The following is a 101,285-nucleotide window of genomic DNA, read 5'->3' as shown; positions in this document are numbered from 1 at the left end:
TGGTGATTGGATTCACATGAGAATATAATCTCAGTGTAAGTGGCATTTTCATTATGAATAAAACAAATTCATCAATGACTCTTCTCACTGGCTTTTCCTTTTGTATTTCACTTCCAAATGAATTCTGGGAGCTGTGTGCCGTTGTCATAACAACAAGGTGCCAGCTGGGCAATTTGTATGCAAATGGCATTGGGCCTGGCCTGATATCCCTGCCTATACCACAGGACCTGGTTACCATGGGAATGCCCAACTCCGCCTCGAGTAATTGAGACTTTTTCTCTTTTTCCTTTTCTACTTTTTTTTGTGAGCAATTGCACAAGGACACAAGTACTCAGAGACATCATCCAAGGTGCTGAGAAAAAAAAGGTGGAGGTGTGAATGAGGAGGTGTAACCTGACAGGGCAAGTGCAACTAGATTTTGAATTGGTGTGAAGCAATGAATTGGTTCTGAGCTGCCAGCAGACAGTCACATGACGCAGAGGCTCAGGTGGACAATGGAAGCTTTTCTGGACAGGGTTGCCTGACAGCCACACACTTGGATCCCATCCTCCTTACCCTCAGATGCCCCTTGGATTCCTACATGTCAGTGGAGACACAAAACCTGAAATGTCCTGCAGAAAGCATTACCCCCTCTACATGAGCTTAAGGTCATGATGAAGACAAGCCTGTGGGCTATACTGATCCAGTTTCAGTTTTAAAGAAGAGCGGCTAAAGAGTGGGTATCACATGGTGGAGTTTTGGATGCTTGGAATTTGAGCCTGGCCCGGGGATAGAGGCTGGATGGTCAAGACGGCTCAGGAAAGTTAACAGTGACGAGCCGAGTCATTCAGAAACTTGGCATGCGGAAGGAAGCCAGCGACTCATTAATTCAGCATGGCCAGGACGATTGCCTTCCACTCCTATCACTTCTCACTGTCTTTATTTGATTAAGAATTCATGCATCATCTCTTGTCTGCATCTCTTTTCCACCAGGGCATGGATGAATGGCATCCAGTGGGTCACGTGACTGGTCACAGCAGTTTGCTTGGAGGAGGGCGGATCACTTTGCGTGTGAAGGTGGTTGATCACAGCAGACAGTTTGGTTTCACACATTGTCATGTCATTTCATCTGCGAATCTTGCTGTCAGAAAGACTCTGCCCCCCTTTGTCATTGACAATGGCAATGCAGCAGTGTTAGAATTCAGCCCCCAAACTCAGATTATGCTAATGACGGTGCCAATACTTTTAAACTTTAGATTCAGAAGGGCAAGTGGGCAACAATCCAGATGATTCAAAAGTTATACAGAAGCATGAATTTTATTTTATGACACTCGCTTGTTATTTGGAAATGATTCTGATTTTATTTGTCTCGTTTTTAATTTTACATCATTACTGAAGATACTGAAACCCACATTAATGCTTTGCAACTCCAGTTACTATTTAACTGCTCCATATTTCATCAGCAACTTCAACTTAATGGGAAATAAAAAGGACCAGAGAGAGGCACCCTAATCCTTTTTTGATTGATGTGGATATGCAGAGGCTGTTTTACCCCCTCCTTCAGCTGTCAGTGTAAGTGAGAGCCATCCTGCTGCCATGTATATTTTCCTTCATGGGTGGAAAGAAGAACTGTGTTGTAGCAGTTATACCATCACTTCTTCATCTCTGTCTCAAGGTCACTGCAGAGGAAGGGTGACAGGCTAGACAAGTGCCAGGAGGTGCCAACCTTTTTAAGGGGAGGTTGTGAGTTTGATGAATCCAGGGGGGAAGAGACAGAGAAAGAGGGGTGTGTGCAGCGAGGAGTAATAAGTCATTTTATCAATGCTACAGCATGTTCTGATGTGTGGGCCGGGTCATTTTTTTCCATTAGAAAAAAAGGGTGATTGAGGAAGACTGAGAGGAGCGAGGAGCAGAAATGGTAGCCTTTGAATCGGCCAGCATTGTGGCGGCCCTTTGAGAGTCCTATCTTTGTCTGCAGCACACACACCCTGGAAGGCTGAGCTGTGGGGCAGGAGCATGCTGGACCAGAGCGGACTTAGCGGGCCTTCATCTGGGTGTTAGTGATGGGGAGGGGGAGTGAATAAAGCCACACATAGAGCTATTACATCAAGTTACCGTTCTGCATTTGGAGCAGCTCTCCATGCATTTTCATGGTTTTTATCAGGCAAATCCTTGTGTGCCATGGTGTGCCATGTTCTCTCTGCATGCCTCTCCATGGCTGAAACACTCATGCAAACAGACAGGGATGGATACATATTAGGCACATACCCGCAGGGTGGTTATTATATTTTTTCTTGTCAGTATTGTGCATTCAGTCCTTGCTTTGTCGTTTGTTATAGACCAATATTTTTAACTATTAATTGCAGCCACGGTACTAACTATGCACACTGCTACCCATAATGCCCTTGAGCCAAGTGACCCAGTCCTCACATCTGTGAGACAATACACTCCAAGCACAATTCAAGCTAAATTTCCTCTTATAAAACCTGCAAATATCTCAGTGTGGTGTTTTCTTTATTTGATTAAACTTAGTAAGAACATTTAATTGTATTCCTGCCCGAAGTTGCAGGAAGAAATACAATCCTAATTTTTTGCCATATCAAAAAAAAAAAAAAAAAGATTATGTCATTACGGCCTGAGCACTAAGTGATGCTGGGTCCTATTGTAATCCTTAGATTGACAAATTAATTCTGTGAATTTGATGCCCTTAACATGTACTAAAAGTCATGGATTTTGGCCTGGGGGAAAATGTGATCATTTTCTGTTGTCAAATATGTGCTGGGAGAATTTGGCTCAATAGTGCCCCCTAGCGGTATTTAGGAGCCGAGCCCCTCAGGATAGTTTCACCTAGAAAGATTTTTTTTTTCGTTCACATATCTACGGTAGCTCCCCGAGACTTTAAACAAATACTCTTACCATTGTGGTGAAATGTTGACTGGAAGAAAGATATTAAGGAAAAACTGTCAACTGTAAAATCACCCCTTTTTGCTCTATTTCCAGGGGGTCCTTCAAAACGTTTATGCACTGATGGGGTATATCCAGTCCACTTGAAGCATGTTTACAGCTAGAAGAAACCTGAATCATGAACAATTCGTTAGCTTCTCTACAACAATTCAAGGGCATGGCTGTGGCGAGCCTTCAAAGTTAGGTGTTTCACCATAAAACAGGAAGTACATTTCATCTCAGACATGCATGCTCCCATCTGACCGAATCTCACTCTGCTTATTGACGGTCCAGGTCTGAACATATCCATATAAAACATGCACCGCACCCTGAAGTGCACAAAGGTGTGAAGGCCTGTTCAGTGCTGCATGTAGCTTTAATAGCTGCATTTGGTTTTTTTTGGGTTTTTTTTGCAAGAACATGTTTTGGGAATGTGATGGGTTAAAAAGGGTGGTTAATTAAACTTCAGGTTAAATGAAAATAAACACATTAAAATAAGCAGATGTTAAGCCATTGGCTTACAGAAACACTTATTAATAGCTGAGTTTCAATCTTAAATAGACAAAAAAGCACCAAGTGATAGATTACATGTGGCGTCAGACACTTCGCTCTGGATATTTACATTTGTTTCTGTCACCTCTTTAACATGTATTGTATTACACTTCACATATTTTCTTTTATTTCTTTTAAAAAATATATATTTTTCCCAACTCCTGTGTGCATTTTACTGCTGTGGTGAGTGTTTATTTCTGACTGAAGTGCCTAACAATGAAACTAGTTTATCAGTGCTGTTGTTCCACTTGAGTATGTACTTTCCGTCTCCATTAGTGTCAGTCCGAATCAAGGCAATATGAGACGCACACATTCTCACTGACTTTTTTTAAACTGTGTATCAGTCACACACATGCACACACAAAAACAAAAACAAAAACACTGGTGCCACTTTGTATCCTCAGTACAAGATTGTGGGAGGCGCCATGAAGTCCATCTCAGAGCTGAGTTGAGTGGCAGTCAGATACCAGACTGTATCATCAGGCTGATAAAGTTCATTTATATTGAGGAGTGTTTATTTCAGAGATGTAGATCCATCACCTCCGTCCTGTTCCACCTGTCCTGAGGTGATGATGAGAGGCGTGACGTCTGCATGCCTGAGGTGAAACAGCATGAGAGGTGTAAGTCCCCGTGAGCTAGATTGTAAATTCTGTCCTTGATGTGTTGACAGGAGCAGAGCTGGTGTGGGGTTGGTAGGTACATTACACTGTGATGTTGCATACAGAGCATTATCATTAGAGCTGGTTGCAATTGAGAATCATTCAGGGTCCAGATGCCTGCTAACATTCATTCAAGAATATTCAACTATGAACCAAGAAAGAATGAAAAATATGTACAAAATATTTTTTTAAAAACTGCAGTTTTCAATTTAAATAACATCCGTCATAAAATGTGAAGGGAAGCTTTGCTAACTTACACTGAATTGTCTTGGTCTTGCTTGGTTGCGTGTGGGGCCACTGCTTTAAAGTGTTATCATCAACCCCTGTATAGGGAGAGATGAACTCCCTATAAAGAAAGAGAGAATATTATATGTTGTTTAATAACTCTGCTATAAGTGGAGAGCACACATCCTTTGTAGGGGGTTAATGGATATTATTTAATTATTTTATTAATGATGATACATCAATGATTTATTTTTTAAAAGTAGAGTTCACTAAAACTGTAGTTTTGAAGTTAAGTCATCAATAAATTTTAGTCTTTAATACTCTGTTGAAGATTCTATTTTTTAAGGGATAAATGATTAACCAAAATAGAGTCAAAGTTATACTAATTAACAGCCTACAAATCTTTAAGGCATTAAAAACCACTAATTAACCATTGATAAACCCATTTGTAACCAGAACTTAACTGTAAAGCATTCCATAGAAGCCTGAAATACAATACTTTTTTGTGAATGAGCACAAATGCAAAAATATTTCTCCGGTCCTGGCAGCTCAAGCATCCCCAAATGTTCTCTGTAGTAGCTTATTACTGATGCATAAAGTTTTCCTGAACAGTTTATTGTAATCTTGTTTGAGAAACAAAAATTATGAATCATTAAAAAGTTGTAAAAATATCATTTTTTTCTATCAAGGCATATTTAACCATATCAATTACATTTTGTTTTTCTATTATCAACTCAGTTAAAGTTTAACACTTTTTTTACAGAAACATTTTCTCAATACATAGAGACCTCCCTTAGCTCCCTTCTTCTACCACAAGACAGAAAAAACTGTTCACTGAAACCAATATATCTGCTTCACCCACCTTCTGATTTCTCCCTCCATCAATGGTCCGTGTCCCCCCCTATTGGCCGGTCACACTGGCTCCTCTGAGTGGGGGGAAGGCCGAAGCCATTAAGCAGCCAACACACTGCTGCTGCGTCTCCCTGTTTAATTGCCTGATAGGGCCTGTGATATTTTTATCATCCGCCCTGTTGCGGATGACTGCCGAGAGGAGAGATGTGTGTGTGTGTGTGTGTGTGTGCGTGTGTGTGTGTGTGTGTGCGCACGCATATGTGTGTCTGCTGTGTCTGTGTCTGTACGTGTCATGCCTCAGTACACCTCTGACAAGCGAGCTGCCTGCTTGCTGCAGGAAACCCTCGGCTTCTGTGCACCTGCATATCAAACTGTGTGACCCAGTCTCTCAGCCGTGACATGGCACACAACGTCCATACCTACATTCAGCTTTGGCTTTGACACATCATCATCATCACCGTCATCATCAACAGGCTACAGGCAATGAATGATGTCTTCAGCGCTGTGGAGCTTTGTTATACAGCAGTATATGGTTGGTCCTCCATATTGACCATAGGAGGATTTTCTTTAAGTTGGGACGTTTAAAAATGGTTTCTGAAAATAAGGTGGATGTATTTATCACTCCAAGCTGCTATCAGTGTCAGACAGGGGGCTTTTTCCTCCCTGAAGACTCGGGTTATTCTGGGTCTCTCATACACGCACATATATAAACACCACACATGTATAGGTAACTGTGGAACTTCCCTGCCGGCTGTTTATTCACATCATGCTTGTCCACAGTCAGAGTGATTTGGGGCTTCGGAGGGAGGTGAAAAGGGGAGGAAGTGGTGTCAGTGGGGGAGCCAGAGAGAGTGCAAGCAAGGAGACAGTATAGGACCCTTTCAGGAGCTCCAGAGCCTCCTTGCAGTCAACCAATATAAAGCCAAGAAGGAAAACCAATTCTCTCTCTTTTTCCATCAGAGTTTTTGGCAGGGGATTAGGAAGTGGATTTCACCTTGCTGGGATCTCTTTGAGTGCAAGCTCTGTCTTATGAGGGAATTATTGAATTCGTTCAGCAACTCCCTCAGTGCGGTTTAAGACATTTCACTGCAGTCACTCCGCACGCTGATTGGATTCAGCCAGTTAGTCACACTATCTCACAAGGCAGCCACATTTTCTTCTAAAATAGGTTAAGTGTGACACTCTGAAGCCTGGAGTAAATGAGAGAGAAAATGCACCAAATTTCACATTTAGTCTTGATTTTTCTTGAAACCATCTTATTTAGGGTAGTTCACATGCAAATAAAAATTAACCTGAATCTGCTACACTGAGTCATTTCTTTGAGAGTGATTAAACCAGATATTCACATTCACTTAGATCCTAATAACTGCGGCTAAGTTTGTAAAGCTTTCTATTCTACTGTGTTAACTTGGACGACAGCGAGCCGTCACACCGCCATGCAGACTTGAGGCATATGCCTGTACATCTGATTTTCCATACATCATAACAATTCAAATATAGGATTCAGTCACATGGGAGAACCAGAAATTGGTATGTATTCCATCTGATCCAATGGTTGATGAGGATCCTTTCATGAGTCAATGTTTAGTTTAGTTTTTTCCTTGTGTTTCATGCCTTGGTTCCTCCCGTGTTTACTGTGTATTAGTTATCCTTTGTCTCCTTTGTGTGTATAGTGATCTATGTCTCTTGTTTTGTTTTCTTAATCTAGTCTTATGTTTACTGTTTTATTTTGTAGTTCTGAATCCTTGTGTCTCCAGTTTAGTTTTACATCATGCCCTTGTGTGTTTCCCTCCTTCTGTGATTACCCTCATTAGTTTCACCTGTGTCCTGTGTTCCACACCTGTGTTGATTACTCTGTGTATTTAGTTCCTCTGTTTCCCCTGTCCCTTGTTGGATCATTGTACGTCCTCCCTGTCTTCATGTCTTTCCTGTGTTCTGTGTTCCCCATGTTCTTAGTGCTCTTGTTTTTCTGTGGATTGGTTTATAGTAAGTTTTAGTTTGTCTATCACTGTTTTTTTGTTATTAAATCAGTTCTATTTTTTAGTCTGAATCTTGGGTCCTCCTTCTTGGTTTCTCCACAAGGTCACAGGTCCATGAATTGGCATATCACATCATGTTCTGAGCAGGTTGGAACTGAAGCAGCATGCAAATTCCGGTCTTGGTACATTAGGCAGGATCGAACACTCCTTTTCTAAGTGACCACTTCAAGTTTTGAAACCTTTTGTATGTTTGTATAATTGTAATGAAGATGTCATGGATAATCACAGGTGGTCTATGACAGGTAATCTGACAGGCTGGAATCACACCAGCATGTGCAAGTAATATTTAACCCACTGTGCTAACTTTGTGCCCATTTTTGTGGGGTTGATGAGAGTTTAGAATACTGTATATTGTTGTTTTGCAGACTAATAATGTAGTTCTGATACATAATGGCAGGTCTTGATCGGGCTGATGTTCTGGTACAGGCTGGAATCAGACCAGCATGTGAATGTAACTTTGACACACTGGGCAGTCACTTATCCACTGAGCTATGAGCCTGCTTTCTTTGAGGAGATCATTTAGAGTTTTTAATTTACCATTATATTGCATAATGATAATGCTAATGTAGTGAATAATGAGAGTAATCACACTGGTAATTTAAAAGATGCTCTGGCACAAGTTGTAAATGAAACAGCAGCTGAATGTGCACAAGGAAGTTGCTTATTATTATCCACTGAGCTAGCTTAGTCCTGCCCTTTTTTTGTTGTTGAAGGGATCGTTCAGAGTTTAGAATTTATCTTAGTATTACATCATTTTAATGTAAATTCAAGGAGTAATGATTGCTTTTAGCTTTGCAACATGTGGCAGATGCTTATTCATTGGGGTACGACCCTACTCCCTTGAGTTTCAAATGTATTTAAGAATAGCATAATTATAATGTAGATGTCATGGACATTGACAGTTCTGGGGCAGGCAATTTGATTTGAAGCTTCAGCACAGGTTGGACTTGAAAGAGCAGCTGGATGTAATTTTGGTCACTCAGAGCAGTCTCATCCTCTGCCCTACCCTGGTGGGGGTTGGTCAGAGTTTGAAATGTATCATCGTAATGAGGAATTGTTACGTGGATGATTGAATTGGTTGAGGGGCGTAGTGTTAATTTTGTCACTTATCTGAAACAAGTGTGCCGCAGGGACAAATTCCCACTTCTACCATGGGTCTTTGATGATTTTTTTTTTCTGATGTGTGTCTTTGACAAATCAACAACCATCCTCGTCAAGGAAAAAATTTGCAACTGTCTGCCCAGTGCACCAGTCACCACAGACAGTTAGGCACTGCCATAGAAGTGCAATGCAGCCCTTTTCATTTGAACATACATATCTTTGTTCATTGCACTTCACTTGAAGTTTAATTGGATAAATTTGTCCTCAGTGGCCAAAGAAAGGGTGCTGTGTTTTGTGTCTTTTATGTGTAAATGCACTTTCATTAACTTGGTAGATCAACAGGGACAGCACAGCAGCATTGCATTGTTTGAGAATCTAAGCTAGATTCACCAACTAAGGAAAGGACTGGATATTACACAAATAAATGTGATGAGAGTGCAATACTGTTTGGTGCGCCAGTGGCCGAGCAGTCTAAGCGCGCCTCATATAAAGAGCATAGTCCTCGCAGTGGTTGCCGTTTCCTGGCCACGACCATTTGCTGCATGTCTTCCCCAACTCTCTGCTCCCCACATTTCCTGTACTGTATCTCTTCAGCTGTCCTATCAATAAAGGCAAATAGTCCGAAAATATAGCTCAGAAAATTAAGAAAAAATAATAAAATGTTGCTTTTCAGATTTTAAGACTTGGTACAACATTAATACTTGTTTATGATCGGCTTTTTGAACTGAAGAGAGAAAAAGTTTTGACTGAAAGTGATTACTTTTTATTTAATAATACCAGACAAAAAATGTTGGCGGTGTTGTGAACTAAAAACTAGATTAAAACTAAAGGAGAAAAAAGACTACAATGTGGCTAAACTTGATAAACTGAAAACTAAGACTAAATCTAAACCTGACAATATTTACAAAGCACCAAAGCTATAATTTGCACAGCAGAAAGAAGCATGAATTTAATCCTGAAATATTTAGTTTAAATATAACATAACAGCCTCCTTTAATCCCAATAACTGTACCAAGATTAGAAAGGAGGCAGAATTGAATGTTAAAAAAAACACTGCCTCTTCTCCTCTTTCCCTGTGTCTCTGTCTGTCCCCTTCTCCCCCCCTTAGAGACACACACCGACAGTGGGCTACTCTCACTCTGGCCACCACAGACACACTCCATTGCCTGCCTGTCACCTCACAGGTTTTCCTCTCACCCCTGTACAACCCTCTCACGTGCTCCCCTCCACACACTTTCTCCATCCCTCTTATCACACACAAAACACACACACACTTAAAGCTTTTGTGTCCTGATGCACACATATTCATACACCTACAGAAACAGCCAAAGAGACACACACACACACACACACACACACACACACACACACACACACACACACACACACATGCGTGTGCACAATACAATTTTCTCCACTACTCCCTCTTGTTGTTTTTTTTCCTCTGTTTTGCTCTGGGGGAGTTGGCACCACACTGTAACTGTCTATTGTATCCACTGCTATGAGCTATGTGCTTATACACACTCACACGTACGCTCACACACAGACAATTACATGCAATATAAATCTTGCACATTTTGCAAATAAAGGATTCCCTGTGAAACACCTAAGGAGAAAACATCAAAGGTACAACAGCTCAGAAGGATCCACTCCTGCTAATGAAAGTGAGTCATCCTCTACTCAAATTAGCATCAGCTTCCTTCATGTTATATAAATACTCTACAGCCACTGTGAAACCTGCTTCAGAGGTCCTCGTCGGTCATGGCAGGTAGGGTAAAATTGCTATAACCATAAATATATAAAAACAAAAAATGTATATATTCTTATTATTTCTCTTGGAAATTACAGGATGTTGGGGTTAGCCAGAACTTTCTCCAGCACAGTGTGGAGCTATAGGTTGACTATGCAGGACTGAAAGACAACTATGGTTTATTTTAAAGTGAAATCACCATGCTGCACTCAGAGAAGTCAGATGATAATGTAAAATTGACCAAAACCATTGTGTTTCTGGAGCTCCATATGTGACCTTAACATTCCTTACATCACTGTGGTCACCTGTGTTTTCTTATTATTTGTCACCCAGACGATAGGGGGAGAAGTCTTTTTAATCTGTTACAAGGCTGAGTCCCAAAGTTTTTGTTTCTGCAGCCTGCTATCGAGAATGAGTCAGTGCTAGTATAAATGCCCCTCTTTATCCATCCATCCATCCATTATCTTGACCGCTTATACCGTTTGGGGTCATGGGGTGCTGGAGCCTATCCCAGCTGGCTTTGAGTGGAAGGCACCCCGGACACCTGGACAGGTTGCCAACCTATCACAGGGCAAACATGGAGAGTCAGACAACTCATTCACACACACACTCACACCTACGTCACTTTTAGTGTAACCAATTAACCTGGTGAGCATGTTTTTGGACTGTGGGAGGAAGCCGAAGTACCTGGAGAGAACCCACACATGCATGATGGGATCATGCAAACTCCACACAGAAAGGCACATGCCCGACCAGGGATTTGAACCAGTAACCTTCTTACTGTGAGGCAACAGCACTCTTCATATGAATATTAAAAAAAGTTAAAACAATTTAAGAAGGCAAGTGTCACTTCTAGGGACAAAGGGCAGCAGCTTAGGCCTCCTCTAGTGTCTATGTGCACATGGCAGTAACCACTGTGTTGGACTCAATTAATTCTCCTCAGGCTCCCCATCTTCCCCACCTCCTGAGCCCACCTCTCATTCCTCTGCCCCTCTGCCTCACTTCATCTTCACCCACCCTCCTCCTTCTCTCCCTCTCTTTGTAAATGTGCTGCTGAGTGTTCAACAGCCCTTTAAGCCTTTCTGTGAGATCTAATTCTGACTCTTAAGCACACAGAGGTGGTCAGCGACAGGGACTCTTTTTATGTGCGGTAATAAGAAAAAAAAATCAGTCAGTGAATGAAAAGTGCTCTCAGGCTTCTATTGTACAGTACTTTGGTCCAACAGTCACAGCTGATTGTGATTCCCCTAAGTGCTGGTATATGTAACAGCTCTCCTGGGCTGCGTGACTTAACAGCACAGGACGAAGCAGGATGGTCACAAAGTTGGCTTTCTCTTTTATCTAATGGCTTCCATCTGTTACCTGCTTGATGAGAAACATTGTGGTTTTAAATCTGGTGCATGCTTCAGAGTAAAAGATGGCTGTTTGCTTGTTGTCAGATAGTAAAGAATTTATTTTATATCTCCCATCTTTGAGTTTTGTCTTCACTGACTGGATCTGACCTAATTTATTATGGTGCTTGAAATCATAGTGTCAAGAATGGCAGTTTATTTAGATGTCACTGTAAGTGTTGTGATAACTCAATATTTCTTTTTTTTACTCAACTTTTGCAAAGTTTACAACTTAAAAAAAGATTCAACTGAAATTAAGAATGCAAGTCATGATAAACTTGTCCCAATTGTAAATATATAATTAAGGTGTCATTATATAAAATGATTACATGAAGCTGTGGAGCATGCTAGGATAACGATAGGTCCGTGGTTCATATCCTTGCTTTAGACACTAATCAAAAATATTCTTTGTTGACAGAACAACCTAACTATACAAATTATGTAAACTAAAGGATTAAAGCTGGGGTTGGTAGTCTCGGAAAACTAGCACGAATTTGAATGTAGCATGTCTTCAGGACTCCGTCTAACCCCTCCCCCCTCCCCTCGGAGCTCCTCCAAAACCCTAGAGTGGACCCTAGAGCATTGACTAGAATGGGTACGTATCGGCTGCGCATTGCGCAGCGCAGCCTTAACGTACCGCCACGCATCCTGTGGACCCGAGGCTTTAGAGTTAGAAGATTATCACAGTCTTGCAGGACTAGATTTTTTACTAACATTTGCATTTGCAAAGACTCAGTGAGTGACAAGTTTGACTGATATGACACACCGAGTTTGAGATTTTGTTAAAAACAGTTCATAAAAAGATTACAGGTATTGACGCAAACCAAATGCTCCTCTTAATGGTCTATGTTCCAGACATTGAAAATAACAATATATAAATACTCTATGCTGATGATCATGTTTGCGTTTGTAGCCCATATAGAGGTATCAGTGTTTATTTCAGTGTTTCATAACCAAAAATACCCTCAGGAGCTTTGAGTGAAACAACGTATTGGTAACCAGACATATTAAATTGTAATTTTCAGCCTCCTTCCCCGAAAATGTTCAGGAATATAATCTAATGATAGCCATGAATCTGGTGTCTTGATTGTCCCCCTACCTCCAGTGAATAAGACATTTATCTGCAGGGGAAGCATGGAGGTCAGCAGAGCCAGTGTGACTTTCAATACATTTCGTAACTTCAAAATTGCTCCTCTCCTCTGAGCCCCTCCTGAAGTGATTCAACTCAACAGGCCGACTCGTCTGCAAAATTACAGCTGTGGGAGTCGGTAATAACTCTCCAACCGTCTTAATTATTCTGAACAATGGCTGGTCCTGCGCTGCTGTAATTAAGCTTTTCGAGATGCATATGGTGGCAGATAAGTTGATCTCCCAGCTCTTCATGGCCGACTCTCACGTCTTCATGATTTTATCGCAAAATATAATGTGCTGCTAATATTTATTTAGTTTTCCAAGCCAAAGAAAAAAATGATAAAGGTTTTTCTAATCTCTCTGAGGAGGGACTGTGGCAGGAGTACATGCCTACCAAAACAACCAATCAAGACGCTCTTCTCTAAAGCCAGGCAATGGTTTAGCACAAGGCCATTTACTGTCAGAATTTAAACCCACATGATTTATGGTATGGTTGCCCTGGTCTGCTTTCTCTCCTTAGTTCAAAGGCTGAGTCTGGCTGCAAAATGCTCAAGGGCATGGGCTAATATGATAAACAGGGCACAGAGGCTGCAGGCTGGGGTAGGGGGGGTTGAGTCTTCTGCTTGCTGCATTTTACCCTCACCCTGTGAAAAAGCCAGCGATAGTGTGTTTGGTGGAGGAAACAGCTTCTCTGAAGCAAAGAGAAGCAAAGAGATGTGAGCATGGGATATCTTTTACCCCATCAGCTCTTATTGGGAGGGAGAGGATGAGGAGGGAGGGAGGGAGGGAGGGAGGAGAGGGTGGTGTTGCAGGGATCACCAGTCATGGAGGATTATTATTGCTAAAAATAAGGTATTTTCCTCTCTTTTAAATGAGTTCCTCTGGGTTTCTTTTCATATTATTCTTAGTAGAGGGAGAGCTTTTATGAAATATGAAGGCATCATCCACTGAAAGATGTAGCATGCTAATGTATTGAAATGTATTTGGTTCCTTTGCAAAATGTTGTGTTTGTTGTGGAGGGGGAAATATATCAGCTTATACTGTGGAGCATTTAAAAAACACAGTAAATATACCTCTTCTTTAAATCAAAATCCTCCAAATATCAGCTGAAATATTTCACTCTGACACCAGCAATCAGTTATGAAGAGCAGAGGTCATATTTTTTTTAATGCTAGATTTAACATTTTGAAATTAATTGCTGCAATTCAATCTGAAGGGCCGATTCAACACAGTATTTAAACATTTTTTTTCAGTATTGCAAGATGGATTTAAGCATCTCTGGTCAGGAATAGGCGGCAGGCTGTATGAGCCTCACAGGGTTTGTCTGGAGAGGAGATGGCTCTGCTAAGAAACGAACATTTACGGAGGACCGCTAACAGATGGCAGGGTGACAACTTGAGCTGCCGGTTCTTGTGTTGACACATTACTGTGGGGTCACAGCTCAAGGCAGCACATCATCACATCAAAGTCCATCTCTCTCTTTTCCAACATCAATAACCCTGTGATCTAGAAAATTGCCTGAAAAGGTTGAAGAGAGAGTTGATATTTTATGATGTGCACATAATATGTGAGAGTATGAGCGGGATGGGGAAATAATGAAGTTTACCAATACAACAATGTATAAATACTTAATCCAAGTTATAGCCCTTCTTTAAAATACCAATACATCGGGATACTTACAGTTTCCTGCTGTCAAACTTCCCAAATACATAATATCAATATTTATGATATTGCACTGATGCATCATCTTGTTTGCAGTGTTCCACTTGGTGGTCAGGTATAAGCTATAACTAATGTATGAATGGTACCTTCATTTAGTCTGTTTTATGCTAAGTATAGGCCTTTCAAAAGGGTTACGGATAAATCTGAGGAACCGTGAGATGACAAATGGCAGAGGTGAATAAAGAAATAATTAAATTGCCCCAAATCTGTATTCTTTGTTGAGACTTTTCTGTATTGGATTTCTGTGATTAAAACATAAAAAAGAGCTTTATACGTACTTCTTTGTTGTGCCTTGACATGTTCCCACTCATGTCCTCTGTATGCATTTTTAAGAAACGGTCAATGTCACACTTTGATGTCAGCATTCTGTGTAAGCGTTTATTAAGATAAAGGCTAACAACTGTAACTCCCTTTTCTGTCACTCATATTTTATGTACGCACTAAACTGTGATTCTCAACAACTCCACCTCCCAAAAGACAATCTCTCTGAAATGTGTCCTTTGATGTCAGGCAGGGCTTAAAGTAAAAATAATTCCTGAGCCTCACTGGGCACCATTAACATAGTTGTATGTTGGAGAGTACGCACAGCAGCTTTGTGACCAATTCATGCAAGGGATCACTTTCTTACTGTCGGACGTGTGTAAAATCTTCCTTGAGTTTTATTTAATAATACATTTTTCTAATTAAATCAATAAAACATAACATCTTTATTTGCACAGTTAAAACAAAACAGTTTCAATTATTGATTGGGGTGTCAAGGGTCCTTCCCCAGGAAACTTTCACATTTTTTTATATTTTAAAGAGAAAATTATTTCATTTAAATAAAAAATGTTTGGTACTTCCTGCATGACTGTCAAAAGGACATTCTAATAAATGCTGTAATTCTGTAATTCTGATGTTAGGCTCGAGAGAGATTCACTTCTTACATTGTAGACTAATCTCTCACTATACAAAATGATAAAGGATCAGATTTATTATCATTTTGTGAACAATCAATTTGACATGTTTTTTATTTTATAGTTTGACCAATGTTCCCTCTGAACTAATGGCTGAGCTGGGGTTTATGACCTACTATACTGCAGCCAGTCAGCAGGGAGTGCTGTAAATCTCATGGCTTCAGCCCAATCCAAAATGACAACGTCCACTTTAATATCCGATGTATGGTCTTCTTGACCAGCGCTACTTGTAGGTCCCTTGTCATTTATTATGACAACATTGCCAGGTTTTTTAATGTGTTTCACTGTTGAGCCTAGTACCATACTGAAAATGCAGTGTCAAACATCCATCAGAATAAAGGGGCAGTTTTGACTTTTTGCCAACTTTTCACATCCCTTATCCGTTGAAAGTAGCTCTGCGACCCACTTGTAGGTCCCAATCATAGACTGTATAAAATATGGATGTAGTATCTGTGACGCTACCCATCTGTTCCTGAGTGCTGTTTTGAAGCAAATCGACAGTGGCAGCCATATTGGAAATGCGGAACTCAACCAGGCATAGTGTGACGTAAAGGGGCGGAGTTTGAGCCTCTTAACCAACAGCTATGTGTTCCAGACCGGGAGTCAAGTCAGCCATGTCCTTATTTGGGCAAAAACTCATAATGTTAATATCTTCTGAACCGTTGCGTTAGAAAAATTCACCCCCCGTACAGTGTGTGCCGATAGAGAGATTATCTACGTAGAGCCAAGCCGTTTTTTGAACCAGGCTGTAAACATGTTTATTAATGCTGTAAAGATCGTCTTTTTTGAATGGGTGTCTATGTGGTTTCAGATGTTTCTGCAGCCAGCCTCAAGAGGATTCTCGATGAACTGCAGTTTATAACACTTCCGCATGGGCTTCATAGTTTGAGACCAGAGGTTGCCGCTTGGTCGCAACCTACTAATTGAGCAGCCTAGCTCTAAAAGATATGAATGATAGCATTTCAAAACACTCGTATGATAAATGATTTCATTAAATACAAAGTTATTTGAACATGGACATATTTTATTTTGATGTTGCTTAAAACTGGACACAGAGGTACTAGAGGGGAAAAGTGTATTAATACTATAAAATGAATGTACTTATTATTTCACATGTATAGTATATGTGTCTATAATATGCTTAGTTTTACTGAGCCTGAAAGTTATTTGTCAGGATTTTGATATTCGTCTAAGTAGGGCACATATGGTCATGAGCTTTTTTACGCACAGGAGGAACGAAAAGGCCAGAGGACCGGAGGGCTTAGAGGAGCAAGAGGCAAAGTGGGGTCATCAGGTTGGCAACCTGTGGCCAATCTTTCTGATGTTATCCATGCGTATGCTTTCATGAACTTAGTCCCGGGAGGCACACACAAGTGCAGAGTCACCAATGTGAATGGACACACACACACACACACACACACACACACACACACACACACACACACACACACACACACACACATTGACACAAAAAAACCTTTGAGCCGTGCACATCAGAGGCTGCACTGCAAAGTTGGCATTCGGACAGTATTTGTGAACAAACTGGCCGATGTCAAAAGGATTTGACGGTGGGTTTTAGAGGGAAAAAAAACACTTATACGGCTGTGCTGTTGTAACTGTGTGTGTTTTTGAGTGCTCTGGACCCCTGGCTGCCAAAATATGTAGAGCCATGCTATGGGCACGAGAGGATATAGAAAAGTAAGAGCACTTTCCAGAGAGAGCTAACTTAAAAGCACTTAAAATAAAACAGATAAGACAAAATGGAAAGGAAGATCTTTAACAAAAGACAATGGTCCTTTTTCATACTCAGTTTTTTTTTTTTAAATCCACTGTCTCCTGTCTCAGCCTTTCGGGACACTCAAGTGTCATCTCTCTTGCTGACTGAAATCCCTCACAATCCTCATGTCCCCCTTCAATGTCACTGTTAAAGACATTTTAATGTAGAACAATGATGATGCATGCTTTCTCCAGCTCAAGTGCGGAGTTGAAAGAGGCCATCTTGAAATCAAGAAAAAACTTGAGACACATGCATTTACAGTGCTGTAACACTGAGGCCCACGGGGTAATGAAAGGATTAATTACTGTCGAGTTTGACCCAAGGAGAACTGGAGCAGATTATCCCAGATACTGCAGAGGAAGGCATTAGTGCCGGTCGTCCCTCTATGGCAGCAGATAGACAGCCACCTCAGCGGCGAAGATGTCACCATGACCTCGCTGATCTGGCTGCACAAAAAAAAAAAAAATCCCGCACAGAAGCATACAGGAGGCTCACGTGGCAGCAGCGGCGGCCATGCAGCGTTTACACCAGGACCCTGTGTGCTTTCTTGTCGCCAGCTCTTCTCCTCTCAGCAGGCAGGCACGAGAGGAGGAGAATAATGTGTAATTACAATAGACAATCTAAAACAAAGCCCTTCACTTTCAATGAGTTCCTCTTGCAGACGGAAGGTTACCTCAAGGGGGAATTCTAATGAAGCAGATGGCTGAGTGCTCACAGGGGCAGCCGCAGACTGTCCTCCTTTTTTACAGGCTGCCAACATTTACAGCATTCTGAAGAGCCTCACCTGTCTCCTGAACGCTCTTTGTATGCATCTGTGAAGAAATGTGCGTATGCAAAACACATTTGCTTACTGACACCTCTCAAAAGATGGAAGAAAATATAATGACCTCACAAATTTGCCATTTCTCACACCTGGCTGCATGCACCAACACAAAGGTAACCAAATATGTGAATGAAAATAGTTTAAAAGTGTTTGCATGTTGCAGCAAATTTGAATAATGCAACATCTAAAGCATGCAGCATGTGAAAAGAGAGAAACCACTCCAGAAAGGTATTTCTTATATTTTATTCTATACCATTTTATTTCATCCAGTATGTGTGCTTATTGACAATGCAGTATTTGCCTCACCCTCTTCACCGCCACACAAATAACAAGCCACGGCTACCATATGTGGCTGCTTTTGTGGGTCAGCGCAATGTCCCCGAGTGCACATCCAGTCACACCATACCTATACAGTTCCCTTATTGCTTTTTCCCCATAGTTCCTGTGTTAAATGCAGAAAAAATAGATATCCATTGATCAATAGCAAAGCGGTCAAAATACTGTCCTCCACCAGAAGGTTGCTCATCCTCGTAAGAAGTGTTGAACCAGTCACCGTCTTCATGAAACAAAAAAGGTTGAGCCTTCAGGTAGAAAGTCTTGGTCTGTAGCATCACGTTACAAAAAAATGTCCCACTGCTACGTCTCATCAAAGAAGAGAGATTATATAATGTAAATGTTCCCTTAAAAATCATGGACATGTTATGAACTCTATACACACACAACATGGTGAGCATTGCTTATTGTTATCTGATATGGAGATCACTTATTAAGAGAGTCTAAAATAAATACAGAAATATAAATAGGTCCTATGGAAATACATAAATCTGTATAAGTAAGTACCTTGTTGTCATAATGATTCCAACAGACTGAGTGGAATATAGTACATACTTCAGCAAATGAAGGACAGCTTTGAAAAACATTTTTTTTTTTCATGTAAACCCTCATCTCTCCAAAAGTAGTATGAAGTCGCCCTTTTATTTCCTCCCTCGTTAATCCAGTAAAGAGCCGCCCCAACTTTGGCTTCAACTAAGGACACCTGATCAGCTGTAACCAGAGGAGAAACAAACAAACCAGAACTAAGCATCTTACTTTGAACATTTTAGACATGATTGAGCTAAGTGGGATAAATGGATGACTTTGTAATGACAGCTACAAAAAGAGACTCCTGTAAGTCATCTGCATAGAGCTTTATCTCTGACAGACCACACTCAAGAGTGATTTTTGTCTACTCCCCCCTGTAGGTGGTATCACTAAACTGGGTCACATCCAGGTTACACTGTCCAACAGCCCACTTTGTGACTGTTATGTTATTCCAGCAGCAAAAGAGGTCAGCTGTATTAGATGCTACTGTAAACGCAACTTATCACCACACTGAGCAATTTCATATCTAATCACAATGAGGTAAACTGTCATACACAGCACCTGATCCAGGTGCTTGTGACTTAAATAAATGGAATGTTTGTGAAAGGATTGTGTGGCCATGAATGAACAACCAGGAAAAAAAACCACGCCTTTTTCTCCCTAGAGAAATTGCAGGTTCGATTCCACCGCTGCTACATCTAATCCTCAATCACAGCAAATGATTTCATCAGTGTGCATCGCTGATTAAACTACGCATATTTATGGGCGAGTAGGACAGCAGAAAGGGGAGAGAGGGGGGGATGGGTGCTAAGATTAGGCAGTGAAATTGGAAGTGCACCAAACAGAATCTGAAAATGCTGCGCATCAGAAACAACCATGAATTGGAAATGGTACAGAGGTGCCATGTGGAGCTGCACCAAGGATCTGCAATAGGAGGGTGGGTTGAACTACAAACCTGCTGGCTGCTTCACAACACATCTACCTAGAGCCAACAACAGGGCCAGAGCCAGGTATGGCCTTAGGCAGAGGAGAGATTAATAACTCCTGCCAGACGTGATGAATTTCTATTATACCCACAAAATCCTCCGTTTCATTCTCAAGCCTTGAATAGCCCTGACCTAAATGAGATTGACTTCAAATAGAGCAATCAATCCCAACCAATGTAGGATGTTAAGATGACAACAATACTTTGCAAAATCAAAGCAACAACAGACATGTCAGGAGCTTTCCCACTATTTCCTCTGAACTGATTTCTGAACAGACACCCTGGCAGCGCTTTCGACACAACACTGGCAGCTGTTATGATCCTTCAACTGCCCTTCATTGCTATTTCTCCTGCTGTTCTCTTACAGCTGGTTTCTCCTCATGTTTAGACAGAGAGATGTAAAGAAAACAGTCCCCTGCATGAGAAAGCGAGTCACAGTTCTATTCCTTTATTCTCTTCTTTCCCCAAAAACTGCGAGGTCTACCTATATTTCCAGCTGATTCCTCTAAAAACACAGTCTGTAAACTTTATCATGCTACACGTGAGGCTGCAGGAGACATGGGCTCAGATGAAACAGACTGGACTTCATGTGGATTGTGTTTGCTTACTTACTTACAATAATGGCTTCAGTGGACACACTCCCTGAAACCACTTATCTGTGATGATGCACCAGACTGACTTCAGGCCGACTAATCAATCCCTGTCCATTGTCACTCTCTCCCTCAGCTATGACCTCTGCCTCCCCATTCCACCCTCCCCCATCAGAGCCCAGCCTCTACCAATCGACCCTGCCAGCTACACACACCCACTGGCTGCTACAGTGGCTACTTAGCTCTAGTCGGGGCTTTCCCTCCCAATCAATAACACACCAACAAACATCCACTGGCATACAGGGACAACAATAAGGCAGGGGGCCTCCCCGAGGAACAGTGACCTCTCTACCTCTCCTCTCCTCTCCTTGGCCGAAACTCAGATTCATCGTTCCCCTCAGTGCCTCAATGTATCCTCATGTGTGCACCTTTTTCTCACAGATGAACTTCAGACTGCTCTTCATACCTTCAAAAGGTCACATTGCGAGGAAAAAAAGGGTATTTTTTCCCCAAGTGGGAGGTATAGCAGTTTGTCTACTTTTGTTCAGTGCAAGGCTAGAAGGAAAACCAGGGTTTAAACACCTACACTGTTTGCAGACGATCAGTATTCCAGAGGTGAAACTGTTCAATGTATTTACACTCTGCTGCCTCTGTCCCTGCATCCCCTGGACCCTCTGAGTGGTGGGAGGGGGAAAAAGAAAAAAAGAGGCTGAAGCTTCCGACCATGAAGCAAAAGACTAATGATAATTTCACAGAGCCTTTCACTGAGCTTTCAGATTTAGACTGAGTGTGAAACAAAACACTGCTTCAGACATCATTAAAGCCTACTCTGTTAAAAACTGTGATTCTTTCTTCTTGTCACCTTCGTAATCTAACACAGCGGTTTTTTTCTAATGATAAGCACAATAATCATAGAGTTCTTGCTACCAACATAAAAAAATAAAATGGTGCTCCATTATAATGGTAACAGAAATCATTCCTGGACGTCTCTCAGTTAGATGTTGTTTGGCATGCTTTTGCCCAAGTACAGAATTAGAATTGTTTTATCGTGTACTGGAATAATCTGGATGTCTTATAATAATGTCTACAATTAACCAGTTATATAAATCAAGACACAGAAATACATTATTATGAAGTCACTGGAATTGTATCAAATCATCCACAGCACAGCATAAAATCAACTCATGAATGGAGACTCCCTTACGATTTATATAAGAAGGAAGTTGTTGGTTTTTCATTGACAGTATTGCCTCAAAATCTTGTAGAGCTTGCAAGCGTGATTCATTATGGAAAAAAATAAATGGTTTGATTGATCTGACTTTGAAAAATAAGGTTAAATCAATTTGTCAAAGACTCACTTTCCGGAAATATATTGTAGGATATTTTCTATAACATAAAATGTTGTGCATTAAAAGTAGGAAATGTGCATTAGTGCAGCTATATGTCCTGTCGTGTATAGCTATGGGTTGTTATCTGGACCTGTGGGAGCTGTAATGAGAGAAGAGCATGGTCACTGTGCACCTCTGTGTGTGAGACCATGATAGCCTGCGAGGGTCAAGAGATTACAGGCATGTCTTGTTAAATTAGGCTGCTGTGGCTGAGTGCTGTGACTGAGTTAGGGGACCCAGCTGTCTGAGTGGAACCAGGTCTGTCTTGGTGATGAGCTACAGCCAAACATGCAGAAGCATGTCGTCGCTCTCCTCCTATGGGAGTTCAGTGATACCTTTCTTTCCCATGTATTCAGTTAGCTCAACCACGGTAAGGCTGTCTGAGTGTACCTTCAGATCCTGAATGAAGAAACAGATATTGATGGATCCATTTCCACCTTTGATTTCCGACAGCTTAATCAGCATCAATCAATGTATGTTATTAAAAACACAACGAAAGCAGTCAAAACTATCTGACAATCTTCTCGATATTTTAGATTTTCATTGTGGAAAAAACCAATGGTAGTCAAAGGTCATCATGCACCTTGTTGTGCAAAAAGAAAACAAGGAGAATGTTATTTTGCTCAGAGTCTCACAAGCAGGGCGACAGTAGGGTACTATTTTTCTTGCAGGATATGCTTTAAAGAGTGGGCTGCTTGAGGCTTACTGACCTGAAGTACTGAGTCACAGATCCAGATTGCCTTGATACAATTTGTCATTATTGGTTCTGTATCTTGCTGAAGGACACTTTTGCAGACGAAATGGCTGCTGATGAAAGTATCTGACAACGATTTGGATCCAGTGACTTTTTTTTTTTTATATGGAACAGTCTCCCTGCCTTCAGTGCATCTACAATAGCTAGAGTACTTACTTTTAGCATCATAAAAATGTGCATACATTCAATATCTCTTACTCAGCCCTCACTTTAAATGAAGAAACACGTTTGCAGCTACTGTTAAAGTAATGCAAAAAAAAAATCTAATCCCTCGTGGCATATTTCATGTGTCTGTGTACTGTTTTCACTGTATTTGATCTGACTGTAAAATCTGAATTAGGGGCTATTATGTGTTTGACAGTTTTTGATTTCCCATGGTCTGAGTGCTTCACCATGCAACACAAGCTGTGGTAAATGGAAGTCCTTGTATTTTGTGAAGCTGTCTTTTGATCAGTCCAGGGAAAAGTCTAGCCTTGCATCCGACTGCTCCGCTGAAATAGACACTCTTACTCTCTCCAGCACTCAACAGTTTCACACAGTCAGGAAGAAAAACAACACCTTCTCTACGCACATTAGCGGCATGGGCTTGGAAGACGAAGTGAGCTTGTTAGGATATGGTCGAGGACTCTGCAGAAAGGCAGTCGCTCACAAACTGTTACGTGTGGATATTGAGATGGAGGGTTTGCTCGTTGAACCTCCTTCCTTCAAGCTTACGATAAAGTGGTATAAAATGAGGATTGAAGGGCAGAGAGGAGCTGAATTATTACCCCACAGGAAAATTATTTTTGGTTTTCTAAAATCTCTTCTCCATCTCTCATAAAGTTTTGAAAATTGTATACACTTGATAAATAATTACAATCTAATAGATACATTTAAGGATCAACAATATGTGATCCTGTATGACATGGTATAAGAGTCAGCCTGTCATGAAGCATGTTGTTTTTGCTAAAAATGTAGATACTTTTTTTTGAAACACACAAAAAGCCTTTATACATGCAGGTATTAGTGCATAGGTTCCTGCTGAAAAAAAGAGTATTATTGTGGAGTCCACTGAATGTCTTCCCAAACATCACTGGATGAATTTGGCATAGTTATATAAAGAAAATGTCTGTCCTTTAAATGGAGATCATTTGTCACACCCTCCTAGTCCTCTGATTAACTTATCTTTTAAATATATCTTATCTATACACAGTATGTATTACTTAAAAAAAGGAGGACACATAAAGTAAATACTGGGTAGTGTATACTTCTGAGTTACCCAGTAAAGCGTCTTTAAATCACAGTAATGTAAGATCTTGGTAAAATGAGAGGTGAAACACAGTGAAGTCTGAAGACAGAAAGAAAACAAAGCCACACTTGGAGATAGTTTGTGTGTGCTTCACTTTGGAGGAGCACAGGAGGGTGTGATTATTCTCACAAATTAGAGGGAAGTTTAGAGCGGACAGTTTGAGGTTCTAGATCTGATGAGTAGGCAACTGAGCCCCTCTGTAGATGCGAGGCTGGGGAGGTCCCAGTGGACTGAGTCTGGTGCGGGTGCCCCGGAGACATCTGGATTGGAGGAGTCATGCGCCCTGGCACTGAGCTACAGGGTTTGGGCACAAAAGTGGGTGATGAAAAAGGTGAAGGGTAATATCCAGTTTCCACGGAGGGTGGAGGAGTATGGTGGCCTAATGCCTGGGCTACCTCTTGATGCAAAGATGTGTGTGAGCTGGATAAAAGCTTCAAGTCCTCAGAGAAGCGGCCCAGCGGGGAATCTCTTCCTGTTGTTTGTGGCTGGCTGGGAAGCTGTGAAGGGAGAGATGACTGGGGCATGAGCAGAGAACTGTGGGATCCTGTGGCACTGGAGGGGTCGCTGTAGTGGAAAGTCCTGCCGGCCACTGGACTTTGAATAGTAGGGCTGGGCGCCACTGGGGTAAGGCAGGGGGAGGCATTTGCTGAACCGTACTGGGCCAAGGAGGCCAGGGCAGACCTCTCCATGGACACCTGGTGAGGGAGAAAGCCAGACTGAAGGCCTGTCAGACTGAAGTGGCTCAGGGCAGATGGAGAACCCTCAGCAGGCTGTTGACTGTGCTGTCCTCTACTTGAGGATGGGGACCCTTGTGGAGGGGTATGGAAGAGGTTTAAGCCACTCGTAGTCCTGCCCCCTCCGGCAAACTGCTGCAAAGGAGCCACCTGAGGAGGCTTGGGAGGTGGCTGGCTATGGAGAAGCTGACTAGGCGTAGAACTAGACGAGCTAGTAGATATGGGACTCTGACAGCGAGAGGAGTTAATAAGTCCAGATGTAATTCCACTTGAGGTTCCCCCTACAGGACAAGCTGTAGACCCTCCTATATGGCTCCCTACTGCCCCTCCTACTGCTCTACTTGCGTGTCCACCCATCATCCCTCCCCCTGGCCCACTTAAACCTCCACCAATATGGCTAGATGTTGATCCAACAGAACTTTTTCCAAATGATGCTCCAGGATTCCCTACCACTGAATCGCCTGAAGTTCCTATAAGTGATCCCCCAGAAGTTCCACCTGTTAATACCCCAGAAACCATTCCTATCGATCCACCAGGAACCCTCCCTAAAGATCCACCAGTGGCAGTCACTACCAGTGATTCTCCAGAAGCCCCTCCCACTGATCCCCTTGAAGCTCTTTTTAATGATCCTCTAGAAGTCCCTGTTATTGATCTTCTGGTTGCATCTCCAAATGGCCCTAAGGTGCTCCCTCCTGATATAACTGATGCCCCACCTGCTAACTTGCCACATGGGGCAACCACAGATCCTTCAGATACCCCTCCCATTGATTCTCCTGAGATCTCGCCAACTGAGCCACAAGCAGCTACTCCCAACCCAAAGTTCCCCCCAGGAGTCACTTCTGTTGTTCCAGTTGTAAAGTCCTCTCCAGCCCAAGAAGTGTCTCCCCCGCTGGCTCCTTCCGCTATGCCTGATGACCACCCTGTTGCACCGCTACAGGCTCCAACTGCCCCCCCACTTATCCCTGAACCTGTGCTGCCACCTGTGGATCCTTGATGAAAGAGGTTTGATAGAGGCGGGGTGCTGGAGCGGAAGGGTTGTTGATTCTGGGGTTGTGGGTGTAGCTGAGCCATACTGGATGAGGGTGAATCAGAGGAAGAGAATGGTCCAAAAGGAAAGGCAGTGCCCCCCCTTCCTCCACTGGACCCAGAGCCACCCCCACTAGGTCCATGGTTGGCTGAGACACCTGAGGCCTGCTGACTGGAGCCAGTTGCATTTGTACCTGATGTCATATGCTGGGCCCTAAAAGAGGCCAGCAATGACATGTCCACCACAGAGCGCGCTCTAGAGGGTGTGCCAGAGGGAGAGTTCCCAGCAGAGTCAGGTGCTGGGGATGGAGGAACAAATGTGGGGAACTTCTTGAGGCGACTGGAAGGGTCCTTTAGGGAACCAAGTAGAGAAACAGGAGGCCTGAAAAGAGTTGGTGGAAGGTGGGGATGATGCGTCAGGGCGATGGCTACTGAGGTTGTGGCTGCTGCTGCCTGGAGAGGGGCCTGGATGAGGGGGGCCCAGATGACAGGGGTAGGTGAGGGAGGAGACTGAGGTGGGACGTTCTGGAAGAGATGGGCGCAGTGGGCCATGTCCCTGTCATGCTGCACAATCTGCTGGATGATCTCGTTCTCCTGGTAGTTGAGCTCACCAGAGTTGAGGTCATGTTGCACCTTGTGTTGCAGGATGGAGTTTTTCTTGCCTGTAAAAGGACACGCACAGGATGAGCATACATCTAAAGCACAGTTAGACTGAGGTTGTCATTTATTAGTATTGAAGTAACCCCCTTTTTTCCATAACCCAAAGAGAATAAATTAAAATGTGAACCCTAAAGTATACGGGGGGTGTGGAATAACACATTTTCAAAGAGACAGGGTGATAAGCAGAAGGAGAACTGGAAGGCATAAAAGAGCATGGAAAAATAACAACAACAAAAGATGAGTATGAGATAACTATCCAAAGACAGAAGCTGAGGATCCTTGACAGCCTGAGGCATGGGTGGTGCACTGTCTACTGGTTCAGTCAGCCTTTTCAAAACACCAAGCCACCACTCTTCATCCAGGTATAAAGTGAACCTGATAATGAGTAAGTAGTGTTATTAATCATTCTCTGTTAGTGGCTTTTTAACGGAAGGGAAGCAACTCAAAAACTAGGGATACATTTGAAATCGTATTGTTCTTAAATGCTTGATATCTGGAAAATAAGCAGTAATACAAAAGAAAAAAAAGAATGGCCACATTTGAGATTCAGTGAAAGACTGTTCTTTAAACAATTTTCTCTCCAGAAATCCCTTGTCTTAGTTCTCTCAGCACTCCACCTCACACCCTTGAAACACATGTACAATGAAGTCCCTCTGAGCTTTGCACAAGGTCAAAGAGACAAGTTGGAGTTGCGTCACTACGACAGGCATACTAGCTGCTGACCCAAGAAAAATGTGTGCAGCTCTGACCAGGAGTCCATTAGTCATTGTTGAATGGCCACACTAGCAGTGACGGGGTTAATACACATGACTGCCATTTTCAATTTGGTGCTGACAAAAGGCTGTGAAATCTGAAGATATTGTAAATGTAATTAGGTACAGATCAATCTCTTCATTTTCTGCCATGACTGCGAGCAGATTAGCAGAGGTGCTACACTGAGGTATTGTATCTACATCCAGCTTGACCCTGGCACCACATGACCCTTTATCACCTGCACACCTCCTATCAGATTGGGCTAAGTCCATCAAGACAGTAATTTATTTGTGGATCATTGCCGTGTGAGTGACTTTATTAGGGGAGAAGGGTGAACACAAGCTTTAAGCCCAGGAGAAAGGACATCCGCAGGAGACTGTCTTACAGAGACATCACTATCAGCCCACCACATCTTTTCAAAGCACCCATTTTCTACAAAGAGACCCCCTAAAGCAATTCCTCTATCTTCCATTCTAAACATAGCTGAGGATAAAACAGAGCATGCAGCGATGGCTGAGTGATGATACAGGCGTGCCTTTCATTGTGAATTTTTCATCTGCTCAGTCTGAGCCTGGGAACAGTGATGGATATAGAGAGAATATCAATTGTATGGGTAAGAGAAGTCACGCAGGGATTTCAAAACCCAGGCTTTATCTTCATGTTTATATGCAGATAACTGGAAGTAATTTCATTCATTGAGAATCTGTGGGAACATTTTTTACAGCCCTTACAGTTTTGTTTAAAACCTTTTGAGCTGGTTTTGAATATTTGTTACGTTTGTCTCTTAGGGTCAGTGTGCCATACTGTACAAAGTATATAAAAGCAGAAGGAGAACATTGATCCTGTTCTAAACTAGTGATGTAATCTTCTCTGATGTGCTGGTGATATGAAATAAGCTTAGCAAAGGGTGGGTTCAAATACAGTTCTCCACTACAGCTAATATGTAACATAAAGCAAGGACTTTATGTCTTGATTCAAGTTTGCAGCTCGTTTCATTAAGTAACACAGACATTCTTCAGAACCAGATTTTCTCACCAATACGGTCCAGTCTGTCCAATGCAACGGTCTCAAAGGCTCGTCTCATCATAGGATACTCCTCCAGCACCTCATTGAAGTTGTCCACAGACAGTGAGTACAGACGGCAGTATGTGTCTGCTCGAACACTGGCTGTCCTTCTGCCTCGAGTCAGTAAACAAATTTCTGCAAAGACAAAAGAAAAATGAAACCATATGTTAGAGTTACACATAATCATAGACATAGTTTAAGTTATCACAGCTGTTTCAAAGGTAAAACAAAAAGGTAACATTTTCAAGTACAGACATTCCAGTTTTAAGAAGAGAGATTAAAAAAATGACTTTAGAATGTAGAAGTGTGCTTCTGTTTCTGACACTCCTTCCACACAAAACAATGACAATGACATCCACACAGAAATCATGTTCCCTGTATGGTTATCACAAACCAGCCTCACATAACATAAAACATCTCAAAAGCAGAACATATTTGGCAAAAGCAAAGTGTGGATGCTTTTTAGTCATCTCCTGTTTTATTTTACTCACCACTTTTCCTAAAAGTTCTATTTTGTGTCCTTTATTTCTCTATTGTCACCTAGCAGGAGTTCTTTTTTTTTTTTTTGAAACTATTAAGACTGTTACTTTTGTGTAATTCATTGAAGCCCAAACTCCATTATCCGACAGCCCTCATCTGCCATGCCAGCTAAGGAAAGTAATGCTCCTATCTAAACAGCCTCACTGCTGTAGATCTCTGACACTGTGACACTGTGACACTGTGACACTGTGACACTGTGACACTGTGACACTGTGACACTGTGACACTGTGTGTGGGTGCACATATGTCTGCACTGTTTGTTGCCTGAGTATGCATTCACAATTCTAGAAAGAGGTGTTTAGGTGACCACTGTGTCTGCACAGGATATGTTTGTAAATGTAAACAGTGTTAGTGAATGCATGTTTGTTTGTATGTGCAAGTGAGTATGTGGTATATGTGTAACAGAGGTTAGGTGAACTTGGTTGTGTTTATTCGTGCCATGTATTTGTACACATCCTCTATCCTCTTTAGCACTCATCTCATCTTCTGCCCTTCAAGCCAGAATTCACTATCACACTGCCTCTTTCTCAGAAACCCATTTCCAGCTCATTCAGACAGATGCTCTCAAGTCTGCCATCAAATTCACTTTCCTAAACCCCCTCCCCCCTTACCCTATTTCAAATGAAACTTTTAAATAATCCAACTTATCCCCTAGAAATCTCATGCATAGTTCTGACTCTTCACCACAACTGTCTTTCTCTGCATTTTCATTTACTTCTTTTACCCTTATTCATATACATAGTGTTGGTAGTTTTCGCTTCTTTTTAAATTGTCTCACTGACAGTTTGAGACACAATAAGACCCTGACTGTGCAGCATGGGAGGTTGTCGACTTTAATCAAGCACACTTTTTTTTGTATTGTTTTGCATGTGGGTATACGTAATGACGAATTAGTGTATGATAAAATAAAGTTGCTGTCAGTTGGCCAGGGTGTGTTATGACAAGAGGCAAGCATGGCCAATCACCACAGCTCCTCTCATGTCATGTAAAAGGTAAAAGCAGAACTCATGTGGAACATACTGACGAAATCCACAAATGAATCAGAATGCTGGTGCTTTTTTAATTTGTGTGCAAAATATTCATGTAAGACATCTTTATGGACTGCATTTTTTGTTACATACATAAAAGTAACCTTTAGACAAGATTTTGTTTCCTTCGTCATTGGTTCACTTTGATAGTGTCCAAAAGATGTTGCAGATTTTTGGATTTTCATTAAATATACTCTGCGGTTTGAAACACTGAGAGGTACACTAACTGGAAAGTCTGATTTCTTTGTGTACTTACTTGGCAGCAGTCTGGTGCCGTTTTCCCATGATTTAATTAAAGTGGCTAATTGCATTTGGACAATGCAGAACACTTGCGTTATGGGCTGTATATGGAAAACTTTCTGTAAAGGAAAGCAACATCAGGCAGCTTCAGAAGGAGTTAATTACCAGAGAGGAAAAGACTCTCAGTTAATTAGCCACAGCATGCTAGCTGTTGTAGGAGACAGATGCTGGTAAGCACCTGATAATCTTCGCTCTCCCTTCCTGGCATCACTGAAATACTTTGAATATATATTTTTTCACGTGTAAAATGTGAAAGGCAGGAGTATATACAGGGTTCCCACTCTTTTCCAGAGAATATTTTCCAGGACATTTCCATTGATGATCAAGCTGGTATGACTGTCTAAATTTAGTTCCTAATTTAGTTCCTAAATAGTCTAATATGTTCCTCTCAGTGGAAGTCTACATTGAAAGACATGTAGTCTATGGCTATCAATGAAATCATCTCTTACATACTTAAAAATTATGGCAAATTGATAATAGAATAATGCAACCACAGATGTACAGCACTTCACTTTATTAGTGCAACCAAGTAACAATGATGGGCAACATCTCAGCTTTCTCTTTTCTCAAAAAATATAAAATGAGCTAAGAAAAAAACAAAAGAGCCTGCAAAGGAATCAGGAAGCTGCCTTACTGAAATAATTAAATAATAATAATGATCAGAGGATCAGTGCATTAATGACCTAAATAGAACTGAATGACAAAAATGGCCACAAATGTTTCTCAACTCAACTCAAACTCAAAATATACCTGCTTCATCATGATATTCATCCTGCTAAGTGGTCGATATAAAACAAAGCAAATGTCACGTTTTTTATTTGAGTTACAGTAAACTTTGAAAAAATCGCACCGGTGTAAAGACACACTCTGTATTTGAAGATCTCTCAGAGATTTAAAAAAATGTAAACTGTCTTCCTGCATGGAGATGTCTATTATGATCAGCAATGTCTACAACGTGGAGTTTCTGTGCAGCTGTGTCGCTCTTTTTGTTCCGTTTGTTTTCACTATCGGGAATTTGGACTCCTACTAGCTAGAGCAGGGGTTCTCAAACCAGGGACCCCTTACAGGTGAGAAAATTGTCCAAGGCCCCCTCATAATTGAAACACAGATTCAGCACATTAGTGATGTGTCATGATCAAAAGCTGCGGCTCTGAGAGCCGATGCTTTACAGTGACTCAGAAGAGCCGGCTCGCATCGAGAGAGCCGACTCCCATTTTTTCCCTTTCGCTGCTTAGCTCTCACAGTGTTCAGCCCCAGCTCTGCTCACAGCAGAACTTTGTTTTGATTGGTCAGCATGGCGGCCATGCGGCCAATCACATGTGAGTCAGAGAGAGTCTTCTTGAAGACTGGGCAAACTCACTGAGAGGAGAAATCGGATCAGCCCATCCAAACTGAGGCATCTGATTTTACTCAATGCCAACCTGAGGACATTAATAATGTTTGCTCCAGTTTGGTTCTGGTTCTGTTTTCTTGAGTTTGGTTCTGGTTCTGGTTCTGTTTGCTTAAGTTTGGTTCTGGTTCTGTTTGCTTGACTTCGGTTCTGGTTCGGTTCGGTTCGGTTCTGGTTCAGTACTGGTACGGTTCTGGTTTGGTTCTGGTTCGGTTCTGGTTCTGTTCTGGTGCGGTTCTGGTTCGGTTCTGGTTCAGTTCTGGTTCGGTTCTGGTTAGATCTGGTTCTAGTTCGATTCTGGTACGGTTTGCTTGAGTTTGATTCTGGTTCTGTTTGCTTGAGTTCGGTTCTGTTTCGGTTCTGGTACGATTCTGTTCTGGTTCTGTTTCAGTTCTGTTTCGGTTCTGGTTCAGTTCTGGTACGGTTCTGGTTCGTTCTGGTACGGTTCTGGTTCGGTTCTGGTTAGCTCTGGTTCTGGATCGGTTCTGGTACGGTTCTGGTTCGGGTCTGGTTCAGTTCTGGTTCGGTTCTGGTTGGGTTTGCTTGAGTTTGGTTCTGGTTCTGTTTGCTTAAGTTTGCTTAATCCTAACCCTAACCCCAATACAAACCCTAACCCCAATACAAACCCTAACCCTAATCCTAACCCTAACCCTAACCCTAATCCTAACCTTAACCCCAACCCTAACCCTAACCCTAACCCTAATCCTAATCATAACCCTAACCCCAATACAAACCCTAACCATAATCCTAACCCTAACCCTAACCCTAACCCTAACCCTAACCCTAATCCTAACCCTAACCCCAACCCTAACCCTAATCCTAACCCTAACCCCAGTACAAACCCTAACCATAATCCTAACCCTAACCCTAACCCTAATCATAACCCTAACCCCAACCCTAACCCTAATCCTAACCCTAACCCCAGGGTTAGGGTAAGAATGGTTTTGTAACTGAATAAATGCACCAAATTGGTCAATTATAAGGATTCTCATAAAAACACCGTACGTAAAAGGGTTTCCAACCCAAACCATTGTTTTTTGCAAAGTTAAGGTAAAATATACGGCTACACAAGATCCTAAATTAAGAGTCTTCGGGAGTCGAAAGAGCCGGCTCTTCTTTTGGAGCCGAGTTAAAAGAGCCGGCTCTCTTAAAAAAAGAGCCGAAGTTCCCATCACTAAAGCACATGCTTACTACCATTTGCACTCTTAGTTTCCCTTGGAACTATTTGTATTGTAAAACGTATCAATGTAAATACTTCAGACCTGTACCATAGTGATAAACAGATAACACTTCAATTTGAATCAAGTAAATACCACCTGTATACTTTAAAACAGAGGGCCATTTCATTCCTTGTGGACTCAACATGACAGCATTTATACTTTTCAAGTAATTGATCTTAAACGCTTTCAGAAAATTAACAGTAGCAAGACTCACATATCCCTTCAAGCCACCAAATGGTATCACAACAATGGTGTATGCTGTTTTGTAATGACACAACACAATTTTATAATTTATTAGAAATGTATTCAAATTATTTCACAGACCCCCATACTATGGTTCGCGGACCCCCAGGGGTCCCAGGACCCCACTTTGAGAACATCTGAGCTAGAGTACAGTAATTGAGCTCTCAGCCTGCAGAGAAAGTTGTGAGGCACAGACCCCCAAGCTCTCTGCCCGACTCCACTGGTCACACTTTAACTTAAATATAAGACTCTTTGAATCAATAGAGCACTCTACAAGGTGAATGTACCATAAAACATAAACAATATACCCCAGTTTTCTGTGAATGCATGATTATGAAGTGAAGGAGAAAAGATGTGAAAAAAGTTGCGCAGTGTCGCTGTCTTTTCCAGCACAGCGTGCACTCAACTTTCAATGAATGGGGATGTGTTTTGTTAATAGGGTCAGGTCGCATGCAGCCATGTTGGAATCATTTTCCAGGACTATATGTGATTTTCAAGGACATTTGACTTTTTCTCCCATTTTCCAGGTGTTTTCCAGTACTGGAAAACTGGTCAACTGTTTTCCAGGTTTTCCAGAATGCGTGGGAACCCTGATATATGATGAGAAATCAAAACGATTAAAAAGGAGCAACAGATGAATTATAAAAGACATTCTGGAGGTATCATAAAGAGGTCACCATGTAGATTGCTGTGCATGGTTTACAGACTCTGAGCAGGTGGATTGCAAAATATGCTGTCAGTGCTGAGAGCACTGCCTGATTGCAAATGACAGTCCCCCTACTGGTCTTCTCCTCCCACTGGCCAGGTACCAAAAATATGCCCCACAGTAAGAGAAAAAAAAAACTACCGCTTCATGAAAGTGCCAGTTCTGCTCTCACACAAACACCAAAAACTGTAAATGTTATACTTTCTACAAAAATAGAGCAAAATAACATGGAGTAAACATTCAGAAAATAAGTGCAGCATCAAATGTTCCACATATGAATCCTTCATCCGTATGCTTGGATGTCAGTGGGTCACATTCAATTGTACAATACTTAATGTTCCCTGGTCAATGAGTGTGAAATTGTAAGGATTGCATTTGATTGCCTGAAAAAGTAGCGAGGTGAAAAGATAAAGGGAGAATGCATGATTTGACAGGACTAGGTAGGAGATAAATGCACTTTATCTGAAGCATAAGAACAACCTCAGTGTGTTACTGCTTATTTTTGTAACAGAGAGCATGGCTGAATAGGCAATGGCCCAGTTAGCAAGAGAGGCTTGTGAATGTGACTAAAAAAAACATGCTCTTGTGTGTGTGTGTGTGTGTGTGTGTGTGTGTGTGTGTGTGTGTGTGTGCGTGTGTGTGCGTGTGTGTGTGTATGCATGTGTGTGTGTTTACACTGTATGTTGCAGATGTGTTCCAGTGTGTGTACAGTAAGTGTGTGCTAGCAGGGCAGTTCTGGCTGTAGCTGTGCTGGGGGTCCATTTCCCGCAGCACTGCTCCAGTAATCCCCTCTGGAGAGAAGCATCACAGCTCTGTATTAAATCCTCTTGTCCCGTGGCCTTCTGGATGAAGCCTATACTGCCAAGATGAGGCTGTGAGCTGCAGTGAGCCCTCTGGCCTCATCTAACTGTGTTTGTAGAAAGTGAGCAAAGCTCAGACATTTGGTGGTGCCATCTGAAGTACAAGAACTGGGGGGGGCGGGGGGGGCGGGGGGATCACTGGCAGGGCTTGGGTCCGGTACAACCCTCTCCAAGCTGAACAATGGGAGATTAGAGGATATGTTTGGACGCTTACAGCTCCTGTCAGGAACTTTTGGTTTGTGGATTTTGGTGCTCTCTGTAGACAATGCTTAAGCTCTTGTCTCTTTGCTGATCTTGTCTTGTGCATATAGATTTACTACTCCTGATAAATAAAAACATCCTGTTCCTTTTTTGAAAGAGTAATGTATCTGATTTATTTGTTTCTTTGTTAGTCAATGCAGAAAACTCATTTTGCAGGAAGGGATTAAAAATGTTGGAGGCTGTGAGGATTTCAGGAAGCAAACTCCTGGCATATTTTCTTGGTAGTGCCTGGTGTTAAGACCCTTCTGGATAGAGTTTCAAACATTAAGAAGAATACTTAATATTGACCAACCCCTGCAGATTACCACATTGTTTTTGGGAGGTGGAGATTTTACGGCAAAGCCTATTGATAAATACTTGTTAGGCATTTTGAATTTTGCATGTATAAAAGCCATTACAAAGCACTGGTTACTTCCTGAGCCCCTCAAAATACAAGATTGGATGCTACCTCAATACTACATTAATGTTGTTCCTTTTTAAACCTTGCCTTGTAAGGTGACAATTAGTTTTTTGAAAGGCACCTATAAATGACATGTTTAATTATTATTATTATTATTATTATTATTAGTATTATTATTATTGTTATTATTGTTATTATTATTACTATATATTAAATGGTATTTATGTTATTGAAAGAATTACCATCTGCTTGCATCTTCAGAAAGATGTGTTTATCAAACTCTGGACCATGTGGGCTAAATATGTAAGACCCCCTGCGGACAGATTTCATATAAGCTAACAGCCAAAAGCCCAGTAATACTGTCGTGTCCTTTCATTTCCATATTTTTAACACTCACTGATATACATAATGGTCTCCCTAATATATATATAAATATATATATATAAATATATATATATATATATATATATATATATATACATATATATATATATATATATATATATATATATATATATATATATATATATATATATATATACATATATATATATATATATATATATATATACATATATATATATATATATACATATATATATATATACATATATATATAGTTTGTATATTATATCCTTAAAAGCTGAGGACCACAGAGGAAATGAACACAACTCTATCTTATATCTCAATACTATGCACTACAAATTGCAGTCTAATTACAGAAATAAAGAATTCATAAAAAAGTGTTATGTATTACTCACTGCCAATCTTTTTGCTGTGGAAAATGTAAACAAAGACTGTTTAAGCAGCGTCACTTTGTCTGACACCTAACTGGTGGCAGTGGGTATAAAATAAAAACTAAAAGCTCAAATCTCCTGACAGGCTCTTTGAAGGGCTAATGTAGGCAGCGGTCTTTAAGCTTCACATAGTCCTCAATACCAGAAAACATAAAACTAGGAGCTAATTGAAGTGTAGTATCAAATAAAGTGATGGCTGCCAGAAATATATTTTTTTTAAAAATAAAAAATTAAGAATAAACTTTACTGGATTTTACTTTTTTCTGAGCTAAATGTAAAAATGTAAAACTAAAAACCTCAAAGATGTTGTGCAGAGGGGGACTCCACACACGGCTACTTCAACTATTCTGAAAAGAAATCAATGCACCTACAGTACTTAACAAGCTGCTGAAGTGAGAACAGAACCTATTTTGGGGAAATGAATCCTATTCTTCACTTAATACCACTACATTATTCATCCCAGGTTTCCATTGTTCTCAGTGCTTGTATTTATTTCCTAAATTATATGATCCATTTTGATTGAACTCATCATATTTGTTTTTTTGTTTTTTTACTTACTGAAGCAACTAATCAGAAATAAAGATAAGTTGTGCTATTCCGTAAAAACATTGTTGATATTTGAACTTAATGGCAAAGCAATCAAACCCTTTATTGAGCACTGCTTAAAAGATTTTGTCACTCCATGGTCCATGATTCATAGATGACTGTTTCCCTAACTTGAGTTATTAAATGTGTTCATTATTGGACATTGAAATTGAAACTTTTTGAATTAAATTGCATTCCAAAATGTTATTCCGAAATACACTTCTTAAAAAAGTTTGTATTGTTTAAGAACTTTTCTTTCACCAACAATGTTACATCAGTTGTGCTTTTATCAACCCACAAATAAGCCATTCTAGAACTTGCTAAAAACAGCCTCATTCACAACTATACTTAGACAGTTAGCTAAGCTAAGCTAACAATATACAAGCATAGACTGTAAGTATACAAGCTAATCCTGGTCCACTAACTCTGACTCTTACAGTTAATTACATAAAGAAATAGTAACCAATCTGTCTTTTTATTTTGCTTTATGCTACCTATTTAGCATGCTAAAAAGGAATGAGATTAAAGCGGCTGTTGGTAGGAATGGCATACAAAAAGTTTGGGTTTTTTTTCTGCTGGGTTTGGAGAAAAGTTCAAAATGCCCATCGGTACTCATCAGTAAGTGGAGTAATTAGAGACTATTGCGAAATCTCTGCGTTTTCCAAAGTCTTTGTATCAAGCAATGTTATTATTCCCCTTGTTCCCGTTATGACGGACCAAACATAGCTAATTTCCAATCCTCTGTCCTGATTGGTTAAGAGGCGGGCCCTTCTACGTCCTCTGATTGGTTATGAGTCCGGCACTGTCATGATTGCACACGGCGATCTGTGTTGGGGGGCTAAGAGGAAATCTGATTGGAAGGGATAGTGTTGACATTCAAAGTCCCTCTCTCTGAACAGATGTTTACTCTGTGACTACCAACAGCAGCTTAAGACACAATTCTGTAGAAAGCATCACATCCTTTTTTCCCACTATCAAACAGGATCCTATTTGGCTAGAAGATTTGGAAAGACAGGGCCTGTGATTGGCTGAAAGTTCAGAAGCTCTTGCCTGGTGACTAATAGCTTACATTTAAAGTGACAAATGCGAAATGAAATAAAAGAATCCCAGTGTTTGCTAAAATATGAGTGCTGTAAGTAAAGTTCTGCACAGTTCCACTTTTGACAGCTATTGCGGATAGACCGTGAGTTGCACTCCATGTATTTATGAATGCTCTGCTCCCACTGCTTACTCACATCCCCTGTGACTCATCGCAATGCGCCCCAAATCCTGCATGAAATCCTAGAACAGGCTTAGTTGGTGTAGATAGTGTAGCCTGTTTCGTGTACGGGGTATGTGTTTTCTCCTTAAACTTACTCTTACGCCAACAATAACCCATCTCTGTGTGGTCGTCAATAAGAATGAGGTGATTAAAAATAGCCCCAAATAGTGGGCTCTGTGAGCTATAATTAGAAAAGCTTGTTATAAATCTTCCATGGCACAGGATAACTAATGATAGGCCAAGATAACTGGCTCTGAATTAAATCTGTCATTGCAGTTTTTTTTTCATTCTGACTGAAAGAATAATAAAAAAAAAGAATGGGTAAAAAATAAAAAGGAAACAAAAACTCTGAAGGACTACTCGATAAATCTCCCTGTCTGGTCCGCCTGCTGTCAAGCTCAGCCTCGAGTTTATCTGGCCTGGCAGTGATTGTTTAAAAACTTTGTTTGCAGAGTAAGTGCTACAGATACAATTACGCCTCTGTTTCTAAAAGGCTCTGTGCACTAGAAGTTACTTTGCCAGAGTGATGATGTGTTTCATTTTCGCACTTAAGTGACAAAGCATTCATCAAAATTGAATGACACCAATTAAAATTGGATGTCGCTCTTGGAATGGAGGAGCAAGACATCATGCGCTGTGACCTTGGTAAGAACACACGACTGCTCTTTTGCTGGATGGTGCAGCCCACGTGTCCTGAGCTCTTACTGAAGAGATGCTTCCCTAGAGTCCCAGCTCTCACAGCCTGCATGCCCTGCAAGTGCTGGTGAGTATGTGTGGACACAAGGAAGGGTGGAAAACTGAATGAGAGACATCTTGTGTGCATCAGTGTTTTCATTTGTCGTTTGAATACTGTATGCTCACAGGGCTATGACACGAGGAGCTGTACAGTTGTAGAAAGGCTGCAAAGTTTCAAATTACTTTCTTTTAGCGACATCTTTACTGAGAGCACAAAGCTGTAGAAAATAAATGTAATTACCTAAAAGGAAAAAAAATCTCTTAATAAGCTGATCACAGGGTTAGACTGGTGCAAGAAAGGCTGCAGCTTTGGAATACAAATTGATTAAGTGTTCCTGGATAAACTGAATTATAAAGAATGCAAAATTGAAATTAATATTTTAGTGCATATTCTGAAATGTATCAAAACAAGAACAACATCCATGTACTGTATGTAACCATCTGCAAAAAGCAGTACCTGCAAACAACTCTTCATGAATCTAAGTGGATGCAAATTCTGGCCTTTGAATGTGCTTTCAGATAAGGTTTAAGTCTCGGAGTGAATGTATCTGCATGACATTCAGTGTGTGTATGGGGGATGTACCTGCCTTCCTCTCTGCTTCCAATGGTGCATGGATGTGAATTAATGAGTATGAGCAGTGCTGCTTGTTCGGTGGTAAAGTATCCGAGTTCTGTAGCCTGGTCTGGCAAAGCTCACCTGGACTCTGAGTCCTTCTGTCACCTCCCATCTCCCTCCCACCATGCTGCCCCCGAGCCTACAGAGCGGACACTCTCTAACCTTTGAAACATCCACAGTGGGCTGCCTGATTCCCAGTGACATACCATGCTCGATCCCTTACAGCATTAGCATAGCTGTGCAAACACCTTCCATTTGGCTAGCATGCACAGACAGGTAGGGGAGAGCCAGTGTTTTTTCAGCACTGCTGCTGATGCTGAGGTCCCGTCACATCTCATTGCTTCTTCTTTACCCCCTGAACCGAGGCTGGCTGTGTTGGTGAGCAACAAAGGAAACATAAAACACAATTCAAAGACCAGAATATATTTGTATAGATGTACGGATGCATTAGTATCTAATTCTCTTTCTTTATAAGAAAACACAGCTAAAGAAGCTGGAAGCTGCAAGAGTAGAAGCTACTGTAAAAATATTGCTTTCACCAGGAAATGAACGATTTTTATAGATATCCATCTTTTATTCATGTACTGTATAAGATCAGAGTCCCATTTAATATCACAATACACACCGGAACGTATGTATTATGTTGTATTTTTTGCAGTGCTATATCATATTCCCTATTCAGCCCTCTGCATTACATCCTCAGCATTTGGATGACAATGTCTCAATGTTGTATAACATCATCACAGTTTCAAAGCACAGCGTTGTATTGTATATCATTCTTCCCTATCTGGCCTGTCATATTATATAAGACCACTCTATATATCATCATATCAACCCACATTGTGTCACTCAGCAGACTGCAGCAGTGCCTCTATCTACAGCTAATGCTGCTCCAGAGTAAGAGGTGCAGGGTGTTAACTGGGTTAAGGACCGGGAGGATTACCTGGGCCTTTGCTGCTGCCAGCCTCTCTCACTGACTCACTCAGTCAGGGTGGCCATTTGGCAGCTCTAAAGCACAGTCAGACTGAGCTCAGAGAGGAATGGAAAAGGGCAAGAAGAGAGAAGGAGAAGGGGTTTTAGTGCTTTACCCCAGGACTTCACAGGACTGCGGCTTAAGAAAGCCCCATTCACTGAAAATCAGTCAAAGTCTGAGTAAAGGCGAAAAGATGACACGGGAGATTGCAAACTGTACAGTCAACTTACTCGCCTCCTACATCTCCTTCTCCCTCACTCTGTCTCACTTTTTGCCTCAGTCCCACTCATAAAGCTGCAACGAGCCACTCACAAGGAGGCAAAGTAAGCCATCTTCGAGGTGCAATCAAAGGCAGCTCTTGATAAGCACCTCTGCCTGGCATGCAGGGCTACCATAGGGTCACTGAGCTCCACTCCAACGAGGAGAGATACGCAGTCTATGCTGGCAATGCATCATTTACTGCAGGCTACAAAGGATAGACTCTAACAACACAATAACCTACTCTGTCTGGGCTCTGAGAGGGCAGCGGAGATGCTGTTCAGATAAGTGTCTCAATACTGAACTATAAGGAGAAAAGAGGCAAGTAGAGGCTGGAGGGGGGGGGGGTTGGAGGATGCATGTTTTCTTGCTGAGCCCAGAGCAACATCCAGAGAGCTGGCTTGGCAGTGATCCATGTGTCCTTTGGCGTTAGTACTGCAGTCACATTACATTTCCCCTCTACGCTGGATTGCTGTACGCCCGGCCGACGTTCCCGTCCAGGACACGTCGTGTCCACTTTAGATGTTAGGCTCTACGGCTCAAGCTAATCCAGCAGCTAACAAACTGGAGCAGACTGCTGAGTACATAAATAATTCAGATTGTTTATGAATGAATGAGTTATGTTACATGAGCTTGTGGAGATGTTGATTAGCGTACATGTGTGCCATGTGCTGTACCAACAGGGAAAGCCCGCTGACATTGAGTGCGCTCAACAAAAAGAAAGCGTTCCAGCAACTGGACAGCCGCTGCTCTGCTTTTACATCCTCATACATCCACAATGAAGAGAATCTACTAACGCATGACCTCCCATGTTACATACATTATATTGGAAATAAAAAAGCTTTTGACTTCCTGTTTACTGATAGTAACAGCTACACTGAGACATGTGCCACATACTCGCTGCGCTGATCCTGCACCAATTAATTTCATGAATGACTAACTCGTGTTTGGTAACAAACTCCCGGTGGCTCCAGGCTTACCTCACTAGCCCCCACCCTAACTCTCCCCATAGGAGGGGCACTGCCAGGAATAGTCGCAGGATAATGGAGTCTATAATGCGCAAAAGGAGGAAATAATTACAGATCTGAGACTGAAGATTAAAGCAAGCAGGCCAGTTTCTGTTCCAAAACCCCTGAGTTTTCTACTTCTTCTGTTTACTCAAGAAACAAAAATAAGAGGCATTCCCTGTATTGCACTTACATGACATTGTGCACGAGTACACTCAGTTCAGAATGTCCAAGCAGTTGAAAAAACTGTGTATGCATGTAGCATAAAATAAGCCTGTAAACTCACTGACTCTGCTTTCTCTTTGAAGCCAAACTCTTTTTCGCTGAGGATGGACGAAAGGAGAGAACACTTTGGACAACATTTTAGACAACATGGCCCTGGAGAGAGCCAGGGCCATGTTGTCTAAAATGTTGATTAGTCTTGGCATGTGTAGAGATAGATTGCCTGCCATCTTTTCATTATTTCTCTGGAACCCCCTGGAGAGAGGGCATGGAGACGGACTTGAGCAGGCAAGGCGTAATTAAACTTCCGCAGGCAGGTCATGTGCTGTTAAATGCTTTGCCACCATCTCTCATTACTTAACAGTGTAGTCTAAATGATACGCTGTCACTGGGCAAATTAATTGGTATTTGGTGAGGGCAGTATGGCAGCATTGTCTCCTACATGTGTCATAGTCTCTTTGGGACCATGAGAGGGGTGTGCGTTATCTGACCCCGACTGAAACATAACACGAGCTAAGTACATACAACTCCGGGTTATCCCACAAGTCACAATCATTTCTATAGTGTATAATTTCACAGCTCCTTTACCACCCTGACCCTTGAATGCATATCTCTTAATTTCACAACAAGCACTGTTTCCTTAATTTGGATTTTTGCCCTACATTTAAGAGACAGCTCATGATGTGAATTAAGGGAAAAGTCCTGCATAAACCATGAAGATGAATTTTAAGTGAGGTGACAAGAAGTGCACAACATGAGCATGAATATGAGCTAATATCAGAGCCAGAATAGCATTATCCAAGGGCTGTTGCCTCACACATCAAAATTCAAACCCTGGCCAGCTCCTTAAAGTGCTGAAGGAACACATTATAAATATTAAAACAGAGCGGATTTTAGCTATGAGAAAGATGTGTGTGTGCGTGTGTGCGTGCGTGCGTGTGTGACCTTGCAGCACTAGCTCGTCTTACCTCCAAAGTAGGAGCCATCTGAAAGCTTGGTCTCTTTACTGCCTTTGGTTAGCACGCTGACAACCCCGTGCTGTATGAAGTACATCTTCTTGCCGATGGTACCCTCCCTGATGATATAATCCCCGGGCTGGAACACCTCAAATTTCAGCTTGGTGAGCATAGAGGTGACAAAGTTGGGGTCCGCGTTGGCAAACAGAGGCATGGACGCCACCAGCTTACGACAATTAAAGTTGATGATTTCCTGTGAGAGCAGGGATAAAAAAAGAAAGAGAGAAAGAGAGTAGTTAGCAAGAATAGTAAAAAAGAGCTGGTCCTATTTTAGATAAAAGACATTAGAATACCAACAGGAAAATGTCAGCTGTGCAGACATTTCATTTTTAGAGCTCCTCTCAGTTTTACTCTAGTTTGGATTTGGCCTCAAGAAGAGAGAAATGTCAAACAGCAGACAGGTGAATGTGAATGTGCAAAAGGTTCAAGCACATAGAGGAGCGCTCATATCACCTCTCGCAGCGGCTCGTTCAGCTCTCCCAGGATGCTCTCCTCGTCGAACATCTTGCCCTGGTAACGGTGCTCGTAGTAGTCGTGGATTCTCTGCCTCATATCTGCTGGCAGCTTGTGGAAGGACATGTACTGCTCCACCTGTTTGTACTGCAGGGACACAGAGACACACAACAGTCATGTTACTCAAAGGCTATAGTGTCGACAGGAGGAACACACAGCCACTGGGAACAGCTAGCAGACGGATACATACAGCGCAGCAAAACAAGATGACACTATTGGAATCTTTGGTTAGAAAACATATCCAGAAAACAATTTTAAGTCATTTATGAAGTAATATCTTTCAGTTATAGTATCGTTATGCTGAGCATACCGGAGAAATCGAGAGAGGTGTGATCATGGACTTCATGGACCATGTTTTAGATTCTGTAAAATCATTTAAGTTTGAGAGGAATCCTCTATTTTGGCTGATATAGTTCTTAATTATCGCTGAAATATTATAAAAATAAAGATAAACATGTAATAAACGTGTATGTTTCTGTCTTTCTTTGTCATGTTACAATACCTCACTATGATATAGTGTAGGAGTCTACACTATAATATCATTCTTCTATAGCACAGAAAGCAAAGTCATCCATCCTATCTAACACTTGAATCACATCACCAGCTACAGAATTCACTTGAATCTTGACTTGCATGTGCATTTGGCAGCTACAGTATAGGGAAGAAAGTGTGACAAAGAGAAATTATGATGGTGTAAGAGTGTCAGTGAGAAGTGTGATGCGATCAAAATAGCAGATCATGCCTCTGAACCAGCGAAAGAGGGAAAAAAAAACTGCGAAAACAAGACAACCACACATAAAAGTAAAGCAGCCACAGTAGGATAAGGCTCGAGAGACGGTGATGGTGAGCATCTGTGTGTGAACGCATGTATTCATGCTTGTGTAAAAATGTGTGTTTGCGTGTGTGTGTGTGTGTATTCAAGTGATAACAACAGAATGTGCAGCTATGGAATACTTATACCAATAATGACAGAAATAGACAAATGTGTTTATCATATTATTGCTTATATACAAAGTACAGGAATATAGAAAATAATGAAAAAATATGAATATTAAGTGTAACATAATAAGTCAGCAGGAACAACAAAAGTAAACAATTATAAATGAAACTGAAAAAAAAAAAAAATTAAGAAAATATTTTCACATTTTATTCATAATATAACATTTAACATTTTTATTATTTTATCTCTCAAAAAATATGAAAGAAGGGCTGCTGGTGGCTTTGCGGTCTAAGCGCACCCCATGTACAGAGGCTACGGTCCTTGTTGCAGAGGTTCCTGGTTCAAATCATGGCCTCGACCATTTGCTGCATGTCTTCCCTACTCTATACTCCCCCTACATTTCATTTCTCTCTTCAGCTATCCTATCAATAAAGGAAAAAATGCCAATAATAATAATACAATTAAATTAATTAATTTAAAGACATCATAAAAATAAAAATAAAACAACAAAAATGTGAAATTAAGATCACAATTAAATCCAAAATAAACTTTGTATAGTCACCATACTGTGAATTCAATGATGTGTCCTGCTGATGTGCTTAATGTAAGCTTTATATGCAGAAGTCTGTAAACACCTCATACAGTACAACACAGTGTATGGACTGTAGGTTTTACAGTTGAGACCGTGCGTCTGTATTCCCCAGTATCCCTGCTGTTTGTGACAGTGTATTGGACAGCCTTTCCTTGATTCTAAAGTAGGAGAAGCAGAGATGCAGATCAAAGCGCAGTGGGAGCGTCTCGGGAATAATAACAGGTAGAATCCTTGACCCTCAGTGAAAGAAGAAAAAAACAATTAACCATTCATAGGGCCACACTGGAGCTGCCCTTTGATCACCATTTTACACAGCCAACAGCTGATACTACTCAATATGACTGACCTCAGATGTCCCTCTCTTTGTTATCTGGCTCTCAAACTCTAGTCAACACTAATCTTGGAGGAGATATTCAAAAGGCCAATCTTTCTGAGATATAGCAAAGTAAATAAGGACAGCTGTCTCATGCAAGTCAGATTGTTGTTTGTGTTTTTTTGTGGGAGCAGAATAACTGTCAGGAAAATCAGAGGATGTGTGAGAGATAGACAGAAACATGTACTATAAGAGTCTGGTACTATAAAACATGATGGAAGACTAAAATACATTGTGTCTGTTTAACAATGAGTCTTTTCAGGAGCCAGCAAGGCTCTGCAGGTAACGTCTTCTAGCCTCAGTCTGACCCGCTGTCACCCTGTTGGGCTTTAATCCTGCTTAATGCAGCCCCCTCTCTAACGGTCAAGCCTGTGTTCCCCTCTTTGCCAAAATTAGAAGGATTTTCGGTGTTTGACCAGAGCCTTTCAAGTCCCTCACCAACAAAGAACGCAGTCCATGCATATTGATGAAACACCTCCAAAGACTGTGACAAGTATGCTATAAACCGCTTGTAATCACAATTTCCCATGCTTTTTTTAAATGCACAAACACGATCATTAAAAACAATGGCGCAAACATATATACCTGCAAGTGCAATACATATGAAATGTACATAACGAGAAATGCTGCACAAACTGCTCAAACTTTAATGCCAGCAATTAGAAATAGATGGGCTGCTGTAGTGAAAATCAGTTCACCTCTCAGGAGCGTCAAGTGAAATATTTGACTATTTATATGTGTCTATGTTGCGTAAAGTGACCTGGAAAATGAAATGCTTGCACAAGCACGAATAAGACGCAGAAAAGAGCTTTCAGATATCCTGTCTCTGTGCAGCTGTCGGGAGATGGATGAGCTCTGTCATGGGGTAAGGGTTTGAGTCTTTATCCCTACAATCCGTTTGGCATAAAATTGAGCATTTACTGATCTGATGATGAAATAGAATCCTTTCACAGAGAAGAACTTTTGCTCCTCTATTCAGAGAGGAGAAAGGAAGCTCAGAAAAACAATCACAGACGTCTCAAGCTGTAGTCCCGTTGGCTGCAGACGGCGGAGTAATGCAGCAAAGATGGCTTGTCTGCGCGTGATGCCACGGTGAAGATGACAGGTGTAACCCACATTCTGCATCTTGTCTAATGTCTTTATGTCTCCTGCATTAGACATGCTACGACACGACGCCCTGTTTCAAAGACGTGGATTATCATCTCCTTTAGTATGTCTCTCATCTGTTTTTTTTTACATTCATAAAAAAAAAAAAAAAAAAAAACTGTCAACATGTAATAGAGCCATTTATCCTCAGCTTTGCAGCATGTTACAAGTTGATTCATCCAGCATGAAAGGGTATTAGTCAAGTGAACAAAGAAAGATAATGTCGTACAGCATTTATGTTGTGATAAGTACAACTGTACCTCGGTAGTAGTGTTGTATTCAAAGGCACTTCATATTAACTAATCACAAGTGGGTCTCACCAACCAAGGGGGGATGGTGCTCTCCCGATGCTGTGATGGGCTGATAACAACCCCTGTGATGGGAAATTATCTTATTGCTGCACAGCTGCAGCAAACTGGCACCAGGAGGAGCCCTGCTCTCCTGTAATACTCTGCTGAACCAAATATAGTCAGCGGTGGAGGTGCTCATGCTACTATCAGCCTTTACTATTGTACTATTAAAATCAGGTGGTGAAGGATTGTTGTTAAAAATGTAAGAGATGGTGCTGAGAACCCAAGGAGTGTTCCTTTCGTTTTGTACAGAATTGGCCAAAATCTAGTATGTAGTATGTAGTATGTGAAAAAAAGCAAAATCTGCAGTATGCCAAAACTACCAGGATTTCGTATGTATCGGACCAGTCTCCCTTGCGTACTGTTTCCCACAATGCACAGCGCTAACGTTACGCTTCTTCTTTTTATTCTGTTTTGACGGTGGCACGGTAGGTGCTGTAAAAATCATTAATTTCCATATAACCACCTCTTAACTTTTTAAATGAAAAATTATTGCTAAAGAAGCAGTTTTGCGATCAGCTTGGCCGTTGTTTACTTCCGCTTTCCAAAACCGGAAATCCGGTGACGTCTGGCTCATCATGCTGCATAACAGATCGAACAGAACAGCCATACTATACTAAATTCCTGCCTACTACATTCGTAGGTGGTATAGCAGGTCGTTTCAAAAACAGCCTCAGTCCCAAGTTTACCTAATTTGCAGAGACTAAACTTGCAAAACAATTAGTGGAAGTCTGGAAACCATTAAAAGTATTATTTTCCATAGTGAAAATACAACATGTTGTCTTCATACTATTTATCTGCCTCATAAAAGACAAACTATTTAGTATATGTATAGTGTAGTTAGTAAGCCTTAAAGATGCAAATGAATAAAGTCAGGCTAACAGGCTGACTGAGTCATGGCAGTTAAACATGTAACAGATCGATCAGACTTTGTACAGCACTGCTGTTATGTTTAATTGCATTGGTAAGGGTAAACCATTCATCTGTGTATATCATAAGCTCCTCAATTTTACCTACTGTATTCCAAGTACATTGCAGTATAGATGTTTTTTAATTATGGGGTTGAGCCTGCTAACTTCCACAGCCTTGGCATTGTTACACAGTGACACACTATGCCCACTGAGTTGTACAGACCTGCATCTGCATGACACTTAATTTCACAAACTCTCCTCTGCACATTCTCCCTCTCTTCCTCAGTTTTGATCGCTTTCTTCACACGGCCAATCTTTGGTCTATTTCCCAATCGTACTTCTCCTTTTCTTTCTTTCCCTCTCTTTTATCCTGTTTTTCATTTTTCCCCCAAATCCCTTCTCTCTCATGCTGCTCTCCAAGCGGATGCAAATTTTTACCAAACAAAATGAATGAATAATTCATCTCCAAAAAGAGATGTCAGCCACTTAATTATACTTTCTAAACATTTATTTTTCTCCACTGTTTTCTGTCTCCTTCCTCCTAACCTTGGTCCATGAGTATATGGATCATAATATAAGGCTAACTGAGGTTTTGTATATCTGCTTTCACCTGCTTTGTTTGTGATGTCTGTGCTGAAGGACGGCTCAATCTAGTGTGAAATGGTCATAACAACTCTGAATTCAAGACTGGCAGCAGCATGCATGGGCTACGCTTCATATACTCTATCAGGAATTATTCTACAGTGAGACAGGTGGTCTCATAAAATGATTGCTACCTCATATCATTCAACTAATTATTCTAGTAGCCACGGGTAAGTCCTGCTAATTGTGGAAGCACCAATTACATGCTCTAGTTGTGTGAAACTGCATCAAGGTTTTAAGCCATGCTGGCAGCATTACTCTGGGGAGAATAATGTCGGTCCATCACTTTGATCCAGACTTAAATGTCTCAACAACTGTTTAATGGATTACCAAGACATTCTCTGAAGAAATTCATTATATTCAGACGAAAAAGCATAAAAACTTTGGTGACTTTTTGCTTAGCATTGTAATCAAATCAAATTTTTACTGTTCTATACAGAGCTTGGCTTTGCTGCAAAATAAAGACATTCCCATCAACCTGATTTTGCTTATGGCTGATATGAGCAAACGAAACTTAGATAACAAACAAGGTAAAATTGAACCTGCTTAACATTAGCATGTTAGCAATGTGACTCTTTTGATACAATCTATATAGAGTAGGCTACCTACTTGTAATATTACACAACAGAGACCCAACCAAAATCGACCAATGAGTGGGCACTTGGCAACAGAGGCAAGAAAAAGACATCATTATAACAGGTAGAAATCCTAAGCATAAGCAGATTCAGTGTACAGCCATCTGCCTGTAATGTTGGGTTAGATAGAGGCAGAGAGGGGGATAGAAAAAGAGGTGAGTTAAGACAAAAGCGGGAGAGCTTCTAGCATTGACATTCTTGTGTTTATCAAATCAAAAGTGGTACCTCTGTAAGGATGAAGCCATTACTCAGTTTCATTTTTAACCATGCTTTCAAATGTCACGCTTATTTTATCCTAAAGGCTCTGCTACACCGAGTGTTTAACTGTCAAAAACGGGTTAGTACGTCATGTTTTGTGCAACCTGCATGGTACAAAAGCAAAGTGACACCTGTGGCTATGTTTTGTATCCACCTAAGAAACAAATGAAGTCAGCCGTGTAGCTGCATTTCAGGTACACCAAGAAGGATCAACGACTTATTCAAGACATGAAATCACCCTTCTGCAAAAAGTTGCTAAAGGGTCAAACACATCTAACTTGATGCAGCATCTGCAGGATCACCACCTGGCACCACTCACCCATGTTAAGGTAACATAATAAATAAGTAATATTTAGTTAGTGGGAAGTTACTGAATAAAACCAAGAGCTGGTAGGGAATTACATATAAAGGTGTTACTTACAATCAAAGGTGTAGCGGGGAAAGCTGAGCTTTCATTGCAAAGTAAACAAATGCAACACGGCAGCAAAACATAAAGTCTATGAAGAGAAAAAAGTCCCCTAAAGGGCTTTAGTCAGTGACCATTTAATGTTGCTTTCTCCCGTTGCTTTGGAGCAAACAGTGGGCATTGTAGGTTAAATCACTTGATGTAAAATACCAAGATAACATCATTAATGTTGTGAAATAAATTAATGCAATAATGCTGACAATCATGAAACTGTGAATATTACTCAGACAATAATCTTACAATCAAAATCTCAAATTGTTGCATCCCTAAATATCTGCAGAAATAGACGCATCAAATACTGCAGAGAGCATGCATCATATGCAACATTACATTTACAGTATATTGATTATGGTAGCATCTATGATTTTGCTTGGTAATAGGCCACACTGAGAGAGAGGCTACTTCATGGAGCACCTCTGGCGCATGTCAACAGTACTTGACTCAACAGAGAAAGTTGTGTGGCACACAGAGAGGAAAAGGGAATGTAACAGGGTTTATATTAATGCCATCAGTCAGGTCCCGGCTAATGAGAACGACTCTTACTGTAAGGCACAATCAGACTTAAGCTCCTCAACTTGTTGACAGCTGTGTCCTTGGGTTGATTGTATGACTTCACATCTACAAGGCACAACAAAAGTTATCTCTATTGTTGGATGAAACCTACGTTTTTTTCATACGAGGCCTCAAAAGCAATCAACACAGATTATGTTTGGTGTCAATAAGAATGACACAAAAGCTGAATGTTTTACTCGTTCTCTGATGGCATTAATACATTTCTTTCTCTCAAGAGAAGAAAGTCACAACCTGTAAGTAAAAAATAGTCTGCCTCTTATGCATATTTATTGTATTTCTAAAGTTCCTGCTTGGGGGACTAAAGAGAACAAAAGATCTCTAGAGTCTCTTCACCCTCAAATAATCAGCTTTGGGCCTCTTATTAACTATTCCCCAAAGAGCTGTGTTTAATTGCCAAGTGTTGATTAGAGATTTAGAGAGGAGGGGCTGCAGCAACCTATTGCCATTTCCATCTCAAATCATTTGGGACCGGCATGCCACAACATGCTGCTCATATACAAGCCCCTCTAGAGCATCACTGATTTCATCTCTAGCTACCAACAACAAACAGAACATCATTTATTATCCTGTGCTGAATATTATCATTTCAATGCTGGTGAATAAATAAAAGAAAAAATGCTCGAAGGGAAAAGAGGGCTTTTATGAAGTAAGTTAGACAATGAGAATCACGAGTTACCTACAAATAGATGAGATTTTCAATTTAGTTTGATGTCCCCATCCACAGCTTAACTTAAGAGGACCTCACAGACAGCTGTATGCACAGTCACATGTGCAGCCATCTTCTGGATAGATGTAGTTCCCTTTTTTGTGAAAATTGTTTTCAACATGCCTCAGACCAGAGGCAGGAAACCTCAGGGGAATTCAGCAGATGCTTAACCCACGGCAACCCACAGTGAAAGCTGTATTACTCAGCAAGCTGTTCTGCTATACACCACAAACAAAAATAGAAAAACACTATTTACAATGCCACAGGGTCTGCACTATAGTAAAAACAAAAACACAGAGTACCAAATTGCCCTGTCATGCAACTCAATTCTGCAGCAGTTTATCAAAGGAAAACTGGCATGGAAATTGAGGGATTCAAGAGAAAATGAAAAAAATACATGAAGAATCAAGATATTCATGAAGGCCCTTGTCATATTTTGCAAAAAGATGTCAAACACTCACCCAAAAAGTTCCAAAGGAGCAAACATGTTTAATGTCAATATATCTTTTACTTAAAACAACTCAGCTAGCAGGGCGGTAACGAGTAAAGAAATTAAAGTATGTACAACTGCTTGTAATCTGTCAGGATCTAACAACAAGGAAGTAGCCCTCCACAGCACTCGCTCATAAGAGCCACTGTGTGGAAAAGGTTATGCTCAGGACAAACGATCCTACCTGTTTCTTTCCCATTAAGATCAGAGATGAATCCAACCTAATCCATGCAGTCAGTAACATCTACAACCAATTGAGTTGCAAACAGATAGAAAATGCAATAATTCCTCCTATTCTGCATCTGAAGCGCTGCTGTGTTTACACACAGCTCAATGCTGGCATCAGGCATGTATTTTTAGCAGAGAGAAAATGAATCTAATAAAGCTCTATTACATCTCAGTGGGGGCCACACTCCAACCCCTAGCATTTAGTGTGATTGTTGGGCTCTCCACTTTGTGTAACAGCTAACAGGCTGCCTGATTACTATTTAAGAGCTCATTTGAGTCTGCTTGCTAGCTTCTGACAGCTCCGGCATTTATCACATGGTGCCACATCATAATAGAATTCTATTCAGAAAAGATTATACTGGGGCTTTCTGATGATAATTTTCACCATCTTTGAAGCCAAAGCCTATCCTCTCTCGTTTCCTATTTACTGTCTCTACACTCCTCAGATTCCTTCACAGACTGATTTTCTTCATCACATTCCCACAGAGGTGCTTTGCTGGTTTTTTTTTCATCTATATTATTTACCTCTGCATGCAAACTGCACAGATAGTCTCTCCTCTTGCCATACAGTCACATGTTAGAGAAGGCCATGCTCTACTTTTTAAAGCTCATTTACAGTGGACTAATACAGTCAGTGTTGATGACAAGTGGTGATACTGCATGAACGGATTCAATTTCATACCTCTTTTACTAACTGAATGATTGTCAGTGTCAAACATGCTGTGCAACTAGAGTGCTACAGTCATATCTCAAATCTAGAGCTAACGTCCATTTTGTTTAAACCTCTGAACAATCATGATATTCAGCATCCCAGTAATTCTTGGAACTGTGCTGTGTCTGTATTACAAGTAAGAATGTCACAACTCTTTGTACTTCACAAACTGAAGTCATTTGCAAAGCATGAAGTTTCTTGCCTCGCTGGATGCATCTTTGGAATATAATCACAGGCATATTTGGCTTACAAACACATAAAAATCTCCAAACTGAGGCAACCCATTTTAGCTTGCCAAAAGAAAAGCAACTGGTTTTCTAATGAGAGAAACTGTCTAATTCTTCATATTTCACAGTCTGTAATCTGCAACATCAGCTATGCATGTGTTGAGTCAGCCCACCAAATTAAGTATTGAAAGAGTCTCTCTGAACACTGTGATGTTGTTTTGACACAAACAAAGACAGTGAGACCGAGATGAAAAGCTGCTGGTAGTTAAAGCGAGTTTAAAGACAAAGTTATTTGTTCGCTCTTAATTTTCATGACACTAAAAACAAGAACAACCCATTTATGTCATCCTGTTGGGTTTAATTTATTCCAAATACACACTAGTTAGACAAGAATTCAAGCTTCTCTGCATCCTTGTACTTTGAGTACTCACTCTGAGGCTGAGTTTGTGAGTTCAGTAGCACTCATAAAAGTGCCCTGACATGACAGCACAGACTAATACTAACACATATTATTCAAAGTATCCAGCACATAATATGCAAATATATACAGTGGGGCAAAAAAGTAGTTAGTCAGCCACTGATTTTGCAGGTTCTCCCACTTAGAAAGATGAGAGAGGTCCGAATTTTCATCAGAGGAACACTTCAACTATGAGAGACAAAATGAGAAAAAAAATCCAGGAAATCACATTGTAGGATTTTTAAAGAATTTATTTGTAAATTATGGTGGAAAATAAGTATTTGGTCAATAAAAAAAGTTCAACTCAATACTTTGTAACATAACCTTTGTTGGCAATGACAGGTCAAACGTTTCCTGTAAGTCTTCACCAGGTTTGCACACACTGTAGCTGGTATTTTGGCCCATTCCTCCATGCAGATCTCTTCTAGAGCAGTGATGTTTTGGGGCTGTCACTGGGCAACACGGACTTTCAACTCCCTCCACAAATTTGCTATGGGGTTGAGGTCTGGAGACTGGCTAGGCCACTCCAGGACCTTGTAATGCTTTTTAAGGAGCCACTCCTTCGTTGCCCGAGCGGTGTGTTTGGGATCATTGTCATGCTGGAAGACCCAGCTACGTTCCATCTTCAATGCTCTCACTGATGGAAGGAGGTTTTGGCTTAAAATCTCACGATACATGGCCCCGTTCATTCTTCCCTTAACACGGATCAGTCGTCCTGTCCCCTTCCCAGAAAAACAGCCCCAAAGCATGAGGCTTCCACCCCCATGCTTCACAGTAGGTATGGTGTTCTTGGGATGCAACTCAGCATTCTTCTTCCTCCAAACACGACGAGTTGAGTTTTTACCAAAACGTTCTATTTTGGTTTCATCTGACCACATGATATTCTCCCAATCCTCTTCTGGATCATCCATATGCTCTCTGGCAACCTTCAGACGGGCCAGGACATGTACTGGCTTAAGCAGGGGGACACGCCTGGCGCTGCAGGATTTGAGTCCCTATCGGCGTAGTGTGTCACTGATGGTAGCCTTTGTTACTTTGGTCCCAGCTCTCTGCAGGTCATTCATCAGGTCCCTCCGTGTAGTTCTGGGATTTTTGCTCACCGTTCTCATGATCAATTTGACGGGATGAGATCTTGCGTGGGGCCCCAGATCGAGGGAGATTATCAATGGTCTTGTATGTCTTCCATTTTCTTACAATTGCTCCCACAGTTGATTTATTTACACCAACCTGCTTGCCTATTGTAGATTCACTCTTCCCAGCCTGGTGCAGGTCCACAGTTTCCTTCCTGGTGTCCTTCGACAGCTCTTTGGTCTTGGCCATGGTTTGGAGTCTGACTGTTTGAGGCTGTGGACAGGTGTCTTTTATACAGATAACGAGTTCAAACAGATGCCATTAATACAGGTAACAAGTGGAGGATAGAGGAGCTTCTTAAAGAAGAAGTTACAGGTCTGTGAGAGCCAGAAATCTTGCTTGTTTGTGGGTGACCAAATACTTATTTTCCACCATAATTTACAAATAAATTCTTTAAAAATCCTACAATGTGATTTCCTGGATTATTTTTTCTCATTTTGTCTCTCATAGTTGAAGTGTACCTCTGATGAAATTACAGACCTCTCTCTTCTTTCCAAGTAGGATAACTTGCAAAATCAGTGGCTGACTAAATACTTGTTTGCCCCACTGTACATAAATGAAGAGAGTTTATTGGATTTTTTGAAGCAGAAAAGTGAGTTGATCTTGTTGGGTTTCGGATTTTCCTTGTGTTTTATCCGTCTTAGTTTCCTCCGTGTTTATTCCGTGTTAGTTATAAGTCATCCTCTTCTTCCTCTTATTAGTGATCCTGATGTCTTGTGTTCGATTCTTGTGTTTTAGTCTTTTCTTGTGTTTCCTTTTTTATTTTATGGTTCCTTATCCTTGTGTTTCTAGTTTAGTTTTTCTTCCTGCCCTCGTGTGTTTCTCTCCTTTTTAATTAACCTGATTAGTTTCAATAACTCAGTGTATGTAGTTTCTCTGATTCCCCTGTCCTGTGTTGGATCATCGTACGTCTTCCTTGTGTTCACCGTGTTTCTTTATCCCAGTGTTTGCTTGTGTTTCCAGTGTTTTCTTCTTGATTCAGTTTCTTGGACATTTTAGTAAGTTTCCTTTGTACTTTTTGTTCTTTTGTAATTAAAACTTTATTTTTCAGCACATGGGTCCTCCTCTGTTTTTCCCCATCATGACAGTAAAGTAAAAGTGCCATTAATGCAGATTGTCTTAATGTACCATTATCCCTTCTTACTCAGTGTGTATCATCACTGTCTTTGTGTCAGAGAATGACATATTTTGATGTTTACCTGAATCCTGTCATGTAATAATCCCATCCTATACCTTTAATTATGGATTGTTTAGTAAAGGTATGTTAACAATCAGCCAATCTGCAAAGTGCAAATGCCCTTTACTATCCGTCTAAGCCTGATTGTATTAAAAGATATGGCGCTTTAAGACACATAAAGCCAACTTACTCCAAATAATGACACAGCATAGAATCAGCCAGTCAGGTGTGTATAATGACTTGGTGTTTCATAGCAGTCTGGACCCTGGCTGCTGCATTCATTGTAAGTTAGCAGCTGTCCTTGTCATGACAGACTTGTGACCTTCTGAAGAACAGCCACCTGCTTCCCCAAAACCCCAGGAATTGACGGATGGATGGTCCCCTCCTTGAGTGTGTGGATTACGGTATTAGTTTAACACAAAAAAAGCAGTGAAATCTCCTGAAAGCAGTCCCGTTGTCACACAACTGAAGCAAAGGCCTATGACAAAAAGGTTTATGGCTTTGAAGGAAATAGCTGTGATAAGTAGAAAAGAGGAGTGGGTGTTGTACAGTGTTGTAGAAATGAGCTCTATCTGGCTCCCACAGCCAGATGAGCGCGTAGAAACTGTGCACCCACAGAGTGCCTTATCACTGAGGAATGTGGAAAGATAAATGAGAAAATCCACACTCTTTAAAATTAATTGCGGTCTACAGTAATAACCTTTCTACAGGCAGGCACCGTGGGAAGCTCCAGGAGCACCAGGGAGTCATTTTAGCTGGCTGGGGGTTTCTTAAGGCGCCTTAGGGGGTGATCCCAGAAACAGAAGCAAATGGCTCTGGTAGCACATGCTGGCTGGTGCTGAGACAGGCCAGCTGTTCAGTCTACTTGGCAGCCAGGCATCTCTAAAGCAGAGCAGCAGACGAGACGAGCACGCTGGGCTGGGAGTTTTCTCCCCTCTGTAGCAGAACAACAGTATTAGTCATGACGCATGGTTTACTTTTTTGATTTTTCCCCTTCTATCCGGTGAGAATCTGGTGGAAAACTGGTCTCTTTGTTACTCACCCCTACACTTGTGAGGTGTTCATTTATCCAGTGCACTTCTTCCTCCTTTGAAGATGTAGCAACACACCCATTACGTCAGATAATCTTTTCCTCCACATGTCGGCTCTCTTTCACTCCCACTCCTCCTGCCTCGTTCGGGTGGGGTCTCACGGGCCTCTGCATCTATTCTCTGGAGGTCATCCTCTCCAATCTCCTCTTCGCCAGAGATGGTTGGCAAAGTTGCAGCATGGCAGCTCAGCTCATTATCGCCCACGCTGGGCCCACAGAGGGCATGGCACTGAGGAGCGCAGCTCGGCCTTCACAGCCAGCTGTCTGGGCTTTCCTTTCACTGAACAGGGGAAGAAGGGATTCCTGTATCTCAGGGGATGTTCTGATGGCAAAATCCCATTCAGCCAAAACAAAACAAAAGTCAGCTTGCAAGAGCCGAGAAGATGTGGAGCCCAAGTCAGAATGGACTAACTTTAAATAATAGTACTTTTTGTATCACAGCCTCCCTTTTTTGCTCTACAGGTGCTGTGATTGAGGCAATGTTATATGTCAGGTCTGGGTCTTTTTTATTCAAGGGCTCTGAGAGATGGAGCCCAGGTATGCTTCCTCTAACCCCATGGTTATTCATCAGTGTTAAATATATTTTTGTCCTGATTGCTAGGGCCTTAAAAATGTACTATTTACTGTGTTTTTGAATTTCAGTACACTATTTTTTATGAAACTGATTGCCATTGTTGACCATTTTTGGGTCCAGGTTATCTTTAATGACCAAAAATTCCTCCACTGTTTTCTTGTGGTTATATATTGTATGACGTCCTTATATGGTCTGTTTGGGATGTGTTACTGACTCCCTTCTTTGGATATGTAATTTTTGGATTTGTGATTTTTCACCTGAAGTTTTATTTTGCATATGTAAGAATCACTTCATGTATTTAAAGGGGATGTCCGGCTATAACATGCAATGCTGAGGAAGGATTTGTACTGAAATGTGTCCATTGCTGTTACTGGTCTGTGTGATAACTAGATTACATAGCTGAAAAGGACATTTAGTGTGCTGACTTTTTTTCTGTTTAGTTATTGAGAGAACTCCACATTGGTTTAGGTAACGGAAATATCGTATCCTGGAAACATGCTGCATTTGTTAGCACATGGGAATTTGAACATTCAGAGGTTTACAGTTTTTATGGGCAGATATGCACCAACTAAACCTTTCTCTCTAAGCTGGACAAAAGCTGTCACTTCTTTGATTTTGGTTGAAGAATTTAACTTCTCTCCTTTACACGGAACAATAATGAGTTACATTTAAAGATTTTTCATCTCACTATGTTACAGATGTTTTCAGAGCCAAGATCCACAGTGCACAGTGACACATATATTCTATAATAAAAATAAAAAACAGTACAAATGACAAATCCTTTGATATTAGTGACGTTATGTAGTCCTTATTCCTTTTATTCATTGATTTTAAATGCGTGTGGATATGGAGTTCGGGGAGGAGGTGGTCGGGGAGTGCAGTTGTTTAACTTTTGCCTGAGGGGGGACCAAGAATGTGAATGTGAATGAGTTTGCAAACTAGAGAATGATGGTGCTTGTTTTTCATCTTTTGAAGGAGTTTTCATAGAGCTGCAATACACGGATGTCAGTTTCTTTTAAGTGGGTGTAGAAACATTGAACTAATTCAATCTCAGGTTGCACTGCTGCAACTCTCAGCTGAGGATGAGCCAGCATCCTACCTCACCACCAATTTCCCCCCTCCAAAACAAACCAAGTGAACACATCCGTCAGCAACACGTCATCTTCACTCACCTTCTCCTGGTACTGTCTTCGAGAGGAGTCCAGGGACTGGATTAGCGCCGTGGCGTGGCCGACAAACATGGCGTAGCAGGTAGCACCCACGATCATGCTGAGGATGGTCAGCCACACGTCTGTCATGCCCACCGGGGGGTACATGCCATACCCAATACACAGCATGTGGCTCATAGCTTTGAAAAGTGCGTAGGAGTACTGCTGTCCCCACGTGTCGTTCTGGATGAAAAAGAGGAGACGGGGTGGGCTAGGGTGAGTACATTGGAACACTATCTTTCCGTCTTGCTCACTCGCTCTCCTTCTCTCTTTCATAAGAGTGTTGATGGCATATTAAAGGTCAATGAGCAGCCTGACAGCTCACACACAGACACGCACACATCCAACCATTAAATAAAAAAAACTAATGACAGATGTCCACTTCAAACTGTCTTAGATAAACACAGAGCAGCTGGCAGGGTAAAACATACTTTTAGATATGCAAACATTTGGAGCAAGCAGACATTTGGGCAGGAGCCTAAAACAGAGCCCTGAGAATGAGGGTGAGGGGGGTTGGGGGATGGAGTGAGAGACACTAGAGGCTTGCATGACAGTAAGTAGGTCAGCTATTTAGAAAAATGTGATTTCTCTGAGAGTTTTCTCATTTGTAGATAAATTGCCCCTTTTCCTTTAGATCCCGGTGGTAGTTCATGGCAAATCAATATCAACTCTCTCCTGGGGGTGACAATGTCCAAATTGCTTTCAAACTCATTTCCACAGCAGAAAAAAGCAGAGGGTGATAGCATTTTTATTAGTGCCGTCCTGTAAAAGGTAAGGAGTGATTACCTGGGAAGATAATGGGACAGCTACTGTAAAAGAAGACAAAATATGCCTCCTGATCATTCTAATCAGAATCAAAGCAGCCGTGACTGAGTCAATGTGAACAAACTCTGTGTCTGCCAGGTAATCTGAGCCAAACATGAAAAGCTTTCCGATAGAGAGGTGCCTGCCCCCGAGGCTTGAATTAATTCAGGAAGATATAGTTGTTATTCTGTCACACTGAGAACCATTATTCTGCGTAATGCAATTAATTAGCCGGTGTTTACTGTGTGAACAAAACAAAGTCCATTTTGATGTTAATGAGAGGCTGCACTCCTCACGTGGGGTTTTAAAGTAAGTCCATTATGAGAGCCCTTCCTTACATTGTATTTCAGAGATCCTGCACTCTCAGACACAAAGAGCTGTCTTTGGGTTCGGATGAAAGATGAGGCTGCCAGAGAAAACCTCCGTGGGAGTTTTGGAATAAGACTCAAGAAGAAGAAAAAGGCTAAATATAATCTAGTCAGGACTGCATAAAATCGTCTTGTGACAAAGCATTTGGCATGTGAGCCTTAATTCTAGAGTCACTGACATGGAGGTATTAAATGTTTTAAGATTTGGAAGAGAGCTTTTTTCAGGTTTCAATGGCAGAAAAAGGAGGTAAATGTAGAGCTTATTAAGAATGTATGAAAAGGTAAATACACAAAAGGGAAATTAGAGATTTCAAAACAAGAGACGAAAAAAATGTCCCTCATTGGTCTGCACTGCAGCAGAATTTTTGAGCCTGCCTTTTTGCAGTGAACATAAGGTTTCACTGATTTTCCAGAATAAAACAAAGAGGTTAGTAAAGCAATCATATCCTTGTTTTCACTGCAGCAGAGTAAGACTTCAAATTGGATCTTAATCCATGTATACTCTACTGTACCTTAATGATGAGCCACAGTTTATGTTATGTTGCCTGACAGCTCAGGCTTATGTAACTTAAGATAATCCCCCTGCAACTTGGCTCCGCATATGGAACTAGTGGTAAAATGCATCTTTCATGACGGTGAAGGGAATGAAAATACAAAAATAGAATAGGGAAGTGGTTTGGATGTAACCTCCATATCCAAGTCTGACTGCACATCTTTCTCTTTTGTCTCATCTCTCATTTAATTTAAAGACAGAGGAGTTTGATTAACTGAACGTCTGGTCAAAGAGGCCGCCTGCTGTTTGCTAATTTGATACAGACTACCTCATGCTATACCTGAGCAGGGACTTCCTCACCTGTCTGTGTGTATCTTGGCACAGACAGGTACAGAAAATGAACTAAAATTAGCTTAAGTGTGAACATCTCAAGGGACAATGGTTTTGCAACATCTGTCGTTTCCTATGATTAAACGTAACAAGTGAGCATGTCAGAGAGGCAGCGAGGCATGATGAACCAAATACATCATACCTTGAGCGATGTAAGCACTCGTGTGACATCTGCTCTGGCACGCAGAGCTGATCATACAGATGACTAGAAGCTGTTTTAGGTAAATATCAAAGCTGTAATCTGTCTGATTTGAATTTTTAAAATACCTGGAAAGAGTCATTTTAGCATTTCTAGGTATTAAAATGTCATTGTAGTAATGGTGCTTTATTTTTCTAAAAGGGGAAATGAGACAGAAAATGGCATAAAAACCCTTGCATGGATGATGAACAGCTAAAAGCATCAGGGTGAAAAAGAAAGACTGCCTTAGTTCAAATGTTGCCATGACACCTTTCAATATACATCATGTGGACAGTTTTTACTTGTCGGCCACATAAAGCCCAAACCTTGCCCTGTTGACACTCACATAAATAGACATTGGTTAGAGAACCAGTCACCTTAACTGCTTTCCCTTAAGGGTTAAATACATGTTGATGTATTGGTTTGTTATACTAGAGAGAGAGAGGAATTCACTGATGTTAAATCAATCCCATCGAAGGCCAAACGACAGAACCTGACAATAACTCAGATGCCTTTCGAGCTGCAATCCTTTACAACATGCCAGGTTAACATGAGGCCATCAGCTGCAATGATTCAAAATCACACATGAGGTGTGACACAGCCTGCTTAAAAGAGACCTGTACTGTGAGTCAGGCTTTAACAGAGACTCCACTCCAGCAGCTGTTTTTACAATGCAGCAAAATTAAAGCCCAGCATGAGCGCTCACTGGAAACTGTCGATAGTCAGCCAATATTGAATAAGGGAGCGTCTGCCCCCCTCAGAAAATCAATGCCCCCTGCACAGCCTCAGTGTCTCTCTCCTTTCACAATGGGAGTAAACGTCCAGAGCTCCAAATAAATAAAAATAATCAGGAAATTGAATAAATGTGAGCAAATGTAGAAGATAGATATGTTTGATGTGGGGCTTAAAAATGACCGCTATGCCGGGCAATCTTTCCCAGGATGCTTAAGGGTTTAGTTCAGTAATTACAGAAGCTGATGGATGAGATAAGACGGGACATAATCTGATTCAAACAGGCAGGAGGACTCTGGGCAGGAGCAGCACTTACCACCATCTTATTTTTGGACACCCAGCAGTCGGCGGGGAAGTCCTGCAGCATGGGCACCAGGAATTGCAGGCAGCCATCCCAGTGGCACAGCAGCAGCATCATGCCGATCAGGTTGACTATCCTCACCATGGCGCTGGCCAGGTCATATGTCATGTGGAAGATCTGAGGGGAAGAGGAAGGAGAGGATAGAAGATAAAACTGGTTAAGTTAGGTGGTCAAATCTCTGGAATCTCTCTATACTGCTAAGCACACAATGATTGCAATAACTTCTGGGTCTATCTTTTGATCACGCCATGCACAAGGTTTGTGGTTTAGGAATTAATTAACAGTGAACTTAGCCTGTAGAAACAACAGCTTTCTATAGTGCACACAGTTGAGCTTGTAGATGCAGATGTTGCTGTTGTGAGACTTGTCCACAGGGGGACGGTTGGCAGACTGGGACCAAAGCTTTACCTGCTGATTCGCTCTTATCATCAGCCACTCAGCCAAACACAATAATTGTACGCGGGTAGAGGTGCCTGAGCTCCTAGGGTGAGAGCGTTCACAGGCTGGGTTCGTTAATCCTAATGATAAATACACTCATAAGGCGCTCCAGGACTTGTGGGGTGCTGTAGATTTTAATGGCCTCAACCATTCAAAGCCTCTTAATCCCATTGAAGACCAGGGTGTGCACCGCTAACCACTCCACTCCTTATTAAAATCCACTCAGTGCCTTTTAAGGGCTTGCGACTGTGAAGGGATATTCCATCTTGGCTTTGTTGTTCATTAGTGGGTGATGATGAAGGGAAAGATGAACACATACACATATTTGCCACCTAAATGTTGATCTTAGTGTGTGCCCCTAAAGCACTTGTGTTTGTTTATTTTGAAGCTTCCATCTGAATGCATTCACAGAAGAATGTTTATCCAGTTCTTTTTTTTCTTTTCGGAGTGCGTGTCAAGAACGAGGCTGGCAGGGACCAGGGTGGCATCTGTGCAGGACAGTGTGGGTGCACCATCAAATCACATCAATTTAGCTCCATCAGTTGGCTAGCATGAAGCCAGAGGTAAGCCCAGAAAAGTGTGCCTGGGCGAGGAACGCAGCCAGGCTCTCTGAAAGTGGATGGAGACATCCCCACTCACGCAAACACACTCTCTGAAACTCACTGTGCCTCTCTCCCACTCTGTCTCTTTCCTTCTTTCTTTGGGCTCTTGTTCAAAATGTTTAGCCTCAGGCGCTTTCACATCACCTAGGTTGAATCATTCGCCCAGCTGCACCTTTTCTCGGTCAACCCACAAGATCCCCAAATTTTCTACACTTCTGTTCACAGCGGCACGCCAAATGTGAGCTACCGTGTGTTTTTTTTATGAGCCGGTATTTTCCTTAAACACAGTGATAATAAATAAATCATTTTATCTAATATGCAATGTTGAGTGATGTCAAATTTCCTGCTGGAGCAGTAATGGCATTCCATAACATTAGAGTGTTAAATTCACTCTGTGGTGGATGAATAAGTCATGAGGTACCCCTTTCCATCTCCCACACTGAGCCCGATATATTTTTCATTTGTAAAAGCTTATATGAAGACAGGAAAGGGGAGCTTCATAGAACAGATGCTGCTTCAGAGCTGTCAAAAACTTGCTTAGTAATATGAGAATCCAAATACAGTAACTGAGATATCAACAAAGACATCGAGGAAGGTTATTATTCTACATTAGATATTAATTTTGAAGAAGCTATTTGAGTTACTCTTACATACTTACTGTGTCAATAACACATTCAACCTCATTCATAGGATGATGTTACATATTATAATGCCCATTTAATGCTGTACTGGAAATAAAATGTGTGATGTTTTGAGTGTTATCGCACATTGTGTCTTGAAGCAGTTTCTTTTTTTAAATTATTATTATTTTAAGTAATGTTTTGGGGATTTTTTGCCTTTATTGGATAAGAAAGCTGAAGAGAAGAAATGCAGAAAATGGTTGCGGCTGGGAATATAACCTCCGACCTATGTAACAAGGACTATAGCTTCTGTATGTGGGGCGCTTGGACCGCTAGGCCACCAGCGCTCTTTATTGTAATTTTTTGAAGTTGTATTTTTGGGGCACTTTTGCCTTTATTGGATAGGAAAGCTGGAGAGAGACAGGAAATGTGGGGAGTAAGGCAAATGCTAGATGCCGGGAGTCGAACCTGCGACCACTGCGACGAGGGCTTTCTCCCCATATTGTGGGCGTGTGCTTCGACCGCCGGGCCAACGACGCCCTTAAAAAAAACCATTTTCAACTCTAAGCTTTTATAAAAAACAGACATGACTACACATTGGAAATTTACCAGACAGGGAAGATCTAAGAAAAAGCTCAATTTAAAAGCATTATGGGAAATGTCATATTTCTAATTTTGGGGTAAAAAGCCGTGATATCTCTTTGATCAGCTCTGACTACTTTTTCATTTTCAAAATACTTAAAATATTAACTAGATGTACAGCTACATCTCCTCCTGAGTTCGTACAGGTGAAACTCCTGCACTTTCTGGAACAAAACCCTCCAAATCTCCCACTTTTTATGTTTTATGCACTGTCACACGCTGCGATGTCCTTGAACCTGTAAATATACTGAATATTATCAAGCTCTACAGTGTCAGTACATTTCTGAAGCGGGATAAATTCCTTTCAGTATCTCTCGGTGCAGCCTCAATGTGTCATTACTGTTCAACAATAACTCCTGCTACATCCCTACTGTAGACGTGCCCTCAAAAGACCTCTGGCACTTAACCACTGTTTGAGAGTAAAGCCTACGAGAACTGCTATGAATAATTCCATGCAAATCTCCAGTTTGTAACCCAAACTGTATTGTCATAGGAGGAAGGTGATTCCTCTATCTCTTTTCACAGCTGTAATTACTTTAAATGCAACTATCGTGCGAAGCAGGAGCAGACTTTCCAGTTACAAAAAAAGTGTTACAAAGATTCTGGTGAAATCAGGTGATTACCAAGGATCATTCTTCTAAGGACTCTGCAACTCTTCTTCTTTCCTTTTATTATCTCCAGTGCCTCTTAGTTATAAAATATCCACATACAGCAGAACCTCTCTGCTCTGTGTCATACACTCAACCAACATATGACACACCTACAGCATTTCACAAACAGCACATTTTGCACACACAGCATTTACCAACATGGCACATTACATGTAGAATGATTGATTGCTGCCCACTTTCTCTTAATTGATGGGGACACACAGTGAGCCCGGATGTATTAGCATCAGCATAAACAAGAGAGCTTTGATTGATGAGGGCAAAGAGACTCAACACAACCCAATCGTATGAGGCACCATTGTTACTCTCACTACCCTCATAAGGCTTTTCCATGAGAGAGGCCATGTTGACATGTGCCTCCTTTTTTAAAATAAAAACCATGGGTTGGATTCAGTGACCTCAAGCAAGTCAGGGTTTCGTAAATGCCACTAATAAAATTGCAACGACATGGTTGAAGGCAGTTTTCGATGGAGGCGCTCGTATGGGAACTACTTTAAAAGGCAAATAACGAAAGTGAGTTTAATGATTATGAAAGTGTTACAAAACTAAAATAATATCACAGAAGAAATACATCAGTCACTACTTTCTTTCAGCACCGCTGTCAACTAAAGCTGTGTTGACACTGCGGGAGCTTTCACAGGGAAAAGAGACTTCAGGGTGTTCCTGGTGTGTCTCCAAATCAGGGACCAGGGTCTAAAAAAAAGTCCAAAGATTTTATGGAAGCCCTAAAAAGGTTTTTTTCTCAGAGGTGGTAAATATTACATGGGTCTAACTGGTCAAAAAGTTTAAGAATGTAGACGACTTTTTCGCACAACAGCAGAATAAATGACCTTATCGTCACAGATATCTTGACTGTGGGGTGTACACATAAAACAGGAGGGTTGAGGAGCCTATAAATCATTTAAAGCAGACTCATGACCTAAAATTTTCTGGTGCTTTTGATTGAAGCACAGCTTAACAGCTATACTGTAACTACTTCTTTGACTGCTGCAGCTACAAGTCAATTTGTGTTGAAATTTAATTCCTATTAAAAAAGATCCATGAAAGATATTCAAAGATTAATACAACTTGGAAGTAAGGACCAGTAAACAAGACAGGGGTCAAATACAGGGTTACTTGCTAAAGTTCTGAACTAATTTGCATCCTCGTGAGCCAGCGATCAGGCCCAGACAGGAGCGTGGATGAAGGCAGCTGCCTCGTCATCTCAAACAGATGGAGTGAGGAGAGCGTGATCCAGGTGAGAGAATAGACGCATATGTCCCACAGTGCTGACGGTAGCTGCCTAGACACAGTCAATGTAGCAATATACAGAGGCATCTGGTGTTTGCTGCTCGCGCCACTAATGATGATGAATGTTTGGCGTGACGGCGTCTCACCACGTAAGAGAAAACAGAAAAGTCTGCACTCATACTGTGCTTTCTAATGCCACTCTGCCAAACCTAAAACACACTTCTTGCCTATACCTCAAATCTGTCCCTCTTTTATCCTCACTGCTGTGCACCAAGGGGATATGCTTTATATGAAAATATGTGTTTGATTTGCTGTAATTGGTTTTGCATAATTCCTGTAATGATGAAGGGAAATTGTACACACTCCGTTTTGGCTGCAGTCTTATAATAATCAGGAACAGAGTGGACATTTCTTTTTTTCTCACAGTATTGATTGTACTGCAATCCAAAAAGCATCAGCAGGACAGCTTTTGAATTAAATAATGTATCACTGTGTTAAATACGTCATTTAGTCTTTTAGTACTAATCATTTCAGAGATTCCTGATTAGGAGGATTTGGGACACAAATGAAGTGGAGCTCAGTAAAAGATTGGGATGAATGCGACGGTTATTTCAACATCAGTGCTCTTTTCTCTTGAAATGTCGTATTTAAAACGAGTCCTGCGTGTTTTATTTTTGTAACACAGCGTCTTAATTGCCACATGCTTGATTCTCCTGTGTCTGAGCGAGACATGATTACCCTGTGATGATGAGTAATGAAGTTTATCAGCTGAATCAACCCATGCATGTCTCAGTGTTATTTTTAATCATCCAGGATGATGGCAGACTCAGGGAGCAGGCTGCGGGCAGGGGTTAGATTTCTCACTCTAAATGCCTCGACCAAAATGTCATGCTCATGCATGCTGTCATGGTGGACAAAGCACACATGGAGAATGAGAAGTAGGCCTGGGAGTGGACCACTGGGAAAACCCTTCCATCATCTGTCTGAACAGGCCTGCAGGGCTTGGATCACAAAAACTACTCTTGTTATGCTCCCTACCAAGATGTGCCATTGGGTTTCTGCAGGATTACACATTTCTGTGTAAAACTTTTTTAAGCAAATCCATATGGGTATTGATATCACACAAAGCTTATTCAGGATGTTGAGGACCTGTCACTTTAGCTGGCGAGCTTCATTGTGCCCTAAATAATAGCCCATTAAATCTTTTCTTCCTGTTTTGCTTATCTCTGAAAGACCAGTCCTTGGCTAAGGTAATGGGTCAGTGAGTGTGAAGCTGATTACCTGATTTATCCTATTTAAATATTTTTGTATGGATTTACTGGGTGGAAATGAAAGGCATCATCTTCTTTGGACTCTTGGGTCAGCCACATGGCTAACTTGTCTCACAGCACCTGAGCATTTCACTGACAGATCGTTTTGTTTCTCTCAAGCTGTAGCACAATGGCACTTGGGCAGACTGAGCCATAAATCATAACAAATCAAGAGACCAAATATTAATAGAGATATATTCTGCCATTTTGTAATGATTAAACACAGGCATAGCTTCTTACACTTTAAAGGTATGATAATACACCCTGCAATAAAAATACTCTTCTTTGGGATGCCGGTGGCCTGGCTATCCAAGTGCACCCCATATACAGAAGCTATAGTCCTCGTCGGTTCAACTCCCAGCCACAAAAATGTTCTGCATGTCTTCCTCCACTCTCTGCTCCCCATGTTTCCTGTCTCTCTTCCACTGTCCTATCAATAAAGGCAAAAAAGCCCAAAAATATAACTTTAAAAAAAATCTTTGCTCTACTTTGTCACTTTTTTTGAAATTTCTCGTAAGTTTAATGTAGCCCATTTTTATGTTTGGAAAACAAAGTCACATAAACCGACTTATAATAGTTCATATCATTATCTAAATTCTATATCCTCCTCATTAAATGCCTCAGCTCCTGTCTTAGCTCCTGTCTTATCAATGCATCTCCATGCATGCTAAAAGCAACGTTTACTGGGTCGGCCAGTCGAGACGGTTATGTTGTAGGCATCAGGCACGATGAGAGGAAGCCCTCAGAGCTTAGTCATTAGTGCACTGCCTTGAATCTGATTTAACAGGATGACTAATCTCATCCAAGTCACTGGTTCGTCAACAGGAGACAACTCCAATGAGGAGAATATCCGGTCACAGTCTTATTTTTATCCCGATGAAAAGTGACAAGAGGAAGCTGACAAGAGGGAGACAGGGGCGCAGCCATAACGCCGGTCTGCTCCGTGTGCCTGTGTGTGCGTGTGCGAGATGGATATCTGCACACCACACTGAACGTCATTATGCATGACAGTGTTACCACTGGCAAGAAGCCACCACCACTAAAACCTCCATGTTTGTAAACAACATTGTGTCAACATGGGGGTTGTAAAAACACCCTGAAATCTGGAGTGTTTGGAGAGGAACTGGAAGCAATCAGAGCTCATTTATGACAGCTGTGATAAAAAGGACATGGAAGAGGGGGATCAACCAGCTGCTGGGAGGGGGGCCGGGGCAATGGTTTAGTTCAGCAAAGGGACCCTGATGGTGTCAGTGTTTCTCCAACAAAAGGTCTTTGAGGATGTGAAGTTAGCATGAATGCTATTTCGGTTGGACTTCATTTGTTGAGATGTGCGTAGGACATTTTGTGCATTTAAGTTATTCTTCATAGATCCTCCTGATGCAAAGACATGGGCCCAACAGCAACTTCAAAACCTTAAACTGTGAGGACAATGTAAACTAAAAATCCCACTAACAGTACTTATTTTGTCTACTTCAAATTTGTATCAATTTTTTTTGTTTTTAATTTTTTGGGGGGTGGGGTATTTCAAATATCTTCAATTGTTAACTGGAATAATCTATCATCATGCTGATAATAATCATGGGAGAAGTACTCAAGATCTTACATGAGTATACATTTGTAGAAATAATCTGTACACTTACATCTGAAGTTTTACTTGAATAAACAAACAAATGTTTGCATCAAACATTAGTTTATCTCTTGATGCTGTGTACCAATCAAGCGGCAACCTCCGGTCTCAAACCATGGAGCCCATGCGGAAGTGTTATAAACTGCAATTCATCGAGCATCCGCTTGAGGCTCGCTGCAGAAACACCGGAAACCACATAGACACCAATTCAATAAAGACGATCTTTGCAGCATTAATAAACATGTTTACAGCCTGGTTAAAAAAAACGGCTTGGGTATATGTAGCTAATTTCTCAATCAGCACACACTTTAAGGGGGGTATTTTTTTCTAATGCAACAGATCAGAAGATATTAAGATTATGAGTTTTGCCCATTTAAGGACATGACTGACTTGACTCCAGGACAGGCGGGAACACATAGCTGTTGGCTAGGAGGCTCAATCCCACCTCTTTACGTCACACTTAAGCCTGATTTACTTCGAATCAACTGCATAGCCAACGCCGGAGATCACGTAGCTCCCGTACCTACGCAGAGGCTTACACACGTAGCTGACGTGCAACTCCTCCAAAATGTAACTACCAGTAGAATCGAAGCAGACTGCAAGCCCCGTGATTGGTCCTCCCGGCGGCATTGTATTTCCTGCATTTACAGCACTTTACTATCACTTCCCTCTCATCAGCCGCACTTCCGCCGTGTATTTCATCTCCTCCTCTCTATTCTCCATGTCATCATGTCTGTATGATAAATAGCAACATGATCAGCTGTAGATTAACATAACACACTCTGAATCGCTGTGGAAAAGTAAACAGAAATCGTAGCAAGGCCGGATGCAGGCGACCGGCTATCAGAGAGACCACATTGCACTCAAGCGTTTCGGCTGAGAATTGCTGCACAAGTATGTGGTGCTCATGTCCGCGTCAGCCCCTGCTGCGTAGGGGTGACGCAGAAGTATAAATCAGCCCTAAGTTTGGTTGAGTTCAGCATTTCAAATATGGCTCCCGCTGACGATTGGCTTCAAAACAGCGCTCAGGAACAGATGGGTGACGTCACGGATACTAAATCCATACAGTCTATGGTACCGAACTGGATCTACAAAGTTGGAGTCATGTGACAGCTACAACTCCTAAAAGATAATTAATTTGAGCATCAGTCAGTATCCACAATTCCAATGATGACAAATAGTGTATCTCTTCTTTGATCCAAAATTCCCTCTACTGTCTTCTGGGAAACCTTACAGGGAAAAAATGTGGGGGGTCAAGCATCATACTCAAGGACACTTCCTCAATCTGGGTTTGCGTGATATCATTTTATAAGCTGGAGGCTGCTAGCACATTATGCTCTCCTAATGATGTGCAATTATAGCCCATGTCAAAAGAGTTAGCATGCATACATTCACATGCAGGTAATGTGAAGCGACACGCACAGTGCTCTGAAACAAATATCTTTAACAACGAAGTATTATATTTCAATGTATCAGATTATGAGTAGTATTATGATTTCATTCTTTGACAGGAAGCCAACATAACTTTATTAAAGATAGTATTTTTTTTTTTTTTAAAGAGGTATCAGTAGAAGCAGGTTTCATGAGTCTCAGACATATTGTTATATCACTGAGTGACTTTATGGCCGGTGACAATACTACATGTAGGAGTTAGCTAACTGTCCCTGAAGGATTATGAAACAGATTATGACGTGCTGTACTGGCCGCTGTGAAAGTGCAAGTCACAGGGGTGCTTTTTAAACTTAGGCTGATTATATTAGTCCCCTTTGACTGATTTTCTGTGTGGTATAGATGTAAATATGCTTCTATATTTGTATGAATCTTAAAAAAAAATGATTATTTTGCCCATCCAAGCAAAAAAACAACAACAATAGATATGAGCTGTGTTTTGTTCCAGTGTTGAATTGCATTCCCATCGTTTCAGTACATGTTAGATGCCTTTTGTCTTGCCCTGAATTCCTAAAAAGATTATTCACCGCGGCGGGTACATGAGAAAAGATTCTAATTTTAAAATTTGTTCCCAACAGTATCACTCTACGAGGCATTACACCATGCAGTACAGTTCACTGAGCAGTATTCAACACTTCCCGGAAGAAGTGTCCTCTGTGTGACTTCTTACCAAGCTGAGGAGGAAATGAAACTCAAACAATAACAATACCAAATGAATATGTGCGGCAGTCTATTTATAGCTCGCAGATACTTATGAAATATGAGTAAAATAAATCGGCTACTGCTTTCAGAAGACATGGGGACATCACAGGGCAGCAGCCGTTTCAGAGACGCACGTCCTATCGCAGTGCAGCCAGCAACACTGTATGGTATGCAGTGACATTACAGGGGCTTAAAATTGCACAATGTCATGGATCATAAGAATCCTGCCTCCACATGATATTAATGCAAAGGGAAACAGTGCATTACTTCATTTAAGCAAACTTCTCTAGGACAGGATAGTAGCAAAGTATAAAGTGCAACCAAAGAACTGTGTCGTTTCAATTCTTCTCCTAAGCTCTATTTGAAGGTGAGTCAGTCACAGCTAGGTCAGTGCAAAGTGTAACCAAAATATTCAAATGGCGATGAGATGCACAAATGTTGTCGGAAGTGTAGCTGTCAATAGGAAAAGTCAAAAAGTCAGTCAGGTGGTGAGATCTCAGCGACAAGTTATTCTGCAGTGACAGATGACATTTCTGTGAGGTTGCATCTGGAGTACTCTGGCACTGAGGCAAAGCTGGCCTTTCACTCCGTCTGCCTAGCTAGCATTCATCAGCAAACCTCTCACACACACACACACACACACACACACACACACACACACACACACACACACACACTTTAACATACACACACACACACTTTAACATACACACACACACACACACACACACACACACACACACACACACACACACACACACACACACACACACACACACACACACACACACACACACACACACACACTTTAACACACATCGCCCACGCAGGCATAAAACATGTAAATGGCAGCTGGCTGCGTGAGTGCATTGTCCCCTGTCTTTGTCCTATTGTTTTGGCGTTTTTTAGATGCTGTGAGCGAGTTCAGCAGTTGATTCTGCTTTTCCTTTCTTTTTTTCATTTCCTTCAATCACTTTCCTCCTCTCTGGTGTCTTCCCCCTTGCTGCCTTATTGCACAAACTGAACATGAGACAGCACATTGTCAGTGTGTCCACTCTATTCAAATGAAAGCTGGCCTCTACCGCTTGTATCCCTGCCTTCATTTTGGACTCCAACTTACAGCAGCAGACGTGCATGGAGGCAGAGGGTGGCAGAGGGAGTCCCCCCAAGTGATTTCATTTGAACTTTTCCTCTCTTTGAAATGGCATCACAGAGGCCCTGCATGATTAATGTCACCACACTTATATACACTGTTTTACGCAGAGTGCCAGCTGAATATTTGAAAAACGAAAACTTTTCAGACCGCCTGTGGGCAGGTCCGAGGGTACTGGGGTTTGATTGGCAATCAGCTTGCTATTCAACCTTTCCACCTGTCCATGTAATGTTATCCGTTTAGGTAACACAGCATCAACTAACTTAGTGTTTTCAAAAATGTCTGACTGATTTCAGTGTTCAATGATAATTTTAAAGTCTGCGTCTTTTTTGTGTAAAAGAACTGAAGTGACTATTTGTTGATTGTGACTTATTTGTTTATATCACTTAACATGTTGACATTTCATTCCTTTTAAAAAAAATAGTTTTGGTCTTTTTTTTGGCTTTATTGATAGGACAGCTGAAGAGAGACAGGAAATGGGGGGCACAGAGGCCGGAAGGAATGAATTCTAATTATATACATCTATAAAATAAAATGTATGTGTTTTATTCTCAAAACTCACAATAACTATGTAACAACACAGTAATAACTTAAATAAATTTAAGGTTTTGTTTGTTTAATAGCGGGTTGCGTGGGTGATTCCAGGACATAGATTGACGGCGGCAGCCATATTGGAAATGTGGAACTCAACCAGGCAGAATGTGACGTAAAGGGGCGGAGTTTGAACCTCCTAGCCAACAGCTATGTGTTCCCGTCCGGGAGTCAAGTCAGTCATGACCTTATTTGGGCAACAACTCATAATCTTAATATCTTCTCCTGTCACGTTAGAAAAAAATTCACCCCCCGTACAGTGTGTGCCGATAGAGAAAATTAGCTACGTAGAGCAAAGCCGTTTTTTGAACCAGGCTGTAAACATGTTTATTAATGCTGTAAAGATCGTCTTTTTTGAATTGGTGTCTATGTGGTTTCCGGTGTTTCTGCAGCCAGCCTCAAGCGGATTCTCGATGAATTGCAGTTTATAACACTTCCGCATGGGCTTCATATTTTGAGACTGGAGGTTGCCGCTTGGTCCAGGAGTGAGTAAGGGTGAGGGACAGCTGTCTGTGTTTGTGTAATTGTGTTTGTAGTGATTTGTTGTTTCATGTGTATGTAATTTGCTTTGTGTTTTGTTGGGACCCTGGATACCCCTCGAAAATGAGATGCTGCATCTTAAGGGGCTATCCTATAATACATTAAAATAAAATAAAAAGTAATTCAGAGATTCTGTACCCTAGTTCAGAAGTCATCACTTGTTATTAACACACATCTCTTCTATGATGTCTGAGCCTGGCCTCCAAAAGCAGACTAGTAACTGTAAAATTTAATCCATGACATCAACAATGGTGATCAATGCAATACAGCCTCTGTGATATAACCCTGCTCACTGATTGAAAGTACTCTTCATCCAGACACTAAACCGTGAACTAGCTTAGCTTATTTTTAGGGGGGAGAAAAAAGAATGCAGTGTATTTTTGTGACTAACCAACAAAAGCAAACCCAACTGTCCCTTATTTTCTCAAGAGTTGTCTTTGTTGACTCCATGCTGAGACCTGGATGCCTCGCACCTTTCTACCTCTGAGACTGAATCAACAAGATCCTTCCAGCCAGAGCAACAGGACATTTTTCTAATTATTGCCGCAATTACAATCATGCCTGTACTGCAGCGATGCCTCTCTGAGCTCTGTCGTCCCACTGCTCGCTAGATGGGCACACAGTGTGGAAATGCTAATCATCAGCCCGGCTTCATCAACTCATTGGCGACTGGGTTACAGCAAAAGAGCCTCTCCACGCCTTTCAAGGGTGGATGTAATCAGAAGCAGTACCCATCCATATTTTTCCTACCAGGGGGAAAGAGAAGGTACAGAGCTCTGCAAACATACTTGGAGTATTTCCCCTACCATTTGGTTGTAATTGGTTTAGCCCTATGTGTTTGACTAGATTCATCAAATAACGTGATTTTATGATTGTCACTCAATGGGATTTTCCTGGGATTTTCTATGTCTCTGTATGTCTTATTTTTCCTCTCTGAGTGAATCCATTTGTTGACATCAAGGGGATCCAGTTTGCCAGGATAACTCAAATTGGCTCTCTATATACACATAATACAGGAGAGTGAGAAACATTCAGCAAAACTATGCACATGCAGTTAACACAGGGTCGGCATTTCCTCACCTCTTCCCATTGGTGGATGTAGCGAATGAGTCTGGAGAGACGCAGTAACCGCAGCAAGCTGAGAATCTTCGTGAAGCGGACAATCCGCAAGGCTCGCGCCGTCTTGTAGAAATCTGAGTCGATGCGAGTCTCCACGATGAGGAAGATGTAGTCCACAGGGATGGAGGAGATGAAGTCCACCACAAACCAACTCCGCAAGTACTTGATCTTGATCTGTTGCGGATCCAGGATGATCTCTGTGTTGTCCTCCTTGACGATTCCCGTCCTGAAGTTGAGGACCAGGTCCATGAGGAAAAAGGTGTCGGATACCACGTTGAACACGATCCAAGGAGGCGTGTGCTCGTCTTTGAAGAACGTGATGCCAACGGGGATGATGATGAGGTTGCCCACCATCAGCAGCAGCATGGTCAAGTCCCAGTAAAACCTTAAAGGAGAGAGACAAAGAAAGGATACTATAGACAGAGCATACCAAGTATTTCTATTAGCTACTCTAAAGGAAGATTTGAATATGTGTATGTGACCTGTCAGTATTTAGGGTCGTACAGGGTTAGTGGAGGTCATTTCCGATTTAAGGTAGGAAGCTTTGTTGTGTCATCAGGTGTTCCGCCTGGAAAGGTGAAAAAGTTTTTGAAGTAGCATGGTGCTGCGGGAGTTATGTGTGGATGTTCGTCTGTGAAATTTTATGTATCGGATACTATTGGAGCACAGATCACGGAAATAAACGGACCGAGAGTTCAACTTGCAAATATGACTTGGACTTTCATTCATGTAGCACGGTAATTCACAGCGCGTCAATTAGGTATTCCAGGTGCAGCGCCTCAGTGGCTTAAAGCTTTGGCTTCGCCTCTACAGTTAGCATTCCTCTTTGTGTTTTGGAAAGTCTTTCAAAAACCACTGCCTGATACTTACAGGGTGTGAATTACCGGGGGGAATTTCCCCCCCTCTGGTTGTACAGTTTTTATCTCCGGGGGGATGCGTCTCATTCCCCCCTCTGGTAATATTAAATGCATTTCCTACTGACAGCAGATGGTGCCAACCGACCCGCCTCCTGACAAGTGAACAAATATAAATGTAAACAATATAGTTTAGGCTACGTTTTAAGTTTACTAGCAACGTAATGCGAGATGTCTACTGACATGGAAAAGCAACAAAGCATTTCCTATTTTTTTCAACAAAAATTTAACCGAAAAAGTCAAGAACAGATAATGCGAAGGATAACGACATCCAGCTGCCAGCATTTCTGGAGATTCCACAGGTGGAAGATGTAGCTTTATGTTCACCTATGCCTCCGCCCTCCTCTCCCTACTGCCAAAGCTTGGTGGTAGGAGGTTGCATCGAGCCTCTGATCGATGGAGAGAGGAACGCGCATTGATCCAACTTATATTAACGGGAGGATGGCTAAAACTGCGAAAAAGTTAAATGACAAAATTAGTGTAGAGCAGTAACTTGTTTAAGTATCTCTTCAGAACTGTTAAACTTCAACAGCGTTAACTAGAAACTAAATTACATTTGAGGGCTGTGGGAAAGGAAGACCAAGTGACAACTTCTGCTGTGCGTCGTGATGCCTTTAATGACCCTTCATCAACGTAGGGCAACAGCACATCGACCTCATGTGACACCTTCACATCGACCTCATGTGACACCTTCACTTCAACTCAAAACCATGTCACCCTGAGCAACCTTAAAGAGGCAGTGCAATATATGTAATATACATATTTTGAACTTCACTAAAGAACTCAATGATACAAATAAAATTAGAAATAATAAGGACTATTTGGTGAGAAATCTCATTTTACACTGGCATGGCACTTGTTAGAATAGTTTAGTGTTGAATGTTCATCATTTCAAAAACCTCAAACGTGGGTTTAAAATATGGCCGTGGTGCTCAGGCGGAGAATCATCTTCTTTCTCGGCCATAGCCATCTTTACCACAACTAAATGAACGGACTGATCTGAATAACGTTTGATCTGTTTGCTCTACGCTCAACCGAGGTACGGCTACACCATTTAGACAAACCAAACACAAGTACACAAACAGTTTACGGTCTTTGAGATCTGATTTCAGAAAAGAACAGAAAATTGAGCTGACTTCAAAGCAAAAGTAGTGAGTAACTAGAGCATTGATAGAAATGTAGTGGAGTCAAAAGTATGATAATTGTCTCTCAAATGTAGTGGAGTAAAAGTAATGAGTTCCCCTCCAAATTATACTCAAGTAAAGTACAGATACTCAAAAAATGTACTTAAGTACAGTACTCAAGTAAATTTACTTTGTTACTGTCCAGCAATGGTTAAAATGCTGCAGTTAGAAGAGCAGTGTTTACATTGAAATATAGTGAAGGTAAGTCTAAAGGTGGTAGAAGCTGAAACTGTTCCTATATGTAGGCCTAAAGCAGAAAGTGACTTCACTTGGTTACTTTAACAACAGTCAGAGTGTGTCTGATAAACTGAGAGGTTATGTTTTTGATGCAGAGAGAGAGAAATTCCCATGCCTTTTTTTATTTGTAGTTTATTGATATTACCAACATTTGTTTCAGCTCAAAAGCACAGATTTTAAATTAAATTAAATGTATCAGGGGCAGCTATACCTGACACATGTTCTGCTGTGCATGGGGGGGTTGTGTGTGTGTGTGTGTGTGTGTGTGTGTGTGTGTGTGTGTGTGTGTGTGTCTGTGTCTGTGATACAGAGAGCAGAGGAGAATAGTGAACGCACGATCATGTAGAGACAGAAATGACATCCCGTCATGTAAATAAGATAAATTACATTAGGATATTTAGTCTGTTAAATAAAAGAACAAGGTATAGATCTGATCTATGAGGGAGGAAACCTTCAATCACTTCTGCTTTGACTTCCAAGGGGGGGCGGACCCAGCGGGTGCACCACCCATATATCGGCCGGGAGAACACTGTCGGGTATCAGGCTGAAGTCTGACACAGCATGCAGTGTAAGACCACAAGTAATGCATATACGCACTTTAAAACCACATCACCCAGTCTAGCATCACTACAGGACCACGGAACAACTCTGCTGTGCAACCAAAGAGGACACTCGTGCTTCCCTCTTGTGCGGGCGCACGCTCACACACACACATACGTGAACATATGAACCCAGCAGACCGTCGTATGGTGAAATATAGATTTCCATATGAAACACAGTTAAAACAAACGTGACCAGCTTGGACTGAATGAATGTGGGAGGAGCGCGCAGTCAGTGGACCTGTGCTCGACAATGCAGCCCGAAGGAGTCAGCGCAGATCCGCTGAACTTTCAGCACAGAGACCCTCGTCAGAAGTTGATAAAATGAATATAAAATTGCGTATTGTTCAGTTCATAGGGCGTACCGAACCGTGACCACTGTATCGAACGGTTCGATACAGATACACGTATTGTTGCACCCCTAGTATATATTTATATAGGGTAGAGAGAGGATGCTACCCCACCTTTCCTACAAGTTACTTAAGTTTTCATCATAAAATGGGAAAAGTACTCTGATTAGATGTAATCTGAATGCTTTTGTGGGAGTACTCTGATAACATGTAATCTGATGACTTTAGGAACAGTTACAGGATGATAGTCTTTCTGATTAGTTTGGCAAAAGAACTCTGATCATTACAGGCATGTCAATTGTGTGGTGGTTAGCACTGACAATCTTCAAGTGGTATCCACTTTGTTGAGATCATGAACTCCAATATGCAGAAAGCTGAGGCTCAAACCGGCGACAGCTTCAACGCTTCCCCTGTGGAAGACATTTCCAGCCTTTCTGTCCCTGCTGTGGTCACTGTCAGCACTGACCTGGTTGAGGATCTGCTGGTCCAGCTGCTACTGAAGCTGTTCCCTCTGGAAAGCTACACTAGCGCTCATCTAGACCAACAACAACTGCTGACACTCTGTCTCCACTTGAGTGCAACAACTCTGGAGACCCTGAGGAAAGACCCTGGTGTCTCTGTGGATGAAGACCTCCCTCCTCCTTCCTGTGAGGATTGGAAAGCTGTCGCGCTTCTCGTCTGCAGCGTCATGGAGAGGTTTGGGACAACGTACAGGATAAGGAAGCTAGTGTTGAGCAAAGACCCGGCACTCCTGAGCTTCATCCCGGACCAAATCATTGAGTCTGTCCTTCAAATCTACAAGGACCAGTCTGAAGATGTGTGGATTCCCCCACAGATACCCTTTGATGAAGACGGCCTGCTATTCTCCCAGTTTCTTCCTGAGAACATCAAAGAGGAAATGTTGGAGCAGTATGGACCCTGGATAAGACGCATGAAGATCTTCCAGAGAGCGTTCCCAAAAACATCTGACGAGGAGATCCTTGAGATCACGGACTCCAGTATGCAGAGAGCTGAGGCTCAGAGCTGCGACAGCTTCAACACTTCCCCTGTGGAAGATGTTTCCAGCCTTTCTGTCCCTGCTGTGGTCACTGTCCCAAAAACATCTGACAATGAGATCCTGGAGAACCAGAAACCTCTTATTGAGCCTGTTAAGTCCATCCAGGACATTGAGTCTGGGGATGAAAAGGACTTTGTGGTTGATTCTGAAGAGGAAGAGAAAACTGCAGATGATACCTGCTGCCTGCAGCAAGAACCTTGCAGTGAGGACCACAAACAAGTCTCTGACTCTGAAGAACAACAATCTGATGATGGAGCCCAAGACCTAAAACTACCTGAACTGTCTGTTGACCAGCTTATGACTGATGATGACCAAACTGTAGAACAAAATTTGCAGACTAACAGAGCTGTGGTGGAGCAATTCACTATCAAACAAGTCCTGTTGAAGCTTTTTAAACCCCCAAACTTCTGCACACCGAGGAGCCAGAGGAGCCAGGACTTTGATGATGAGATGGTGGAGCACATCCACATGTTGCTCCAAAAGGAGGCTAAGAAGTACAGGAAGAACCGAATCTTTCTTAAACACCTCAACCGCCTCAAAGACCCGAAAGAAGAGGTCAAAATTAGCCGGAAACTGCAGCGGCCAATCAAAGCCAGACTGAGAGATGTTTTGCCGAACACCCGCCTGAAGAGAGATGACCTCATGGAGGACGCTCAGGCTGCTTTGTCAGCCTGCAGTCTCATATCTTCAGAGATCATGAACTATCTCAAGCCATCTGTGAGTTTTGCGCCTGACACAAAGCCAGGAGACGAGACCCCATACAGCCTCAACATCCCCATCAAGAGGGAAACGACAGAACCAGGCAGAGAGCTGACCCAGCTGGAGCTGCATGCGCAGGAGCAGCAGGCAGGAACCAGAGAGAAGGTCAATAAAGAGGAAACCAAGATGAACAGGTTCATCTCTTGGTTCTGTAAACCTTTCAAGAAAAATAAATAGAACAAAAAACAAAGACAATAAGCCCAAGCATCAACAGCTGTGGCTCACTGCAAAATAAAATTTGGCTTTTGCCAGCATTAAGTTGTTGTAGTTGTTGTGAATGTGTTGCAATAAAATGTGTTTAAATGCATCATTGAAGTCAAGGATTTATGTTGTATGGCAGCTAAATGTCAAGGTCCAACTCACATCATCTTATGGGTCTGTGTTCTTCTCAAAGGGCTAGTAACTCTTTACACCCAACACAAGTCAACTCTTCGTGTTTCAAAAATAAAATAATTAGGCCTACATTTAAAACTCACTTCCAGAGTGGTTCCTTGCAACCTGCCTCCCTGGTAATAAATAATAACCTTAAGTAGTGTTAATAGATATAATCTTTAGTAACTGATTATCAACAAGTCTTTGCTGACTAAATGCAAAAATCAAATGGTGAAAAACTAAATCTGGCTCCAGAGGTCAAACAGCAGACAGCGTTGTTTGGTTTCACAGCAGTTTTCTTAAAGCGATCCTGCTTCTTCCTCAGGACACTAAACTGCTCATATTTGTGACAGTTAAAATATCAGGGTTTGAATTCAGGCCCTTGAACCTTGAACCTTCTTATATAATGTGTTGATGTGGGTGTTTCATTCATCTTGATATTTCACTGATACAGTAACACTCATTTACTTATTTTGATTTATTAGCCTTGTTGGTAAGCAATTGTGTTTGTAGACCACCCATCCATTATCTTGACCGCATATCACGTTTTGGGTCACGGGGGGCTGGAGCATATCCCAGCTGACTTTGGGCGCAAGGCAGGTTACACCCTGGACAGGTCGCCAACCAATCACAGGGAAAACATAGGAAGACAGACAAACATTCACACACACACTCACACCTAAGGGCAATTTAGTGTAACTAATTAACCTGGAGTGCATGTTTTTGGACTCTGGGAGGAAGCCGGAGTACCTGGAGAGAACCCACGCATGCACGGGGAGAACATGCAAACTCCACACAGAAAGACTCCTCCTGGCCAAATATTAATCCAATACAAGTGGAAATTGTTCCATTAGATTATTACTTGGGTTTAAAGATACATGATACCCATGTAGTGCTTATTTAAATATGCATCATATACTGTATGTCTTGTTGCAAAACCCATATCAGTAAACACAGAGTCGCCATTTTATAGCCTTATAAAATAAGATGTGGTGCAAACTATACTAGACCCTTTTTCTCCAGCTTATGTCAACCATATTTATGATAAGATAGAAGATTAATTGTAATTACATGATTCATTCTCGATAAGTCACTCTAACAGTCACCATCCTAAAGAAAAGTGTTAAAAGATAACATTAAAGATAGCTTACAGTACAATGTTTATTGTCATTTACAGTATTCCCTCAACTGTTTTGATATTCACTATTTACTTGATATCCTATTCATGCCTTACCTTGCACCATGCCAGAAGGCATTTTGACACAGACACCATTTGTGTACAGACTGACTGTATATCACAGCTCAAAGGTCAATCAGGGTTGACGGTTAATTACCAATTTTACTGTGACCTCAGCCATCTTTCTGCGCCTGAGAGTTTGGTTATAAATTGTACTCTCTCTCCTGGCTCTGTAATTGAATTTAGATCGGTCCTTTTGTGTAAAGGGTGATATATCATGGATGCTCCATAGATTGCACCACCATAAGCGGGTTCTGCATTGTGCACTGCTCCAGTGAGCTCAGATGATTTAGCCACCCACCTTTAACTAGGCCACAAAGATCTGTCTCTGTGCAAAACCAATTCTCAAGAGCCGGGCTCTGAGAAATAAGGAAGAAAGGAAACTGCATAAATAACTAGGGTAGGGTTTTTTTTTTTATTATTGCAATCCAGCTAGAATACAGAAAGTAATTACTGCTCGGTCACTTCCTTGTAGGGGCTGATGTCTATAGATTCATGGTGCGTTGAAGTCTTAAACTCATGGCTTTACAGGGAACTGCTGAATCACACATCCTGATCCAAAAGAGACCTGGGGCTACGTGGAAATGTAGTGTTATTTTTGGTACACAGTGTGTACCTCACAGGCCACAAACATACAGATAATGATAACCTGACACTCACCAATTGTCTTACATTTTTTTTTGTCTTACGAGTTTTGTTTTTTCTTTGGCTCCTGGTCATTTGCTTTGATGGATGATGTACTCTTTTTTTATTTCAATGATGAGTAGTTAGATCTAAAATGGACCTTTTCTCTTTTAAGTCCTATGGGACACGTTTGTTACAAAGCAGAACAAAATAGTTTTACCTTTCTGCCTTGATATCCAAATTGATGCTGCTACAATAACTGATGTTCCGCAATGCTAAAAAAAGATTCACAGACTTGGTCACAACTAATAAATACTTTTATTTTCTGTGTCCAAGCAGTGCTTTATGTTCCTTTTCCTTCAGTGAGCATGACTAAACTCCATTACTGATGCATGATGGAGAGAGGGGACTTCAATAATGTCCAGTACTGTATTCTCCATGTTACTATCTGTCACGGTTGCCTTTGGAGAAGAGAGGTATTACTTCCTCCAACACATAAAACTGTGGACAGACATTCCCTCACTCTAAATACATAATTACTGTTAAATACTGCAAAATCTACAAAGGTTGCTACGTAGCAGATGCTTGAGTTGCACTCGGCTTGCGTTACAATTAACAAATGCAACTCACACTTACACATGCATACATAATATACAGTGTACACAGACACGTATCTCAGTGTCATGCCTATTACACACGCACAAACACACACGCACAAGGGAAACAGTGACAGTAATTGGATTTCTTCAAAGTAAAAGGGTATCTACTGTTCCAGCTTGTTGTCAAGTGGAGTTATATTTAGACAGACCTCACCACCACTGTGTTTGCTCATGTTAAGAGTGAAAGCCCAGGAGGACAAGAAAAACTTCAAAGGAAGAAAAGCAAACACAGGTAATGACATTTGTTCTTCATATTCCCATGTTCTCTGATATTACAAATGCCAGATAGCCTGTGCATTTGTGTGAGCTACACAGCTTACTAATAGGATGTAAGTGTGCTCCCAGCACTTGACAGCGTCTACCAGAAATGTAATAATATAATCACTTTCTTTCAGTATCTGTATGAACTGAACTGCAAATCCTCTTCTTTGTTTTGCTATTTCTATAAGCTAATTTATGCAACAACACACGCAGTGCTTATTTTCACATTTAAAGGATAATTCTGTCCTTTTTGTATAGAAGCTTTTTCATTACAAATAAAGAAATGCTTTCACAAACTGCAACCAGTTTCCTGATGCACACTTTAGCATTGAAGATCGAATGTGTTTGCCATTCCTGCAGGCTGCATTGATTAACAGTTTGATGTCTGCAGGAATAGCAAACACATTTGATGTTAAATGCAATCGTTTGTTCACTGCACAACAAACAATGTGTTTCAAAATATAAACCTGCACATAAAACATTGCATGGAATTAGATTACCTTAATGTTAAATTATAAATGACCCACATAAAGATTCAGTTTGAATTTTTTCCATGGTTGGAATATGAAAAAGCAAGGTGCAATTACTTAATATCAATACTAGCCTTATATTAAGCAAATATGTTTACCATGTGAGAATGTATTGTTAAATATTTAGATCTTAAAACTGAGTACAGTGTATAGTAGGCTAATTGGACATCAACTATTCAAGAATGTCATTATTAAGACTAAGGCTAAAACTGACTAATACAAATAAAAGCATGCACAGTGGAGCAATCTGGTTTCCTAAAAAACCTGGAGAATGAATAAAGGAAAATAAAATGAAAAACAAGATAAGACATTTAGGCAACGCCCTGCCAAACGACTGTCGCTTTTAACTAAAATTGAACCGTGCAGAAATGTCTAGGCCAGCAGTGTTAGTTACTGTCAGAAGGAAGGAAACAGAGTGAAAGAAACAGAAAATGAGTGCTGGAGAAGAGCTCCTTAATATCTTTAGTAGATATTCATACAGGACAGAAAACCATAGACATCACTCATAGAGAACATATCTGCTGAGTCAGTGAGCTCTTTTAAATCTCTTCTGAAAACATAATTTTACCGTAGAGCCTTCCCTGATTTCATCTGAATTGTATTCTATTTTATTTGAACCGTTTTAAGAGATATATTTTTTCTTTTAGGAGAATTTTGTCTTTTAAAATGTGTTTTATTTCTTTATCTTGACGAGAGTGATTTTATGAACTGCCTGTTTTATTTATTTATTTATTTTGCTGCCCATGTACTTTGTAACTTGGATTTTAAAAAGTGCTTTACAAATACAATTATTACTATTACTATCATCATTAGTAGTATTTGTAGTAGTATCTAATGCTGTCATTTGTTTGAATTAGACTCACATGTTAAAACAGTATAATAAATGGTTACAGCAGCCTCTGGACACTGGTTCTAAAAATGCATGAGGAGATATGTAATGCATTTTCCAACAGGATAAAAAGAGAAATACAAATCATATTGCTGTTCCATTACTTAAAATGTATGTTTCATGAAAATGAATTGTCTAATGAGAGGCATTCTACGACCTATGACCTATAACGAGAGGGATTTTAAGGTTAGCCTTAACAGTTAATTGTTGTGATTTATCTATTGCAGTTTCTGAAGATGAAGAGGAAGGATCACGTCAAACTTTAAAGATCTGTGGGAGAACAGTTGTGAAATGTCTGTGCTTCTTGGTATAAATAAGGACAGTGAACTTGCACAATGTTAGTTGTGTGTGTGTGAGTGAATATGTGTGTGCAGGGTAAATGCTCATGATTTCTCCTTTTCACTTGTGGTTGCTTTGCGGTTACCTCCTGATGGAGGTCAGGCCACCTAAACATAGCAGGGATCCATTTACTGAGTTTTATTATGCACTGGGACCCTGACATAGAGGAACATTGTTCTATAAATACATTACGGTGAGCGAGGGATGTTTGGCGGACGTTTCAAAGGCATTAAACAATCCCATATCTCTGTGTGCACCCCAAATTGCAGCCTCACAGTGTGCAGTGGTATATATTTCCTGTCTTAAAATTGAAAGATTAAAATGAGCTATACCTTACAGTGGTTTTATGACAGGAAGGTGTTGGGGAAGGGAGAAACAGCTCATTTTAAACAAAGAGAAGTTTTTTTTTCATCCAAGCAAGCGGATAATTATTTTATGTTTGACCAATTATTACAAAAACTAAAACAGGTGACTGCTGAAGCTTTATGCTAAAACAGCCTAGCAGGGAATTGTTTGTTGGTGACTACATTGAAGAAAACACAAGATCATAAAAAAGATAAAGCTACCAACTTGTCTATGTTGGTATAATTATGTGATTGCTGTCAAATGTCAGAGTTAGAAGGAAGTAAATTGCCAACCACAGGATGGGAGACAATAAGAAAATTGCAGTGAGCGAAAATGAAAGAGAAAAACATCACACTGCAGATTTCCATGATGAGTATGAAATATAATGAATACGGCCCTGCAAGAGTCTGAGAAACATCTGATACAATGAAAAAAAAAAAGCATCAGAATAGCTCACGCCAAATGTGTTTGTGTCCAGCCAGTAAAATGTAGTGATGAAGGGAGCCATGACATTTCATTGTCTGTAGGTCCAGAGTCACAGCCCACTCTGCTCCTCGCTGAGGTGACCAGGGACAGCGAGTACATGTTGTCACCCTCAGAGTGCATCTCACTACACGATAAGCCTCTCTCTTTCTCCTCACCTTGCCGGCAAGACTACCTGAAGGGAAACGTGAAAGCCACCACAAACAGCCAGAGATGGACAGACACTCACCTTTCAGAGTTACCTATATATAAAAATGAGGAGGCACAAACAAGGCGCACATCGTTTCTCACATACAGGGAGGATACGCTGTGAGCTTGCATACATGTGCGACCTTGTTTACATTTCACATATAGAGATGTCTGTCTGTTGGTGACCGTGCTGGGGACTGATGGCATAGCAGGCGAGCAGATCATCTGTCATGTCAGGTACAAAGAGCAGACAGCGTTTTACTGTGCCTGTCTTTATTCTGTATCACGCTGACTGAATGGGAACAGCAGACAAACAGTGGGTGATCCCAGACTACACTACCATGAGGCCACCAGCCAACATTGTGTGCACTGTTAATGTGATTTGGGCTAATTACATGATTGAAATTGATCTGTTTTTGCATGAAAAAGCAGTTACCCTTCTGAATAATTAATGTGTGTGTGCCTGTTTGTGGTTGTGTGTTTATGTATGTGTGTGTGTATGTGTGTGTGTGTGTGTGTGTGTGTGTGTGTGTGTGTGTGTGTGTGTGTGTGTGTGTGTGTGTGTGTGTGTGTGTGTGTGTGTGTGTGTGTGTGTGTGTGTGAGTTTGCTCCTGTTTCCTCTCTGAATATTTGGATGCATTTTCAGGGGTCTTTCTTAGAAATACTGGCTCACTATAAACCTTCAGATAAAGTTATGTCATATAAAATAGCACCAATAATCCATTATGCACCATTACATCTTACTATTTGTTCTTTGTTTAGACTTGTATCAAGTGTACAGAAGAGACAATAAAATGATCTCTTTTCATTTTCAGATTTGTAGTGCTGATTGTAAGGAAATAAGAGTCTCAACCAGCAGCACCACCTGCCATGACTAAGAGAATTATGTGGACTGATCACACATTTCATAGCCTGTACCAAACAGGGCAAAGAGAACTGCTTAATCTCAGTTTAAGTCTAATTTCTGATTTAGTAAATTGTTCTCTTTTCCATATTTATCTCTGTTTTTTGCTGAGCTTCAGGTTAAGATAAGTGTGAACTATCTGGTTTAAACTACCCATGGTAACTATGCAGGCATTCATCTCAATGTTAAGGTTTGGCTTAACCTGGTCAGCTGCTTGGTACAGTCTAGAGAGTTAGATCTCGTAATTAAAAATACCAAAACTGAATGTTGATAGGAGGTGCTAATTCTACTTTGATAGTCTTCACCTGGGCTGCACAGTCCCTGGTCGGGGCAGGTTCCTCTCTGTGTGGAGTTTGTATGTTCTCCCTGTGCATGCATGGGTTCTCTCCAGGCACTCTGACTTCCTTCCACAGTCCAAAAACATGCTCACCAGATTAATTAGTCACTCTAAAAGTTCCCATAGGTGTGAGTGTGTGTGCATGAATGGCGTTATCCCTCTACATGTTAGCCCTGTGATAGGTTGACGACCTGTCCAGGGTGTACCCTGCCTCGCGCCCTATTACAGCTGGGATAGCCTCCCCCACAACCCCCCAATAAGCAGTCAAGATAATGGACGGATGGGCTGGTGGATAGACTTCACCTGACTTCAATACGATTTGTCTTAAGTAAGACCTGCTGTGTCTATAAAAGAAACTGGTAACTTTGAATTGTTTTAACTGTATCACACTGTATCAAATATCTAAATGTTATCCTGAGTCAAGTTTGCATGTTTTCTTGATTGCAGGTTAAGGAAAAAATCAAGCTCAAGTTGATTTATCTTCTGCTCTGCATTGGCTCCCATTAAGTCCAGAATCTAGTTTACAACTCTTGTGACTGTATATAGAACAATACATGGTCAAGCTCCAGCATATATCAGAGAGAACTTGAAGCCGTACAAAATCAGCAGGACAACGAGTTCCTCTGATCAGGGTTTGCTGGCGTCCTCACAGAAGACTAAAAACTAAAGGTGAGTTATTGAGGTTGTTGTTTCAAAACTTTGGAACAGTATCCCACTGGAACTGAGAGCTGTGGACACTAGACATTTTTTTGGCAAGAAGTTGAAGACCTATTTGTTTAGACAAGCCTTTGTTTGACATGTCTGTTTTTATGTAACTCTTTCTATGTCTTTTTTTTGCTTTTTATTCTGTTATTGTGAAGCACTTTGTGACACCTCTTCTAGAAAGGTGCTATATGAATAAACTTTACTTGCTAACTCTGGTGATTCTAAAATTATAATATGGATGCATTTTTCATGTTTAATGTTTAATAGGCCATTCTACGCTAATGTAAATATTTACTAAAAATTGGTAAATAGATAAGTTATTTTTAATATCACTCTGATTTTTAATTAAGTAATCATATCTATGTGTTTAAGCTGCAAACAGCTGCTATAGCACCCATTTAAATGCTTTAAAGTGCAAATGGTAACTAACAGAGGAAGCTTGAATGAAAATTAAGCTTAACATGCTCTGGTGAGGAAAAAATAGCACTTCATTTTACATGAGCTACACTTAGCCACTGGGAGAGCAATCCATGATAAAGCCAGTCACACTTGACTGCCGAACAACCATTCTTTAACAACATTTAAAAAAAGTCCAGTGTATGGCCCGAAGAAGAACAGCCCATTGTATTTAAAGAAGCCAGTTGGGGAACACCTCAAGATTTAAGTGTCTGGAAGAAAAAACAACAGGTTAAAAGGGTTAATCCTATTTTTGTTGTCACCCGCTCCAATGAACCGTCATTACGGCGCTGTCTTTGCTGAGCACAGCTAGCAGGCACACTGCGAGCACATCACTGACACTGGGGCTGTGCAGTTGCAGGTGGCTATATTTAGGTGAGGCACGCTGTTTTATCAAACTCAGGCTAAGAAGATTTCATCAGAGGGGGAGGCAAATCTCCCCAACCTTAGGCGACGAGAAAACAGAGGGATTTGCTAAGTACCTTCAGAGGGGAGAGGAGAAGCAAAATGAAGAGAAAAGAGTCAACCTTACCTAACACTGCTTAAAAGAGATTCATAAATAAGATTACAAGTAGTTCTTTGGTAGGACATCAAGGCGAGATTACAGAGTAGGATTTCTCAGTCACCTTTAAAGCTCTGGCTGGGACTGTTATTCAGCTCAGCCGAGAGAGAGAGAGAGAGAGAGAGAGAGAGAGAGAGAGAGAGAGAGAGAGAGAGACACAATGTTTAAGACAGTGTCAGGGCCGCTGCAGGAGAACATTTTTCTGACAGATAGAGGTCTCATCCTTTAAAGGGAGGCACGGACAAATGTTAAAGTGAGCCATCGAAATTAAGAACACACGAGTGGAGCCTTAGAGGTGTTTAAAGAATCTCAAAAGTTGGAGAATAACACTTCATGAGAACTCAATTTAAGACATAGGATTTCAAATTAGTACAGATTATGAACACTGCAAATAAAGCACCTTGATTTTGTTATCAAGGAAGCAGAAGAGAAAAATGATGCACAATCTATCATGACTAAGTTAAATCACTTAAATTCCATATGCTTATGGTAAAATATACTTACATTTTTAATTGATACACAATATATGTTAGCCTTTTTTGGTTTAAGTGTTGATTGTTTTTGGTTTCGTGTGATATCATACAAATAAGCATTTCTTCTTTGATTGAAATGATCTTAAACCTTTAAAGATGTCATTTTTTTGCAAGCTCTAAATAACACACAGAAATGATGATTCTCTCTTGTAGTAAAAAATAGTTTTTAAACTGTTCAGTAGGGTTATAATCACTTAACTTCTTTTCCACCTTCATTAAAAATCAGTTCTGTGGGCAGCCTTCATGGGTCCAGATACAGGCTAACTGTCTCTGTTGAAATATCTCTAAATACTGCAGCGCTGGTCTCAGAAAATGCCCCAGATCTGCTCATTGAAATAAGTCCGGCCTAAACATGCCCTGATGTTTGAATAGCTCCAAAGGGTGCACTTAAGAGCTCTGACTTAGTCAGGAAATCACCAAAGCCACTTTTGCAATCTGACCAGATGTAATCAGTGAGTCCACTGAGAAGAATGCTCTGACGTAGACAAGTCTGGACTTCCTATCCCAATTTCTCATGATTTAGAGTTTCTATTATTTTAAGTTGTATGGGCTGTTTCTGAAAGGGCTCTACAAGCGAGTAAACTAAATATCCCTGTCCTTATCCCCTCAGCTCCCTAAAGGCCTGCAGAGCTTCCCAGAAAGCAACCTGGGACCTTCACACTCAAAAGAACAAAAGCTGTACATGAGTTGTATGCTTTCAGTTAATAAGAAGGCCTTCTTTTGAGAAAAACAAAGAGACAGTGAGTGACAAATCTCCTCTGCAGAAGACACAGGGCGGACATAAAGCACTCTAGCCAGGGCCACCATAGCGCACTAATCCTACTCACATATGCCAGTATCTGCACTCCAGCGTAGTGGACTGTCATCCTCCCACTAATTGCATCTGTGTTTTATCATGATGCCTTGTTATCTCCCACAAGGTCCTGAGGGTCATGTCAAAGGAGTCCCCTATCAGCCAGCAGCAGAGTGTGGCAGAGGATACACTGGCCTGCCAACTGAACACGACAAACCCTCTCCCCCCAACGCGCCTGTCCAGGACAGGAGAAAGCCAGTGAGAGAGAGAGAGGGATGGAGCAATGGGCTTTCTCTGAACATAGATGAAGTGCTAAGATAATGTACCGTCTATAATGCCAGGAGCTGATCACACTGTACACCATCACCTCACGCCCTTGCTCTGGGCAGCACCAGCACGGGGGCCATTATCTTCACCACTTCAGGTATACCGCAATCAGCAAATGGGGCAGCCAAAACGAAAGCCTTTTCTATCCATCTCCAAAACAACGATCTCAGGCCAAAGGGCGACAAGGAGAGAAGGGGCATGAAAAGAGAAAATGAGGGGGGAGAAAAAGTAGAAATGGCAAGAGAAAATGAGACTGTACAACGTATTGACTTAAGTGCAGGGATAACTAAAACAAGGGGCGTGTTTGAGAGCGAGGTGGTGGTCTTGGGGAGATAAGGGTCTCACATTTGTTTTTAAGTGTCGATTTGAGCAACATTCCACAAAAAATAGAGGTGATAAAAAGCTAAATTAATGTAGCATAAAAGCTGATAGAAACCCCTCAGTAAGAAGACACTTGGAGCATGAAATCAAATCAAATTGGAGAGGAGATGCAGTTTATCAGATTTTTTCTGGTCTGCGTGAGTAAGCAAAAGTGGAGGCTTATCCGACTGTTAAACCAGACAAGGTAGGATTTGTCTTGTTTATTTGTTGGCTCTATAATTTCTCGATTGTACATGGTGAACAGGGTCAGGGATTGGATTTGTAAACACCAACTTCACTGCTGCCTCGCTATTCAATCAAAACACAGGGTTACTTGGTGCAAGCTAAACCAGGTTGGATGTGTTATTGACTGTGGTGATGGTGGAGATAAATCAGGAGTCCCCCTCCCTCTCCGCCTTTCAGTAGTAGAGAAGAGGGAACAATCTGTCTCTCACCACTGCTTGTTTTATAATCCAGCCATTTGTCTCGAGTCTTCTAGACACCCAGCATGAGGCCGAGCCAGGCCAAACACATTGATCCGGGGAAGTATTTCCTGTGAATCACACCAGCCACACACAGAGGCTTTTATTCGGCGCACTGGACTCTGGTCCTCTTTGAGTGGAAACCCTGCTGTTTCCAAAGCGCTGCAGCCCTCAGTACATTCTGACAGGGTAAACACAGGGTCCTCTAAGGAAATGCCATCCTCTTTGATAGCCAGAGAGAGGGATATTAGCATTGGAATAAGAATGATCACGGGTGTATTGTGGGCATGTTGTTTGACTTTGTATAAAGACATGCACTTATCATGTCATGATGACTTCATGTAGCACCTTTAATTGATGAGAATTTGTAGTGTACTGTTCAATAATATTTTATTTTGGGGCGCTGGTTGCCTAGCGGTCTAAGCGCCCCACATACAGAGGCTATAGTCCTCGTCACAGAGGTCGCCAGTTCGACTCCTGGACGCAACAATTTGCTGCATGTCTTCCCCCGCTCTCTGCTCTCCACATTTCTTGTCTCTCTTCAGCTGTTCTATCAATTAAAGGAAAAAAGCGCCAAAATATAAGTTAAAAAAATTAATAATAATGTTTTATTTTACGGATCCTAATCATTTAGAGATGAAAGTGACTTGAGCAGATACAATTATTATTATAATAATAATTATTTTTTTTAAAGTAGAGTAAAGTAAAGAGTAGAAAGTGGAGGAAGGCATGCAGTAAATGGCTGTGGACCTCTGTGACAAGGACTATAGCCTCTGTATATGGGGCGGGCTTAAACCGCTAGGCATCCGATGCCCCATAAAAAAAATATCATAGTAAGATGCTGAAATATATGATAATAGTATGGAATAAAGTGTGCATGGTAAACACACATTTTCATGTGGCAAATAATTGCAAAGTCAAATTTCTACTTTCAGACTTGAAGCACAGTTAGCAGATCAGATTTTCAAATGGTCTTGAAATGGTCCTGTAATCTGCATTTAATTACCCATTAGTGAGACTAATTTTTGGCATATTTTTTTAAAAATTGCTGAACTGTTTTAATGATGAATGTCTTTATTCTCTGTAAGGTGACCTTTGGTTACTTGAAAGGCGCCCCAAAATAAAATGTATTATTATTATTATTATTATTATTATTATTATTATTATAAACTCTATGAAATCAGGCTTAATTTTAGTTGCAGATGACAATTATGAGGTATAGTTGAAGGCTTATGAAAGATAGCTTAGAGCTAACATGGCATGAAGTATATACATTTATCTGAATCTTGTGATTGTGAATTCTATCAAATGTTCAATTCTATGAACTCTGCTTGACTTTTATGATTCATATTTGATAAAGCTCTGTATATGCTGAAAAACAACACAAACTTGATGGATTCGGGGCCTAGCTGTTTAAGCGAGAGCCTCATACACAGAAACTATAGTCCTTGTCGCAGCGGCCGTTGGTTCAACTCCAGGCCTCTGCCACTTGCTGCATGTCAGGTGTCTTATCAAATAAAGGCTAAAATGCACTATAACTTAAAAAAAAAACTGAATGGATCTTTTAAAGTAAGTTTGAATCTTATATCTATTTAAATGTATATTGTAATTAATTTATGTAAGGCAATAATAATGTGATGATATCATAATACAATCTTTGGCAAAGAGGAGAAAAGGGAAATTGAAGCAGATTTTCTTTTATCTTAACATTTCAAGAATTTTTAATCACTAGAAAATCAAAAGGGAAAGACAGGATGAAGGAGATGCATAAGAACAAGATCGAATGAAAAGACGCTGTCAGTGTCAAATGACTCATCGTCTACCAGCACACAGGTCACCTGCAGCTCAAACTGATCATTGTTTTTCCTGCACATTCTGTTATTTTTTTTTTTAACTTTCTAGAACTTCAACCTGAATTTTCAAGGTGAGTATTTTTTGCATTAATTCTTCTTCAAGTGTTTTTTAATATACTGTTTCTAATAATGTGTCCACCCCCTGGAGCTGCGTATCAGTGCCAGTTTGACACCATGGCCATTTCCTTTCTAGGCTGATAGGAAAAAGCAATCCAATCTCAGAGAGACAAGTGGTGTGAGAATCCACCTGGGACACAGGCAGGGCTGAAAAGGTCAACCTGTGCTAGATATAGTAGAATCTGTGTGAGGACAAATAGACAGGTTTGGGGATGCGATGTGGGAATGGAGGTCAACTAAAGGGAACTGGTTGCTATCATATGCAAACTTTGCATTTAGCTCAGCCTCATTTGTTTCCCAAAATTTTAAAATCTTTCTCCGGTATCAAGCTGACGGGTTAAAATATATTTTTAAATTTAACTAGCATGGGGTGTAAGGAAATGGGCGTTAAAGCATCACACTGTTTTGATTCCGAGGTCAAAAGTAGCAGTGTACTGGGCTGCCTTATCACGTGAGTGTTTCTGTTTGGACCCTTGTTGCATTGTTAAAATGAGTAAATCCCGCCATCTGGCTTTTAACTATGCAAGAAAAGACCCTAGAATAGCATTAGCAAACACTATTTCACCAAGGTCTGTGTGTGAATAGCATTTCCGGACACTGAACAGAAGAGATCAGAGAGAATCAAATCATCAAGGAGGCTTTTCTTCATTCAACTCAGGACAATTATTAATTCCAACCGAGTGGACAATTCTCACAAAATACTGGCTGCTGTGTTTGCTGGATAACTGAAAAATATAAAACATTTTAGGTTATAATTTTTCAAAGGAAATAATTTCTTCAACTCATCACAACACATGTGCAAGCAAAAGCAATGAAAGCAAAGAGGATATACTTTATGAATTAGGTGACAGTGCAGGAGGCTGAATCACTGCAGTGCCAGTAATCAGACTGAAGAATGCCCTCTTGGGTATCACTGGAAGATTACACCTAAATAATGTGTGCTTGTTTTAAATGGCATGTTTTCATCCAGCATGTTAGCATACATGACAAATGTCAGAATTAGGTTAAAACCAAATATGTGGAATGAAGTTTGTAATTAGAGCTATGCCTTGGAGGTTTAGGAATTGTTTCGATGCTGGTGAGCACAAAGAAAAAGGAAGGAACCATGGCTATTTATTTTTCTTTTCCAACAGAGTAACAATCAGCCCCCTTTCACACTGTTTCCTCTACATGTGTCGAGTAGCCAGCTGAGGTCAATAAAGAATGAGTGTCAGTCTATTGTGTAGAAGGAGCAGCCACTCATAATATAAAACTATTCTGCACTCATCAGAAACAGGAAGTGGTACGAAAATAATGTCATGACCAGAGGTCGTGGTCACTCTGATGTCACAGAGAAGCCACTGCAAACATGATCTGACTCCATCAGGAGACAGTTTATTGGTATAAACAAGTGATGAGTAAATCTGACATATTAACTTCAGATAATCAGGACAATATTCTCATTCGTCCGATGGCAAGACAAATAAATCTGACGGTGAAATGTGTGTAAGGAGTAGAATCTCCGGAGCAGGTCTGGGCTGACTCGTGTTGTGTATCCACCTGGAGAGATTATAAATTGATGTTGCAGCGCAGAGGATGCTGAAGCGGGAAGGACACACAACATCACATTTGTCAGGTGACCAAAACACATCAAGCACTCCGGCTGGCTGACATGCGGCACTTAACAGAAAATGCTTCCAGCAGGCTTTTCCATTTTCAAAATGTATATGATGTCCAATCAATCAATATAATCTCACCTCGAGATTACCATCACTTTGCCAAGGTTAAACTCAGCCCTCTGCGTAATAGATAAAACTGAATTAGATGTCACATCAGGAGAGAGGTAAAAAACACTGACATGCAAAAATAAATAAAAAAGCCATTCTTCTACAGTTGTGATCACGTGTCCTGATTTCACACTCCCACACAAGTGTGCCTGTTGAGGTCACACAGTAGCATTCAATCATTCTGCCACTATGACAGGCAACCTTCCACCCACCAGCCACGCACATCCTCCCTGGGCTCCCTCCATTAAATAAATTGTGCTGTAATAATCTCTTGGCTCCTAATATTGGTGGATGAGCACAGCAGCCTATTTTGATTACCCCACTTTCAGTCCCAGCCAGAACTGTCTGTAATCCCCATGTTTTACCCTCACTAAATTAAAGAAGGAATTATTTAAAGGAGACCAAAAGGAATAGAGTGTCATTTATCCTATATGGTGTCAAAACACCTTTTCCTCTACCTTCCCTGCAGATTAGCGCTATCATATAAAAACTAACAGGAGGTTGCTACACATACAGCCTGAACTCAATTCATGCATCATTTACCAGAAAACATTTGATCGCGTATGATCCTTGCAATCATTACGACTTTCTGCAAAGAAAACGCTGTCAAAACAGTTTAAAAGGAGTGCTTCATATCATGTCTGCACACTCCTTTACTGCATCTCTAACACCTCACCTTGACCTTTGTGTAACTCTCACCCAGACTGTGACTCTTGCCACCACCATACGAAGAGGAATCACCTATGTATGTTCCCTCATCTCATTTTTCAATAAATCAACGGATTGCAAGCTCTCAGCCCCGGAAGTCACAAACAAATCAATAGTGAAACGTACTCTCAAATCAACCATAATCAACCTGACTGAAATAGAGAATGCTTTTACTTAATCTGATCCCATACGCTCGCAGACATAATACAAACAGAAATACATGTGGCACTATGGAACAGGAAGGAGTAATATATCCGCAACAAACACCCTGTAGCTGTTGGAGGCTGCTTGCGTTTGATAAGGACTGTAGAGCTTAGGTGCACCATTTGTGCAGTATTTAAAATATCTCAACATTCATCAGAGGAGTAATAACCATAAAATTTACTCCCCCCAGGTTTCCAACAAATACAACGGTAGTCGAAGTACAGGTAGCACAGCTTCTATTTTTTCTTTACTCTTATCAATTACACCGAGCCTGACTGTATCATTTTAGCCTTTTGAAGATTGAGATATGCAAATGAGCAAAAGTCAACATAGCTATGCAAATATTATGAGAAGCTGCTGAGAAACAGTTTGCTATTTAGGCTCAAGGAGGATATGAAATGTAGCGTGACTTACTTATCAAGAGAATAATAGAAGATGGTTACATCCATAACTTAAATGCCTGCAAGAACACAGCCCACATTTGTATTTTGTCAACACTTTGCCAGACAGTAACTCCACTTTAACTATGAAACAGATTTTATGTGCACTTTTGTGACAACATCTGTTCTACTTTCCTTGAATGTATTCTCTGCACACACAAAAAATAACAGAAGCAAAATTGTAATATGTCTTTTCAGAGGATTTATTTTTGCCACTGTCTAGGTAAGTGTCTTCTGGGAAACATAACTGGATGTGCAGGAGGAATAAAAAGCTGCTAAAAAAAAGTGGACTTTGCAAAGGGGATGGAAGGATTCGCCTGACTGTTGCAAAGGGATTTAACTGATTGACAGAAACTGCAGGACAGCCGACCCCCCTCTCTGATAGTGTTGGCAACATGGTTCTAAAAAGGAAAAAAAGGGGGATTAATAGAGCCTTCAGAGCAAAAAAAAAGAAAAAAAGATCTAATGTGTGACATCTCCTTTTCTATCTCTCCAGGGAAATGTACAAGACTTTCCAGCAGATGTGTCCTCCCCGTTCTGAATCGCAGGATAATTAGACGGCACTATCAGAAGGCTATCAGAAGGCTGAGTTGTAATATTGCGCCGCATCATTTGTTTAGAACTCCACACAATGCTGCTGCATTGATAGAATCCCCTCAAAAGGCTCCATTTAAAAAGGTTGGGGAAATAAAATGATCACCTGGATTTTATCATGACAACATAGTCGAGCCGCTCTGTGACAGGGCTTTCATTTTGTCAATCAAGTGCTGCAACTTTTTATTATCTTTCCAGGGGGGGAATAAGCCTTATAGGACTAAAACAATCTATATTTACCAAGAAGAACATGCAGGGTTGATATGCCTTCACACAGTTTATAGTGTACAGTAGTTTTTTAAGTAGCAAGCACAAAGTTGCATTTTCTGGACAGAGACAAGTGAGCTAGCAGAGCAAAGCAGATTTCCAACAGAAGCATCCAGTTAGCAGGGCAGCGGGGGCAGTAATCCTGCATCAATCATATGCTTTGTTCAACAATCCTATCAGACCCCCTCAGATATTTTATGGTCAACTACTGTAATAATCTTCCTTATTTAAAAAGGATCCATACCAATCAGTCATATGGGAGGAACACTTGTCTTCTTTTCGGGTTCATATATGTGTCCATCTCTGCTAAACTTTCTCACTGGGAGATGTTTGTTCAGTATTGAAGGAGGCCGTTCACAGCTTTGGATCTGGAAATGAGGCTGTAGATTGGATTATGATGCCATTTTTAATCTGTCTTTTTCCCTTGCAAGATATTGCTCCTCCCTTGCTTCTTAGCGTTATACAATACTTGACAAGAGGAGATTTTGCTGAATTCCAGCGCAGTGATGACTATGTGATTTCCTGTGACACTCTAATTTGAGCTTATAGTGGCAAAGCTTTGATGCAGACATGGGAATAAAACTTTTTAGTCACAGAGACCCTTCTCTTCTCCGGGCCCATTAAAAGGTCCTGCTCATCTCCTTGTGTACTTTAATTACAGTCATCTTGTCCTGTCTCTGATCCTGATTTTGGAGGAAGTAGGCGTCTGAGGATCATGTTCCTCCTTCAGTTCATTAAAAATAAAATACTGGCTGTAACTCATCTCAACATTTTGCTTTAACTCACTGACATGATGTGCATTCTTATATTCTTACACGCTGATGGGGTTCAAATATTATTTTTGTAGCATTCTGATTTGAAAAAGGTGTCACTCCCCGACATTTTCCGTTAACCTACTTAGAAATTCAGGACTTTATGTATGCTTTGTCCTTTTTATGTAAGTCACCAAAAGATATTCAAAAATCTTTACACAAACAGAGTTAGCAAAAGCACAGTCACGCTGTTTTACTCCCTTGACTGAGAGCCACATCTGTGGTTGTAATTGTAGAGTTGAATGATTACATAATCATAGTGTTGAGTGGTTGAACTACAAGCAAACTGTTATCAGATCACCAAAATGTTTAATCATGGTAATATAAAGTTTCCCCTCCTAACAACACAGCCCCAGTGGGTGCATAGTCTTGTTTTTCAGAGCTCTTCTAACACACTGTACATCCGTGTGTCTACTTTTGTCACACAAAATGAGCTCCGTGCATCTCCTTTTTCTCAGAGTGCAGCATGGAGCTTCTGTTTTAGTGTCTTGTTCAAAGACGCTTCAAAACGGATAGCTGATGCCAAGATTCTGACCTTTCAGTATCGGGACAGTCTCCCCAAGCCCCAAATCACCCTTCCTCCTGACATTCAACACAGTGAGTAAGAGGGCAGAGGGGGTCAGAGGAAACACAACCAGCTGGGAGGAGCATCACAAAAATGGCAAACTGTCCATGACATGTCTCACTTCTTGATGATGAGCTGTCTTTAAGTGTGTGTGGATATGGACATGGGGAACGCTAGTCAGCGGATTGTTTTCGAAAAAAAAATTAAGAAGCCTAGGACATGCATGGAACTATCTAAAGATGTTGTTTGTGCAGAATACTATAAAGACTAACAGATTCTAACATGGGTTTGTTGACATACTCAATCAAATGGTACCCATATGCTATGCTGCAAAAACACTGTTCAATAAAAGAACACAGTTTATGACATATTAAAGCAGCTGACACAAAAATCAAATCTGTTAAACACAAATTAAATTGAACACTTCCTGTGGTGTTAGCCAGCACAGCGAATCGGTCCCTTCTACCCGGTTTAAACGGGCAGATAAATGTGTCTGTCTTCTATTCTAGGAAGAGTCTCGTTTTGCCTTTTCCACTGACACCCCGGCCTGTGAGCAACTCGCACTACAACTCACATGTCTCTCAAAGTCAGACATCTTGTTCCTGAGATAGAAAAACACACTTCTGAGGTAAGTGACTTTCTATATCACATGTCATTCCACCATCACAGCCAATCAAACGGCGGGCAGGCTGGACAACATTCAATGTCAATGACTAGGAGAAATACAGTGGAAATGACGATCTGGCTACGATATCAGTGTGCCGTTTGCAGAAACACAACTGCCACCACATGATCTGAATCATGTTGTCATAGGTAGTACATGTGAACTAAACGCTGAGGTGGACACTATACCATAATGAAGGTTATTTGCCTGAATTATCAAACTTTTCAAATTACGAAGCACATGTGCATTACTCCTTTCAAGTGTCAGCCTTGAGGAATTTAAATCATATATTTTTTCCTGTTTTATAGGATTTAATAGTAAAGAGGGCAAATTTTGCCAGCTCTTTAAAAACAAAGCATCATCATTTTACGAGTGCAATAATAGAGATCATATAAATATGAATGCGTTCTGTGTATTGTATGTAGATGGAGTCACAGTATTGATGTTTTGGCAATAAAATTAGGCTCATAGGAAAACCTTGCTGGCTTATTCTTTTTTAATGAGATTACTGTGGTGCTCAAATATTCATATGAATGTATTTGAGTGAAGCTGTTTAATATCAGTCACAATATGTGAAAATGATTCTAAAATCCATAAAGACGGGATGAAGGAATTTAAATCTGCCCCTGCTTTGCAGTTATGAGCCGCCATGGGTCCATGAATCACATGCATTTGGCCAATAACAAACTCAAGGGCACTAACAACAGAGAGAAATCTTAAGGCAGCAAAAGATTGCTCATAGATCTTCTCTATCAGTTTGGCAGCTGCAGTTTGTCACTGGAGGAGACAACACCATTACATGAAGACACAAAATGTGTTGATGATTTAACAGTTGCTCAAGAACTTTCACAATCGATCAAAATGAATTCAAATAAGATGACTCAAAGCTGTTACTGTCTCGTTGAAATATCATGTACACAAGAAAAGTAATACAATCAATATGTGAGCCTTTAAGGACAATGTGTGGTGAAGGCCTTCTTACTAACCCTAATCAATGAGAAATGACGTCCCCTGAGCATGTTTTTCCAAATAAAGGGTTACAAACCACTAAAAGGCTTTAATTATGTATCCATTTAGAAAGCATGATTAGGAAAGGTTGTTATCTGTGGTTTATTCCCCCATACAACACCCTGCTTATACAGGCCTTCTGAATACACACTCAAAAAGTAATACATTTATATATATACTCTTGAGTGATATGCAGTGAATTATTCTCACGTTAATATGAACTCGTTAATTCTACAGGGTGTTTATAAAGCAATAAAGCCAATTAACTAAAATTGTGGCACTTGTAAAATGTCATTTTTCAGAGGGAAGGGGTAATATAAGTGATGAATGTGCTATAAAGCTGAGGAAAACAGTGACTGTGTTGCTCTTGTGCTGATTAATGCGCTAAAAAATGATAAACAGAGGAAAACATCTGGGCCTGCGCGAGGCACCGACGTAAACGTGACGGATCAGTCTGAACCTTTTGTTGTTTAGAGAGCATGTGTAGAAAGTGTCTAAATTTACCTGAAATCACTGTATGGGTGAATTATCCAAAATCCGGCGGATTTAACCCGCTCTTGTTCCCTTTCCACTGCCTTCTCACTCCCAAACATCCTCAGGGAGAACTTGTTGACCCCTGGTTGAAGCATCGCTCCAAGCTGTCTGTGTATGAACCCCGCCTGATATAATCTCTCATCGTCCGGCAGAATTTGATCAATGCCGTCCAACTTTATGAACCCTGGCTGCTGGTCTGGGGAATCTTTTTGAGTACCGCCGCCGCCGCCTCCTCCACCACCACCGCTGGCCCCTTGCGCGTCTTGATCCGGCGGCCCATCACCGATGGCTCCGGGGGGGCTCTCCTCGCTCGGGGTGACATCCCCCTCGGTGATGAGGCGCCTCTCCTCCGCCGAGTCAGAGTCGTGCACATGCCGACTTGTGATGGACGAAAGGCTGCCTCGAAACCTCCGACAGTCTCCATTTGAGCTGGTCTTCATCGGTCTCCCTATGTCTGTCTCCATGATCCCAGACTCCCCACTTTTGGTCTCTCCGATGCCTTTGCAGCTTCCCCCAGAGGTCGGCGACGGTGACGGGAGAGGCTTCATCCTGATACTCTTCCTCCGGGTGTCCTTGTCTGCGTCTTCTCCTTCGCCATTATAGATGCTCTCTGCCCAATGTGCTGTGGCAAACTGTAGAGCCTTTTACGCATGGAGGAGTGCAACCTGTCCATTATGACATTGAGACACAGTGATGAAATTAAATAAATCCAGTTTGTTAGGCTGAATTGTAACGGTTATTGCCAGCAGCTCCGCGCTCCCCTATCTGTTTGTGAGAGCGATCAGTCTGGAGCTAATCTGAATCCCTGAAATCCTGCTACACATGACATGGACCGCCGTTCTACTGAATCAGACGAGATGCACTCTTTTTCATAATTAGACTACCTGGCAGTTTGCATATGTCCTCACGCGCAACCTGGGCGGTCCGCTTGGCCACTGCGTCCCCGATGAGCATCTTTGTGCCGCTCCGACATTGTGCGCAAAAGTGGAAAAAAACTGCTTGAAAGTCACCTTAGCGTGACATGTGAGGGACGTGCCGTCGGACCGTGATATGGAGACGAGGGAAAGGTCATGCACGTCGAAGGATGCTCTTTTTATCAGATGTCTTCCCAGCTGCCATCAAACAACGCGACACAATCAAGCAAAATACAGTAGAGCATTCCAGGGAGCGCTGACATCACTGATCCATAGTCCTGGTGCGTTTTGGCGAATAGTGAATATTCATGATGCTGATCTATTGGGTTGCCATAGGAGCGAGAACTGCAAATAAGCTCAGCCCACCTTGTTTAAAGGGGAATGCTCTTCCCATTCTTAAAACGCTCCCCTGTTCTCTCAGGTTAAGGCTACAGGTAGACAGTGCAAGTCCATTGTCCAGCTGTGGGCTTCACGTGGAGAAACCAAGTAACGTAGAGAAACCAAGTATCCTGAT

General features: G+C 41.2%; 1 protein-coding gene across 1 annotated transcript; it reads right to left on the bottom strand.

The window, feature by feature from the left end:
• Positions 1-18,129: 18,129 nt before the first annotated feature.
• Positions 18,130-100,530, bottom strand: hcn4 (hyperpolarization activated cyclic nucleotide-gated potassium channel 4). The gene is given in 9 exon segments (XM_034679935.1): positions 18,130-26,188; positions 27,975-28,139; positions 42,375-42,615; positions 42,876-43,022; positions 57,786-58,004; positions 61,103-61,264; positions 73,800-74,223; positions 99,828-100,452; positions 100,455-100,530. Coding segments are annotated over 9 exon segments (4,356 nt in total). The 3' UTR covers positions 18,130-23,891.
• Positions 100,531-101,285: the final 755 nt, after the last annotated feature.

Source organism: Notolabrus celidotus, chromosome 3 (genome assembly GCF_009762535.1).
Source record: "Notolabrus celidotus isolate fNotCel1 chromosome 3, fNotCel1.pri, whole genome shotgun sequence".
NCBI classification, from domain to species: domain Eukaryota; kingdom Metazoa; phylum Chordata; class Actinopteri; order Labriformes; family Labridae; genus Notolabrus; species Notolabrus celidotus.
This window is presented reverse-complemented; position numbering and strand designations above follow the sequence as displayed.